The sequence below is a fragment of the Anas platyrhynchos genome, chromosome 9 (assembly GCF_047663525.1).
Source record: "Anas platyrhynchos isolate ZD024472 breed Pekin duck chromosome 9, IASCAAS_PekinDuck_T2T, whole genome shotgun sequence".
Lineage (NCBI taxonomy): Eukaryota > Metazoa > Chordata > Aves > Anseriformes > Anatidae > Anas > Anas platyrhynchos.
The window spans coordinates 3640221-3784399 of NC_092595.1; the positions used below are offsets into that span (position 1 = coordinate 3640221).

The following is a 144179-nucleotide window of genomic DNA, read 5'->3' on the forward strand; positions in this document are numbered from 1 at the left end:
TGAAGAGTTTCTATTGTTCAGCTTTTGCCAGTCTGCAATGTTGTAAATCTCATGTTGTCACTAGATTGTATCTTCTGTCCTGTCTGTATTTGCCATATGCTTTATAAACTCCTAAGCCTGAGACTTTTATGTCCTGAGTTTCGACTGTCTAAAACAACACCGGGCACTTAACCTGGAGATAATGTCTGACTCACTCCAGACGCTCACATGATCGTTCCCAGGCTGCTATGATGCTTTGAAATCAATTAAGTACAACATAAACATCATTCATTCCATGGTAAATTATAAAAGTGTGTTTGCAGCAGAAGTAGGCACAGCCACACCAGCACTGTTAGCTAATTTGGCTAATGATTAACAAATAGCATAAGGAATACTGGTGGTGACTCAGACTCTGAGACTTCTCAGGAAGGGTGATGCTGAGATCTTCCAGCTCTTACCAGGATGTTTTCCAGTTTTAGAGCTATGCTGCCAGGTCTTCCTTGCCGTCCCTTATTCTAGGACCCTTTGCACTGCTCGGACAGGTCTAATCCCTGTTGCAAGTTTGTTCCTTGCTGTAGCCAAAGGAGCTGCTGACCTGAGTCTTCCATGCAATGTTTCCCTGCTCAAGATCTGGCTATACTCAGATATTTGCTGCTCAAGAATGATTCTGTTCTGTGCCAGCAGATTTAGTCAGGGTTTTTTATTTAAAGGCATTTAAATTTAGGATGTGAAAATAACAGATGCATTTTTAGCTTTCTGTAATACCACTCTTAAAACAGCTAGGGGACACCAAAAGTGTGATGAGCGGAGTCCTGGGAGAAGCTGAGTGCAGCAGGCATGTGATTGATAAACAAATAGGTGAGCACGTTCTGCAAGGAAAGCTGGCACAGAAAAATGGTTTTTAGGATGGCAAACTCAAGAGGAAAACCAGGCAGAGTTTTGTTTTGTTTTTTTTTTTTTTTTACATTGGGATTTTTGTTTATTTCTACAGTATTTAATAAAACATGGCTTGATTTATGTAAATAAACATCATTGCACCCAAGATGTCTTCACTAATGTGAAGTAAATGTGTGTTACTTGACTGATCTGGACTGCTGAGTTTCTAATTATGATTATTACTTTGTGAAAAACATTCATTGAGACTATGATATTTCACATATAGATATTAGGTTTATTTTTCTCTATACATTAAAATAGTTCTGCCTTTCAGTATTATAACTTGGAAATATAATCTTCCCACACTTCATAAGACTTCACTGGTAGTTTTGATCCTTGATCTGTTTATGTGGTAATTATCAGCTAACTTAATTCTTTTATCTCTAACTTGATTCTTTAAGTAATATAAACAAACTTAATGTTACATTTTTTTACACTGTATATTGCTGGTATGATAAAATGAGGTGTATTACAAGTCAAGGTTGTTTTGTTCAACCAAAACAACCACATTAATTCTAAATTCCCTGTAAACAAGAAACAGAATAAATGTTTTCCAAGTAGAAAAACAAATCCGGCAAGGAATAAAACATGATCAGTATTTTAAATACATAATACAAACGTGCAGAAACACAGAAATTCAGCTTTGAAGAATGTCAGAATATTTCACAGTTTGTGGTGGTATTTTTTTTCACGCAATTTAAGCTGATTCTTTATCTTACCAGCTGACCAGAGTCGTTAATCTGATTAATTTCAGGTATTTATGTCCACCTATATCCACATATGTCCACATATCCAAGCCTGAATTATTTGATTCTGCTCTAAACTGGGACTGATCTGAATATGTTGTTTTTGTTGGTTTGTCTGTTTGTTTTAGACAAGCACTACAGTCACTGACCGAATTTACCTGAGGATAAACTACAAGCACTTAAGTAATCTGATTTGCATAACAGTGTGGTTCCACTAATGTCATTGATACTATCATAGTTTATATATGGATCAGATGATTTATTGGTTTTAATAACTTACCAGCAGATGATTTTTCACATCAGTACTTCCTTGACTTCAAGTTAATGAAAGTAATCCTTAGAACTGTATCTGGATAATCAAATAGATTTAGTTTCTTAATTTTTTCCCTAGAAAACAGGTTTTCCAGACCTCTTCATATCCTTTTCTGAATATTTCCAATATCAATTTGGAAATTGGACTGAAGAATTAAACAGACTGTTCCAATAACTGTCTCACCACTACTACATGGACAAATACCACTGCTTTCCTGTTTTCTGATGTGCACTTAGGCCTCCAAGTGTTGTACTAGGGCTTTATATTCAGCTTATCTCTGATCCTAGCTTCTTGCAGTACAGGACAATTCGATTTTCTAGGCTTACATACATAAATCTGTAAATGTTTGTTTATAGTAAAAATATATAAAATGTTTTTTATATTGAAATTTTATTTATGCTTACCCCTGGCAAGCATTCACCAGATATATTTTTTTTAATCCCCTATTACTTTTACATTATTTTCTTAAACTTTGGTAACGGTATCATCAAATTAAGATGGGTTCCTGTCCAAACTGACTAGAAGCAAGTTTTCAGTGTGTTTTTTGTAAACTGTAGTAGTGTGTTAAATCTACAAATTGTGCGTTAATGTTTCCTACGACTACTGAGAATTAATACCAGTGTGGAATTTGACCAGAGAAGACAAATCCCTGAGAACAAATCTTACATCACATCCATACCTATGGCTGGTATTTCTGTCAGAAGACAGAGTAACCTAAGACAAATCATGGTAAAAAAATCTTCCACTAACAGATCTTTGGGATACTGGTGAAAATATTCCCATTTCCTACTTTGTTAACCAGTATATAAGGAAAAAAAGTTTAAAGATATTGACATGAGTACTAGATTTGATAAAAGACTATAATCTTAATCAGAGAGAGAAAGATTACATGATCAAAAGGTTCAAAGAGTATTTATTTTTTTAAAAGCAATTTATCCTTTACCATTTCAGCTTCTCCTGATGTAGATTTTAACACATGAAACTTGCACAGGAATTGTCTGCAAGATATGAGTCTTTTTAAGTCAAATATTTCATTGAATTGTAAGGAATAAAAAAGAAAAATTACTTCCTGCATTTCAGTAGCTGGCATTCAATCTGATTTTTAAGAGTCCTAAGCCACACAACTTCCATCTCTTCTATTATTCAACAGTTTAATATTCTGCATTTCCTGATATTTACATCAAATGTCTTTCATTCTGTGTAATGTATTTCTCTTACTTTTTAAAATTGTACTTCCATATAATGAAGTGAATAATTACCTCTTTTCCAATCTCACTTTGAAGACACTTGAAGTTGTTACTGTGTTCCACTTACTCCATACTTCCCTAAGCCATAGTCACTTCTCTTAATTTTTCTTCCTACCTCAGTTCTCACCAAAATAAATAAATAAGCAAACAAACAAACAAATCAATAATTTCTTCAGTATCTTCTCTGATTTCCGTACAGTTGATCATCTTTCTAGGAGCACATGCAATGTCCATGACAATTTTGCAGGAAATCCCCGCTTTGCAATTGCCAAAATCCTTTGAAATCAATGGCCAGACTTCCATTGGCTACAAGGGGCATTGGATCCTGGAGTTACCTTTATATTTGTTATAGTTTTGTGACATATAACCATGTCTCTCCTTGTCCATTACTACAGCTTCTTTTTCTACACTTCTTATTTTAATGATTTGTCTTCTAATTTGTTATATCTATCTTTCTATCTATCTATCTATCTATCTATCTATTTATATTTTTGTTTAATAAAGCCATTTCATTCTATGGCTGAATCTCTTTTTGGCCATGTTTCTTTGGCCATGTTTCATGTTTCATCCCTGTTTCTAATCAGCTCCTTTTTATTTCACAAAGCAACACATGCCTTGTTGGAGTTTTAAATCCTCTAGAATGAGCATAATCTCTGCATTTCATTAAGATCCTATTTACACCCGTTTCTAGATCACTAATGAAGATATAACTAAACCTGGAGTAACAATCAGTATGTTACCCCACTGGACACGTCCAACCATCTTGTTACACAGCTGTTTATTGTAACATTTTTTTTGTCTTTTACCTAATATTCAATCTACATAAAATTGTTGCTGGCCAAGCTGACTTGAATTAATTTTCCAATTAAGATTTCGTGAGACAGCATCAAATGCTTTACTAAAATCCAAATATCTGTCAACTCCTACACTGTTTGTTTTCCTCCTTCTCTTTAAAGCTTGTTACTTCCACTTCTGCATGCAAGGGTACCAAAAGCTGTTCTATATGTACAGTGCATTAACATTGGGATTTTTTGTTTTGTTTTGCATTTAAATCTAAACAAGGAAAATAAGCCAACACTGCAGGGTACTTGCCAACAGGTAGACTTGAATTGCCTGTTTGTCTAGCACCATTTGTTTCAGGGTTTGCAGCTCTTTGCAGGGTGACTCCACTGTATGCTGAAAAGTCCTTGTGAAAGATTATGTTATTCTAACAAAATCACTTTGGTTTACACAGCTTGAAAAAATCTTTTGTCTGTTCCTTAACATCATACAAAAATCAGCAGATGAATTTGGTATAGTAGTTGCTTTCACAGTTTTTATGCCATTGAGGGAAGTTCAACTACAGCCATCTCATGAATGTGGAACATGCAAGCCCATAAATACAAGCTTCTACAGGCTTCTTAAGCATGGGTTGCTGTTTCCCAAGGGTTTAAGGATTTGAATTTCACCAGTCTCATTCTTGTACATTAATCCTCTGGTATTTCTGTTGCTTTCAGAAGGACTAATCCTGCAGTGAAGATTTGCTTTTTCTTAATTAAAAAAACGTATAACCTGGACAGTTTAGAGCTAATCTGTTTCTCTCATGGAGAGGAGGCAAGGAAAAGACAGTAGCCCATTGTAGTGTCTTTATATTTGCATATTATTTAAAGTCTAGTTAATTTCTCCCATTCATTAAGAACAGTCATGAAAGTGATTGCTCTTGGTTATATTAACTCAGCATATCCTATATCTGTGCTCATTACAAAGAAGGTGAAGGTCTTGTGTAATGAAAGAGATGGTAGCTTCCTATGAACCAGAACATACCAGTCCTGTCTAAACCACCAGCATCTCCAGCCTTTAGAATGGGTTTCAAATGAATTCACAGAGTTTATAATTATAAGGTGTTTCTTCATTCATGCTAGAAGAATATTACCAGGAAGATGCTTTATATTCAAGCTTCTGTTAATTTAAGGGAAACAACAAGCAAGGTTTTGAAGAATTAAAATGCATTCTTCCATGAGAAAATAAAGAACGACAATGAATGCCCATTTATGCTGCAGCCAGAAATTTAGATTAATTGGTGAAGGGTCGTGTGTTTCTTTTAAAAAATCTGAATCTATGAAAGATTAGATTTTGAATCTATGAAAGATTTAAGGAGGCCTTTGAATAATGAAGAAAAACACTGAAATTAAAGAAACCCGATGGCTTTTATTTTATTGCAAGTATATTTTAAGACTTGACAGCAGTTGCAGTGTTCCCCTAATTTTTGCTATAAAAGGGAAGTAAAACAACAGTTTATTGTAGCAATACTTCATAGTGCCCTACTTCTGTAAATTGTCTTTAAGCTCTAGGGTAAGGATGGAACATTCATGTTTTTAAATTGGATACAAAAGCAGTTTCTATGCGGTGGCTGCTGTAGCATAAATTGCTACATAGAGACTACCAGATATGTTTAAACATACTGATGCTCTGCAAGATTTTTTTTTTCCTTGCTTTACCTGCCGTGCTTATAGTTTGTGCTCCCTTTAAATGTTTTCTAATGTTTCAAAGGTATAGTGCAGACCTTCAGAATGCTTTATGCTTGTAGGAGGTTGCATAATTCTCCTTGAAACAGACCCAGAACCACCTGAGCTGTCCTAAAGTTTTAAAATGTTTTAGCATAACTAATTTATAATATAAATTGGCTGACCAGTGTGAACCTGGATCTTACACTGCAATTTTTTATGAGGACCTAATGTTCTACCCACAATAATGGAGAGAAAATAGTACTAATTAAACTTTCATTGAAGAGCAGCAGTGGGTCATGCACCATGTCATGGAGGTCATGGACTTTCCAGACCCCACCAAAGTGGGACTAAATGGTGGCTTGCGATTCTTGGACAGGTAATAACAGGCTAATGTATTTAGCATGCTGGGTAGTCAGCGTGATGGCCTCACTGCCTCCCAGACGGAGTGGTGTCAGCATCTGAAAAAAGGTCCTGGGACTGCTTGGAGAGCAGCTGAACATTTTGCAGGTGGTAGGAGGCTGCTCATCTCAGTATTCCAGATGGCATCAGTAATAATTACACTTAGTGAGAAGGCTAGGAAGGGTGCTGTTAAGAAGTCCTTGTGAAAGCCATTTGAACTGACTGCTGTATTTCGCAGACAAGTACATAATGCGATGCTGAGCAATTAGATGCTGAATTAGCAATTAGGTATTGAATCAAGTAGATCTCTAAAGTAGATACCAACTGTCTCTGAAAACTCCTTCCTTACTTGTTCCTTCAATACACTTCCTTTGTTGTTCACTACAGAATAGACTTTTACATTCTCTGTAGGAAGGAAAATACATTTCAAAGCTATTAAGTGTTAATGATCAGATTGTAAAGTCCTATTACTTTTTTTTTTTTTTTTTCTTTCAGATATGCTGTGCACAAGAGCACAATGAACAGTACAACTTCTACAGCAGTATCTCTGAGAAGTTTGGATGAGATTAGTGGAAGGCTATTTGCAATAATAGAATAGAAATGCAGCTTTTACACTCTCAAGGGGTGGGAAGGTCAGTTGTTAACTGCAAGATTAGCAGTGCAATCATCTGATATTTTAAATAATAGGAGAGATCTGAGACACGGAAACAAATTAAATCTTGCTACGGATGAAGAAAAAAAAAATACCTGAAAGTATATGTATATTTAGAGCTCAGCTTCAGCAACAGATGCTGTGTCTCAAAATATGGATGTAAAAAGATGTACAGAGCTGCCTCAGAATCTTACTTCCAAATTGCAATAAATCCTGGAATAATGACAAATTAACTTTCAAGAATACAAATACATACATGCACAAATAAGCAATGCAAAACCATTTTCTCTTGTTTCTGAAATTAACAAATATATTGAGGTTTAATTGGAAACAGTTTATATCAAGAGCAATTTTGAAAATAATATAACGTGTTCTTACTTGTTTTTTTGTATTCTTATTTCAAACTGATGTTATGAAACTTTGAATTTGTTGTAGTAGGAAAAATGGCAGTTTCTATATTGCTGTTTTCTTGCCTTAGAAAAAAATGGCAAACATGTCTATCATCCTGTTCAGTTCAGAAGAGACAGTGAAATCTGGATACGGTGAAAACTCATTATTTTTGAGGAAGCGAGCATAGTTTTCATAACTCCAGACTAGTACCTAGTTTAAAAGTAAATGTTACATTTACAGAAAAATGTTCTGATTACTGCCTGGATTTTAAGAAACTGCATTTGTTGAATCCCTTGAAGTCAACTGCAATTTCAGCCCAGTGGGTGGATTTAGGTATGTGCATTACTCATAGCATTATGTGTCATTTTTCTTGTTTTCCAAGCCATTTCCAGACATTTCTCTTGGATAGTAACCTTTGTTTTTGCCAGCTCCAACACTTGTCTTTTTCCTAACTGGTCCATAAGATGGAAGTGATTTGGCAGTCAAGGTTGGTGCTAAATACAATTGTCTGTTTTCTAAGCAGGCTGTGTTTTATTTTATTTTTTTTTAATCAAATTTTTCTCTACATAGAAAATTTGGCTGTTCCTGATATTAATACTGTTCAAAAGATTATTTACAACAATTAAGTTTACAACAATTAAATTCATATGTAAGCATATAGTCATAATATACTTTTTGTAGCTGGACTGTCTATTGGACAATAGAAGAAAAGACAGATGAGGAATGTTGTTGCTGAATTAGAGGTGCAACACACTGAACCTCAAAATCAGGCCTGTAGTGGAAGTGGCCATATCAGGTGTAGTTTTTATAACACTCAAAAAAGACAAGAGCATGCAGAAGGGGTAGGAGCAGGTGCAAACTCAGAATGCAAAACCAGAAATGAGAACTGAGCTTTTGTTACTCTCAGCATGCAGCCCCAAGGACTAACCTTCCCTGCCCCAGAAAGAGCTGGAACCCCAAAAATGTCTCTAAAATGTGTCCTAAGGCACTAGAGCAGTACAACCAAGTCATTGAATCTTCCCTGGCTCCAAACCTAAAAGCTCAGTACAGCTCTGGCTATCCTAAACACTTTTCTTACAGAAATTACAGGTTTCTTCCTAAGGTTATAATTCATATACCAAAGAAAGACGTGAGATACCTACAAATCAAGCTCTAAATACATAATCTTAAAATTTATACATATATTTCTTAAGCAAAAGAGGGAAACAGATCTTATCATGCGATTTTTTATTTATTTATATATTTATTTTATTTAAGCATGTTACGATGTTCTTTATTAAAGCAATTTCTCTAAACCTCCACAAGAGTATGAGAAAATGATATTTTTAAGTAACTCCATGCAGGGTGCATTCATTTCAGCTGCTATCAAAAATATGTGAATTCTGGACAGCACCATCAGTACATTAATCTTTTCCCCCTAGAGTCAGAGTGTAGACACAAATAACATATGCCTTCACTGTGTTAAGAAATGTTGGTCCAAAATAGTGTATAACTGGTGCATCAGTTTTTTTTTGTGGGTTTTTTTGGGGGGGTTTTGACATTGTTAAAAAGGATTCCCCCCTCTCTTGAACACATTGCAGAAAAAATGTTCACACAGAACAGAGTGTTTGATTACTCCACTGATCTGGATAGAAGATGATAACAACAGGATAGAAGATATTGTTAGTTTGACCCCTTATCTTTGTTGGAAATTTCACTAGATAGTTGTCCTCATATCTTTGTAATGATCAGGTATCAAATATATGCTCTTATCTAATCTTGGCTGCTTTTGGGTGGATAAAATGGACAGCATACAGAGAAGAAGCAAGGCTTCATTCAGAGGAAAAAAAAAAGGCAAAGCAATGCTCTATCAAAATCACATATCACAAGGCAGACATTTTTGGGGAAGTTTGTTGTGACGAAAAATAGGTTTCATACTTTAAGACTTTATTCAGATGTGTATTACATGAGAGATGAAGTGAATAAAATAAATTTAATTCCCCTTTTCCAAGAAAAAATTTCTCTTCATAAAATGATTATTCCTATCCGTTCATCCCTAACAGAACTGGAATTCCCAGAGGTTAACAATATATTAAAGTACATTCTTGTTCTATTAAAAGCTAATTTCCTGGTCCTGTAAGACATATAGATTATAAGGTGCCGATGAGACCATGCCAAAATCAGAATTGCCTCTCTGGACCTTTTCTGGAGACCAAGATTTTCCTGATCTTTCTGCAGAATGGGGACTAGATATTGAAGTAGATTTGGCCTCCACAGGAAGCTGATTCCTACATTTCCATGATAACAGAAGATACTCAGGTAGTCCTTAGACCTGCTCCCAGGTATTACTCACTCAGGAGTGCAAAGAGATGGCAAATCCCTTGTTCTTCCCTTGTAATCATGGGCAACTATGCAATTCCTATACTGTTTTGGTTGTTACTTTTCTAAATAGCATCTAAGAAGCAGTTAGCCCATAGAGAAAGAGATCAGTTTAAGCATACATAATTTTATCTTTCTTTCATTACATTGATTATGTGTGTGGTTATGTGGTTTTTCACACATAAAAACACACACTGTAAAGTTTCCTAACCTGGGGCACTTACATGTCTTCTTATTGGCATGTACAGAGTTGCCTAAATGCAACTGGCTTGGGGCAGCTGGACATGTAAGAAATGACAAATTGGCTGTGTCTTTCTGTACCTGCAAGCAATGGAGTGCTGATGAGCAATTGCAGGGGCCCTGCAGGATAAGGTTTTGTGGACTGCACAAGCATGGAAAGAGGGAGACCAATCTCTCCTTTAGCACGAGTCAAATTAGCACCCAGGATATGGGAAAAAAAGTTTAATCCTTCCCTTTATCTTGTTTAAAACCAGATCCCCGCTTCCTCATGTAATACTCAAACTACCTGTATATAACTCACAGGAGGGGAACAAAGAACAAAGTAATGCATGACTTGACAGGAGGCTGGAAGGAGGGGAGGATGTGTGCCTTGCTGACAATTTAACATTAGAGAACCTAAGTGGAAAGCTGTTATCTTGTCTGTGAACCTGCCGTGAAGGGTGACATGAATTGGCAGGCAGATCACAGCTATTTGCTAAACAAATAAAAATGCTAAAACTCAGGAATAAGTTGCCTAGTTTTTATAGAAGTACATGTTGAAATGGCTAAATATCTTTTAGTTCTCTACCCTCATTGCCTTTAATTGGCCTTTTCTGAAACTCTACAAGGGCTTGCTTTACCTTGTATCTCTACAGTTATCTCTCTTTCCCTATTTTTTCCAAGAACCTCTCTGAAGGTTTGGCAGTTATACCTCTGCAGAGTGCAGTGTTGCTGCCTCCTTTCTCCCTCCCTCCTTTCTGCTTTACCTCCACCACTCCTCCCTCCTTTCAACACCTGCACATGTCCACTTCTCTCCACTCCATTTCCTTCTGTCTTTCCAAGCTTTTGTCAGTTTTTGTTCCTGTTCAATATCTTTATTCTTGATCCTTCCCAGGTTATTGTTCCTAAATAATACTATCTCTCTTTGAAGGCCTTTGACTCCCATAAGGAATTTCCCACAGTGTTTGGATGAAGAGGAGGACCGGAGAGAGCCCCTTGTTTCTCTCAATGCCTCTTACCCTAATGGACCTGGCAGCAAAAAATTACTATTACAGGAAAAATCCTGATCAAGTGCTGCAATATGGTGCTCATTTTGAACACGAGCAGTGTAATTAGTTAGGAGGAGGTGAGAGAGGGGACAGCATGGAAAGTGGAAATGATCTGTCAGGTGCTTTAACATCTCGTCTCAATTTCTAACAGGTGTCTTTGTGCACACTAGGATTTTAGAAGCTTGTTGCAGAGCGAAACGTGGATTTGGGAGATATTTCTTGGGGGCTTCCCTACATTAAAAAGAGCCATATTACATAAATAAATAAGTAAATAAAATAATAATATAAATGAATAAACTAATAAAAAGCCACCTATGCTAGCATGTCATACCCAAAAAATGCTAACTTAAAATGTCCTGGAATTAGCAATTTGTGCCACTCCTGACTACAGTTGGCTTAATGCAACGTGACTGATTTCATTCCCTACATTGCAGTGCTGCATGGCTTCTGGTTAGGGACACAGTTCAGCTGAGAATGAAATGGTGAATCAGGTGGTGTGGGCATCTGTTTATCTAGTCATTTTTTTGGTGACATGAAACCAGTTGAAAGCGAGCCCAGGAAGAGATTCCAAGCAACCATAAGTGAGCCATAAGAGAGCATGACAATGTGCATATGAACTCTGTGCTACAGTCTGGTGGTTTATAGCTAAATATCTCCCTGGATATTTTACCTGCACTTAGTTTTGCAATGAATAAAAATCCGTATATAAAGGTAACTAGGTGTCAACTTCATTTCCACTTAAGACTGTCTATTGATTAAAAACTACTTTATATTAACAAGGAAAAAAAAAAATAAAATAAAAAAAGAGCATAAGCCCAAGACATGCACTGCCAGTCCCCATAGATTTAAATTTAATTAAATGAGGAAACTACTGTACTTTTTTAATTCACACTGAAGATTCCCAGAGCCATGCCATGAATGGTATTCAGTTTTTGCAAGTCAAGAGCTCAGCTTGGAATATTGTTTTATCATTAATGCTGCCAATCATTCATTCCCCATTAGGTCTAGTATAAAATGCCACGCTACTGCAATGAAAATACAAGGCCTTGGCCCCATGCTAAATGTGTCCTGAGGATGCAGCCTATGTAATCACACCAGCTTATCCATTTATTAGCACAGTAAACCAGTCGGTTCAGACGTGAAATTTGGCACTGAGATGATACTATTTTGAGAGGTGTTGAGCACCTGCTGCTGGCTGCAATCACACTTTTAATTTCCATAACATCTAAAAGTGGTGTTTCCTCCCTTTAAAACTAGACCCATGGCTCTGTGAAGTCCTGCCAATGTGCTACCTGCCCTTCCCTCTCTGCTGGTGTCTGCATTCCCCAGGCAACATGGAAAAATTCCGCACATACACCCAGTAAATCTGAAGTTTTTCCCATGAGAAACAGCCGGCCATTTCTTCCTAACCTCTACAAATAATTTGCTGTCTTTTGAAGTACGGAATTATTCATCTGACATTTTACCTTGTCTGTCTCCAAGCACCATCAAGTCAAATATAACATCTTTTAGCCACATTTTCTTTCTTTCTTTTCTTTTCTTTTTTTTTTTTTTTTTTGAATTTCAGCTTTAATATTTGTAGGTTTTCTGTTCTCAAAGATAAATTAGAAAATAAATGAGCCTGCAGACAAAGTTGAGAATACACCATATGATAGCAGTAATGTACAAAGATGAGCATGAAAATGTCATCAGCATCATTGTCAGATATGTTTTTGTAAATACATATATATATTTATTTATATATTCTTTTTTCAGAAAACTAGTTTATAGTGCTGAGGAGAAAAATAAAAAGAGGACAAGGAGATGATAAGGCAGAAAAGGCAGGGGACTCGGATCTGTACAAACACACCTTACGAGCACCTTTGACTGTTCCAAACAGGGTGTTGCTTTTGAAATCACTGAATTTCTTTAACTGGACTGGTGTGAGTGAGGAGCCATCCTTCCATGCAAATATTGTGACTTTCTGGGACTAAAGGCCAAAGCAAGTGGTCATGAATTTTAATATAAACAAAACAAGATCTATCCTTTTTTTAATATCTCTCTTCACTGTGTTGTGTGTGGTAAGGAGAGACAGAGCAAAGTAGCCAAGGATTAGCTTCAGCATTCTGGTATGTATGTTTTCATCTCAAGCTGAATCTTATCCTCCATGCTCTGAAGCGATCACATTTACAACAAAGAGACCTGAGAGACTGAGACCAAACAAGCACCCAGAGCACAGCTATTCCACAACACCTATGACAGGAAACTAAAACGAAACAACAAGATTAGCCCTTCTGTGTCTTCAGGGTCTTCGAATTTGCTGAAGTATATGCTTCGACTTCAAAAATAATCTTTATTAATATTATTTTCAAAGCATTGGACACATACTATTCTGAATTCTGGTGAAGTAGCCAAGCTTTTCTGTCTCTGTTTTGTTACTTGGGCAGGAGCACAGGGGAGGCAGAGCTCACTCCTTGCTCTGCAGCACTGTATTGACAGACCTTCGGCTGGAGCGTGGTAGCTCCAGCTCCATACCAATTAGCCTCAGCAAATATTCAGGCCAAGGTGACCTGTCAGAGGAGTTCAAAAAGGAGTCTTACAAAGCAGCATCTGCAGGAGGTAACAACCATATTTTTTTTGCAACTTTTCTGGCTTGTGTGTTCTTCAGTCACAGAAGTAAATACGTTTCTAGCACAGTTATTTTGAAGGAGAGCTGATTTTGCAGGGTGCCTCCCATCCCCAAATCTTTACTTTTGAAGATATTTCTGCTAACTAATGATGCTGATGCACCAAAAATGCCATCTGCCATTTCTGAACTGACACCTGCCCTATACATAATTTCGAGCATCTCATATGGTAATGCCAGACAGACATTCAAGCTTTTAATCTCCACCATCCATCTCTCTCTCTCTCAATCCTACTCCAACATTGCATCTCTTCTTGTTCGATATTCTTGTACATACATCTCTATATAGCTGTGGTAACATCTAGAGATATGCTCTGGGAATTTCAAATGTGGAATCTATGAATATTTTTGGGAAAGAGCATAACTCGTATTGCTTCACAGCTTCACTTTAAATTCTGCTAGACAGGAAGTACCTTCAATTTATTTTATCACTGTAATTTAAGAGGACATATATTATTCTTATTTAAACCCAAAAGTCTGGATGAATAACTACACTTTTAGGTATATTTGCTCTAAAATAAAAGGAATCATATGACTGGTTTTGTTACCTGCAGTATAATCGTACTGAAACCCTTAAATTGTAATAAATATATTACACTTTCTTGTAATACATTGAAAAAAAATGTTGCTATGGGAAAAAAAAAAAAAAAAAAAAAAAAAAAAAAAAAAAAAAAAAAAAAAAACTTTTTTTGTCACCAAAAAGTGATTGAATTAATGCTTGACCCTTTTGAGCTGAAAATACTCATTCCAACCTGCAGTTCTACTACAAATGATAGCCTGTGACAACAGACAAGTTAACTTGTTAAGTCCTTCTCACAATCTTCCACCTACACATCTTCACAAATTATTATTTTGGTCCAAATTCCACATGACAAAATCCACACGCTCTGGAAGAATACCACTTTGGCTCAGCTTCTGCCTGGAATGAAGTTTTTGTTTACAGCCATGCTACCTTGTAGAGCACTTGCTCACTCTGCTGCACCTAGTGTGTATGTGCTGGAAAAGCCACTCGAGTGATTTGTAACAAGCTCAGCTGAATGCGTCCGTGCCACATAGCACTGCGGGATGAAGGAGGCTCTCAGCAAAGCCCAGCGCAGCAGCAGTTTGATTACTCTTCTGCAAAAGGACCACTCAAGAGCACAAAGCTCTCTGCTGTCATGACTCAGTGCGAGCATAACAGCCCCATTTCTTAATGGCTGCTTTTTCAGTCTCCACTTGAAATATCTGTACTGTATCTTAATAGCTAAAAGTTAAGATTATCTATCCCCTGCCCCCAACTCCTCTCTATCACCTTCCTTTCAAATTTATATTTTTGTTACCAAAACCAGTACAAGTAAAAAATTATCCTTGTTTCTGCATTCTCCATTGTTGGTGTCAGCACACCAGACTTCCTCTCAGGGAAATGCCCAGCACACACATCCAGGAAGGGGCTGGATGACTCCCAGGTGTGTGGGCAATGTGGGGATGCCAGGAGTGAGGATGCACAGCAGTCTTGTTTGGCCACAGTTCTGGCTGCCCACTTTTCAGGGAATTACGTTTAGAGCTTCCTAGATACTTAAAGTTTTGGACCTGAAATATCAAAATGAGTTTTGGTTTTAAAAAGGCCCCAAAAGTGAATTTCAATTCTCCTGCCCCAAACATCCTTGGAGGGGCTTACTCCAGGTCTGTGAAAATTATGCATTTAAAGTTGGAGGGGGGTTATCTGTTGTGTTGTAATTTTGTATTTTGTTCATCAGCAATGCTATAGAGAATATAAATAAGTCTAATGATAAAAAATCATTATAAAACAAACATACAGTGCCTGCTCTTAAATTACTTTTGCTGCTCACTTCTGACACAAATAATGGGCAAAATGCAATGATCTTGCATAAATTATTTCCATTTTAATGGACAGCAGTTGCCAACAGGAAAATATTTATCATAGAATCCTAGGATGGTTTGAATTGGAAGGGACCTTAACAATCGACTAATTCCAACCCCTCTGCCATGATCAGGGACACCTTCCACTAGACCAGGCTGCTCAATTTGCTATTTACATCTTTGCTTGTTCTATCCACTTCTTTTGATGATTGCAAATATCATCTCAAAACAACAACTAATCAAAATCTTTTGGGAAGCTACAAATCGAGAGATTTTTGTGGCCCAGGGGAAGGATGAGATACTTGAACTCTAACATCTCTCAGTCGATATGGAAGTATGACATTAGTGTAATGCTGAATTGATAAAAATTATATCCATTCAGTTCAGCAATCCAAACTATTTTAGTTCCAATTAAGCAACATAGAAAATGTAGAAAACTGGAGGAAAAAACATTGACAAAAAATACTGATTAGCTCAATTAAAAAGGCCAGGATGAAAAAGCTCAACTACACAAGGCCAGAATAGAAAGTTGAACCTATATTTGAAAAAGACAAGAACTGTGGAATAAAATAAGACTTGCTTTTATTTTGTGTTTCACTTTTCTATCTTAACTTAAAATGTTTTAATTATGAAGTCTAGGAAGTATTACCAACTAGAGGTTCCATTTTACTTGCCAATTATTTAGTTCCTTTTCAGGAAAAATAAATAAATAAATAAATAAATAAATAATAAATAAATAAATAAATAAATAAATCCTTGGTCCTTGATCTCTCATTTTCTCTATTGAGAAACTATGTAATCACTTTATAAAATGGAGCAACTGTTCTTTTATCCTTTCATTATATCAGCTGATCCACTGTGCCAAGAGGGCAATAGAACCATTAGTCAAAATGCTGTGCAAATGAGGAAATTGGTCTGTATTACAAATCCCTTTGACTACTGGTGCAGTCTGGCAATAGCCAACCAAGATAATCTGTCATGTTAGGGCAGACTAATCTGTTTCAGTATTAAATATCTTTTCTATTTGTTTTTCTCTTCATTGATGCAGTTTTTACCCAATGGAAAGTGGCATGAGGCATCCAGGAGGAGCTGATGTGACTCATGATGTGCCCCTGTGGTCTCAGTTGTCCTTTGAAGGAACAAGGGAAAGACAAATAAAGAGTATCTTGCTGGATCTGTCTGTCAAAATCTCTACAGCACATCTAAAGAAAGCCACATTTTGTTGATAATTAGCTAATGGTATTTCAAGGTGATCCTTATCCAGCCTCCGTTAATATTACATTAACTTACTCTGGAAATTGGATTTAATGCAAATATGCTGCTTGAAAATAAGTGTAAGGAACAGAACAAAGACTGCCATTGAAAGGACTGATCGCTCTTTCCGAATGCTTTTCATCATGTACTTTTTGTATTGATTTTTTTTTTTTTATAGACTTTTTGGAAATATGGGTTAGTGTTCAGCCATAGTATCTTGTGCCACAGCCTATACAATGAATAAAATCCAGCCATGAAAATAAGAGCTATGAGGAAATGTATGTAATGCCATAATAGCAACATCTCGCTCCCTTTATCAACTGAACAGTATTCTTCACAGAGAAACCAATAATTCTTTTTAAGATTATTTTAAGGCCTTGACCAAATCTTGATCTTAATCTTCTCCTTTATGGATTAGAGCTTGCTGAGTTCCAAATTCAGAGCAGCTTTGCTGAAAAGTGACTACTATATAAATAAATTCAAACGCTGTTAAGGGTATTTTTTTTATTAACTTTACCAAAGTCCAATTGGAAAAGGTTTTTATAGGACTAGTTGTGAAAAATTTTGTTTGGTTTTCAATTAAGATCTAGAAATTTTAGCCTCACATTGATACTTCCAAATGAAAATATTCCAATTGATTGATCACCTGTGCTGGTTGCTCATTTTGTATCCCCTTTGAAAAACATTTCACAACAGTGTAGCTTTGAAACAGGATGCTTACTCTAGTCGTCTGGAACGCAAAATTAAAGAAAGAGAAAAAAGTGATATCCTACTCTTGATTTATTTTTAAGCATCTGTTTCTATTTTTATTTAAATTCGATTTTCCACACTTTTTTATTGTATGTCATTGATTTTGTTTCATAGCATAATCTCTCATTTCTTCAGCATTTCTGGCTGATGTAATGCAAGAAGTTTGATGCGTCTAGCTTACAAGTATTTATTGGCACTTGTATTGGAAATGAAAGTCCAGACTGGTTTCTGTGTCAGGAGTAGTATTTTTATTAGTTTATTTAATCTGCCATTGAAGGAAGTGTAGTCTGTTTGCTGCCAGTCTGCCACCCTTATTCCCTGAGTACATTTCAACGGAGGTGAGGTATGTTTAGAGGTCCAAGGGAATCAATAACCACACACCCACAGACTTTCATCTCTTGACCATTTTTGAAAGCTGGCTCTTAACCAAAATCATGACAGTTTGACAGCTGTTTGGTCATTTATACAAACTGAATTGGTGGCCTCTATCCAGGTGCTTGTGCAAGTAGGCATCTGCATCCAAATATTCAGATTGAATTAGTACCTGTATTCAGAAATCTCAGCAGAGCTGTCAAGACTGAATGTTATGGAGATTTGTCTCAGGTATCCCCCAGTGCCTTGCTAGCACTTACCTGGGCCTTGCTGGCCTTCACGAATAACTTTCCAAGTCTTTCCACGTCTTTCAGGACTACCCATCTTCCAAAAATCTTTTCAACTGTCTTTTTCAGAGAAAAGTAAGACAGTGATGACAGCCTTCCTCATGATCAAGGACCAAGACACCATCTTGTTCTACAACTCATCTAGTTTTTTTGTGCCTTAATCCCCTAGCTCTAAAATTCAGAGGAGATGGGAACACTGGCAATACAGTCCCACTACACTGACACTTTATAAGGTCCTTCTTGTTCCAGCGCCACGGAAACCCCTCTGGGTTTCAAGGCTGGTGAATTGAACAGGAGACCATTTCACCATAGCTACATTATGGGGTATTCCTCAAAAGCAGTGACCCCTGAAATGTTTCTGTTGGCACTTTCTCTTAATTCTCAAACTATGACATTATTTTCCATAACATGTGCAAGCATGCACACCAAATGTTATTTAATTAAACATTTATAGCATACTAATTTAACAGTACTGTTGGAGCAATGTTCTTGGCAATGATCCAGTTCCTTCATTGGAATAAACTAGGCAGCCTTCAGCTTCATAGTTTATTCACTTGGGGACTGTGTTACTGCCTCATAAAACAGTGTGATAGTACTATTATCACTTAATTATACTGCAAGCTTTTCAGACTTCCATGTCTGCCTTTCTGCATCAACCACAGCATATTTCTGTGAACCTCAGAATGTGCAGGAAATATAAATAGGGCTGTTCGAGCATTCATAAATGTATCTCAGGAAGCTGCTCTGCCCATGCTTGGAGATTTATCAATATATTCTACTCATATATGATAAATTACTACTTTGAACAAACCAATGAATATATTCCTAATATAATTAATTCTAACACCTAATTCTGAGCTGCCACCTGTAATTTCTTATGTAAAAAAAATCCCAGCAACTGAAATGGACTACTTATCTTGTAATGCGTATTCACTGAGAAAGAAAAAAGAGAAAGAAAGAAAGAAATATTGAAATTTAAACTGCATTATCATTATCACTAATTGTCGGTAACAACTATAGGTATTTTTCAATAATAAAAATATCTAAATGTCATACACAGCCTCAGTTTATTCTGTTTGTGTTGAGGCACTTGTTAAAGTGAGGAAATGTTACTCCCCTCCCCTCCTTTCTCTCTACCTCCCCACCCCCCCCCCCCAAAAAAAAAAAAAAAAAAAAAGCTAAATTAAAATATTATTAACGTTTCTTAAATCCTGGTTAAATCCTGGCTATTTAGGTAAGCTTAAGCCACAATTTTGCACAAATTCAACCAGCATAAAGTATAGGATTATTTATTTTATGTCTTATTACTATATACTTGCTACTTATTAAATATAGTCACATGTTGTTTTTTTTAAAATCTTCATGCTTATTAAATTAATACTCAGAATGCAGTCTGAGCTAGGTTTCTATTAAACTGAAAGGGTATTTTCAAAGGCTATTAAAATGTAAGGATATTAAGTAAAGCAAATCTCTCTACAGATTGACAAAATTGGTAGAAATTATGAATATTTAATTTCCCTTGAAACAGGTTTGGATATGAGAGCATCTGATTAATGCAACTAAATAAAGATTCAAAGAATTACATTTAAAAGTTTTAAATAAAGTGACTTGTCCAGTAGTTTAATAACATTAGTAACCTAACCCTTTCAGGTCACTCCTTTTTATGCTGTTCACTGTTCACCATTTGAAGTGGCTGCAGATAGTCATCCCCTGTGTGCCGGTGTTGCACAACCAGCTGTCTATGGCCATCTCTCTGGCAAATGGAAGTTTTTATTAGAAATAGAATTTACAGTGTGACACAGGAACACCTCAATAAATTCTTTTTGGAGCTTTGCTAAGCATCTGCATCCCAAATATGAAGCCCACGGCTATGTGAGAAATGTGAAAATTGTGCTGATTCTTTAACCTAAGGATATGTTATTAATATGCTTATGTTAAAATAAATATATAATGTAAAATTGAGTGTTGTAGATTTTATCATTTTTCATTTTGAAAGAGTAAGACTGAATTTAGTTGTCTTTTCTAAAACTAAATTTATTTGGCCATAAACTCTTATAATTACTTATTTAACATCCAAAAACATAAAACAAAATCAAATTTGTTGTGTAGAGAGATAATTAAATCATATGTTCCTTTGTGTGTCTAAAATGAATTTAGTTTATGACCAATGCAATTTTTAATTATTAGAGATGTAAGTTAAAGTGATTTAAGCACACTATACCATTACAATTTCTATAGTATGACAACATTCTTAATAATAGCCCATTCATAATTTTCTTTGAAATCTTTGATTTTATTCAGTTGTTTTCTCAGACGATGGAGCATGTGAGCAATTTACTATTATGGGGCTAAACATCCGTTTTGTATTAACTTCTTTAATGATGTGCACACCAGTTAAATGTAATATTTAGAATGTAAAATAGTGTTATTTATGTAATATTAAGTGTCTACTTAACATTTAAATTCTGTCTTCAAGTGAGTTGAAAAATGAACAAATAACAATAAAATGAACATTTTATTTTGAACATTAGACATACAGGTCTTCATGTCTTTTCTCGGCTAATGGGACAGAGATTAAATAATGGTGTCACACCAAAAACAATGAACATGAAGTTCTCTTGTCTCTGCTGATAGGAGAAGGACGTGAAGATTAAGTGCTTTGTACCTCCAGAAATAGAAGTTCCCTCCTGAGATGCTGTGAGAACTGGGCATCAGTTAGCCTTGCACAATTAGTCTCTAGTAAATTATAATCTTTCTCTTCCACCATTTTCTGCCATTCAGATTCCAGTTTTCTTATTCACAGCTGAGAAAGAAAGAAGTCTCTTTGCTGAAACCTGAGACTTGCCCAGGAGTGAGCACAGAACAAAAGCCCCAGTAGTCCCCACACAGTCCATGGTGGAGTGCCTGGCCCTGTACTGGGATGGGGCACCCATAGACTTCTAATGACTGTGGATCCAGACCCTAAAAATTGCATAGAAAGGATACCCATGAAGTAGACTCGTGGCTATGGATCTCTCAGAGCATTTTCCTCTCAAACTTACTGTTCCTAGTGTGTCAAGTCAATCAAAGTGTACCTCAAACAGGATGATTATGGTTGTGAAAGAGCAAATTTCTTGTGAACCACATCACCACATCGTCTTTGCTGGTAATGGGCTAAATGCTGCACCAAGAACTACAGCTCCCTGCATTTCTTTTTTCTTTTTTAGTTTTTGTTCAGAATTTCTTACCTGCCTAGGATTTGCTTTATCCCATTTACCTGTAGGAGCAATTTTTCTAATCACCATTTTCTAATTTGTTTTATTTCTGCTTATCTTTGTACGATCAAGTAATATAACTGTCCTTCTTATACAGATGGTGGTAACGAGGTTTTTTGGTGTATTATTACAGATTACAATTACAATTAAATATTTATGACCTCTGCTGCATGATGCATGGTAGAGGAGTACAGGGAGGTATGATGACAGGGGTGTCAGAAGAAGGGACTATGACCTGCTTCCCATACAGTAACTTCTGGCATACAGAGAAGCTGTAGGCTACTAACGAAGGAGCGTGGTGTGCAGTATATCATATGTGTAGCTTTCTGACACACTGTGATGTCAGACGGCCTTGGTCTGGTAAGTAGGGAAAAGGTGCAGCTTTGGCTGTGCCTCGCTATAAAATCTGTGGCAAGAGGCTTTGACGGTAATTAATGATGCTTTGGCCAGCTGCTTTTTCACAACAGAAACAGTAAAATAAAAATAAATAAAAATAAAAAAAATAAAATAAAAAATAATAAAAAAAAAAAAAAACACATAAAAATAAAAAATAATAATAATAAAAAAATGCTAAACTACAAACTTCAGCAAAAGAGTAAAGTTCAGCTGCTGCATATTCAAAGCCCATCTCTGAGTAAGCCTTCTTCCATTGACACACACCCTTCCTGCATACAAAATGCTGGTGCATATTTATATATTCACAAACCATGCCCAATATTTCAGCATTCACAATTATTTACTATGCACAGGTATGCAGTCAAAATTCAGGTGGCATCTAATTTCACATACTCTAAATTCATCTCCAGACCATATTATTATACTCCAAGCACCTGCAGAATCATAAGGTATTTCAGAACTGGGGATTTTATCTTCATTTATTCCTCAGCCTCTGTACTGCAGTTCTTGCAGCATTATGCAATGCACAGCCAAATTTATCTCCTGGTACATATTGGTTAAGCTTATATGCCTATAAGCACAAATAGCCTATCACAATGTTAGTTCTAGTAAGGGGATATAGACAGGAAACACAACTCAAAAGATACATGTATAAGGAGGTTTGTGTTTGATCTTTATTTTATTTTAAACCAGCAAAAAATTTTGCTTCTTTGGGGCTTTCCAAAGAAAGTGACAGATGAGTTACTGGGCCTCAGACAAGCCAATGCCAAGAGCACACTTGGCAGAATTTATGAAATGTCTCCCAAATTCATCTTTACAGGAAAATGACCATTTAGCTGGAGTGAAACAGCCCACTCTGTTCACTACTATGATATATATATATTTCTTTTATCCTTTTGTGCATTAAATATAGGAACATGAATGGTTTTTCTCTTCATGAAGTGCATGATTATTATACTTTATTTAAAGAAATCAAGAGGCATAAAAATAACTGTGAATGACTACAAGTTATTCTCTTGTGCACTCCTGACACTTGAGTTCTCATCACACATCACTCACAGTACTAGTCTAATTTTAAAAATCAAAGCTATGGTAAGAAGTGTTCTTTGAAGGTTAACCTGAATGCAAAGTCTGAATGCAAATCTAAAAAACTGCCATAAATAAATATGGCTTCTTTCAGTGGTGGGATAAATACAACATGCTTCCTTAGATTGAATTAAAAGTCCTAGGTAAATTCTAATTTGATTATTTGTTCCTACGATGGGAATTTTTTATGACATTTTTTGTGTCTGTAACAGAGGATCTTGTATTCATTCTGTAACTGGATTTATTTTGAAGAGAAATTCAGGTTGAAAAAAAAATAAAAAATAAAAACAAATAAAAACACACAAGATATCTAGTGACAAACACATAAAATAAATAATTGCAGATAAGACTGGGAAGGGCATAGGTGTACTTCAGAATAGCACTTATTTCCATATAGTGGGATGTGCATGTTTCTGATGAGAAAATTCAGTAATTATTTTTAGATAAAATGCACAAAAGAAAAAGAAAAAAAAGAAAAAAAGCAAATGCTTTATAAGAAAATATGCAGATAAACAGATAAACAGGGAGAATGTAATCTCGACAGAATAATTTCTGGAAGAAATGCATGCAGCTAATGTTGCATACACCATATGCTTCTTACCATTGAAGAGAATGCACCAAAAATATGTGTGGAAGATACATAAGTACCCATGTAAACTTGAAAATATCTTCTTTTAAGATTGAAATGATAATAAAAATAAATACCTTTGTACTTGCTGAAGTTTTGTGACAAATGCAAGACTGAAAAAAATATAAAACAATAATAAATAAATAAAGCTGTAATAAAAAATTACAGTTTTGCAGTTGGAACATATAATTTCTTCTTAGCCACCAATCTAATAGTCTAAATAACTCCTATTAATCCTATCCAGACCATGGTTTAGGCCTTATCTTGTAAATGATCACAAAATGCTTGTATTATTTGTTATATATCAGATTTAGTCTATAATTCCTTGAGATAAAATTCTGTTGTTTATTTAAAACATTGCCAAACCTGTTGCTGTAGTGCCATGGTCAGATTCATAGGGTTACATACCTTCTCTTTCATCTGTAATTGGAGTACTTACTTGCTGTATTTTTTAGCAGGGAAATAATCATTTCTATAAGGAAACTATAAGGAATAAAATGTGTATGTTAACACTTCATGGCATATTTAGTACTGTTTTTCAACTCTTATCACATAGTAATTAGTTATCATTTTGGTGGTATTTTATTTCCATAGCTAGACAGAATTCTCTATCTGTGAGTTAGCATTATTTTGACAGGTAGCAAATGACAGTATGTTTTAATATTAAATGTCATAATATTTAAGTCATGCTTGTAGCACCTGCATCACATAAAAAGTTTATTACAAATATGTTTCAGTGCAAACAAACAAAATAGTTTATTTCACTAAAGCTGTGTCTAAAAGTGAACTTCAATGAAGAAAAATAGATTACAGGCAAAGGCCATCTCTAAAGTGTTCACATAATTATCCATTTAAATAAAGATATCACTTACATGCTTTGCTCAAACAAACATCATGTCTTTTTTCCTACCCACGTTTCTATAATTCCAAAGTTTTCCCTGTCCAGTGTCAGGTATTACAGCTGCTATTTTTGTAGTTTTAGAGACTGTTCAAAATGAAGACTGTTGGGTGAAAGATATCTACAAAATAAAATATAAGCCAGACAGCTGCTATAAATGTGTATGGAAGAAAATGGAGCCCCTTTCCTTTGCACCATGTAAGGACCTAGCATTTTGTTCTCTTGGCAAGACATCAAAAAATTTCCTTCCTGTGACTCATCTGCAACCTGCAAGAGGAATGTCTCAGAAACACGTGCCTTCTTCCAAATATTCACGTCTCACTCTTATATAAATAAAACTTCCCATAAAAGAAAAATTATGTCTTGGGGAGTAATGCATATTCAAAATAAATGTATCTCTGAAATTTTTTTTAGAAAAGTAAAACTAGCCAAAGAGCCACTCTATAACTTGTTGCAAAAATTAACCTTTTATTTAAGATTATGGACTTTGATCTACAGCCGTTACTTACATGAATAACTTCTCTGTGAGTGAGATCCACAATGGCATTTCACAGGGTTTTACTAAGTAAAAGCAGTTGAGCTGAAACCTAGCTGTAAGAAACATGTTCTTTTAAATTAAAATGTGTTTTTATAGGGGAAGAATAGCCAATAAATTCCAATTAAAGTTAATTCTTTTAAAAACTCGAATGTCTGTTGTAATAAAAGCTTCAATGAAAATAAAAAGTACCAAGTACTTGAGGGTTCAAATGCTAGGTATATTTCCAGATAACTAGGCAATCCATACCAAGATATGTCTGAGGAAGATTGTATTTTTCTAATCTTTCCAGAAGCCTTCTCCAAAATGGGCAAGAGACTTGAAATCAGGCTGTTCTGCCAGGCATCCAAACAAATTATCCTGATCTTGATTATGCAGATTTTCCTGGACTCAAAGAAAATATTTACTTCTTGAAAAAAAAAAAAAAAAAAAAAAAGAAAGAAAAAAAAAGTTGTGCATTATAACATTATATCAGATTTCAGCCCTGGTTAGAGGTTTCATATAAGTTTGGACATTTAAAGGACAGGGAAATACTATTTACATGCCATCACCTAATAGTTCAATTTTTCCAAACTAATTGCTGAAGGTTTCAGATTATATTTTTTTCCAAGACAACTTGTTTTTCCACTCTCTAGAACCTGTTCGTTGATTCTAATAAACTTTGGATTAGATTAGTGCATGGTTTGTGGCCTTGGATTGAGAAGCAGCAGTACTTACTAGAAGCTTGCTTCACCCCACAGTAGAAAGTATCCTACAGCACTAGAGTAGCCTGAAAGGGAAATCTCCTCTCTGCGGGTGATGACATTCAAAACCCATCTATTTGTGCTGGGAAATCAGGATTTTTCTCCTTTACAAACACAGCAGTATGGCCCATGCTCCTGCAATTTTTCTTCCTGTAATTTCTTTCCCATATGCAGATGGTTCAGGTTACAGATGGGTGCTGGAGAGTGAGGCTGAACAGGACAGCTGTTGCTTCATATCACTCTTGCTATGATCCTTCATGTTTGTCATTTTTATGTCAATGTCTATTTGGTTTGTTTGGTTCGGGTTTTTTAAACATTTTGTTCAGTGGAAAAACAAGGAGGAAGGGAGGGCTGGCCAGCTGGCAAATGAGACAGAGCTTGAGAGAGAGAGGAAAGAATCGGGGCAATCACACTCTACTGAATTTTAATGGTGGGTTGGAGATTTTGTGGTTATATACTTAAGTAGTTAGCAATAAATCCGAGTAGGGTGATGTATGTAATGCCAAATTTAAGCTAACATTTTACATTCATACTCTTTCTTTTCATCTTTTGAATTGTTTACTATTCTCAAAACACAGACCAAAGTAATCACCGAAACAATTACAGAGAACATGAAATGTGGGTTGGGTGTGTGTTATGTGTGGTGGGGAGAGGTACAAATGTTCTTACAGAGGAGAATTTGGTCTAAAGAAGCACTATGGATTTAGCATGGTATGGTTTTGAAAACAAAGAAGGGCAACCCTACATAACCAATATCACTGTGGAGAATTTTAAAATCAAATACCTATGTCCTAAGAATAATTTAATACCTGTACAGTGTACAGGACTGAAATAACCATGTCTCAAAGCTCATCCAAGTTATTAAACTTCATCTTCTTTCTTCTGTATAGTTCCTCTGACAAGACATGGTTTGATACTGATAAGCTGGAATTTTTTTCTGGACTTGTCCAAAACAAGTGAATGTCAATGGGAAAACTTTCGTCTATGGTGTTGGGGAAGTCAGAATATGATGTAAGATAAAATTCAAGGCTTGATTTTGGGATCCTTAGAGAGTACACAATTTACCCAAACAAACCATCTCCTTCAATTAGTAAAGAATGAGTGAAAACAGCAAACATTCTCTGATATACTCTATCAAGGCTGCTTTAGACTGGGAGTGCAACTAACATTACTGCCATGGGTAACTGTGATATGGCTGTTCTTTATGAAACTGAGATTTAATCCTTATTGGCAGAGACGTTTTGGGGGCTGAAAAATATTCTTTTAAGGATGGATTTCCTTTATATTTACTAATGTGAAAAAAATAAAATAATTTTACTATGGACTATGTTGCATCAGCTTGTGTACATGATGCCTACTTTGTGGGAGTCCCAAAAAGTATGGTTCTACTTTTCATAGGCAGCTTCTCATTCACAATTAGTCACAGGCACAGACATTATCCAACCAACTGCCCTCAAAGGTACAGTAAACAGATAGCTAAACCCAAGTTTTCTATGTTCAAATTAAAAAATGTTAGGAAAACAAAGAAAAAAATAAACAAAGAAAAAAAATAAAGAAAGAAAGAAGAAAGAATTCAATGCAAAAAATAAAACTGTATGCAGATATCAGGACCAGATTATGCCTTCTCTTTCTCTCTCTCTCTTTTTTTTTTTTTCCTCATCAATTAGTACCACTTATTTTAATGGGATTGGTTTCTAGAGGGCTACTGCTGGTAGGGAAGTAAGATTCAGGAAGACAGCTCTGTGTGAACAATAACCCAAGCACCCATTTAACGTTAAGGACTACTTTAGGGCCCTAGAAGTTAATAGCTTTAAGCATTTGGTCAAAGTTAAGTATATGCTTAAAGGTTTCCTTGAATTACAAATCAAACCTTTGAACTTCAGTTTTGCTTACACTGGGTATTATTTTGGTGTTAGATTCATTTTAGGAAGATAGGAAAATAACAGTCATTCAAAATGATATCTTTTTTCAATTAAATGTTACCCATACAGTATATTCAGCACATCACCAATAAACATTTTTCTTCTTAATGTATATTTGACTGTATAAAACCCATTAAATGGAACTAAGCATACAGCTGTTTCAATTAGATTTTCTGGTTCTCTAATTCAAGCAAAAGAGCTTGAAGTTAAAAGAAAAATATATAACATCTTATTATCGACCTTAGTTTTCTATCAGTTTTAACTATGTTTTTGGTTGAGGCTTAGTTTTTACTTTGTGTAACATGATGACTTATCATGAGAAGTCTCCACTTCATCCAGAATTTCACCTGGGGCACCTGTGCACCTTTTCTGGCAACACTACATGACCTGGTGAATTAGGACGAATTTGGTGGCAGGGTCCCATTCAGAGACCTGACACCAGTGGATGTTTTCCATTCACTGCCAGCACAGGGCTGTAGAAAATGGCATGGAGAAGCTACCAGTTGTCATAGATAATAAGATACAGATAATTTATCCTTACTCAACAGCAGTTAAAGCAAAATAAGCAAGAAAGCCTCATAAATCTTTGCATTGGCTGAGTCCCAGAAGGCAGCTCAGCACCACCCAGGTGGGCCTGGGGAGAGGATCAGGGAGGAAAAAGTGCAAGAACACGTAGGTTGAGATAAGGACAGTTCACTAGGTAAAACAAAAGCTGAGTGCATGTGCAAAGCAGAATCAGGAACCTATTTGTTGCTCCTATTGGCAGGCAGGTGTCCAGCCACTCCCAGGAAAGCGGGGTTTATACTTGTAAGCAACAGGTTTTCCTCATAATGCAGAGCACTGTAATATGGAGAATCATTGAGGCCAATTTCTGTTTTAAAACCTGCTAAATTAGAAATGTGTCCACAAAATTAAATTTATCTCTGCAAGTCAAACCTAGATATTAGCAGGAAGTCAGACTTCAATTATCTCTAACTACAACCTTTCCAAGTCCCTATAATAACAGTTGTGTTATCTCATATTAATATTAGATATGTATTGTTATTCTAATAACTAATTATAGGACTCATAATGCTAATGATGGCAATTTAGTTTGTAAACCCATCTGTTCACTTTACCAGAGTTGTTTATTTTCTTTCCTGCTTTCAAAATACTCTTGATTTGTAATTAATCATGCATTTTGACTTTTTTAATTAGAGATTTGCAGGTTTGGGGGAAATAAAATAGAAGGAATGAACAGCAACTGGGATGGTATTGCAAAGAGCAAAGAGCTGGATTTCTGTGTCAAATCAATGTGATTTCAAGTGACCATTGGAAGAGTTGAGTAACTTCTGTCATAAAGAATTAGTTGATATTTTGCCATTATAAAGTATTATTGGAGAAGACTGGACAAATATTTCTGCTCTTTACATATGCAATTCTGAAGTAGTCTATGAGTATGTTATATACCGCATTTTCATTTCAGCAGAATTGACATTCATACTTATTGGCAGTGCCTGATGACTTGGGCCATTCCTTTGCAGGCTGGACCTGCTGAAACACTGCACAGGGAAGTGATCTAGGAAAGGCAAAATGTAGTCCATTGAAGATCCTAAAGTGCTGAAACATATTTTGTGTAATAAGTAAGTGTAGGTGCTCATGTATTTCCTTGTCTATTCTCCAAAATTCTGTATTCTGCTATGACTCCTATCCATGACAGATCAAGTATTTGCTCTTTTTTTTTTTTTTGTCTTGTGGAAGCTTATTTTCACAATTTCTTATAGGACAAAATTATAATTTAATTATAATATATATATATATATTTAATTTAATTATAATTTTTAAAGATGTTCAGAGCCTAACATTCTCATTTTCTCTTACACTCCTGTTCATTAGCTGTATGTTGAGGAACAGAAGAATAATATAAGCACTTTTTAGAAAACTGAAGTTACAGAGAAGTAAAAAGCTAGAAGGGCAGATGAAGGTCTTCCCTAAGTCCCACCTCAGGGAAATTAAAGTTTTCCTTTCAGTGTGTATTTGCAACTGCAGTCCCAGACTTTCCTGAAGAAAGGTCAGCATTTAGTTCAGTACTCTTTGGTCACTTGTATAACACTGCCCAAAATATCATAATGAGATCACCCAAGAAAAAATATTGTTTCTCTGCATTGATACTTGCTTCTTCAATTAATGTGAAGCACCATTTCTCAGGAATCAAGAAGATAAAATAGGACAAATTCAAATCATGGCACAAAACATTTATGATGTCTCCATTGGAGTCAGACTTTCAGCCATTGTAGACAAAAGACTCCTTTAAACTTAAAGATTGATACAAAGTCTGTTGTTTATGTCATTAAAGTTTTGTCCCTTTCATTTGGGATCTTTAAACTTAAAATTACCTTTTTTGGTGTTGTATTTCTTGGGTTTAATATTCAGAAGGCAAAGGTGGCTAAAACAATTAGCTGTCTGATGGAGAAAGTTTCCATTGAACTCCAAGAATAATTAGGTTATTCTATCTTGGATGCATTTTGGTATCCCATATGAGCATTGAAATAAATTGAAGGTAATGGAAACATTCAGTTTCTATGGTTTTATGCATTTTACTTGTATATTATTTGTAAAGCTGTAATGCGATTTGAAATCTTCTTTCTGATACCGTTTTTTCTCTTTAGTATATGTTTTCCCTACTTCTCAATAAGTGACAAGTTAAGTATTCTCAAACTTAATTCTCTTCTCAGTGGAAAAGAAAAGCAACAGGATCTGTATTAAGGCTTTTTGTTTGTTTTGGTTTGTTTTGGGTTTATATTTCTTTTCCTATTTATGTTCTTCTCATTTGCTAGTTTCTACAGGTTTTATAAACTAATATTTTTTATTCTCTGTTTTCTACGGTGTGCAGCTATTCCTGTAAAGACCAAGAATTTCACCCATATAAATAAAGTCTCAATCTATATTTTTGTTCTGTTAAATTTTAAATGTATAAGTATTTATCTGATTAATTGAAATTCACCACCTGCAATAGAAGACATGAGAGTGCTGTTTTTCATGGCCTTTTTATACAACAGCCACTGTGTTATGCTAAGTTTGAGTTTTGTGTGGTGGCTTTTATAGTTTCTTTCTTGACAGCAGAATATGTACTGCTGATCATGATGCAAAAAAAAATTAGTAAGAAAAAAATGATTTTTTTTTTTTTTTAATTAAAGAAGGCAAGATGCATACCCTTTGTTCCGTTTTTTTGTTTGTTTGTTTGCTTTTTTGTTGTTAGACAACGTTATGATCAGAAATGTTTGCTTTTGTCTGAGAACTGGATTGAGACCTTAGTCTACATTCCTTTGTTTCAGCATAGGATCAAAGCAATAGGTTTTCTATTTGCTACAGATCTTTTATCCATGGTGCAATGTGAAACATCAAACAAATCTCATTTGTTTTCAGCTAACACATACATAAAGAGACCAAGCCGTTGTAATTACATGCACGTAATCAAACTGAATTCATTTGGAGTTTTGTCTGCACAAGTAAAGCACATTTGTACCTGCAATGTTCACAACTAATGCCTGATTATATATACTGATGAGTGTTGGCTATGACACGTTAAACACCTTTAGGACAGATGTTTTTATTTTATGAACATTTTTCAGTACCAAACACCCAGCCCAAGTTGCTGCACTGGGTGGTGAAGGAAGCATGTTTTATTTATTTAGCTGTCTTTGCTATGAACAGCTTTCCACAGAAACATCATCTATTGTTTGGTTCTACTCCTCTGACTATCTGTGCTGCTAATCAGGATTTCCAAATGCTAAGTGTTAACACACAAAGCTTGGAGTTGAGAAATTCTGACTGTCATCACCAAGGGATTAAACACAGATTTATTCAGGTAACACAACAAATATTACTCTATGAGGTTTAAAACAAGTCATGCATCTAAATTATCAGACCTTCCCTGCATAGCAAAACAACCTTCTTGTGCACTGCCTTATAGATTGCATTGTTGGCCAAAATACTTCATTGTAACTTTTTTCTTTTTTTTTTTTCTTTATTTTTTTTCCCAGTCTTTTAAAAATATATGCATTGAAATGATATTATTGATATAAATTTAAAAAGATATTATTTTTGGTAAGTTACCAAATTACCAGGAGCAAATTAGCTCCTGGTGCACCCCTAGCCTTCTCACTGGCAGGGCAGCACAAGAAGCAGAAAAATCCTTGGCTCTGTAGCTCTGAGCATTGCTCAGCAACAACTAAACTGTTAGTGTATTATCGGCATTATTTTCATCCTAAATCCAAAACACAGCACTATACCAGCCACTGAAGAAAATTAACTTTATACTAACCAAAACCAAGACACAACTGCCAAAGACTGTGTGATATCTGAAGAGATGGTGAGCCACTGGGTGAGCATCAGAAGTTCCGGAGCAAATGTATCGGGACACCACATCGACTGATTTTTGGCTTCCAAGAAAATAGAAAAAAACGGTATAAGTGCTGTATTGCTGACAGGTAAGCTATGCATATTGCACCCCTTACAGCCTAATCTTGCCTGGGTGACTTTCCTAATTTTGAAGCCCCAGAGCTTCAAAACAGTGAACACTTCAATTGCATATAAGAGATGATCAGCTTTTTGAACAATTTATAGCTAAGGTAACAAGTTCTGAAATACACAGCTCATTTAATTTTGAAAAAAGGGTCTAGTTTAATTATTTATGCTGTATAAATCATGAGATTCTAACAGTCCGAAACATTATGATATTAAATCTTTGCAAAGAGACAGGAGGTGAAGGGAGAGACTCTTTTGTGTGAGTTATAAAGAGTGAGGATTAGCAAAATGTGGATTAGTAAGGGTCTGCTGCACTCAATACAGAATTTAGGCAGAATTATTTGCTGTTAGTATTACTTGCTTTCCGCTTATTAAAATTAACTCTACGGGTTAGTAAATAATAGAAAATGTATTTGATGAAAGAAATGCTAATTTCTCTTCTAAGAACATTACTTGAAATTATTTAACAAATTCCATTTACTATTATCCATTAATAAACAGTAGGAAACATTCAATAGCTAATAGGACATGTTCGAACCTTGATGAAGCACTTGAAGCAGCTGGATTGTATTTTGGGTTTCATCATTAAATGTTTTGTATCTCTATTCAGTTTTGTTTGAAATAAATTTCATGCAGATAAATGTTGTGGGAAAGAAGAAACACTTTTTGTCCCGAGCTTCTGAGCTGAGCACTTGGTTGACAGTTAGCACTAAGACAAATGAGAGAGTGCTATGCTCAAATATGTAAGGTCTATTAAATGAAAAATTAGGCTGAAGTCTGACAGCCAAGGGAAAAGTCCATTTCTATTCCCCATGAAAATCAGAGGAAGTCCAGAAAAGTACTCATGGAGGTGAATGTGCAGTGGGGACTGTGAGATGCTATGTGCTACAGCAGGAAAAGCACTGCCAAGGTCCTTCATAATTACCAGGAAGTGATAAACCTGCATGTGATGTGACATGGTAATGGGGAAAAACTGGGTCAAATAGGAATTGACCATTCTGTTTTATGGGAGGCATAGAAATCTGGCACCAGAGACAACCAGCTATTATTGTTGTACCTAAATCTTCAAATCTTTCAGGAGAATTACTGAGCAAACATTTGTCAACATGATTCTGTTCCTGTTTTGTTACCTCTATCCTTTATTGCTTCCATTTAATTACAGGGTAATCACTGCTGAAGTTTATGTTCCTGTCAGTTGTTTTGCTTCTGTAGGAATATCCATCAGCAGCCCAGAAATCTCAGACAGTCTCAAACGTCAGCTTACACCTATTTTTCATTTTGACATGGTTTATAGCAAATGTCATTACAAGATTGCATTTAAGCTTCTGGTGACAGCATGTCATTGTTCAATTAAGTTTTTAGACACCTCTTCTAATTGTATATTTCAGCACTTCATATTCCTATGATTGCTGCTCCTTCCTTGCCTTCCCCAGTTGTTTAAAAGGCGGTAAAATCTCTCTCCTTACCTCAAAATGCGAAGATTGTGTTGATTTTATTTTGTAAATGTAATATTCGATTTACACTCACAAAATTTGCAGGTTGACAAGTCCACACAATACAAAACTTTCTCGTGAATCTGAGGGACAGGGTAATTTATACATTGCTGGAAAATTGCAGCAATGATATTTCCCCACAAGATGCTGTTTGGGGGAAATTCCTGTATGGATAAAGGCACATTTCAATCACTCTTGTAATGATGCCCTTGACTGCTCTGCTGAAGTACTCATAAACCATTCCAGTCTCAAGGTTTTCTTTCAGGTAGATGTTAAATGTTAATCAGTAAATGGGTAGATAAGGTGTCCTACTGTCATGAGATTTCTTGATGCAGCAACATAAACAAGGAGGTGCAAAGAAGCTGATACCAGATGGATCATCTCTCTCATCCACCTGATGAAGACAAACAAAAACTCCATACAGGCAGTCTGAGACAGTTAATAGCACTGTTGTAGTTCTCATTACAGGTTCAAATGAGTTATTGGTTAGCATACAAAAGCAATGTCTGACAAGGATTTAGCATACAAAGGATTTAAAGAAATACTCTTGTTTTCTGGTATGATCTTTGTGATAGTAACACAGCCACAAACACCTTATAAAAAAAAAAAATAAAAAACACAGAATTTTGCATGCAAAATATTAAAAAAACTTGATGAGAAAATATATTTTCCAACAACATTACTTAGTTACTTACTACAAACTGACAAATGCATGTGCAAAAAAATGTCTTCTCAGAGGGTAACATTTTATGTGAATTATTTAATTACATTTCTGGAGATTAGGCAGGTTTTTTTCCTATTAAAGAAAGAAATAAGAACCTAAGTTAAATCTTTGTATGTGTGGAATATATCTAGATATTTATTCTTATCCCTTCTTGTATTTTCCTTTTGCCATTCTCTTTCTATTTTTCTAACCACCTTCTCTTCCTAATTGTATTCGCATTCTTTCTGTGTATTAGATAATTTTATATTTTCTTTAAAAGCAGCATCAATCTATTTCAATAGTGTGAAGTCCATTTTCTTTTTAAGTTTTGTTAGCCTGAGTTATTTTTCATCTCGTACAAGTCATTATATCTTCAGAGATTTTGTTATCTCTGAGCTCATATACACCAAGATAAGATTTGAGATCCTTTCTTCTTCTTTCTTTTTTTTTTTTTTTCCCTTTTACTATGTTCTTTTTTATTTTTTTCCCCTCATATGGTCTTTGGGTTAGCAAACGAAATCTTCCTTTGTAGTGGAAAGTGTCTGACTCATCCAAGTACATCTTAATAGATAATAATATTGCCTGTGGCCAGGATTTTCAAAGATAGGTAAATTACACACCTATCTATCTCCCATCAGCTTTCATAGGATCCTTCATGACCTTTGAAGAAAACTGAATGTTCATTAATTTTGATTTTCTTCCATTTAGAGTTTGTATTACTCTTATAATAACTACCTCAGACACCAAAGAAAGAAAAAGTGAAGAGCAAATGTTTGTTTAAAGAAAGGTAAGTGAGCAAGGGAGCCACAGGCCAGGGAACAAATGAGTTCCTTCCTGAGCGAGAACAGAGGAATAAAAAAGATTACAAACATCAGTAGCTGAAACTCTCATAACAGTGGAAATTATTAAGGGAAGAAATCTAGGCAGAGAATTTGTGTTCATCTAATCACAGACTTTTTGGAAAAATCTAACAAAAGTCAATATGTAAAAAAAAATAAAATAAAAAAGGAAGCTGAAAACAGTTGTTTTCATGATTTAATAGAATGCAGTCTCAACAGCAGAATTTGTTAGTTGTTAAGTTGTTTAGGAATATTAAAGGTTTTTCATTACTTGAATTCTCTAAGTCAATGTTAAACACTTTCATGAAAGATAAGTTGTAGCTCAGCAGCATGATGGATGTGGTGATACAAAGCCTGAAACCTTTTGGCTGTGCTGTTTGGAGGTCAGACCAGAAACTCTTATAGAACTCTGTAGTCACAAAGTATTTTCATTCAACCATTTTAGTGTTACATACATATTTAAGAAAGAATACCTTTGTACAAATGAAAAATGAAAAAGAAATTTTTACCAGCTTTGACCAGATCTACACAACTGTTCCAAGGAGAATAAATAAATAAAATAAACGTGAGAAACCCTCTGCACTTTCCTCATGCTTATCATGTTCCTCAAGGCAAGGCAGAGGAAGAAATAAATAAAGTGATAGCTTGGGGGAAGTATCTCTGGAGAACATGGCATTGTCATTGGGAAAATAAATGAGGAAGGATGACATGTAGGAGAAGAATTAGCAAAACTGTTCCTGACATTTGTTAGAAAGAAAAGAGCTCCCAGCAGCGTTGCAATAATGCAATACTTTAACACATGTAGGAGCACCACAGAAACTGAAAAGCCATCAACCTTCATTGACAAAGAAGTAGGTGATTAATTTTGTTTAAATGAAGTTTTAATTGGCTGCTTGAAAAAAAAAAAAAAAAAATCAAGTTTCACCCAGTTATATTGTATTGTTTGTTATTACTTATATCTGTGTTAGAGCAAAAAGAAGGAAAACTGTAAAGAAAAGGAAAGGAAAACTGTACTCCAACTGTAAACTAGAACAAGCTGAATATAGGTTAAGAACATCGCATTTGACAAAAGACAAAATCAGCTATGCAGTACAACTTAGTTTCTAAACTCAACAGCCTTTAGCTAGATCTAAAATTCTGTTTCTTCAAATCCCTATCCCTGAATTCACATTTGCTTCTAAGGCTTGCAGAGAAATGGAGAATTTGAAGTCCTGTGATGTGATCATTCCTCCTGTTGCTCTTGAATCTGAGACTTCTGCTTCTGCTCATGCTCACAGCAGCTCCAGCAGACACTGGTAGACAGAGCATGAAAAAAAAATCCTCTGCGGGAGTACAGAAGGCAAAAAAATGATGGTCCTTGACCAAGGCAAAATAAACTCAGAATTTGTCAGATTCAGGTGTGACTTGTGGCAAGTCACCTGTCTAAATATTCATAGGAAAAAAGTGAGTATTTGATTACTTTTAAATTGGGTCCTTAATCTCTGTAGGCCTCATATATTCTTTTCCTTACAGAAAAGGGTTTTAGAAGTATAAACTTACATGTTCTTAGAGTCCTTAGAACTGTTTAGAGAAAACATTCAGACTGGTATAAACGAAAAAAAGTTTAGAAATATGTACTGGTTTAATTTAAAGCCAAATAAGAGAACTTTGGAGACTGCAATTCATTTCATTCATGGGCGATTCATTGAGATTTATATCAGTCATCATAAAAGCTTGGATGCCAGTTCCAGCTTTCCAACAATCAGAAAGCTGGAGTGAATTTTCAGTTTGGGATTTGCTTTAACTGCCTAAAGTCTCACAATAGAAATTAAGTGCAGTCAACCAGGTACTGTGTTGCATAGGTCACTACTTCTGCATTTGTTTCAGTGTTTTAGTTGAGTTTACCTCCTGACCAGCTTTAATTTGCAAATATAAATGTTTATGACTACAAAATTGTGCAGACAAGCTACATTTTTGTACAGATGGCAGAGTTGGAAATTCAAGTCTCTGATTCATTTATGCAAGTGCCTCTCTTTGCATATCAAATGGCTGGATATGAGATACCATAAGCAGAAGCCTTGCACATATGTATTTTGTGAACAACTGCCGGAACACCAGAATAAATATTTGGCCCTTATTTTACCAAAACCTACCACAGAAACATAGTAACAGATGTCACCCCCTTTTTATTGTGGACTTATTGATATTCCCAGGGTTCAAGGGACAATCACTTATGGTTTATTATGGTATATAGAAAGTCAGTGTTAGTGTTAATTATATATCACTTTCTTTTTTCTTTTTCATTCTTTTTATTTATTTATTTATTTATTTTTACTAAATTGCTATTTGGACTGGATTTTAGGGGAGGGGAGAATAGTCACTAGATTTTGACTTTTTTTTTTTTTTTTCATGTCTACTCTTTCCAGCTACTCAGTGTAAGTACATGGGTCAGCTTTTAAGGAAATATTTTTAGGAAGTCTTTCCTGTGTGAAAAGAAGAACATTCGATATAGAAAAGGGTTGTTCACAAGCAGAAAATTCCAGCAATTAGTTGAGGTCAAGCCCTGTGTCCTGTCTGGACTGCTGTGGGAAGCAGAAGGGAACTGCTCGTGGGCAGCATGGGTTGGGCTGGCAGCAGGCTACTCCCAGCTGCCCTATTTCCCAGGCAAACATATGAAAAACAAACAAAAGTCATAAATATTTGTTTCCAAAATCAGCTTGTTAATGATAGAGAATATAAAAGTCTCATGAAATTATAATTAGATGGAACAATATTTTGAGAGCTCCCAAAAACACAGACATAAGTATCTCATTGAAATAAAACCCAATACACATGAACTTTAGTTCTCTCATGAAAATCAAAATAAAATAAAAAAGCAAATGTGGAGGAAAAGCTCTGTGTATTAGACAAGATTACTAATTTATGAAAAACAACACAGAGTAAACATTATTGCTTTTTTTGATGATATTACCAAGCACCAATAAGTAAGAAGACTCCAATCTATTACGTTATATATGTATATAAGTCACTAGGCTCATCTTGTGATCTTTATTCATGTACTCTTCTGACTTTATGGCAATTTTGTAATCATTATTCAGCCTGTATAGAATCATATACTTCAGTGAATTAAACTGAGAATCAATTTTCTAATTAGCATTACAATTGTTAATGAAATGAAAGATTACATGAGTTGCAAGTGCACAGAGACATAATGCTATCAGGCATTTAAGTCAGACATATTTAAAATATACACTTCCTATTAGTCAAAATTTCCACTTCCTGCTGTCTCTAGAGTTTAGCAAGATCATAAAACTGGAGCAGCATTTCATGGAGTTCCTTAAAGTTATTATCACAGTATTAAATAAGATCTTTCCTGCAAGGGAAAGAAAATGATTGTTCTCTCTCCTAAGCTGACTGTGTAAAATGTTCTTCAATAAAATCCAAGAAATTAATATTCAATGATTTACAGTAAATCTCCTGAGCACTGGAGGTTTGCTCTAGATGGGAAAAGCAAACACTTATGGGGTACATTATTATGATGGCTTATGCTAATTAAATTGAAGCAGAAATGCTTAATTTATGCTTTACCATCAAGTGCAAAGGGGAAAATTCTTTCTTGGTTTAAGCTTTATCTTGTTAAGAGGATTTACCTCCTTATTTCCTATAATAAAGAGCTATTTTTGAGACTATACTGAGAAAGCAGAGACTTGCAGAGCTTTTCTGCTAGTTGCCATGACACTTTGGATCTCAACCTACAGTTCAATACAATGGCTGCAATTAGGTTAATTAGAACATTATCTCAAAGTACACAGCTATTGTAGAAAAGAAGAAACATTCTCACTGAATATGCTGCTTGGCCACCAATACATGATATATATATTTTTTTAAATTACATTTTATAATTATAATGAATAATTTATTTCTTTAGGGGATGCTTGATGTTTAAATATTGTAACTCAAAAAATAAATACAAGTTCCATGTAATATTATATTAGGACATTTGAATGTAAGTTATTTTCTTCTATAAAATAATGAGAGAAAAAATCCCTCTTATAAACGATTATACTATTTTAGCTCATTAACAGTTTCCAAATTCATACGCCTTGATGAAAGATCACACACAGATATATACATATATATATTAATCTCGTTAAAGGAATATTTTTGTATTATTCCCTACTTCTGCGTGCAAATGTGATTAAACTTTATTTTTTCCATTATCACAGCAACTAGACACTCTTCTCTAGGTAAAGGAATCAATTGTGCTAGGTGCCGTTCAAATAGGAGGAAAAGATTTTGTTCTACACCAAAAATAGGAGGCAGGTGTAGACAGAGAAGTACAGGAAATAAGAAAAGAAAATGGTTAGCCTGACGAGGTGGGCCATCAGCTCATCAATAAGCAGCTTTTCCTCTTGTTGTTTCACTAGTAATTACAAAAAGTAAAAATATACAGGAGAAAATGCAGAATTTTATGCATTCTCTAAAAATTAAGCATGGAAGGAACTGCTGAGGAGCCTGTGGAAGAAATGCAGTTCCACTGAAATCAGTAGTTCTGTCAATGATGCCATGACCCAGTTTTTAAGAGTGTACTTTGTAAACTTTTGACTTTAAACTGTTGAACTTCTGAGATAAATATTCAACTACCTAACATTATTTTGTCCAGATCTATGTGGGTGACAAAACCGGCACTCAGACTGTGTGCGGTGTAGAAAGTGGACCTCTGTGCTACATGATGTAAACTGCAAGATTTCAGCTCATCTTAGGAAACAGACTGGACCCGTCAGTGTACTCTGTCGTCCCCAAAATATATTCAAGTGCACTGCCCATCACCCAGAGAAGCTGTACACACTGTATAAACCTGCCGTGGGCAATGACTTAGCAGCATACATCTCATGAATGTCATAGCTGTCGTTGTGAAATATCAAATGCCAAGATTTTCATAATTTATTTCCGCATATTTGACAGGCAGGGACTTTTTGAGGACAGAATTCTAAATTTAAACACTTGTTTCTGCCTTTTAGAGTCTCAAATTGGTTCCCATTCCCAACCCCATTTATCAATCATTTTCACTAATCATTACTGTCTGTATTTATCTTCTGTGATCACTAACCTTCTTTTCTCCACATCCTGAAGACAGGAAAGTTGCTGCCAGACATTATGAAAACTAATGAATATTTCTGAAGTGAAAAGATGGAATACTGACTCCCCAAGGAAAATGATTGCAAAACTCCTTTGAATTCCAGGAAAATCATGTTTTCACTGATAAGGAATGTTAGATGGTCAGCTAAGCACACAAGTGTATCTCACCTAAGGGTGGCTTACACTGGCCCTCTAGGATTTTTGCCCAAAGTCCAGAAACAGAGTTCAGGTGTTGAAGTAATTCTTGATGTTGTTTAATTTAATTTTTCCATTTGTCCAAACATCTCAAGTCATTTTTTTTTCCCATTTCTTCACAGATCTTTACAGGATTATTATTATTATATCCTAATCCTTTGCTTCTCTGAAACAATTGGAAGGTTACTGACCTAGCACTTTAGGTATATCTGACAAGTCAGAAAAAAAAAAAAAAAAAAAACAAAGAAAAAAAAAAAAAAACACACTCTCAGAAAATAAAAATGCCCATAAAACCCAGATAACATGAAATTCTCATACCTTAATATAGACCAAGCACGCCACTAAATCCCAGTTCTCTACACAGGCACGAAGAAATTATTTTGCTCCATTATTTTGCTCCATCTTTAAGACTAACAAAGCAAAGTATTTCAGACCACAAGATGAAATATTTTAACCAAAATGAAATCTTTTAGTTTCCTCTTTTAAATATGAAGGAGAGAAAACATTTTATTTTTTTTTAATCCATCTGACATGATTGCACGTAGAAAAGATTTGCAGTGGTCTTGTACTCTACAGCTATGCTGTGAAGATCTTCCTAGGACAAAGCCTGACATAAGTGGCCTGACTCAGTTCCTAACTTCTAATTCTTATTTCCTCGTTCAACCTTTTTCATTGTTCTATCTGTTCAACAGTCTCTGCTCCGTGTATTTACAGAGTATGCACATGTGTATCCAACAAATAATAATACCATGTAAGGTGTTATTGAGTGAATCACAGCAGACAAAAATAAAATTAATATCTCAATAGCCATTCCTGTACTTAATCAAACAACCATAACCTTTGTAATCAATTTAGAGTCTGGAAACCTGCCATAGTACACACTTTCTAGCTCAATCTGTAGCACTTCATCCTCTCAGTTCTGTTTATCTCCCAGTCCTGAGCGTCAACACAACAACCGTCACATAAAGTTTGGACCCAGAGTAGCATTTTATCTTCCAACTGAAATATTTCACAACAAATAAAGAAAGCAAAATCTGAAATTGTGCTCCTTAAGGCAGTGAAACTTGAATGTGAGACTAGGATATGATAAAATGTGTTAATGTGGGTAGATTCACAAATACCAAACACAGTAAAATGTTAATTTCCCAATGTTACTGTTTTTCTCTTCTGTTTTCATTCAGTTTTGGTAAATACATCTCCTCCTCTTCCAGTCAGCTACGAACACTGCCACCAACCCAGTTTCACATTGCTGTGAACAGATTACACGGATCTCTCTCTCAGCTCCCTATTTCCTCTCTTATTCTAAAAACCAAAAGCAAGAAAGTCCATCCTCACCTTATCTAACACCTTTTCTCCCTCTTCTCTCACCCTGCCACACTGTTAGTGCCCTTTCTTACCTTTTTTCTTCTGTATAGCTAAAACCCTGCTCACTTCACCCAAAGAAGCTGACAAACTGTGGTGCTTTAAACCATAGCAGTAATATCTTCTGCCACTTGTGATCTGGAAAACGTCAGATATTATCTTGTCTATTTTTACTTTACATTCTTCAGTGAGATTATGTTTGTACAGTGCATGGTGCAAATGGAAACCTGCTTCCCACTGGCCTTTCAGCAGGACTGCAAAAAATGAAAACCCACCTGTGGGTGCCAGGGAGTTGGCAACAACCTTGTGGGATGTAAATAACTTTTTGATTCACTGTTCTCAAGCTTCCACTGATTATTTTTTTTATGCAAAGTCTGTTCATAATCTCATTTATTGTCCTCTACTGTAGGGTCTCTGCAGCTGTTTTGCTAATAATAAACAAGCACTCATCCCTCTGCAGAGCTCCCCCCCCTACATTTTCCTTGTTCTGCTTCACTTACTTTCTTACTTCACTCATTTCTTCTTAAACTTACTAAAAGGAGAAAAGGACACTGCTTTTCAGGAGAGCAGAGACACAAAGGAATGGGGACAGAGAAAAAGAAAATGAAAAAAGAAAAGAAAACTCAGCTTCTCTATAGCACATATTTGAGTACTCAAAGGTGGAGATCTGGCTATGCATGTTACCTGAGTAATGCAAAAGCTCAATTCTTGGTTTTACAGCATGGGAGAAACAGGTGGATGTCCAGTGCCTCTGGCTGTCAAATTGCAATTGTCTATGGCAGTCAAATTTCAAAGTAATTTGTAACAAAAATATCACAGAGAAAAAGAGATTCAATCTCACCAAGGAGATAAGGTGTTGGTGTTTTGTTTGTTTTGTTTTTATCGCATTATAAAAAAGTTTCTATTTTCATATATGAAGCAATAAATTCTGAGGTTTACAACCATTCGTTGACATTGCCCATATTAGGGTCTCCAAGATTCTGTTTCCCTTCTGTTTTTTTTCCTGTTTGTGGAAGGGAGCTATGGCTTCCTCACCATTATGGTCTTCTACAGTGTCTTTGAGCAAGTGTGTGTCAGTCTCCTTGGGCAGGTACGTATAATCTCAGGTAACTGAGACCATCTATTTGTCTCCCAAACTGACAATTCCGCATTATATTTACTTATAACATTTTACATATATTAAACCAATATACATGCCATATGCTCTCACTTACAGGAGCAGTTCATATTTCTCTTGAGTATTCTGTCTTTAATTCACTGATGCAATGCAGAGATTGTTGATTTTTTACTAAATTTAGTAGCAGCAAATGCTACTTCATTAGTGCACCCTCCTAGGGTTTGCTTCGCAATAAATTCTGCAAAAAGGCTGCAGACAGGGTGCACACAATACGGGATTTTTATTTATGCCAGGATTCCACCTGGGGCAGTAAAAAACACCAGGCCCTTCAGGCTTACAGGGGTTGCCACTTCCTGGCTTTTCTTCCCTCTTTGCTTTTTTAGGGTCATTCAACCCCAGCTTGAGCACACACACAGATTGAAATGAAGTGCAGTCTTTGTTGGGGGGGAATAAGAACAGTTAAAACTGGGATTAGAGGGAGAAATACAAGCAAGGAAAAATTCCCAACCTTCAGTTCATTGTTCCATGACATATCAATTGCTCCTAGTGAATTTTATGTGAGAATTTATTTATTCGCCAGATCAATTGCTCTACCAGAAAGAAACGTGCCGTATAAAAGCACCTTTCCGAGTCAACATATATGCAGCATAAATAAAGACTGAGTACAAAGTACTTTGCCTTAAAGGCTTGCCAAAGGTTTATAAAAATAAAATTAAAAAATTTTAAAAAATTAAAATAAAAATCACCTCAAAACTGTTACCACAATCATTAAAACAGAAATAAACATCTAGTCATAAGTCAAGTCTACCCCACAAGCACACTTTGACTTTGCTATATAACATGTACATACTGGAGAAAGGCAAATTTAGTGGAAACACCAATTAGTACTCAAGAATATATTTTAAGAGCTACTTTTCAGTAGTACAAAAATGCTTACAGGTCACGGTTAGGGGAAGAGCCTTAACTGTGATACACATGGCAGCACAGGCTATGAAAACAAAACCTTTCTTTGAACAGCAGACTGCAGAAGTACAAGAAGTGTCCCCTGCTGCCACTTGCTGACGGGCAGGCCAAGACCCCTTGCCCGTACCTAGCCCTGCTCTCTAGGGTTGGATCCAGAGGCAATAGCAGACCTACAGATGAATAACTTTGTTCTTGTTTGAAGAGATCTTCAAGCATCAGTGACCTTCGGTAAGCATGAGATCTCTCCAGGTTGCTGTGCCCAGCTGAAGAACAAATTCAGATCTAATCTGATCCTCTGAAACTGATGGACCTAAAAGAAAACAGAAAATACATTACAAATCTCTAAAAACTCACAAGCTGCTTTTTTTTTTTTTTTTTTTTTTCTCCACCAAGGTGTATTGTTTACATTGAATAGGGGAAAGGACCAGAAACTACATTATTCCCATACGAAATCCAGAATACTTCTTCACCACAGACTTTAAGGGACTAGAACGTTATGGTGAGGAACAGCGAGATACCTGCAACACAGATGCATACTCAAATACTGGTGTCATCAGACAGTACAGCACAGCCAGTAAATCAGTGGACTAAGCCAATTTGCTCCAGTAAGAGAGAAGTATGGATTTCATTATCCGAGGCCTTCTCAGGGCAAGAGCCTTAATGGCTGCAATGAGCTCAGTAGGAAAGGGTAGCATCTGAAGGCAGAGAAAACCTCCGATAGTTATAAGTACTTCAATTTTTATCCCATAAACAAATCAGATGGGATGAGGTATGCAATAGCTTTTTTATGATAATTATATCTGTTTGTTTGGTCTTTTACCAGATCGTTAAAGCTACTGAGGTTTCTGGAGAGCCATATTTTTTCCCTTGAACCGTTTCAACTGTTCTTATTTGATTGTATTGGAGTTTCATGATGATAAAGATTTATAAGTAGTCAAGAAAAGATATGTTTAAAAAGCCTTCTAAATAAAAATAATCCTTTCCATTTGAAGGAATTGAAGCAACATTGTTTGTGTTTTTTTGTTGTTGTTGTTGTTTTGTTTTGTTTTTTTGCATTATGAAAAAGAGGAAAACAACATGTTGGCAAGGTAAAAATATTTTAATTTTTCCTTAATGTTACAGAAGAAATGAGGAGGCAAGCAGAAAGAAAAAAATTTTAGTAGTGAGGTTTGGCACAAGTTCAAACATAAATGTTTCTTCTTGCATTGGGATTGCAGGATCAGGTCATAGGAACAAAATCAAAAGTAACCTCATGCTAGCCTAGAACTCAGTTCTGGAAACAATTATTAATTTGACTTAATCTCTTGCATTGGATTGCAGTTTTAAAACCATGGGATGAGGCAGTTGGAAAAGTGTGAACTGACACAAAGACACGTATACCTAATAGCGTTTCCACTAGAACATTCAATTCTGAACTGAAATTTAAATTCACGCTTCTAATATAACACAGTACAGTGAGGGCTGGCTTGAAGGAAATCAAGCTCTGAGACACCTTGTAGAGCAACACTTCAGTTTTACCATTTAACAGTCTGAGAAATCAAACTATGACTGAGAAATACCAATTTATTTCTACAGTTACTGCCCAAATTTTTGAACACGTGATTAGATTTAGAAGGGCAGTGTTTTCTAATTATAAACAGTTGTGTCTATGAATTTTAGCAGCTTTCTGTAGCATGCTGAGTCCAATGACAGCATTTACCACCTGCATTGCAAATCTCAGAAATTTAATTATAATACTGTGCACATATCCCTGCAGTTTCAGCATCAGTTACTCTATCACATTGATATTATTTATTGTACATGCTTAATCTTGTCACTTTCTAGTAGATTTTAATATGCTTCTTTGTATACTACACAGTAGTATGGAATTTAGACAGAAATTTACATAATTTTACAAGATGTAAACCTACCTTCTATTCAAATCAATTAAATATAATCTGTCTGTATATCACTTTTTTTGTTGTTTTTGTTTTCAAAGTCTCCATCACATCAATACGCAGTTTCATTTTCAGGAAGCAGGATTTCATACGGTACATTAGAAGTAACATTTCCTTCCATTAAAACATTCATTTACATTTTTAAGATGAGACATTTTTCAAGAAAGTAATGATTTTTGAATGTAACGTATTTTAAATCAGTGTACAAAAAAGTTTGTTTTTTGAAGCCATTGGTCTTAAATTTGCCATGGTCCCAACATCCAGTCTGCATTGCCATAGTCACCCTGTCACTGCCTCGGAAGGGAGGGGGGGGAGTGGTAGGAAATGAAGAAAGACAAAACATTAGTTTAGGAGATGCAACAGTCATGGCTTGATTTTCCTTCTAGCTCTGGCAGTGGAGATACAGCAAAGCCTACTTCTCCAAACTCTTCTTTTCCACCAGCATTTCCACCTTTCTATAATTACATAGGAGTTGACCTAAGTGACCTAAGTGGGGGCTCATAGCGCAGCAGCTTTGACATGACTCTGGATCAAAACACAGGTATACTGTCTCCTGCTTAAATATAAACTATGTTAAGAAAGATAGTCCCATGCAAAATGTTTACCTGAAAAGATGTTGATTTTTTTTTCTCTAGTTCCATCATCAAAAATACCTTTTTCTCATTTTTTTTTAATAAGAGAAGCAACTATTGGGAACTACAGAAAAAAAAAAAAAAAAAATGTTTATCCTTACCGTGATTCCTCAATATTATTTTTCTGTGAAAAACAAAACAAACAAAAAAAAAAAGCAGAATTTTAGTAGTAGAAAATAGAAAACAGACACTGTATAAAACGGAATAAAATCATTGAAGACAGTTTGGTTAGGGTTACCATGGCTAAACACCACCCTGATTATACTGCTTCTCTTTGTGGTGCCACCAAGGAAAATTCCTGGATGTTCCATGTACCATAAAAGACTTCCAGTCCCCCTCAGCTGGTGCTTTGGATGACTTTAAGATGGCTTTAAGTCACCAGCATCTAAGGACATGTGTTCTGTGTTCACAGCCTCTGCAGGAAAGCAAAGCAGAAGCACTAGGGGAGAGCTGGTGTCCGGGACATCAGCAGTGGTTTTCAGTTCTTGTTCAGGGGACTGCAAACCTCAAGCACTGTGGGGAAGTCCCATGATATGGATGTGCTTGAGGCTCTTTGAAAGTGCTCTCAGGTAGTCTGAATGCAGCTGGGGTATAGACTTAAAGAGCTGCAGACAGACAGAATAGTTATATTTTTAGCCTATTTAACCACAGACTGGCATGCTTTAACGTTGTCTGCACTACAAGGGAGTGAGAGACTTGCTTCTGCACTACTGGCACTGACAATAACATTTGTGTTCAAACAGTTGAGCTTGCAAGTGAGCTTGAGGAATACTTCAAATCACTCTCTGCAATTATCAATCAAATAGTACATGAAGTGAGCACTGTTCCTCACCCTGTCCTTACAAACACATTCAGTGCACTTTAGCAAAGAAAGCCTATCCATATAAAATGAATCTTGACCAAATTATTGAGCATTTACCCCAGTAGCTTTCCTCTTTTCCTTTTTTCCCCTTTTTCATCTTTTTTGTCCTTTTTTAAGTTGGAGGAGTCACATTCCTCCAACTGCAGAACACAAAACCTTCAGTATTACTGATACACTCAGAGAAAATTAACCAGAAAAAGAAAAATCTTACAAGCTTGAATATTCAATAGTTATCATCAGAGCCTTGGTTAATTCTGTACAAGTTATCTTCATCCAGGTCCTATGGTGAAATTGGCATACAGTGGCATTGGACATTCTTCTATAGTCTAATGTAAAAGTCTAGTATGCCATCCAAAGCACCGTACCTAAAAACAAAAAGAAAAAAACAAAAAAAAACAAAAAACAAACAAACAAAAAAAAAAACCACAAACAATATAAAAAATGCATCCACTGCTCTATCTTTAACATACCTATTTCAAAATCAGATGTTATCCAACTGACTTTCTCAATGACTTTCGGAAATAATTAAAGAAAACTTAGGGAGTACATTTATATATATATATCTATGTGTATATAATATGATTGCCATAATACCTTAAAGTGGCTAAATTCAAAATCATAAGTTCTGATGTATAGAAGCCATAAAATTCCACTGATAATATATTTTTTCTTTTTACTTTTAGTGGAATTTGGCTAAAGTATCATATGCTGAATACTTCAGAGAAGGAGCTATGATGTGGTGTAATGGTATATATTTGGGCACAGACTTCAGGTCTTCTTCTAATATAACTATCCCTGCAGGAATTTCATTAGATTAGAACTAATTACCGGCAAAAAAAAAAGCATGATCGGGATCCAGTACTATGAAACTCATTTCACTCATCAGACAAGCGAACAGCATTTCCAAAGAGATGCTGATATCCTTTCATTGAAAGCTGTGTATAGAAAAGGCTCAAAGCCTGCTTTCAGTTAAACTATATGAGGCAAGGAGGGGGAAAGTAGAAATGAAGAAGAGAAGGAAAAGACATACGTAACCAAGATGTGCTCCAACCTGTAGCACTTCTGCCTGTCATCCTCAGATGAAAACAAGGCAAACTCTTGATATTGAGGTGACACCAAAAATAGCTCATGTAAGCCTCGTATTACACAGATGAGGAAAGCAAACAAACACATCATATCTGAGTCTGCTGGAGATATAAAGATTTCATCCTATAAAGCAGCTATTATATTTCCTTCGGCCTAGCAGTCACTGGCTCTGAGGCAGCTGCAACAGCAAGATTTTATTTCTGTCGAAGCAATTGCAGAAGGGGTCATTCATGCTGAAAGAGAGGATGAAATAAAGATGCTTCACTATGCAGACATTTTCATGGGAAGGAATGAGGCTTGTACAGTTGGGACCCAGCCTAGTCACTATGTCCGTGACCCCAAAGAAGTCTGCCACAAGTGCCACCACTGCAAAGCCAGAATCTGACCCCTAGAGGAATAAGCATCTGCAAAGCTCTGCATGTATTTGTATCTATGTCTCCTCCAGATGATAGAAATGTGAAATATTTTTCAGGTTTGTTGTGCATGAGAACAAGAAATGCAGTGCTCCAGAAATAGCTGAACTCAGTGCATTTGCCCTTAATACTGTTTTTGACAGGAGAGGGCCAATGAACACAACACACACTGACAAAAGAACTGATAATGATGAGCAGAAAAAGAAATGACATTGTTAGTTCTGCAAGATTCTTCCCTTCAAAAATGTTTGTGCCAATACTGGCACATAATTCACATCTTTAATGTTCAACCTTGTTTGCCTTTAGAAAGTAAATATTTGTCAAATCACTGTACTCTCTGAAGTTCCTCTGGGTTTAAGACAGAAATTTCTCCTCAGACACTGAGGGAGACTCAGCCAGAGGGAGACCGCAGGAATTCAGAGCAGAAGATAGAAGCTCAGGCCTAGATGAAAACAAAAGTTCTGAAGAGTTAGAGTCTGACCTAAGGCAAAGGACTGGCTAGAGTTTCCAGCTCCATGGCTGTCACACAGAGCGATCAAAGCGAGGGATACGGTGTTTTAGAGACCATCCCCTGAGTGGTTCAGAGTCAGCCCACTTGGGAGGGTCATTTACAAAATGATGGAAAGTGCCACCTGCAGCCTAATCACCGAAGCTTGTGCAGGCTTTTCTGCTGGCCACAGACCTCAAGCATAATTTTTCTCCACTAACATCCCTCTGCAGATCTCCAAAAGCCCCATTCCTCAGTAAATCACCTCATATGACAACACTGTAATGACTCCCATAATACCAGATGGTCGGTGAAAATCCTAAAATATCAAACACTTATTCTAGCGTATGCTTATAGCTGGAATTTTCAGGAATGAAACAAGGCAAAATTTTCAAACTGAATAAAAAATTTTGAAGTTTTCCTCCCACCCATTTTATTTTCAAGAATATCCAATTAATTTTTCAACACGTTTTACTTTATTGACTTGCAGTGTTCTCTAACGTTCGATGGGCAGTTTCTACTCTGGGCATCAAAGTAGCTTAGGATACCTTTGCAAATTGCAATTTTAATGCAGAAAATGTGTTGTCTTTATCTACATAAAAGTGTCTTACCATTTTCATAGCTTCCTCTAACAGTGAAGACAGGGAATGGGAGCCAGCCTACTGACAAAGTTGAGAGAAACAAACGAACAAGAAAAGAAAACAAAACTTAAAGATTTTAAAGTATCTGTGTACAAAAATTTTTGCAAAATGTAGATTTAAACTACCTTGAATTTAATTTCATAATTAAACAAAGGAAAATTTGAAGCTAAGGAAATTACCAAAATAAGATGGCTCTGATTGTATTTGGCAATATTTCCTGCATTATTCCCGTTAGCCACAAGAATAATTTGATTTTTTCTTTGCTAGTCCTTCTGAGACAATGTCAGTGTTGAGTCCATAAGCATTTTGAGAATTAATTAAAATGTCATGAAATAGTTATTTCATTAGCATATATATGGTCATAAAAATAATTATAATTACTTCTTAGAGGTGGAAGAGAGTTAAGTTTGATTGATGGAATTAATGAAAATATGGACAGTTCCAATATACTAAATTGCAGAAACTTGGAGAATTAACTATCTACTATGCAAAGTTATAATAATTACTGTAAGCACTTTAAAAGATTAATATTCAACAAGAATAATGTATCTTAGAGCCTAAAATACCCATTGCAAATTACAAATGTATTTTCAACTGTTTATATCATATTCAGAAGAGAAATATCATTTTGATTAACTTCCAAGGTCTCCTAGATTAATAGGTATTTGCAGACTTCCAGAGTCCAATCAATCCCTTTAATCTTGTTATCAGATGCTAAACAGCTGGGTGACCTGATTTAAGTGTATGATTTTAAGGAAGTAATAATGTCTAATAGTTTTCAAATGCCTGCTAAGAATTTTCAAGCTGTATAATAAACCCAAAAATAGGCAAGTAAATGATATTAAAATAAACATTATAGTTAACATTGGAATGCATATCAACTGCTTCTGCAGCCATAAGCAACCTACACGTAATTTTGTTTCTTTTAATTTATTCTGTTTTAAAGACCTGCAACACAGTGATGATATCCTTAGAAGCCCAGGTGAACCCAACTCTGCAAATTGGAAAATTCTTAAGCTGAATAAAATCCTTGCAATTCATTAGCTGAGACCTTCTTATGAAAACTACCCATAATTCACAAGAACTTAGGGCCTGAGCTTCCTAAAGAGTGCTATTTCAAAAAAGTATCCCTGCCCTGATAGGCAAACCTCCCTATTACTTACAACATACACTTATGTTTTGGGGTAGGCTGTCCACAATAAAAATGACCTCCAAGATCTGCTTGGTATCCCAGCTGCAACAAAACAGGCTGATATGAAGCACAGCAGAGATACTTTAATTAGTATTAGCTGTCCATGTACCACATTTCCACATGCCAGGTTGTTGATTTCTTTATTTTTTTTAAGCAACTGCCAAATTTGTGAAGAATTATTTTTTAGAAGCATTAGCTGCATTTTAAAGGTCTTTTCTTTTTTTATAAGACATTTCCAATCTCACACCCCCCCCTCCAATCACACAAACAGTTCGGACCAAAAAAGCACTATATGGTAGGAAGAGGCAGGAGGGAGTGGGCACACACAGCTGTACATGCTGCTGCCAGGGAGTTTGTTTTACATCCTTGTATTGATACAGACACTTTGACAATTGTTGTGCCAGCTTCTCACAAATGCCATGTTTTGCAAAATGCCAAGTTAAGCAATTATTTATTTTTTTAATGTATTATACTTTGAATTATTTTCCTGAGGGAGCATATGGTAGAAGGTGACACGTTTAAAATGGTCTTGCTGATGGCTGATACCTGGGAAAGTGGAAGCTTCCTCAGACGGTGTAAATAACTGCAGCCTCTCATTGCAAGATTTGCCTTTTTTATTCTGCCTGTGAAGAAATTACTACCATGGACTTGCAGTGTCTCCTAGCAATTTGAGTTCTTTTTTCCTTGAGCCATAGTCCTCATACTGGCAGTTCCAGGGATGAAATTTTATTTTCTCCCTCTCAGACTAACCTTTGGTTCACAATCCCTTGAAATATACAACACATACTTCCAAAAGACTGATTTATCTCCAGCACTGCAATAACATAACAGGAGAAGAATAAAATGAAGTTGAACTAGGCTACTGCTATTTCTAAATTAAAAAGCAGCAAGATGATCATAGTGTACTAAGACTTATTTTAGGGTTTGTTTTCACTTGAGCATTACCTGATTAAATAAGGAGCCTTTAACCTAAGGGAGTGCTTGGTCAGTCAAAGAAATATTCTGCTAAGGAAATACTTTTCAGGATAACTTTTATCCTTAATGGCTTCTTCCAAGGAAGGAAACAGAAGTAACAGGTGATAGAAGCAATGTTTGATGATTATCTTTTTGTACCTCCCTATGCAGCAAAGTAGCTGCAACCTACTTCCAAAGGATGCTTGGAAAAGTCTTCCTGCAAGAATAGATGTCTTTGCAGCACATTACTGTCCCTGATCTGTACCTTTGCACCTGTCTCATGCCTTGCACAACTGCAGGACTGCTCTTCAGCATGGGCAGTCTGGGGCCAGTTGGCAACTTCTGTTTCGTGCAGGCTGAACTTCCCTTTGCAGTGGAGCTCAGCTAGCTTGTTGTAGCTTCTCTTTTTGTATTTATATGGTCAGCGTTTTAAACCTGAGTTTCTTCCCTTCAAACAATTGTACTCCCAGTGTGAGTTAAGAACAGGTCTTTAATTATTCATTTTTCTGAAATGTAAGCACTATCTCAGAGCAAATTTATGTTTCTGATCACTCCTCAAAACTAGGCATTGGAAAACATGCACCTCTGAATGAGTATAATGGAGTCACAGAGGAACCTAAGAACAGTTGCACAGGTAATGGTGTCTACTACCCCCCAAAAAAGCAAAGTACCTTCCTCCAAAACGTATTTGTGACATTTCAATTTGAAACACAGCAACAACATTAGAAATGCAATGTATTCTAAACCAACTTCACATGCATATAGATCATTCATCAGGACTGGAAACACATCCTATCCCTAATGAAAGTATTTTCCAAAATAAACACAAACTGGAAATATATCTACTCCTGAAGCTATAAAGGATGTACAACAACAAGTAACTGAGTCCAGATGCCTGCCCATGGCCCAGGTTCTGCAAAAGAACCCTACTGGCTACCGTCGCTGGGAACTTTTGTCACAGCTCCCGCACAATTAGAATTCTATCAGTGAAATCATTCACTTTTAAAAAGAAAAAAGAGTTGCTCTTGTTGGATATTTGAAATAGGACCTCAAGTTCAACAGTATTGCAGACTTGTAAACAGATACATTTAAGGACTTACATTTTTCAAGTAGAACTGTCAGAAGCATTTTATATTAACTTCACCATTTTTTATTCTTAGCAGTATTTAACCATTGTCCTATTTAACCATATAGGGTTTCTACCTCCAAAATTCAGGAAATACAAATGTAGGGACAGCATTGAACTCAAATTGCCATCTATATAAAGAGAAATAGAGTAAAAATATTTTTAAAAAATATGAATAAAAGATACTGCTGACTGTGTTAAAAAAGGACAACCTTTTTTTTTTAAAAAAAAAAAACAAAAACAAACAAAAAAAAAAAAAACCAAAACCTCTTTGCCATGTTTTTACCTAGATTTACTATAACCTAACTTATTTTCCAACTGATTCTGTCAAGTGATTCTTATATTTCCTGCCAGTTTAGAAAAATGCAGGTGCTTGCATCTTTCAGAGCCTTTGTGGATATTGGATAACTTAGTCTAACCTACTTTTCTTTCCTAGAAATATTCTATGGTCCCTTATGAATGTTACAAAAGATTCACAAACTGTTGCGTACAGTGGCAAAAGCTTACATTTCCAGGATTGTCATTTAGATGTGCAGAAATTTCACCCTCTTTTTTCCTCCTCTTCCCAGTAGGCTAGACTGTGATAGGAAAGCCTTTAAAAGGAATTTTTATGCCTTCTAAAACCTATAGAAAAAAAATAATGCAAATTATAAATCTCCTGTGAACAGTTACCTGTACTCCCACAGATTAAAATGCATGCAATACATTGAAAAATACTTTTCTATACACCTTTAAGATGATCCGTTGCATCCCAGAATTACTATGTATCCCAAATGGCAGAGTGTAGGAATTCCCTGCATACTGCTACTTTTTTCCCTGTCCCTGAAATGACCAAGCAAATAAACACATAAATAAAATATACAGAAACTCAGTGGGTGGCAATCCAGATTGGGTTTCAAACATGTAGTAGTTTACTGACTTAAAGCATATGAAGGTATTGTTGCTTGGAGGTAGCAGATTTTTCTTCTGATGTCCTGAGGATCAGAGCTATCACTCTGTTCACATCTTCTGATGTAGTTGAGTTCTTGAAAACATACAAAGAAAAAAATATCTTATAGCATGTAATTAAAAAATACCCCATAATACAGAGTCTTGAACAATGACACAAAAATCACATCCTTATTGTGGAATTTGATTGGGTGAGTTAGAAGTCACAGAACAGGAAACAATTCCCACTGAGTTCTGGGGTGGTTTATAGCATGTGCACCTCTCAACATTTCATTTAGGCAAACAAAAATAATTATTTGAATGGAAGGAATAAATCTGCTAGCAAAATCTGATCACAAAATCTACTTTGTTTACAGAAATCTGAAGAATATTCCTGTCCAAAGACCTAATGACAACTGGTGCTGAAAAAAAAAAACAACAACAAACATTCATAGCCTCAGAGTATATGACGTATTTAATGAATAGTGGCTGCTGTTCACAGTTAATGTACAGAAAACTGCATGTTCTTGCCTGCAGTACACTAGGCTATTACTTTATCAAAGATTCATTCCTTAAAAGTATATTGCATTTGGAGAAGAGAAGACTAAAGTATTTCATGATACTGTCTATGTATGACAGGTGCTTTACAGTATTACTACAGAAAAATAATATGCTTTTTTGACTCTAAAATACAGCATTTTCTGCTCATGACCACTCAGTGTGGAAAATCATCGGCTTCAGCCATGTCCACTGATTCACTGAATACTTCTCCAAAGACATAAGTTTGGTTCCAAAGGTAGCTACCTGTTTCTGAACAGCAGGTAAGGCCTAGCCCCATACCTTAACATTTTCTGGTCTTTCTCCAGTGCTTCCCCACAGATGTAGAAGGTGCTCTCTGTACACAGCAGAAACACTTTATGCACACCAGTTTGCAGACCCTCCTCAGCTGCATTTCATCCACAAAGTATAGTGCTTGTAGACCTAGAAAGATTATAACCTTGAAGATAGCGTTATTATTTCTGTTTTTAAACCATCCCTTAAGCTTCATAGTAGTTAGCTGTGTGTTTCATTACTGAGGACGAGGAAAAAAATATCTTCAGTTTTCCTCTACTATCATTCAGTCCAATAAAGTTTCCCTTTGTAATCAACCATATAGAGATGTCCACAGGTAGGAGAGAAGGAAAATAGTTGTATTAATAGCTCTACCCTCTAAAGGAGAGCCCTTTCCCCATTGATGGTGGGCATAGAGCACAACTTTTCTCTCCTTTGTTTCCTCCTGTTAGGACAGAAGAGCTGGAGAGGACCATCCTATGCCATCTTCTGCAGGGAACATACTATGAGTACTTCACTCAATGATCCTTATGGGTCATTGAATCATATTTTGACTCTATGATCTTTTTGCCACAGCTGAAGGCAGAGTGAACAAGACAGAAGCCTATCTTCTGAAGATGTCTTTGAAAGCAAAAGTTTAGAAATGAAATTTCAAGCCTTTTTTTTTAAAAAAAAAAATCAGAAATATTTATACATATGTTTCTTTACGGGGCAGAAGGTAGAAGAGGTAAAAATTGTTTTCTTGGATTCAAACGTTAGACAGGAGAGCTAGGATGTTCTGCTGTAGTTGAAACACTGATTCCTTAATCTTGGCACTTTTATAACCATTGTGAAGTGAGCAGTAAGTAATAAGCCCTGGAACATTATCATTTTGCTACTAACGTCTCGAAAGTGAAGGTGACCTTTTTTTTTTCCTAAGCTATAATATTCAATGGCTAAGCAAACATTTCCTCCCCCTTTCCAAGTAAAAAATGAAAGTTTTAGTTTCATTTTCTACCTTAGCAGCACTTCTCTATTACTAACTTGACTAGATACCCGATTATGCAATAAAGCGTTGATACATACATGAAAAAAACTACACGTTATGACACATGCAGTCTATGCTAAAATATATGGAGCCTTTTATAGGCCACTGCTCTGGGATATATATTTTTACTCAGCATCTTTGATTATGCTGCCACCAGCAGCTTTCAAGACATAAAAAGGCAAATGACAGGTGCTGTCAGTGACTCAAACAAAAGCTGTGGAAATTCACTGAGCATATAATACCGTAGATTTTAGCAAAGCTAAAAACCCATGGTAGCTTTGACTAACTTGATCTCTCAGAAAGCTATTTGAGGAAGAGAGTCACAAAATAATGAATTGGATGTAGAGTTACATAACTAAGAATCCCCCAAGGTCTTGTCTGCTGCCTTATCTCATAAGTTGTAATGATTTTCATGTTAGATCAAAGAACAGCGTAAAGTAAAATTGAGATGAAAACAACTATTTCATTGCCCTCAAGTGTACAGCTTTTGTTTTAAGACACTCTTAAGCAGCACCGTAGAAGGTATTTCTCTTTATATAAATGATTTTTTATAAGTTTTTTTCTGTGATGGTGCAAACAAGTCTGCCATTGGAAGCACACACCTTGTAGCCCAGTTGTTTCTCCCAGGTCGCTGATAGCCAGGTGGAGCTGGTACTGCCTTTCCATTTTTGATGAAGGAAAGAAGTAAAGATTGCCTGCACAAGGAGAGAAACTGGAAGAAACTTAGCTTGGAATTTAAAGAGAAAAGCATGCAGTCAAAGTACACAGAACAAAAATGGTCAGGAAAGCATTAAATTTCTCATATGTAAGCAGGAAGAGTGGCATTTGCTGTCTTGTGGGTCTTGGATTTGGTGGCATCACAGACTGCAAGTGGAATGGGCACACTTCTGGATTCACCACAGAGAGCTGTGTCTTATGGATAACACTGTAGGCATTAGAATGATTTCCCTTCTCAGGGGCTAGGACTTCAGCAAGAAGTTATGGAAAGTAAGGAAAGAATGATGATGGAATTACAATACAATCTCACGAATCTGTAGTGACAGGATACCCTGAGCACCATGAGATATGGCTAATCAGATTTGGAGTATTCTGACTCCCACAAAAGCTCAGGGAACAAGAATTTATGAAAATTTTATACCATACGGACTGTTACATCATTAGCATGCAATCAATTTCTCAGCAAACAGTTTTTCAGCAGAGATCAATCTTGCCAATAGTTCAAATATTAGTAAATTGTTAAGGTCAAAAAGGGCAACAATGCTTAATATATGTTTGACATTTTAATGAACTTTACAGTAAGTAGGAACAAAGAGATCTTAGCCCTGTTCCATAAAGCGGTGTAGAAGACTATACTTGAATTGTGCATTTTTAAAAAAGTAATGAAGTCTCAGATGTTTTTTTCCACTAACAACATATTTTATTTACAGCAGTGTAACAGATTTCATTTCCACACAGATACAATGACATGGATAGGTGATTTTAAGGAATTATCTACTAAAAGAAATAAGAAATTATTTTCCAAACTCAAAGGCAAGTCGTTTGCTTCCCCTTCTTCATACATTATGAATGAATTAATTCTCCAATATTTCTTAATACACAATTTATTATTAAAGTTCAGGGATAAAATCACATGAAACATGAAATGAAAATGCTTATTATCAGAAATGGAAAACTAATAGTTTGTCAAACTTAGTTTCATCTTCAGTTCATGAAATATTCATGATCACATCTTCAGTTGTTTAAATTTGTTATTTGGGCTAATGTAATACTTGCTCCCTCCAATGTGTTTTGTTTATTGAACATCAGTGTTCATTACTCCAAACCTGCATGTGATTTTCATTGGTCAGCTGTGGCTAACCACATAATCACATTCAGGAAATTTCCCTTTCTCGACTGGATGAATATGATTCTCTAATACAGGAAGAGTTATTCATGTTCTCAAAGGCTTTGAAACACTCTGGGAGAGTTGGAAAATAAGTGGGTTAGGGAATTACAGAAAATGTTCAAGCTTTTTCTTTCTGGCTCATAGTTCCCATCTAGCTAGTATAAGATTTATTGGCTGTTTGCAAAATTTGAATTTATTTATTATTTTCTCATGGTCATATGAGCAGGTGCTGAGATACAAAGAATGAAGCTGTTTTTTGTTTACACCTGTTTTAATTGAAGACACCAGATTTCTGGCTAGGGGTTTTAAAATCTACCCTATTGCTGTGGTCAATTAGGCGCTAATAAAATATATTTTTGCCTGTTATTACGAGCTTAAATTTGTGTGTACGGAGGGGAGGAGAGGGGGGAGGGGGAGAAATAATACTTGATCATACAAATACCTGGGGAAAAGCCAACCCACAAAGTACATCTTTAAAAATATCTTTTTTTTTTTTTTAATTTTTCCTTGTAACTACTCTAAGTTTCTTACTATTCACCCATTCATGCCCCAAACTACTACCAGCTTCTAAAAATATTAGAAAAGAGTGCTGTTGCCAAGTACTTGACTTATTTGAAGATAATTTTATCTAGAATCCAATATTGCAGAGTGCTCAACTGTAGAACAGCCTGATAAAACTAGATAAAAGCATATTCAAGTTACCCTCAGGGGCAAAGCATGCACATGGGAAGAAGGAGAAGGAAATAGTATATGGTGTGACATGTTTTCCCTGATACAGGCCCAGAAGATTTAGGTCTAAAATTCCTTTGAGAAAGTTTAATTAAAAATAGGCATAACAATCAAAAAACTTTTAAGAATTAGACCAATTCCCATCAACACAGATAGGTTATAACTTCGAAAAATTAACAAACAGCAGATAAATAATCCACAGTTTCAAAAGAAAAAAAAAAGACTACTTGAGGACATATATAACTTAGACTATGGTGCTGTCAGTCCATTTAATGAATGAAAGTTGCACTTGGAGTACCATAAAATGATTCAATTGTACAGAAATATCTCTGACAAATTTGTCCTTTAGCAACTTCATTATTCTGTTTTGAATCAACCTAGATTTCTTCATCTATTCTTTCTCTTCTACTGAAGCTAGTAACGTTACTCACTCTAAAGTAGGCCCATCGTACAAGTAGCGCTTCTATTGTCCATTCATTACTAATCCACCACCAAGCTTCTCAGCAGATTTCCCACCCCTGCTATAGCAAAGCAGCTCTAGATGGGCAGTTAGTCCAGCCAGGAGCTGCCTCAGCAGCAGGAGCAAACCTGGCTAGTTAGTGAGATCCTTAATGATCTCATCCTTGGGTCATCTTCCTGCAGGGAAACATACTTTGGATGATACATTTGCATTATACAGCTTTCGCCTGCAGCTAAGTGAAATTTGCATTTGGACTTAGCTGGCTGTGTGATTTTGTCCAGCCACTCACCCTGCTTTTTTCCTGCAAATTGTAGAGTTAATACCTTTATAAAATACTGTGCAAAGACATAAATTATTACATTTCTAAAAGTACAAATGTTAATTATCAAAATTAGTACTAGATTAATGCTAAAACTAGTGCAGAATTTAACAGGTAACAACAAAATTCTTCAATTCATTTTAAGTAAATATTTCATGATCTGTTCTGTTTCTTTTTAATGAAAGGTATGTGCCATTATAAATCTTCCACTCCCCTTACTATGTACCTAGCTCAAATATTTTCTTCTTTGAACTACAAATCAATAACCAGTTTTATGAAATGATAGAATAATTCTTTACCATGAAATCTAAAATCCTCAAAACGTCTCTATTTCAAATTATTTAAGGATTCTTGTTTACATAATGTAAGACCTAACTCATTCAGCTAAAAGAATCCCAACACTAGGACTTCAGAATAGGGGATGAAAGTAAATTTTATGGGCATATTAGATCACAGACAAATTCTACACTAGGGTTATACAAATATACCTTTCCACATTTTTTTCCTATAACTGATCAGTTGCAGAAAAGTTTATTTATGCCTTAAAACATTTTTCATTCTTGCATGAAGTTGAAGATTGTAACGTCTAAGTAGATTAATTGAAATGAGATAATCTTGAAGGTGAAAATAGACTGACAGGCTTGTAACAGAAAAACTTTGGCATCTGAATTTTTGTCTCTAGACAAAGCATGGGCAGCATACATGAAAGTTATGGCAAAACTTTTTGCTCTGCGTATTTCTGTTTCCTACTGGTTTGGGAGCTGACAATTTTACCAGAAACTAGCAAGCATTTGCTGGTTTGTTGTTTGAAAGCAGAAAAATATTTCAATTTCTTAGAGAAACCAGCTGAGGAAACCTCATAGAGCTCCTTTGCCTTATGCATGTTTTATGCTGTGTTTTGGGGGTTGTCTGAATCTGAAACTCCAAACTAAACACTAGTAAACAAAGCACAAAATGCAAACGTGAAACAGTGTTGGATGACATTTGCAGAAAACAAAGGTGATGGCACAGCAATGAGTTCTCAGTGGAGTCTATTAAGTCAAGTGTGTGGGAGTTTTGTTTTTCTTTTAACAGATATCAGGCTTGTGGCTTACTTCAGCAGATTTCCAGATAGGTCTGTTTGTATTTTATACCAGCAAGCCCTCATCTGACTAATCTTACTGAGGTACTCCATCTTCAGTACAGAGGATTAAGTTCCAGCAAAACTATGCAATGTACAAACACTTCTCATATGACTTCACTGTCCTTCTGTTGCTTCCAGGTTATTTTCAAGTCTACTAAACAACCACTTTTAGAGTTATCTACTACAAACTGCTCCAGAATTCAAGACCTTGTGCTAAAAGGGACCAGCCCAAGGCACCTGGGTGGAATTGCTTGTTGACCATTTTTTCCAAAGTGGCTCAGAAGGAAGAGTTTTCAAAGATATGAATAGCTCTTTTTAAATCACTCTCACGTTATCTGGTATAATTTAGAAGTCAGGTTATTTTTTATTCTTTCTTCGTTTCCAAGAATTCTGGGCAGTGGAATCTTTTAATGGTTGTATTCATTAGTTACAGTCATGATCTCCAGGGGATCAGGAACAAAAAGTTACTCACAGCTCTGGACAATCAAAGACAAGGTGAAAGTCAGAGAAACTCATCTGTTGTTTTTTTTTGTAGAGAACATCAATCAAATCTGAAGCTTTTTTCTCCCCCTCCTCCCTGAATTCTTTACAAAATTCATGGCAAACCGTATGTGTCAAAGCTTGGATAATGCTACCCAAATCAGTTTCCTGTGAAACTAATTCAGACATTACCATCTATTACAATTATTCATGATCATAGGTCCAAGCAGCAGAGAAAAAGTGAAAAATGAAGGGTCAAAACTTTTGATGTCTTAATCTTGTATCTTTTGGAAATATTGCACTGAACCAACACAATGAATATTTATGCAAAGGCAAAAAAAAATCCATACATTCAATGACCCATATATTTTAGCTTCAACTTTGCAAACAAGTTTCCGTGATTAAAAAATAACTGCTTTGTTTCAGATTATTTACAGGTAGAATACTTTTCCCTCCATAGTGGAGTTTATCTCTAAGTGCATTTTGGAAAGTGAACAGAGTACTAAATTTTCATAGTAGTCTGAATTGAGGATATCTGATTGAATAATCTGGAGATTTAGTCTCATCATGAAGGCTTCCTAATTGTACTCTCCTCAGACAGACCAGAATTAATTCTTGCTATTCTTTGCCTGAAATGTATCTGGGCTGATACACTGATAATAATTTTCTTATCTCAGAGACAGATAGCTAAAGAGAGAGACTGGAAAAATAAAGGGAAATGTTGAAGGTGATTATCATAATGAGAATATTAATTAGCTCTATTTCAAACACCAGTTGTTGTCACATGAATCAGCAAGCAACTTTCCAAGTGTATTTTATGAGCTTTTTCTCAAGCTGTCATTAAAGTCAGAAGGTGCCTTCTCTATAAGGAAAATAACACTTGATTTCAATACTTGGAAAAAATGAGTGCGGTTAGACCCATAGAATCTCTTCTTTTTAAACCTTCAGACATTTCCTATACATGATTACATGATCAATTGGAAATAACAGAGTTTAAAAAACAAAGGTGACTTTCCTCCTTTCAGTAAGCAGGGAGAGGTGGTACATAGTCAGGTAATGGTTGCACATGGTGAGTACCAGGAATCTAGACTCCCACTATGGCCTTCTAATAATATAAAGAGAAGCAAAGGAAGCAACTTATCTCCTTCTGTCTTTCCTAAGAGGATACTCAAGCTCCCTCAAGCCTCTGAACTCTGCCTTCTATGGACACCCTCAAAAGGCTCATGGTTTATCTTGTTATGCTTACAAAATGCCACTATATCAAGATGCAGCTGAGGCTGCTGCTCTAGGGGGAAAGTGCTCCCCCTGCCCCCCCCCACCCCCTCAGTTGTGCTTCATAAACAAGGGCTTTGGGGGTTGTATTGGGATTATTTTCTAAATCATTTTGCAGTTCCAATTAGATTTCTGAGCACACTGCGAGCGCTACTGCTCCTCAGGTTTCTACCAGCCATTCAGAGTGTGTTGTAAATTGTTTATATCAGAAGAGTCTCATTTTGTGTGCTCTTCCCATATGCCTGATCTCCCTGGCTCTCTTACATTAAGTCCCTGTTTTGGGGCAGGAGTTGTCTAGTTTAATATCAGACTAGAAATTCAACAATCTGACATTTACTCCCACTCCCAGACTAGTCATGAAATTCACAAGCTTAAACCCAAGCCTGAAATGCCTTACAGGACATCTCGCAGCACAGCAGGGTCTAACACTGCCTGCTACTTGCATTTAGCCTGTTTCCAGAAGATGAGTTAGCCTTCTACTAATTTAGGTTATACAATCCAGTAGGTTTTCAAGAGTTGTATCACATCCTCGTTAAATTCAAATAAGCTATACCTCCTTCTAACTCTGCCCACTTTTCACTCAGCCAGGTACTACAGCTGAATTTATCTAACATACTCAACTCACGAGGTCAAGCTCATTATTATTAAAAACTTAATTCTCACTTCCTGGTTTTGTTTCCCTGATAATTAATGGCGTGGTAAACTATAGTAGAGGGATCAGGTTAGCCATCCAGATTACAAATAACTCCTATAAAGAAAGAAAATAGAAGTTTAAAGCAGGCTTTCTAATAGGTATGAAATACATGAAACAGAGGCTTTGAAGAAGAGCAAAGATCAACACGTTTTATTTTCACTCCTTAGTAATTTTTCAAAGATGTAAGAAGAATTTGTGCCTTTGCTGTGTTTCAATGTAACACCCTCTCCTTTAACCCTCCCTGACAACCTCTCAGATTGGATAGAGCCCCACCAGCACTGAGCTTCAACTCTTCACAGCATCTGCTTCCTTACCCTCATCTTAGGGAAGCCACCTTACCCCCAGCTTCCTATCTTCCTATCATGGCATCTGCGTGATCAGCTCCACAAAATGTCTTGACCTGTGTCCCATAACCCACTTTTATAGCTTCCCTCATGAGGCACACACCTGGTCCCACAGCTGATCCCAGAGAAGAAACACCAGCTTGCTTAGAGCCAGGACATCAATTCTAGTTTATAGTCTTAGCTTTCCTCACCTCTGAGGCTAAACACCTTCCAAGTAACAGTAACTTTCATATTTTTCTTTTGGATTTTTAAAAATATGTAAGTATACATATCAATATTAGTTTATGACTAGAATAAAATAAATTTCCTTGTTGCTTTCATAGCCAGAGATTCATATAGAGTTAAAATGAATAGGAAGGATTTTTTCTGAGCTTTCCTAAAACTGCCTTCCCAGTAGTAGCATTTACACAGGAAAACAATGAAACTGTGATGTGAAGTCACGAGATAAAGTCCTTAATTCGTACTACCATTATTCTCCTAGTCATTCAATATTCATTTTTATATTACAGTAACACCTGCAAGATGCATTGCTAGGCAATATGTAACCACAGACAAAATGAAGGAAAGAGGCCTGTAAATCCATAATGACATACATTTCACTTCTGTAAGGAGCTGTAAAACTGGATGTCCATCTAGGAGCAACACTTGTAGAAGCTGAAGAATGCTATATTTACAATAATGTATTGAGCAACTGTACAAGGTGCTAGATGTCTCCAGAAATGTTTATATGTTGCATTTCAATGTAAGGTGTATTCTTACAGGACTTGACTCATGCATCAAGACAACCAAAAGCCATGCTGGTACTATGCCAAATCTAATTATAAGTTTGGCTTGTCATTGTGCTAATGGAGTCAAGGAATATTTGCTCAATACAATGTTGGTGTATCGCAGAACATGATCTTTATCTTTTGTGATTCTAAAGATCAATCTTTTAAAAATAAAAATAAAAAAATAGGATGCACTACTTTTTTTTTTATTTTTTAAATTATCTTTGAAAAAATATTTGCCATGCTTCTTCTGCATTATTTCTTACTCACATTCTTTACACTTAAAATTTTTGTGATAGTGCACTCATATTTGCCTACCATTATTTATAATTACCCGTGGCACTCCCCATAATAGTCAAAAATCCTCTGTTGTGCTATTTGTAACAGAAGGAGACTAGATCTTTAAGAGAATTGTTTCTGAGTGCAGTCACAAGCTGTTACTCTAACAAGCAGCACACAGGTTTCCTCGCGCTTTTCAACAATTCCTCGTGTCAGCTGGAATTACGTGCCCCACAAACTACCCTTTTTAAATGTCCTATTTATAACCACATGAGAATGTCTGAGTGCTCAGATCTGTAACATAAATTCACTGTTTGTCTTTGTTTCTTCTATTTCTGATTTTAAAAATGATATTTCTTCAACATAGTTGGTTGCTGTCACCCATCAAGCATTTTTAACAATTTATGCTATTTTCAGACATTTTTCATGGTAAAGTTTTTCATTATTTCTCACAATCTTTCTTAATTAAAACAATAAAAGCTTTTCCATTTTTATATTCTATGGTCTTTTTTTGTTACCAGATTTGTTTTTCACCTTCCATATTTACTGTATTTGTTCATGGTCTTGTTTTCTTGGTCAGGGAATCCATAGTTCCTCATGGTCTATGTCCCTTCAGGCTATTTGATTTCTTGGGATTTGCATTGCTTTTTGCCTTACACTACATTTCCCAACATTGCATGGATCTTTTGAGCTCTTTGGTGTCACTACAATTCATGTGCTGCGTCCAAGGTAAATACATGAAATGAATCTGCATTTCTACATCTTTTAAAAATCAACCAATCTATGTATATATCACTCTATCCATTTGGTTGAGAGCACCTACACCATCCTCCCTAAGCTTTCTGCCATCAGCCTCTTCCCTCTTTTTCTTTTGTTCAGGTTTTCATTATTCAGATTAACACATTTCTTAGTGAAAAGCACCATTATTAATATTTATAGGAGTATGAATTGAATACCATCACAAAAGGAAGTTTCAGTAAACATGAAGAAAAAGCTTTCTTATTCTCAGCCTTCACCAGTCCATTTGTAATCCTGCTTCTGCACCCTGGAGGGAACAGTGGCTTCCCCAAACCCTGAGTAGATGAGCAGAAACTGCTACAGAAATAACTGGAACCCTCCCACCCACAGAAAGGTGTAGGTACATTGATACACTTCCTGAGCAAAATTGTGTCTGAGATTGTAATGATGCCTAGTGTACTTAAGTCTCTGACAATCATCTGCAAATAATAGAAAAGTCGTACTACATTCATTTAGCAATATATTAGCAAAAAAGAAAAGAGCACTGGACTTCATTCTTTTATGAAACAATTTTACTCTCCAGCTTCTGCTGCTGGAAGTTGAACTGAAGGATGGTCCTTCACTAACGTGTAATAGCACGGGAGTTACGGCTGCCACTTCGCCTCAGCTGGGAAGGACTGCAGATGAATCAGCACCAGCTTCCCAGATGAAAATAGCTGTATGTCTTTTAAATTTTTAATGGAGATTAACACTTTGTCATTGCAGTGCATTGCTCAGTGTAACATGTTGAATAATGCTCCGTGTTGAATAAGGGAGCATAATGGCACGATGCACTGAAAAGATACAGTGACAAATCTCTGACATAAAACATGTCCTTGTTTGAACTGGTATTTGCCTTTCCAAAATAATGACAGACACATCCCCATGATGGAGGACATGGGATGGCTTTCCATTTATTTACTAGTAGATGTATAAATCCAAAGAAGAAAGTTAATTAGACTCCCAGTGTGCAAGCCAGTGGAGTACACTCTGATTGCTAATTATTTTAATATAGGTAAACAGCTATTGACAGTAGAAGTAATTTTCTTCCATCCACAGTTAAGAGGCTGGCAGGTATCAGTATAACAGCTCAGAGCAAACCTAAGGCAATCTAAATTAAGGGTTTTAATCAATATGCAAATTGTTATTGTAAAATACATCAATGGTATTTTACTCCAGCTGGCCCATCATTCCTCAAGTGTTGCAGGTATTAGCTCAGCTCTGGATATTAGTCACTATTCTTTATCTTGACAGCCTATGTTTCTAAGTTGATATTATTTTTATTTTATTTTTTTTTAGCTACATTTTCTCTACCTAGAGAATCTTTTACTTTGCATAGTTGCTCTGGCCAACTAATTTTGCAAGAGGCAACCTGTGTGTTGTGTCAGACTGATGTTCAGAAGCACCTAACTGTATTTGTTTTCTTTTGGCATTGACTCCCAGAGGTAGACTGCTAGTTTTATAGCTCTAGGCTTTTGAAGAGTATTTTAGCTCATCTACCCCAGCATCTATTTGACCTTATATTTTTCAATTTACTTAAGTTACCTTAAAAATAAAATAAATTAAAAAAAAAAAGCTTAGTACTTGAAATTTCATTTGTGCATGCAATTGTGTAAAACTACTAAACAATACCTTCAAATTTAGTAAGCATGTTGCTTTTGCTTGTTGCATTACATACGCTTTCACTTCAGTGAAATTAGATATAACAGTGATTTTTGTCAATGCTAACCCAAGTTCTTTTCTGTTTAGTTTATTTTTAAATGTTTCTTGGGAGTGCTTGCCATTTCTGATATCCTCAGATACATCCAGCAGAGGAAAACACATAGGTCCTCCAATATTGCTCCTTCCAGATGGCATCAAGACCTTGTATCTGTAGCCATGACCAAAAATTTTATGGCTTGGATCAGCTTTGGATTAAAAAAAAAGGCCAAAAGTATATATATATGTATTTTTCAGTAATTAATATTTTCCCTTCTGCTAGATAGCTACAGCAATTGGTATAGGATAGCTGGGCATATTTTTCAGATCCAGAGGCATCCAAACTGCTTCGTAAAGTCTGGGATAAATACAAGACCACTACAAAAGAATATGAGGCAGAGAAAACAATCAAAGACTGAGAAGAAATACAGACTAAGAAGGCCACCCCAGAAGACAGAAGAAAATCCTTTCCATCAGCCTGAAAGCTCCTATTTTGTTTGGGTGGTTGTTCTGGGACAGCAACTGCTGATGCTAGAGGTGGCAGCAGGGAGGCATCTGGAATGATTAACCCAATGGCATCATCCACTGGCCCTGAATACAGAAAGGCAGTGGGTCAAGGAAACCTTATGAGATACCACCTTAGCTGTGGCTGACACCAGAGAGAGCAGAGGAGATTCACAGCAGGACTGTGAGACTTGGCAGTCCGCCGAATTCCACAATTAACCTCTGACCCACTCAGTAAATTTTGTAAGTCGATATGTTTATTACCCAAACACTGCCTATCCCAGCCCATTAAATGTTATTTAGCCAGGTTCTGTTTGGGTCTCCTATCATTTGTAGCACTGTGCTCATTCACCTGTGTCGGGTCCTCCTGTTAACGACTGCAGAAGTGGTGGTGACTTTAGGCATGGTTTGTTTAAAGTCACTGGTGTCTTTCTTTCCTTTGGAACTTGCCACTGACTGTGTTCATGAAAATATAGCAAAACTGCTGGACTTTGTAGTGAAAAACAAATTGAAAACATAAAAAAAAAAAAAAAAACCTTGAAATAATTTTTCATTAATATTAATATGCACTTTTGGACCCCTGTTCTTCAGCAAGTCTGAAAGTGCACCTAAGTTCACTGCAGACACAGAAGTCAGTTCATTACCTATGAAACACCCAGCATTCTTTGGGTAGTAAAAAAATAAGTAAGAATAACATTGTAAAAAGTTGCCATTCTTCAGCATAGTTCAGAGAGGCCAATTCCATAGGGGTCTTCATACAGTTATTTTTATGCATTCGTTGCTCGTTGACCAGGATAATCAAATAGAATATTCCATTTGCTTCCTGCTGTTTAAGTGCCTAATTCAAAGCTAATTGAAGCCAATGGCAGATATTCATAGACTTTAATGGACCAGCCATAATCTTATCTCTACCCTTGTTGTGTAAGTTATTGTATTTATCCTGATTACTTTTACCTTTACATACATACATGAATTCATGCATATTTATAGTTTTTACATGCATAATCATCATCTCTAAGTAGAAGTATTTGAAAGTAGTTATTAAATTAAAATATATTTCATGACAGGTATTTACATAGACCTATGACTACAATAATAGCATATATATAGGTTCTTATACTGTATTTCTTACTCTGATTTCCAGTATAGCAGTTATCACTAGAAAGACATAGCTAAACGACAAGGTTTCTTTGTTACTTCAGCTACATGGGCAGAACTTAAGCTATTAATGTGATTATACTAACAGCCTATACATATTTATGCCCTAATGGCATTACTTCAGCTACTGTGAATAGAATATACTGTGAACAAAAAGCTAAAGTACATGAGATTCTTTATCTCATGGAGAAAAAAAAATAAAAATAGTGTTACCTAGGGGAAAAAAATGTCAAAAGCTATATATTTATTTTTCTTTATATTAAAGTGTTTTAATTTAAAAATTGTTTTACCTCCCATTTGTATCCACAGGTATTAATTTATTTCCATCTCCTGGTTCTAAGGCATCCAGCCTTTTAATTTTTTAGAATTTAATGAGTATTAGCAAATTGAGATAGAGATTTAAATCAATATCTTGATGTCTCACAAGGAAGAATTCTGGAAGCACAATGTGAAATAAAATAACCAATGATAGACACTAATATGATTCATATTCTCTTCTGTTTTCTCTGCTACCAATGCTTTTGAGCATTCCCAAAGCCCTTATGGTGCTGCAAATTCTAATGTCACTTCTTGTGAATGTCTGAAACTTGTGTGAGAAATTACAGTCTGTCCTTCTACCTTAGCGGTTTCTTTTCCTATGCTTATGTTTTGAGGAATGTCTGTACATGCTATAAAAAGTTACTTACCCAATTTGTTGTGTTTTTGTTGTCAAGAAGTTAATATTGAATGCCTGACACAAAGCAGTCAAAAGACAAATTCTAAAACAGTAGTAGTGTAGGCTCAGCAACACTCCGCTTTCTCCTGTATTGAAGCATGGCACTGAATAAAAATAAAAATAAATAAATAAATTAATTAAATAACAATGTGGATTTTCTTAATGTAATATATTTATTTAGCAGTGCAACAGTTCTTTGTGTCATGCTGTACAGCTGGGACAACACACATTTCTGACTAATTCTGTTTTGTACTTGACTGCTGCTGGAGTAAGGACAGGTCTGTCCCAAGTGTTTGTAAAAAATTCTTTTTTTTTTTTTCCCTTCCATATAGTTAATTTGGCATATAATTACAATTCCAGATACACAATATTTGGATACTTAATAGTGCATTAAGCAAGTTACATTTAATGTTTTGATATAATTTAATCTTGCTATGTGTCAATATTTATCTCCTAATTAATAGCATATTTACTTCTCTTCCATACATTGGTGTGCCAATTATGAGCTTAAACACTCTCCAGTTCAATACTCACAGTGGAAATTAAATATACTAAACCGAATTTGTCTTTGATGTAGCTCCATCAAATGAATTTACTTCAAGTATATGTTTGATCTGCTATATAATGCTAATACAATTTGAAAGTAGTTTATAGATTGTAATTTCCTTCTGTGATTGTAATTGCTTCAATGGGTATTGCACATACCCAAGAAAGAGTGTTTTAGCAGTGCTTTAGTCATAATCTCCAGTTTTCTTTACATGGATTATTTCAAGTTCATCACACATCAGGCACTATAAAAACTGAAAATGTACCTAAAACACTATTTATTTTTTTTTTTATGAAATGGACCATTTAATAGGTTTAGCTTGTCATTTTTCATCATTTGAGGAAGAATTTTGACAGATATACATTAAACTAAATTGTATTCTGTCTCATTTTCCCTTTCTCTTTCTCCATTCATCTCTTTTAACATGCAAAATAACTGGATTATTTAAAGTCTGTGAATACTAAATATTTTATCTTTTTTTTTCCTTTTTTTTTTTTCTTGAATTGGGATCATAGAATTTTTACAGACTTTTTTTCTTCAGAATTTTTAGTTTTAATGAATTTTTAGTTTTTTACTGAATTTTCTTTCTCTTTATAAACATATATATCCATCTGGTAATATTAAAAGTACGCTTTTAATATGGTAGATTTCAGTGAAGAAAAAATATATGTCACTGCTCTATGATTTTATATAAAATTATTTACTACTATATGCTATTATACCTGCTCATACATCATTGTTATATTATTCCATTGCATTTGAAGCTTTTTTGGTCAAAGTAATTTACTGCTAGCCTCCCATTTACCCACAGCACTACAGTCTTACGCTGCTATTTGTCCATGGTAAGCTATAAGGTAGATTGTTTAGATGAGGTAAGAGATTGAAGAGGTGATAGATCCCTATCATGGTCAAACACAACACTCCTTGTGCCATATGCCAGTGACATGCCCTCAGTAACCTTCTGGGGAAGTGGGACTGGAAAGGAGGGTACTACAGTACATAGACAGGGTTTTGTGCATTTCTGGGTCTTAAAACGTCTGCTTTGCTCAGGATGTTTCTTAGGGAAGAATAAGCATTTAACTGCAGTCCAAGTACACCTTCAATGGCTGGTCTGTGCTCTCACTTTTTCTCCGTTCTTTCTCCACACACTTTATCAAGTACTCTGTGAGTCAGGGAACACAAGGGGAAAAAAATCACACTCGCCCACACAACAAAATTATGGAGCAGATCACGACAGAGATCACGACTGTTTTGCAATGGAGCTGGCACTTCAAAAATTGTGACTCTTCTGTTTCCCAGTGTTTCTGTTTCCCAGCAGCTAACTGAACATTTCAGCAATTGTACTGAATCTTCAGACACAAGGAAAGTAATAACAGAGTAGAGTCAGAGAAAGTAATTTACATAGCAGAAGAAAAATAAATAAATGGGATCTTCAGAAAGTGAAAAGAAATGATACATACAACAGCAAGCCATTTAACAGGAAACACTTACTTCATTTTATCTTACAGCTAGATAAACATAACTATAAAAACAAAACTATATCATCAAGATAGAATTCAGTTGGACATAGAGTAAAGGGAATTCAAGTGAATCCCAAATGAAAGATAAAATTAAATTATTTTTGTCATAAAATTTTTAAATGTCAGTACTTCAAATAAAATAATGTAATGACTTAAATAGTTCTTTCTATTAGGATTATAGAAAGCTAGAACATAGAAGAAGCAAAGGAAGAGGTATAAACTAGGACAAGGTAAACATTGCCACAGTAGAATTATACTTCTGTAGTTCTAAAATAATAATGGAAATGTTAGTGTAAAGGACTGAATTTACTCTCATTAAACTCAGAGCTAATGCTGCCTTTAGTAAGACAAAACTGAGCATAGAAGTCCATCCCACTTAAATCCACAGTGATTTTAGTTATTTCTGTTCATCTATGTGTTTTTTAAAATCTTTTGCATAAACAGAAGTAAGATACCACCAGTTTTGTTGCCACGGGTTATCGGTCTGTCCCATTCAGTGTACTGCTGCTCCTCACCATCCTTGTTGCTATTAGAAAACAACCTTTATTTTGCATAACAGATGTCTGGTTCTGCTCTAGTTAAGAGGGAAATATTTTCTTCGGAAAAACAACATTCTTATTCACCAAGTCCCATATTTGTTTATTAACTGTTTCTTTTTTCTCTGCTGTCATCCAGCCAATCTCCTTTGGAGACATACAGATAAAGTAACATTCAGTAAGGGCCCATCACCACAAATTAACACACCTCAAATGCTAAATATCAAGAATCAGGCATGCAGTTAATTGCTGACAGTTAATCCACAGAGGAAAATAACTCACAAAAGTTCAATCTAATCATGAATGTATTCAAGGAAATTATAATCTACTCATGATGATTCCATGTTGAGGAACAGACTCTGAGCTCACTGAGTGAATTATTCATTGCGAATTGTTTGTGAATCCTACAAGAGCCATATATTTTTCCTGGTATGCCACTGAAAGAAATGCATTTCCTTGCAAACACAAATGAAAATTGCAAATGCAATTGCAAAATTAGATCAGAATTACATTGTCATTGTCACTGCAGTTGATCACTGTGGCTTAAAAACAGACTGCTTTTCTACAGGCCAACGTCAGAAAAAAAATACAGTAAAACTTTGGCCTGTGGCTAAATGTTCATCTTCAATGAAAGACTGACAGGATGGTCAGAAATGCAGCTCAAAACTATAGCTCTTCGTTCACCTATTAATCACAGAGAAATTGGATCAATGGATTTTCATTTCTCAGACCTTCCCAAAAGGTTTCCCTGTGACCAAAGATGTTCTACCTTACTTTATTATTTCCTCTCACACTTTGAACAGTCAACTTTATATTAAATTCCTGGAAAACTATCCATCAATATCAAGCCAAAAAGTAGATAGTACCTCTTTAGAAGACCCAGCAACACCTCTAACGAAAAAAGACTTGTTTTCAAAAAAATAGCATCTATTCTTATGTTCTTAATTTCAGAGAAAGAAATCCTTTTGAACCACATTTTTTCAAGAGTTGCAGTAGTTGCTGAATAAGTGGACAACATCAACCAATTTGGAATGCCTGCACTCTGACACTTCTTTCTGTCAGGTAGGGCTTTCTGTCAACTGCAGTGTTGTTCTTTTAGTTAGGATATAAAGGAGGGTTTCTAACCATCATCTCATATGTATCTTATATGAAATATATATATATATATATATATGGCACAGTGAAGCAAATATGCTCTATTAATGATAGATAATATGCCACTGAAGTATAAATGTAATCTGTATTTCTTCTGGTTTTGAATCAAAAAATACATTGAGGAGCAATAGAGAGTTCACAAAACATGCAGAAATACAATACTTTCTTTAGTTGGTCTCAGTTCTTTTTTTTTTTTTTTTTTTTTTTCCCAGAAGTTAGATGGAGGTTAAGGCAGCACAGAAGAAGCTTTCAGACAAACATTTTAATGACTAGTCATTTCCACTAAGATTTATTTTTTTTTTCTTTATCCCAGAGGAAAAATAAGCTAATGTCACTTTTATGGTGGAAGCTACTTTGCTTTCTGATTATTCAGAGACATCACTTGGGATCAAGATCTAGTCCAAGGTCCATTTCATAAAAAAAGAAAAAAGAAAGAAAAAAAATAAAAACAACTGAAATAAAATAACCATCAAAACCCTAAAAAGTACACTCACGCTAACTGGTTGAATACAAAGGCCTCAGAAACATACATATGAAACAATTTTTCATTATCCCACTCCCTGTTTATTTGCACCTTTTGAACATGAAAAAACAAAACAAACAAACAAACAAACAAAAAAACTTCTAATATAATGTATGGTTTTCCCAAATTATTTCATTTCCACTGTCTATTTCAGCAAGAAATAAGGCACTGCTAGTCCTTTTTTTTCTAAAAAAACAATTATAAATACAAACGTATAAAATATTCCTAAGTAACAAGGAATGAAAAACAACATATTTCAGTATTTACTCCTCTACTTTCCTTTTCTATACTGTGCAGTAAAGCAAACTTGAGAAAGGGTACCTAGTCTTGAGGTTAATTATAAATAAATTAAGATTTCTGTTAAAACAAAAGTGGTGCTTAGGTGCTTTTTCACTTGTGCATTATGAGAGGCTTTCTAAACCTTTTCTCAGGATAAGTTTCTAGAACTTAGTTTGAGAGTTTTCTGGCATGCTCTTCCTGGCCCCTCATTAACTACTTCTTACATAGATTGCTCAGCACAGCCACTGAGGACCTTTTCTGTCCCACTTACTCATATGAAGTATTTCTGTACCTTGCTCTTGTGGAATAGTCGTACTGACTGTATAGGCTGAATGGTCAGAATAGTATTCAGAGTATTCAGAGTGAATAAGGGGGCAGGATTAGACTATTATTGCTTTCTCATCAGACTGACAAAACAGTACATGCTTAAATCTGAGAATGTAATCTTGATCTTCCTACTATGCATTTTTTCATAGTAATGAGATATGTAGTAAGAGAAATAGTAAGAGAAATGCCTTCCCAGGCAACTTTGCTTTGCAGAATAGCTTTTCTCCAGAATCTTAATGCTGTAACTAGGATTCTGGAAGTGGGAACTCTTCTTGTGGCTAGTCCAATTGATATAATATGTTTAATATTACATACATTTTTTGTAGTATATTATAAATTTACAGTGTGATATATGTGATATAATACAATATCAAATATAACATAAACTTAATATTTTATAATAAAATAAATAACATATATAAACATATACATACATAAAATCCTAGTAATAAATGAAATAGTGGCCTAACAGAAACTCTCATCAGAATCTCTTCCAGCCTTTTATGTAAAAGATTCAGTATTAAGGGAATTTACATTAAATGCATTAAATATTTTGAGAAAGCAGAAGTAAGCAAATCCCACCATGTTAAAACTAAGACAAAAGTGTTCATGGCCATCTACTGAAGGAATAATTTTAATTTCAAGGAGAAAGATACCATGCCCCCTTTGAAAATTTTGTCCAGAATGTTCAAAAGCATAATTGCATGATATTTTTTTTTCACAACCTTGCTTTGTTCAAGGTGATCAGTAGAAGTAAAAAATTAAGAAAAGAGGAAGATTACATTTCTGTGATTAAGCTATTAAACAGAGACCAAGACAAGCTACAAAAAGCAGACCTCTAATGAAATATATCACTCTGGAAATACTCAAGAGGCTGAAAAAAACATTAATTCTGTGCTTCATTTTAACCTGTTTAGTATTGAACATTTCACTATTTTTTTTTTTTTTTCCCACAAAATGTCTGATTCATTCATCTCATTTTCAGTCTAAATGGAGTTAAATATCCTTTGTGTTTTCATTTTTTTAATTAAATTTCCATTCTGCTTAACAAAGTAATCTATATACTTAGAAATTTGAATTAATAATGTTTTGTCTTAATGGCTTTACCTGCTAGTTAATATACTACCTATCATCTCTCATTCAACTGGTTGAATAAGCTAATTACTTCATTTGCTTTGTGTCTATGCTGTTTAATTCCTTTTGTTATTTTTTCATTTATAAAAATATGAATTTGATTATTTAACCATGTTCCAGACTTTTTTTTTTAAATATATTTTATTCAAAATACTTATCTAAGCTATACTTACATAGGGATCAAAACCAGCTTTATCCATTTAGGCTAATATTGATAGACCATATTTTGAACATAGAAAATTTGTGTCTTTCAGGTAATTTGAGGAATCTTTCTATTAAAAAGTGCAATTTCATTTGTGGCTGGAAAATATAAAAAAGTATAAGTGAGCTGAACTCATCTATAGTGTTTCATTGCTCTTTTTGATGAGTATTATTCTAGCAGGATAAATAATGAAACAGTGATAAAACTGTCTCATAATGCTGTTTAGTGGATACAACCCACACGTGATTAAATAGTAACATTAAATTCCTGGGCTCATGTCCTGATTTGTAATTATTGATAATCCAGTAAAAACAATCTGTTACCTAGAACTAAAATTGAAGCAATGACTTTTCTTTTCCACTGCTTCATGATGTGATGAATTTCTTACTAAATATGAAAAAAAAATATATATATAAGTTATTTCTTATATGTTTATTTTACAATGAATGCATTAGGACAGGCGTGTCAGTCATTGATCATTTTCATTTTGGAGAATTTTAAATTAAGGTAATTCTTATAATGTTTGATGAGTAATGAGTAAATTGATAAAGATGGTGATAAAATTGCAGATGTATTAGGTTGTACTTAACAAGGAAAAAATGTCTCAAAAGGTTATAATGAATTTGTCAGAAACATAGCTAAACCATGCATCTAGTTTCTTAGTGCTTTGAAACATTCACTTGCAACAAGAAGGTAAAGAATAAGCAAGAAGGCTACTGATGGTAAAATTCTTTAATTTATACTGCCTTTAAACACAATCTTTTCACTGTAGGCATTTAAGTAGTTCCATTAACTTTCTCAAGATAGCTCTCTCAGAAATTGTACTGAAAAATAATACAACAGCAAGAAAAAGATCTGACTAAATGGTCTGCTATGGGGGAAAATCTAAAAAGATTCTGAATTAATACATAATTACAATAAAAATGTAAAAAGAAACTTTTGCATACAACAGAGATAACAATATCACTTTATTTCATCCAAAATTGTTGCTATTAAATATTATTAACACTAGTACAGCTAATCAGCACCAAATTTGCATGAGAATACCTGCATCAATTCTTGATTTAATGTTATTCCAAATTTTATTATTACAGTTTGGCATCAATGGAACTCGCAATACACACAGAGTCTTATGAAGTTTCTTTCAAGGCTTATGTGTCTATAAATTTAAATGGGGCTTACGTAAACAAGGTTATCATGTTTGGGAAGAATGGAACTGAAAACAAAATACCTTGCTTTTGCTGCTTTCAAATATATTTAAACAGTGAACTGAATTGTCTAAATAAGACTTAAGTAAGAAAAGAATAATAAAAAGTATTGTACACTTTATAAAGTCAAGATATAGGGCTAATTTGTGCTGCTCTGATACTGCAAAGTGATCTCAGACTTCTCTAAGTGATTAAGGGAAAATAATGAGGTGCTGTTATGCCCATTCAGGTCTCAGCAGTCGGGTAAACTGGCTAGTGCAGCAGTGCCTGATAGACACCAATACAAAGTCATTTTGTCTTCTTCATTATGTACTAAATATGTCTAACCTACATAAATCTGGAAATACAAATAGATACATATTGTTCAGCAACAAAAAGCAAAGCTGGATTTTTCTGTAAAGCAAGGAAGTGCTGAATCTATCCCTCTCTCACACACACAAACACATGCACCATATTGTCATGGAACAAAAGGGAACAGTGCATTAAACGTCCCAGTTTTGTTGTTGAAAATGCATTTTTACACTTTATTTTAAAGTTCTTAGCAGAATCTACCTTTATTTCAGCCAGGTACTGAGGATTTTGAAAAATCTGACTAATTCAAGGAAGCACACAAAAATGCTAGTTCTGTTATAGATCTATATCATAATAAAGATCAAATTGTCCGAGTCTTCTATCTAGTTTCTCTCTGTAACTGCAAAGGGTTCTTGAGCTCCCTCTTCCCACAATTACATTTGTTTTCTGTCATGCAATGACATTTTTTAAATTCTGTTCAGTAAAATATTTCTAGCTCCATTACAATAAATTTAGCCTGGTGTCACACCAACACGATTAATATTAACAAATGCCACAGCGGTTGCCGACTGCCTGTTGATTAGCTTCAAGTTGCCAATGGGGAATCTGCTTGACTTTTTGTCTCCTTCAGAGTTATATATCCCTGCTTTGTGAAAATAAAACTGACATAAAGATATAGGAAATAAAGATTTTGCAGGTAATCTGCTAAGTCTTGTCTCATTCCTGCTATCAGACAAGCAGTTTGCTTTTTACCTGCTATTGATATGTTTGACATCTGTCACAGAACTGCAGTGGCCTTTTCCCTTTTCTTCCAATAAAATCACCATCCTGAGGATGCACTGCTGGCACTCAGGCTGTTATCTCGAAGACCCACAGAACTTTTCAAAGATCTCTTAGGCTGCTCTTTTTTTTTCTTACAAGCTGTTCCTATCAGAAACATATTTCTAACCATGAGGCAAAGATGAAGAGCTATGGGAAATACCCCAAATATACACAACAAACCACCTGACAAAATCTGGTGGTAGGAGTAAAAACCAAGAATAATGTGACAGTGCCTGAGCACCTGCTGTGTGGTTAAGTGACAAGGATCACACTCACTCCCTTCCATCATTTTCTTCATCTGACACTTTTTTGGAGAAACCAGATGCTCACATTAGAAAAATAAGATCTTTTATTAATAATTGAGAAAATGTGTGCCTACTGGTTGGAGTTTATATTCCTTTAGTTTCCTCCTTCACACTGTTTATATGCTGAAGTTTATTGGAGTCAATGTATCCCACAGATAAAGATATCTGAAACCAAACCAAACCACACACATACACACACAAAAAAAAAAAAAAAAAAAAAAAAAAAAAAAAAAAAAGGCTATTTAGGAATATTTAGGAAGCCTAGCACTTATATTACAAAATGTTTATGAGAGTGAAATATAACTGGAAGCAATTTAGTACAGAGAGTTCAGAGAAGTGCCTGCAAAGGGCATTTTGCTCCGCATCTGCTCCATGCAACTGAGCAAATACCCACTAGAGGAGTGAAGAAGGCCTTGGATATCCATATCTTCCCTGCTTATCCAACACTACTTCCATTTATTTTCTGACCATAGAACATCTTTCTTGGAAGGGCCTTGCACTATGCTGGCTCTCCATGAAAGCTGTTAAGCTGTGTCACTCTGGGAGCAGACTGAAGAGTCTTGGTCATGTCTTTCCATGTGTCACGGGTCACATTCAGAAGATTGTTTCTGAACTTTCTATATTTATAGATTTTCACTCAACATGAAGCTTTAAAATTTATGTTCTTATTTATAAATAAACTTTATAACTTTTGACTGCATAGTTGCTATAAAAGTCAATTAAAATATATCTGATCTGAATAATGCAACTTTACCTCAGCAAACATTGTATATGCATATATATATATATATATGATCTGACTATTCAGGTATTCTGTTGCTTTATCCTAATCAAAAGAAAGGTAGAGCTTTAATTTTTTTAATGAGATAAAGCTTAGCAGGGAAAAGTAATAAAATGAATAAAGCAACAGACCTGAATTAAAAATTAAAAGAAATCTCTTTTCTCCTAAACCTAAACTCTCTGGAGGCACAAACAATTTTTCATTCTACCCTTGTTAAACTAAGAGATATCTGGCAAAATATGAATGTTTCATAAAGGAGTTTAGGCCTTTAATAGCAAATGAAAAAGTAAAAGGTGTTTGATTTTGAAGGAAGAAGTAGGAAACGAATTTGTCTTTTATGTCTGCATTTGAATCTGTCCAACAATGTTTACAATGTTTTTAGTTGTTCTTACTGTGTCCAGGCTCACAAAAAAACAGAGGGACAGCAAGTTCCAATACCGCAATACAATCTAGGGACAACGCAATTAATAACACTACCATTGTTAAAATATATATATATATATGTGTGTTAAAAAAAAAAAAAAAAAAAAAGTATTGTCTTGCTGTAAGACCTATACATAAGACCTATATGAAGAACAGATCTCACATCTGCCTCATAATGGTAATTCTTACCATATAAATGACATACATCTATAGACTAAGAGTCAAAGAGAATAAAAGTCACAGATAACTTCAAATATCACTGATATTTTACACTAGAACAAATTATCCTCTACAGTGGTCTGTTACGTAGAAGTCTTTTGCTTTGCAAATGCATTACATTTCTTCTTTCCCTGTTCAAACCTGTTTTTGCTCTTGCCTGGAAGTTCAAAGCGTGGTACAAGCTGCCTTGACTGGAAAAGCCAAGTCCTTTCCAATCTTCTCTGAGCACTGCAGCTCTGTGCCTCTCCACTCTTTACTGTCACTTTCACATTTTTTTCCTCCTTCCCAGCTGTCATAAAAGATGAGATTGAAAGCACTAAGGGACACTATGTGCAGCGTGCTTCTTCCAGCCCCAAACAACTCAGCAGGGTTTTACAGGATGATTTGCACAGTCATCTTCCAAAACCCAGGAAGCTGAAAGTCCTTGTTTTATTGAAGTGTACAAACACTAAGACAAAAAAAAGAAAAAAGAAAAAAAAAAAGATAAAAATGCACCATGTGCTATAAAAAAAAAGAGGAAAGAAGGAAAGAAAAACACAGTGCTGAAGAGATTCTTCATCATGACCAGCTGTAAGAACTGTTCTCAGTCCTTACATTGCCTGCCACCTCATGCCAAAACTCAACAGGGAACAAAAATTAAAAAAAAAAAAAAAAAGCCCTAAAAAAAGCCCTAAAGAAAACACCCGGGTAAAACATTTTGAAAGTACTAAAAAGGACTGTTAAAGTTTTAGAACAAGCAAAATACAGTCAATTGGTAAGAGTCCTAGGTAGACTGCATGTTGTGAAATATGCAGTTCTTTGCAAATACCATTTTCATAAAGCTCATTAGCAAAACACAGCTATGAAATCTAACACTGAAGGTTCCTGCTGCTAGGGATGAATATGATGTCAACAGAAACTATACTTACTGGTGTAGCATGTAACTTGGCTCTTAATTATTTTTTTTCTTTAAAATTACCAGGTTCTGTGACACAATGTGTTGTATTTTCAGAGCATATAATTTCTTCTGAATATCCAAGCACACGTATCAGTGTGGGAAGCAAGCTCCTACTGATACTGTGGGTGATATTCTGTCTTCATTTACTTCCAGTCATTCCCACTGGCATTGAAAAGATCTATATCACAGAATCACAGAATTTCTAGGTTGGAAGAGACCTCAAGATCATCGAGTCCAACCTCTGACCTAACACTAAGAGTCCCCACTAAACCATATCCCTAAGCTCTACATCTAAACGTCTTTTGAAGACTTCCAGGGATGGTGACTCCACCACCTCCCTGGGCAGCCTGTTCCAATGTCTAACACTTTCGGTAAAGAAGTTCTTCCTAACATCCAACCTAAAACTCCCCTGGCACAACTTAAGCCCATTCCCCCTCGTCCTGTCATCAGGCACATGGGAGAACAGGCCAACCCCCACCTCGCTACAGCCTCCTTTGAGGTACCTGTAGAGAGCGATAAGGTCACCCCTGAGCCTCCTTTTCTTCAGGCTGAACAAGCCCAGCTCCCTCAGCCACTCCTCGTAGGACTTGTTTTCCAGACCCCTCACCAGCTTCGTCGCCCTTCTCTGGACTCGCTCAAGCACCTCGATGTCCTTCTTGTAGCGAGGGGCCCAAAACTGAACACAGTACTCGAGGTGCAGCCTCACCAGAGCCGAGTACAGGGGGACGATCACCTCCCTAGCCCTGCTGGCCACACTGTTTCTTATGCAAGCCAGGATGCTGTTGGCCTTCTTGGCCACCTGAGCACACCTGAGTGGGCTCATATTCAGCCCACTATCAACCAATACTTCCAGGTCCTTCTCTGCCTGGCAGCTTTCCAACCAATCATCTCCCAGCCTGTAGCTCTGCTCAGGGTTATTGCACCCCAGGTGCAGGACCTGGCAAGAAGAAGATATATGGAAGATATATGGAAGAAGAATACATTATTTTTGCTTTTGCTTTTTTTTTCAATTATTGTTATTGCTGTATGGTTAATCATATATTTATTGGTTACCAGAGATAGAGTGCAGGAACACAATAAGATCTATTTGTAGTACAGGCTATATAATTACCATTTGTAATAACACTTTTATTCACTATCTGCAATAAAATTAACTTATGTGCCTACAGTCACTGGTGCAAATTGAAGTGCTTGCCTTTCAGGTGCCCATTCCTGCCATATGTCCATAGGCTACTCTGGACAGATTCCTGGTTCCTGGGGCCATGGAGCAGAGGTCATCTTATCTTTTGCTTCCTTGCTGACACAGCACTGACACTACGTGACAACAAGGATGCAGAGATACCCTCAGTATATGACAGAGGCTCTTCCTCACACATCACGGGGCACTCTTTAGAATATGAAAAGGTTTACCATGAACTAGGACATGATCTTTTCTAGCTACACATCTGTGATTTGACCTGACAGCTGGTCAGAGAGACTGGGCAATCCTCAGCCCTCAGAGGATTCTCCACATCAGTAGAGACTAACTGTGGTCCCTGAATAAACTGCAACCCTAGACATCCTGAAGGCAGTTTTCTGCTTACTTTCTGTTAAAACACACACACACAAACTCAGTTTTATCTCACCTGAGCTTTACTTTTTTTTTTTTTTTTTTTTTTTTCCTGAGTGTCTGAGGAGATGGAGGGTCCCTGGAGCTTGTGGGGATCCACTCCCCAATGTCTTCTTTCTCCAAAGCCAATGTGCAGTTTGTCCTGTTGGGATACAGCATGGACACACAGTTCAGGCAGTTTCGGTGCCTCTCACAGGATAAAATTTCCAATTTTCTCTCCTCATATTATCCTGACAGATTAGGAGGTACCATGAAAACAAAGTTCTTGTAATCAGCTATTATGGAAGCCAATAGCTTAACTCAATTATTTAAATAGAGCTGAAATTTCATACTGTATATGCATGCACATCTCTTTTACAATTAGTCTTACAGTACGCCAGTCCTCCTGCAATCACTTTTGGGGGATGATAATCCTAACCCCTTAATGACCGAACCAGATGGTAGAAGTGAGGACCAGAGCCCCTTCATCTTATTCCATTGGATGCATTTGTTCTCAAAGCGTTTCATTATGCTGAATGCTCTTGATGCCTGACCAGAACCTCTTCTTCATTCCTGCGCTGTCAATTCAGAGCCATTCCTCCACAGGCAGCTGGGACATCCCTGATTTACTTTGGTGGCACTAAGATGGGAATTTGTCCTATTCATTTTGTAAATTTGTATCCTGTGGTAACACAAACTAAATAGCATGTTGTTTCTAGTGTCCTGTGCACTGATTCCCCTCAGGAGTCAGGATGTGATATGTTAACTGTTTCTGCCTATTACCTGTGTATTACTTATCTCTCAATGACCTTTCAGAAGAGTGGAACATATAAAGTTTCTTTATCCAATTATTACTTGCAATATTTGAGTAGTTTCTGTGTGAACAGCAAGAGGATCGTTTGAGCATCTGGACCTTCTTTTTGAGTGAATTTAATCAACACTACTTCTTCTATTAAAATAGTTTTGTTTTGTTTTGTTTTTGATTAAATACAAGATTACTGAAATCTTTTTTTTTTTTTTTTATTGGCAAATATATCCTCTTCCTAAAATATATTTTCAAGATATTGAATCACAAAAAGTCAGAGTGTGTTTCAAGGAAGAGAAACAGTGTGTATCTACATATAAAACTGTATATTATAATCTGTGATATTAGGATTTTGATGTAGTATAAAGATTAGATATAAATACAAAACTTCCGAGTTAAAAAAAAAAAAAAAATAGAAGCTGATACAAGCACTTCATGCAGTACCTATGATATTAACTAGATGAAATTCCATCTTTCTTCTTTTTTGATAGAGTAGTTTATGAGAAGACTAGCACCTAAATCGGTAATACCTAATCAAATCATTTTTCACCTCATGTTTCATCTCTGATTGTCTGTGATGTAGAGAAATTTAAGAGGAAGGAGATTATACACACAGATATTGGAATTTAAATAGTCACATGGAGGAAGTCTCTTTTTGAAAAATGAAAATCAGAACAGAGACTTCCACAAAATTTCACACAAGAACTTGGTGACAAAACTGAAAACCTTCTAAACATTTCCTCATTATCAACATGTGCATTTGAGAGGACATAATATTTCCTTTTTTTGTGACATAAAAAATTCTGCAAATCTGTAGCAGACCATTGGTCAGTCAGATCAGAAGAGAAAAAAGAGCTAAAAACAAATTCATGAACATTTGGCTATTTACAAAAAAGAATACAAATGCTTTAGTAATTCAAAATTAGATTTCCATGGAGAGTTTCCTCAGTTACATAATTCATGACTGAACTCTTTTGAAAACTTTTCACTTGACAAAACGTGAAGAGTCTATCTTCTGAACAATGCTTTTGAACTGCTGAAGTAAACGGTATGGCAAATATTCTCAGTGTATTCTCCTTGGGGAAGAGGGAACCACGGGCTCCATTCTGCCCCTACTGAAACTAGCAGGAGTTTTGCCCTGGACTTCAATTGAAGGTAGGTGAGATTTCATGTCTTTAAAGAGGAAAGAGTATCAAAGTGGACACCACACAATACACAGATGTACTAGAAAGTAATTACATATTGTAAAGAGAGACACAGGCCACTGTTCTTCTCATGTAATTTCCCATTCCGTTTCATATCTCAGCATCTCCCACTCTGCTCCTGCATAATGAGTTGATGAAGCTTAAGTTGCCTTTATCACTTTGTGATCTGCCATTCCTCCTAAGATGTATTATGTATACAAATTATTATACTTAGAAAACTTTTGTTCTGAAAAAACTCTTCAAAAGAAAATACTTTTCAAATGAAATAATTAGCGATGCTATTTGATGTAAGAGAAAATACAACTCTGCTTTGGTGTAACCATTGCCATCTCTTTAATGCCTAAGGCCTTTTATACACATGGGTTTGGAAAAATTTGGCTTTTAGAACTTGTGAAGTAAGTTCTTAAACTTCATTTTGAAGTCTCCTCATCAATTTAACAATTTTTTCCAAGCAAAATAATTTTTTAAATAATCTGCCTCTTTCTTAAGATTTCAACTATCAGAAAAACTTTGCATTGTGACCTGGTCTGAAAGAAATGAAGTAAAAGTAAAGGAATAATTTCTGCGTGAGTTTAATGGTTAGATGACTTATTACTTGTGACCTGAGTGGGCAAGTTTGGGGGGGCAGAAAGGTCTCATTTTTTTTTATCAATAGCACAAATCACCAAAAGACCTAGTGCACCCCACAAAAGATTAGAATTTTACTCTGCATCATAAATCTGAATCACAATGATCCAAACCCAATCCAGGTGATGTACACCAAGGGACTACAGACTGGAGAGAAGTGTTGATTTTTTTAACCAGACTGATAAGCAAACCATCAGGCCAGACTAAAATTAATATAATTAATATTGCCCTTATTTTATCTTATTTTTATAACAGTCAGGTTGGTTTTCAGTTATTGCACTTATGCAGAAACCTGGTTGGATAGACAACTTAAATTTTGATAGTCAGCTCAACTACTGTTTCTTCTAAATCAGTTTGAAGTACTCTGTAATTCAGTGAAGGTGACTTGTGAAGATACAAAAATTGAATAGTATTTTCTGATATTGATTTCCAAGGATATAAATTATATATTTAAGATGTTTGAGCAAGGAAAAACTATTAAACTTTGGAATAGTTTAATGAAGGAGTATGCTTATTGTCTTAATGTATTCAGCAGTTTCCAAAGTGCTCATGCTTTTGGAGAATCAAAGCAAGAACATTAAAGTTTCTCATGAAGTTCTCAGCACTGCAAGAACTGCTTCTTCACTTGAGATGTTAAAACCATCACCTTTCAGGTGTGTTTGTTTTTGTTTTTTTTTCCAGCTTCATTTTCACAAGGGAACTCAAACATTCAATCCCACGTTCCCTTGCAGCAAAGAACTTATACACCCTGTTGCTTTGTGATGACTGTGTTGTCAAAATAAATGACTACAACACTGTGAATGTATTTCAAACGCAGAATAAATTCATTGTGCATGGCTAGTGTCACAGCAATGTGAAATCTTCATGGGAAATATATGGAAGAAGCAGGAGTGTATGTATAGCTGTGTCCTGGTTAGGCAAGACATCATTTTAAGAAGTCGGTTAAATTTTGATCAAGAACATTTTTGTTAAAGTGCAGTTAAGAGTAATAATGAATCTGAACACACCTTGTACATTCCTACAGCTCAGCTGATGTACATGTATTCAGGTACACACTGGACTGCACTGAGTTGCCATGCAGTGGTAGAGGTTTGCTCTCTGCACAAATGCCCAGTGTTTGCAGAGTCAGGAAAATATTGTAGAACCAACAATCGAATGTTTGTTAACATTTTTTATACACTCCCAGAATTAATTAAAAATTCATATAAATAAAATAATCAGTAGTATAGCTAAGCATACTAACTGCCCCATTTCTGTACCCCAAGTAGACAACGTGTCCCTTTGATAGAAACATAAGCATATGCTGCTGTATTCAGTGTCATCCACCAGTCATTTGGTGACAATAGCTACATGCTTACTTATTTAACTTCCACTTTTACTTAGATTTTACTTGACTTTACAGTGATTTTCAAGGCAGCTGAGTTTAATGTCTCTTAAGTGCCTTTTTGCTTGCTGATTTGACAGTTCAGATAGATTTAGTCATCCTTTCTATACTTCCACAGGTAACTTTTGCCCTTGGTAGTTAGATTTGAGATTCTCTTGAATGTACAACTGGGGATTTTTGCTACTATTGAACTTCTGAATCCTTTTTCTGTCTCAGACTAGTCAAAATAATAGATTTCAGTTCCAAATTGATGACTCAATTGTCAATTGTCAGGCAAGCCAACTAAAGCAAGTCATCTAACTGTTATTTCTTCTAGTTCTATAGTGGATTTGGAAGTTTTCAAACCTCTTCCTTCTTCCTCATTAGTTGCTGTTGTTGAAATAAACTGGCTATGATCATTAACATTTAGCATCATCTCTAGGCAATTGCTTTTTTTTTCCCCCCCCCCCATAAATCAGTAGTAAACCCAAGATCTTTCAATACCAAACTTTAGTTTTCTTGAGTACTTTTCATACCTTTAGCCCCTTCTAGTTAAATTACTCTAATATCCTGTCTTCTAATTCAAAATGAATAATGGTTGACCTCCAGCTGGTGCAAAATTGTACTAATATGACAATGGAACAAATAAACCCACATTCTTTCAGGAGGAATCATACAATTAATATTATATTATATCAGGGAAGGAACAAGAAGAATACTTCTTACAGATTTTCTGGCAAGTACTCTTACCTAAACATATGCCAAGCAAAAAAAAAAAAAAAAAAATGCAATTATAAACAAATCTTCCTTCAGCATAGAAAGCAGATGAAACATACATGTATAGGCAGGCCAGATCAAACTTTTAAAACTATGACTTAATTCATCAGAAAATCTTTTCCTACTTGAAAATTCAGCCCAGATTTTCACTACATAAGTCCACTTTCACACTAAAATAATGCTACTGAAGACAGCAGCATTCTATTAGTATGAAGCTCAAGCAGTAAACTGTAGCCAATATTGGGCTCCTGTTTCACAGAAAGGTGGAAATACTCTGCCTGTGATGCAGGTCATAATCTTGTCAATATTACAACTGCTTAAGCATGAGGCTTCAACCAGTCAAACTACAATTACATGCATGACTGGCTGCTGGAAGGGGCAGCTGTCATTGGATACGTAAGCAAGAATAAAGTAGGCGCTGCAGATGTTATCCAATCCTAACCTCTACACATGGGGCCACATCACTGCTGAAGAAATCAGCAGCAACATTGGCGAAGTCATTTCAAAGATTATTTTTTTTTTTAAAAAGTGTTACCCACACCATGTAAATCTATCTTAAAAAAAAAAAAATTACACATGTAGAGTGTGAGAAGTTAATTAAAGACCTGAAATCTACAACTGTATTGAATTAAAGATGACATTCATTTACAAACACTTGAAGAAAACTTCTGAAACTTAATATCTTGAAAGGGCTTAGTACAAGAGACAGGGCAGGTGAAAAACCAACACCTACTTGTTCCTTCATATGTGTTTAGCATCTGTTGATATTTGAACTTCAAATAGACGTCATTTTCATTTCTGGAATAATTTTAAAATTCAGAACACTCTATGAAAAGTTCAGATTTTAAAAGTATTTAAATTCTAAATAATCCCCACACGCTAACATACAGAGGGAGCAGTAGGTGATGTCTCCCAAATAAGCTTCCTCATACACAGAATAATTCAGCTGCTCCCAATGTCCAACTTCTCTTCCTTGGAAGAGTTGAGGCAACACATGGGAAGCAAAAGGAAATCAGAATTTGATAAGGCCACAACTTGCTGTACATGTATGTCTTCTCTGGAACTTGCAAATATAGCTCAGATTTTCTTTTGACTTTCAAGAAGCTATCTGAAAAATCTTTTCTTTAAGACCATCAGTTATTAAAAGGTCAAGAAAATGTAGCAGTCCTAGAGGAAAAGATCAATTAGGAATGCGTGCTGGTTAGGTGATTAAGTTTTAAAAGCTGTTCATGGTAAAATAATATCTTTGAGATAATGTATGCTATAGCACCCACCAAACTGTTTTAATTCTGTAGTGGTTCCATGAACTTTTCAAAAGGTTCTTGAAGAAAAAAAGAGTTAAACCCTTTGAAATGAAATAAATTAAAAATCTAATGAAGAAATTAAAATGTAAGAAACCCAGTTTCTTTTACCAGGCTCTCATCAATAATTTCATTCTAGACATTATGTTAATACAAGGATAATGCTCTTTGGAATGCCCCAACTTTAAGTTCTTCTCACATGCTTTCAGGAGTCCCTACTATCAGGGCACATGGATTAGTCCTTACTAAGGCCTCAGTTTACCAAAATGATTAAAAATATGCCCAAACTGATTAATCTGTTCGCTTAATAGATGTTCATATTTTTGAGGAATTGAGAATCTATGCTTTAAGTTAAAACAAAACAAAACAACAAAACACACAAACAACAACAAAAACAACATCAAATAAACAGACCCCTCTGGGCCTTTATTTCCCTTCTTGGATAAAACTGTATTCATGGGCTGTATTCAGATATGTAGATTTGAACCTTGCTGACATCAGAATTCCCAGTAGTAGCAACAGGCTTTGTATCTAGACCCTAATCCTTCTAATTATAAGCCCTAGGTAGGAAAAAGAATAGGAGATTATAGAAACAGGACAGTAAGTAATTTCATTCTTTTACCAGTAAAAAACTTATTTTTTCCTCTAGTTGCTGCATTATGCTGTAATATTTTCTTGTTTCTCTCTAAAATCTCTTTGTGCTTTACCAACTGAGAATATAAATGGAGGAAATCAAGGCAAAAGTAGAGTTTCTGCTGATATTTGATGGAGTAAACAATCTATTCTAAACTCCTCTTAACAGACAGCTCCTCTGAGATGTACTTGGCAGATGCTTCTCAATCCAGATAAAATATATCCCATTATCATGTGGTAGTCACTCTGCTCCTCAAAGATTCATATCGCTTCTCTTTTGGAAATATCTTACTCTATAGGGAAATGGCTTTCCTCAAAGAAGCAGGTACAGAAGAAGAACTCTAACAAAAGGATTAGAGAATTGACTCAAGGGGAATTAACACCTTCAAGACACAAGTGAAGAGTGTGTCAGCTTCTCTGAATCAAAAACTGAGTATCTTATGCAAAGATTTATTAAAGTTCCACCTTATGTTTTATGATTATACTTCTTATTCTGATATGACAAAAAATGTTATAATGTCAGGGAGGCTAGGACACTTGAGTAAACTGTATGGATAAAATATGCTTAGTGTGAGATGGCTGAATAGAAATATTTTTTAAAAGGAAGAAAGTATGTTGCAATTCAAGCTTATATTGCAACTAATTTGAGCTTAAATTGCAACTGGGACCAATCAAAAATTAGTTGAAGGTGTAGGCAAAACTTGTTTCTAGCAGCATATCTCATGAAGAAGTTGATCTGTTCACCATTACTGTTCCAGAAGGGTATTTTCTGTTCATTTTAATTTTATTAAAAACAAATAATAATAATAATATTGGTGATAGAAATTACAACTGAAGTACCAGTGGAAAAAAATGACAGTTCTCAAGACTGAGATCTATCTAATCCATATGATCTTCTTTCTAAGTTTCTAAATCAACCCTGACCCCAGGAAATATGAGAGCAATTTGCTAGTTGTACTGCTTTCAGAGGAATTTTATGTTCAAGGTTAAGCAAATTACTTATTGAGAACTGGGATATTTTCCAGAACCATTTGCTATCGTACTTAAAATTAGGCATCTGCATTAAGTTACCTACTGGATGTATCTCTTGCAAATGTCCAAATGCAGTTCTAGTTGATGCAAAATGGATTATAGATGCCTATTTTAGATATCTAATACTGAAAGCTTGTCCTTGGGGAACTCAGACAAGCATAAAGTCATATTAATAGCTTTCTATCATCTTTTAGAGATGAAAACTCGACAAGCATTCTCAGGAAAAGAGGACCTGAAGCATTCAAGAAACACTTTAAAACCAAGATTAGGAATGACAGGTTATTCTCACAATTATCTGTCAGCTCTCTAGGGGATATTCTGTCTTCTGCTTTTCAAATCCATAAAAGATAAAGAATTGAAAATGGAAGACTGATAACCAGCTTTCCTTCCTTGGACTGTGTAAATTAAAAGTAACTCCAGTTTACTAACCTCTTCTAAAAATGATAATGGAATTTTTCAATTTAACTGTATAATTAAAATTAAAGCATTGCTCATTATAACTGACATCTAATGTACGCATATATATCCAAAGCTTTGGTTAGTCTTGTGATGCTACATATGCCAGAAGTTTAACTCAAACTTGTTACATTATTGAGTCCCAAAATATTAAACTGTATCTACCACAATTTATTTAGTCTTTTAACCTCTGTGTCAAAACAGGTACTTGTCTCTTGAAGTTCATCAAGCTGTGCAGATTATAAAGTTTCTCATGTTTTAATATTAAAGCATTCGTTTTAGAAAATGGAACACCTGTTATTTTATGTGTGCAAAACTTCAGGAATAATTACCTTTCAGGAGTGGACACCACTTTTGATTGGGACTGTCAGAACTGCCTGTATAGCCCTCTTGCTATAATGGATGCAATATTCATACCCTAATTTCCATAAAAATAGATTTTACAGAGTAACTGTTCTGGGATTTGTTAGATTTTCCTGCAAAGCATTATAATTATCTCATACATCAACCATAACTAGTGCTTATTATAAATGCCAGTTGCAATCATTTCCTGATTTTGTTGATGTTCTAAGAATATTGGAGTTTTACTTCGGTACTTCAGTTTACTCAGGAAAAAAAAAAAAAAGAAAAAAAAAAGCTCATTGTATACTGTGTGTTTATTTTATTGTATTCAAATTAATGATAAACTTCAAACTTGTTTTGATATATGGTTCTGTCGTGCACGCTTACCTTAGTTATATCTGCTTGCAAGGGTCTCCTTGCCTGTAGTCCTACTAGCCTGATAAAATGATGGATATTCCTGCAGAGCCTTACTGCGTATTCTTTGATCTTAGATATTTTTACACCTTGCTAGATTCTGTCTATGAAATGAAAGCATGCTTTCTTGGCCTGTGATCACCTCCTAGTCAAATAGTTGCTCATAAGTGGAGTTACTGACCAGACTCTGAATGTGTGAATGCTACTTCAGGATTGAAAGTTTAGGCTTGTCAGTTATTTGTTCCACTAAACATAATATTTATATAAAGCTACTAGCTCACCAAATATTTAACTTAACCTCATGCATTTAGAGCTGATCTTTATTTTTTTATATTTTCATTTCAGTTGAGACATACACTTGCAACTATTCCAACTCTCAGATACAGAAGTGCTTGTGTGTACTTGTAGAAAAACAAGCCAACAAACAAACAAAAACAAAACCCTATACATTAGGACATCTGGACCAAAACATAAAAAAATTAAATCATCTTGTGTAGCTTAACCTTAAGACTGCTGCTTTGAGTATTAGCCTCTTACTGAGATCTTTATACAGAAAGTCCAATGCCGCCTCAACTGCAGGTAACAAGCAGGTAGAAAGGGACATAAGCAAAAAACTCTTTACTGTGACAGTGATTAAGCATTGGAGTAGGTTGCCCAAAGAATTGGAAGAATTTTGCTCTCTGAAGGTTTTCAAAACTAAACTGAAACCCTGAATGAAAATTAAAACCCTGAATTTCTTCCTCTAGCACTGAAATTCAACCGACGTGGAGCAGCAGATTAAACTCCAAAACCCTCAGAGGTCCTTTTTAGCCTATTTTTAAAATTACTAATTTGATTGCATGTTGTTCTGTTTGAAATACCTCTGACTTCCAGATTAATAAATAATTCAAAGAAACCTCAAATTTAGTCAAATCATTGTTGCTATTCATCTCACAAGACCCTGGCTGAAATAAGATCTTTGGGTGACTGGGAGTTCATTACTTATGCTTCCTTATGTTCCCTTCCTGAGATACTTACAAATTGAATATCCTTGTTACTATTATATCACGAAACTGCCAAAACATGTTGTTTTCCAGAAATGTGCAGGAGGAAATACTGATGTCTATCTCAGTTAGAAAGAAACATTGTCAAGTGTTGAGATTCACAATATTAGCACTTCCACGAGTATAGAGCAGAAGCAAAGAAAAGTGAAGAAAGAATTGGCCGCGATCATAACCTAGCTTGTGTTTCAACAAAGCAATTCATAAATACTGCATTTCTATGAGGAAAGAATAGAGAGTTTTAGAACGTCTCAGAGGTAATTAGCCAGACAGTTTTTGGCACTTGATTGATTGCTTTTTTTTTTTTTTTTTTTTTGAAAAACATTAAAACCCCCAGAGCTGCAACAAAGTTAAAAGCTTAGGTCTAGACATGAGGTCATCATTCTTCATTATCACCTTATGTGAAGAAATAAAAAAGTGATGCACTTGTGATTGAAACCAAGGCACTTATTGATATAGCTCTCCACTGTAAACCTCCTTTTCCCTCTATCTGCTATGTAACAAATTATGCTATTTACCAGATGGCTATTACAGATGTTTTATAACAGATTCCTTACTCTACCAGTCTGAAGCCCAGCAAATTGAGCAAATGCAGAATGTGAGTTCAATGCATACTTGTTTGCAGAAACAGAGCTGATATATTGTTATAAATTGTATGCTTCCTTAGTGTCCAAATAGTCATGGGTTATGAGAGTGCTAGATGCTTACTTGACATATAGTTATTTATTTATGTCACCCGGTGCTGTGATCTCACTGTATCTCAAAAATAAATAAATAAATAAATAAAAATTCTGCAATGAAACCTCCAAGGCTACCAAACCCTTGGAGAAAGTGTTAGCAATGATTCATTAGACAGTGACATAACCTCCAAGTTAGTACTGCATCTATGAACCTGATGGATGTTAGCTGTTTCTGCAGTACTAGAAGTTCCCATCAGGTTTCAGATAGATGAAAAATATCACCTCTTAGTCATTAAAAAAAATATATATAACAATACAGATCTTGCAGGACTGCTTAAAAGACTGTTCTCACTGGTAATTTGCAAATACTCTTGTGCTAATGACCACTTGGTGAATAAAACAAACTGTTCCATATGAATTCAAACAACAAATTCACCTTGGCTTCAATTTTCACAGCTGTTTTTGCAAGCCAAAACTTTATATAAGAAAATCATGAACAGAATATAAAGCTTAAGTAGGTACTTGTGCAAAAATGTGCTTTGATCCTTCAGTCTGTCTTAAAATGTTCAGAATAATGAATGTTACTCCCTAGTGGTAGGTGTGGGAGAAGCATTCTTTTACCAAATGAAGGTCTCAGTTGATATTTCAGCACTGAATTTCCATGGAAAACTGTTGATACAGGGTCATAACTTTGTATTTCTTGTAACCTACACAATGAGGAACCTGATTTCAAATTCTTATTTGGAATCTCATACATTCAAGGAAGCCATAAAGACCTGATTTCAAAATCATTTCAACTTATTGATTTCTGCAGGTTTTGTATCATTTCAAGAGTGTGGATTTCACTGGGAACAGAGCATTAAATACCTGTGAACTCAGATTCATAGAATTATAAATACCCGTGAACTTGGGGCCATAGATTTCACTGTACCATTGATAGTACATGAAAAAGGTTACTTCACCATGCACAGCGACAATAAATGCATAAAAGATGATAGAGCACTCAGATATTACTGAGTTGAAAATGAAAAAGTTATTCATAACAATGGTTAGTGGAGATGATGTGACTTAAAAACAGCAAAAATTGATCATGGAGTAAAAGAAAAATATATATAGTCCATACCTCGGGCATTTGCATGATCTTCTTTAGTGTGAACAGTAGTAAGTGCTCAAGAACTTCTTTCATTTATTTGTCTTTACTGCAAACAAGAAATGAGAAATAAGGGTAAATATCCAGCACAAAATACTAAATTCCATAATGCCAAACTACTCATTGGAGAAGGAGCAATGAATTGTGTGTGGAGCTCTTGGATCCCACCACCACGTGAGAATCTTTTTTCCTCCTGTTTCTTCAAGTCACTTCTAGGACACTTCAGCAGGTGTATGTTAAAAGCTTTACTAATTTAAGTAATTGTTGTGATGTTTACAGTTATTTTTGTTTGTTCCTATGTGAAGACTATCAATGATCTTTCCTATAATGTATCAGATTCAGAAAAATATTTATATCCAGGGAGTTAAAAAAATAAAATAATAATTTAAAAAATTGCTGAAACTGTTCTTTCTTCTAGTACGTTAAGTTTTACTTTGCTAACCATTCTGTAAAGCAATGTGATGTTTACAGAACAAATGAGTGTCAACAGATAAATATTCATTAATATCTGTGGCAGAAGTGTTTGTATTTGTTAATACATTGCAGCTAATAAACTCACTCTTCTATTTAAAAAAAGAAAAAAAAGAAAAAAGAAAAAGAAAGAAAAAAAAAAAGTGTACCCTCAACGATGAGGATATTGCTAAAAGTAACAACAACAAATTCCTTCAACTTGCAAACTTTTTCATAACAGAATATTGTGATTGAAACGTATCTTGCAGATAGCATTGCTTTCTTGACTAAACCTGTTTATTCATTTTGGGTAGAGATGTCTGCCCTTTGCTTTGAAAATTGTGGAACAAAATGTGCTAGATCATGACAGCTAATTACAGATTATTTGAAACCTGCCATTTTCATGAAGACTTCAAAACGAACATTTCTTTTCCAGCTGCATCTTAAGATACAGCACAGAAGATGAAGCACTCTTTATGAGGAGTTTTAATCCATCTGTAGGTTTTTCACTTAAGTTTCACAGTGTTTTATCAATGCCACTCTCCTGTTGGTTTGGCTGGGTGTGAGGTAATAGAGACAGCAAGGGAAGTGATTTTTTTTTCATAAAGATGATCCCATTTTCTGTTCACAAAATTCTTTCCAATGAGCTGCATAGTTCTAAGCCTTATTATTCCAAAATTATTTAATTATCTTATCTGGGATAGTTTTTACCTTGGTGAATAGTTCACAAAAAAAAGGTGCAATAAGTTTCAGTTGCAAAAGTTACCAGACTAATGTCTAGTCAAATCAGTCATTCAGCATCAGTTTCCTTCTTTATTTGAGTATATAATGCTGACTGGCACAAAATAAATTTTGAAGTTTATATTTAGGAATATTGCAATGCAACCTACATTTCTGAGTATCTTGTATAACTCAAAAAGATCAGCTCTGTGAATTAACAGGAGGTTTGTGCAGATATGAGGTTATTGCTATGCTGTTTATGCAAACAGCATAACAGCTGTTTGCTGTACAGCATATAAGTGAGGTAGGTACTTGAGGAGTCAGTCTCTCCTCTGTAACACGCAGATATCCCAATGGCAGTACTTAGGGACTGAGATTCGATAAACATTTTGTCAGAAATGTGTTAGGAAAGCTGATCCTACCTTGAACCCAGAGAGCAAACCTCACTTCTAGCACTTTCTCCAAGCCCTACATTTTCTAACCAAAATTAGTAATGAGATTCAAATCTAACTTTTGGTTAAATTTGGGTAAAGGTTATTATTTTCCAGATTTATTGATTTATGCAAAAAGTTCATTAAAAATAAAATTATATACACACATACACATATATATATAAGCTATATAATAATATCTGGCTTTGATAATAGTACATGAAAGCCTGCAAGAAAAACATCCTGAGCTCCAAAACTGCATCCACTGTTTAAAGAAAAAATGAAAGATCTAGCCTTGACTTGATGGCTGTTCTTCCAAGAAAATAAAAGCATTCCTACAAGGACTTATGTAGGTGTTTCTGCCCACTTTTTTTATTATAATTTTTATTATGATATTTCAAAATATCAGACATGGCTTGATATGACATTGTAAAATTTGGATATTGACATTCAAATAATAGAACCATGAAAGATTTGAAGATGCTATTTTCCAATTGTTTTGTTTTAGATGTCAGTGCCAAATATGCACTCTTACTGTGGTCTTCCTATATAGTCTCAAAAGTTATGTATATGCCAGTGAGTGAGAGACAGAGATCAGTTAATGATAAAAAAAAAATCTGATACATCTCTGACCAGCAAAAAAAATTCATCTTTCACACTTTTAAACCTATCCAGCTTCTAATTCAAATCCTGCTATTGAAAAAAAAAATCTTGCAACACAGCACTAGGTCTCTGCAATACGGTACAGAGATACAATTTCAATTATTTTTCACTGCTCTGAGAAACATATAGTGGTGGATTTGTACATGATTAGACTATTAAAGAAAAAAAAAAAAAAAAAAGCAACATTTTATTCTCATAGAATTCCTTAGTTCTCAGGAGTGTTGTTTGTCAGTTGTTTCTTCACTGAATCCTCAAAAACCAACCAACCAACCAACCAAAAAAAGAAACAAACAACAATTGAGACACAATAAATCTTAGGTTGTTGTTAAATGTGTATCTGTTACAAGTTTTCTTTTTACAAGTTTCTTGGAATACTCTTGTGTGGAAAAACAGGACTGCAGATTCGTACTTTCTACTCATTTGCTTAAATAAGCATGGCATAATTCATATGAAAGATACACAACTTGATTGATGGAGAAAAGAAGTAACCAGCACTTATTACAAGAAAGGGGGGTATGGGTGGCGGGTTGGGGGAAGCTGTATCTGGAAGTAAAGGAGAGAAAAATTCATAACTGTACTTCCTCTGAAAAATTCGAATGACTGTTCCACTTTTAAATGTACTCAGTACACTCACTACAACTATCAAAATAAAATTAAGAATAACAGTTACCCCAGTATCTTGGGACTAGTGGAGTTTAACTTCACAGTGAGGCTGAAGAGATACCAATTTATATAAATCACAGCATAGTTTAACAGAGAAGCTATTTCTAGATCTTGCCAAGATATGTCTCTTTTAAACTTTTGAAAACAGTATTTTACTGATCACATAAAAGTGACTACAGAACCTGACCAAAAGCCCACCAGTTCTTTTGGTTGACTAAACATCATTAATACACAGTGCTATTTACACTGATGAAAGCAAGACATTTAATGCTTTAGACAGGAGGCCACTGGGTCTATGGTTCTTCATATTTAATTTTATCACCTGTTTTGCGCAAGTGGTAACACTATACTCAAAGTGCATGAGATTTGTTTCTTGATAATGTACACTAAGAATAATTTCATCCATTCCCTAGATTTTCTTTTGAACAGCCATCATAATATATGTACTTGCAGTTTCCATAATATCACCTTTTTATTTCAGGGGGCTACCTTTCTTTCAAATGCCTAGTAATATTTAGTTCTTCTCAGAATAAGTAACACTCCCATCTTAATGTTAGCCTGTCTGTCAAGTCAAAGAAGAAAAATAGTTATATGGGACTCAAGTTGATTATATGTAGTGAAATTCCAAGTTAAAGAGATGTGGGAACAATACCTCGTGTTGAATCTTGTGCTCTGTTAAAACCTGCTTTCAACAAAACTTCAAAAAGCCCATCTAAAAACTGGCCCAATGGGTGCTCTGCCCAGGTAGCTTTTGTCTCTAAATTTTAACACAAATTGGACATGGCATGTCCAATGCCTCACACATATTTTAGTGTCTGCCTGGGGCTGCGTATTATTTGATACAGAAAAAGGCTTGTAAAAAGGATAGGACTCTGCTTTGTGCTCAAGGTCTATTCAGAGGCATATGTATATTTTAAATAGATTTGCATTTCCTAATAGGCACCTCAGAACTGAAAAAAATAGGCAAGGAATGTCAGCTATTCAAATTTTTGAAGAGGAAAGAGAAAAGGTTAAAGGAAAATGCTAATCCTACAGTCATTTTACAGTTTTGTAATACATCTTTCTCTCTTAAAAGGAACCTTCAACTTCCATATCTCTAATTCAGCCACAGTGTTACTCTTACAGATTTATCCAAGAGCTGTGCATTAATGGCAAGGCAGAAGGGAGCTTCAGAAATCAAAAGCAGTTTTTCCAGACAATGCTCAGGCTGCATCTCTGTGTTGCTGGAGCAGTTCTGTACCCTCTGGCTTCCAGTCTTGGGCAGGACTGCAGGATTCAGTAGTGCAAAGGAGCAGAAAAATGAGAGTTGCACTTCTTTCAACTGAGGAAAGAGATAATCCAACAGTGTACTAAAGCCCTTTCTGGTGTACAATTTGGCTTACATCCAAATTCCACTTATCACCAAGATTAGCTGATTGTTCTCACTGGGTGTAATTATGCAAGCCTTCTCCTCCCTCCCGCCCCTTTCCTTCATTATGCAATTTTATTTCTGAAGAGTTTTCCTACAGGTGACACCTGCTGTGATAGAACCTGAGATGATAATACATCTTTACAGCTCTGCCTAGTCTGTTGCAACAGTATATGTAAGCAGTTGTTCAAACTGTCCTCTGAAAGGTTTTGGAGTGTCTGCAGAAATTTGGATATGCCGAAGCACAAGACAGCTCTTTCAAGGTCACAAACAGCGAGAGACTTTAAAAGGCCCTCTTCATCTCTCAGCGATGTTGATACATGGGAGTTTAATTTGATGAGAAAGGCACATCATTATATTATAATGTGATGACTCCTTCAGCACTAATGCCATGTTAGAAGGTGGTATGAGTATTCGGAAAGCTAACTGGAAGGGGTCTTCAGAAAGGCACATTCTTATAGACTGTGATAGTGAAAGGCAGTCATTTAGAGTTATAATGTAATTTATTTTAAAACATTTTCAAGACATAGACATTTACCCAGTACTATTAAGACAGATGTAAAATAGCTGCAAGAGGCCTTCGCAGTCTCATAGGGATTATATTCAATGCTTCTAAAGTCTATAATATGGTGTAAGGATGGTGCTGCTAAACTTTTTTTTTCTTTTGCTTAATCATGTCAGAAACATTATGAGGTAAAATTGTGAATGAGCTCAGTTATTGTATTCAAATTCAAGTTCATTAGCTCTGGAAGAAGTATAGAAGGCAAAGATCTAACAAAGGAGGAAACCAGATTAATTTTTCGGGCAAAGCGGTAAAACTCAGATTTTCCAGGAAAAAAAAAAATATATATATATATGTATATATATATATATATATATATATATAAACACACACACACACATGTATGTGTATATATATATATATATATACACACACATATATATATAGTATTTAAGTTGTACTTCAACAGAAATTTAAAAAAATATATACCCCAACATCCAAAAATATTACTGACATTTGAGGAAAAAATAACTTTTTTTTGAAGAAGGAAAATACTTACTTGTATAATTCCCAGTAAAAAAAAAAAAAAAAAAAACACATTGGCTTTTCTCAGGTAGTAATACTCTCAATGGAGCTCATAACAACCTACAAAGTATGTGTAAAAGCCTTTAAGTACAGCAGCCATTCAATTTAATGACTTTATATTCTTCTCTTAGCTCTCTGCTCCCAATAGATGGTTGGAAAAACATTCCAGATGGTTTCAGTGTGCACCTTCTACTTTTTAAAGATGCATCACTTAATGAGATATCCTGGTTGCTTTGTGTGTACTAGCTATTGAAAAAAAAAAAATCAAAATTAAAAAATAAATCCTGGCATTGATCAAGCAATCAATTGATCAAGTTTCTCTTACAGAGGAGATCTAGTTCAGACGTAGTTCTATTTCTCTAGTACTCTGTAACAGTTCTCTGCCCATTCACAAATACAGAGCCACTTTCAAAATTGAACAATAGGTCACTGACTCCTTTCTTACTTTTCTTCATTGTCAGAGTATTTCACATTATGGAAGTTCCAATCAGTCAGAAAGTTTTTGTTTGTTTGTTTGTTTGTTTGTTTGTTTTTTGTGAAAAAATCAAGTGAATAACATGGATAAAAAACAATCCAGAGATTAGAAACTGTTGATTCTTTGTATGTTAAATAACCTACACCTAACAGGCAGAATTTGAGATGAAAAGGTCTTAAAATGTGACTTGAAATATCATATAATGTTGTTGATCAGAAACATCTGAGACAATTAATGTAAAGCCTCATTTAATGTAACACTATTATTACCTAAAGGAGCTATTATTCCTAATTGTTTTATGATTTAGCTGTTGTACACTGCTTGCTCTTGATTCTGCTAGCACAGAATTTGAGGTAAGATTATAACTGATTGAATTTTAAATGTCAACCAATTTTATGAAGCAAACGTCTCCTGAATAAGAACAAATGTTAGTCAGAAATTTCTTCCAACAGGGACTACTTAGGGCTCTGTATTATTTATTTTTATTTAAGATTGGGTGTCTAAGAGGAAATGTATGACAGAAAAAAAGCTATTAGGAAGATATTAAGTGAAGAACAAAGATGAAGGAGGTGGGTGTGATGTTCCATCAAGATCAGTCCCCTGCTCCTGACTCAACATGTTCACTCTAAAGAATCAGCATAAAAAGAAAAACAGCAAGAAGCTTATTTAATGCCTACCAAACCCAATGGAAATTCTGGAGAAAGAGATAATGAAAAAAACAGTGAAGATACCAGTGAAAAATGATATAATGTAGAGTCGATGCATGCTTGCAAGCCAGAAGGCCACATGCATCTTGGGCTGCATCAAAAGAGGTGTGACCAGCAGGCTGAGGGAGGTGATTGTCCCTCTTCACTCTGCCCTCATGAGGCTCCATTTGGAGTCCTGCATCAAGGTTTGGGTCCCCCAGCACAAGAAAAATGTGGGTCTGGTAGAGCAAGTCCAGAGAAAGGCTACAAAGATAATCAAAGGAGAGGGCTGGAGCACCTCTCCTATGAAGAAAGGCTGAGGGTGTTCAGCCTGAAGTTCCAGGTAGACCTTATTGCCTTTCAGTACTTAAAGGGGTCTTATAAAAAAGATGGAGATGGACTTTTTACTCAGGTCGATAATGATTGGACAAGGGGGAATGGTCTTAAATTGAAATAGGATAGATTTAGAAACAGGGAAACTAAGCTTTGGTCAGAAGAAAAGCAAAGATTTTTCCCTCTCCCATATGCACATATGCACAATTTTTTTGCAGTAACTTATTATATTACTGCTCTTTGGAATGAACGATGAATAATTACCTGCTCTGGTAAAACGTTTTGTCTCACCTATGCCCCGAACAAAATCACCTAGCATTAATGTTCATTAAACAAACCCTAAAAGAAAAAAAAAAAGTAAAAGAAAATATGATATTACAATGTAATGACAGTGAAAAATCGGTAAAAATTTAGACATCCCCAATCAAAATCTTGTAGCCTGTAAGAAATACTTCGCAGTGTAGAGTTATATATGTACTACAAATGTATTTATTTATTTTATCATAATAAAAAAAATGATTCAAATAGAAAACAAATGTGAGAGATGATTTTAGGAAGTATCTACAAGAGAATTTAAAAAAATATTTTGCCTCAAGGACTCAAAGACCTACAAAAGATTAAAAAAAAAAAAAAAACAAAAAAAAACCACCCAGGGTATTGTAGACTTCATCAACCTCTTCCTTTTCAAAAGAATGTAAAAAATGAATGTCATTTGAAAACATTGAATTTATAACCCATAGCAGTATAATCTATCATAAAACAGAATGTTATTGCATTTTCCAGTATAATTATTAACCTGAATCCAGAAATATATTGAGATATCTGAACAAAGTGGAGTCACTAACTGTTCCTGTCAGTGCAACATCTTTAAAAAATTACACCTCCTAATCAGAAAATGGTTGTGGCTTGTCTACAATGTCACTTCAAATGTGATTGAGAGATTTTGAGCCTTTCACCTTTCACTGATACAAAGATATTTATTTATTTATATTCATATCTTGCTCTTTTTTTTTTTTTTTTTGGAATATTGATAAGAGGAGAGGCATAGACTTAAAATCAAACAAAGGAGGTCAGTCTCAAAGAATATGGAAAAATAACATGGAAAATGTAACTAGAGTTTGCCATTTCTAAATGTGTAGCTTAGAGTAAGAAAGCTTTTTAACACATTTGTTACTGAAATAAATATCAAGTATTCCTACTGCCCCAGGAGCTGGGCTCAATGATCATTGTGAGTCCCTTCTAACTCAGAATATTCTATGATTCTATTATTTTTAAAGAATGCTTATTTCAAGCCAGAGACTATGTTATTTTTCAAACACTCATGACTCTGCAGCAATTAACACTTTGTTGACATCCAGTAACTATTTATGAAATCTTTTAAAAGAATTTGAGATGAAAATGTTAGTTACACCAGAAAATAATCTGAAGTGTCAGGAAATAGTGCAGATTCTAGAGTACAAATCTGTTTAACTGGTTGAACCATCCTTGATACACATCAGAGAACTGTAGAAAATCCTAAAATTATCTTCCATTTCTCTAACTTGAAAGCTTCCATGTGTATTAGCACAGCATGATATAATTCACACTGAAAATGAAATATTTGTTTCAAATTCCTGATTAACACAAATCTGTTTTGGTAGCTTCACTGGATATGGCAGAGTACCCTTCAAATTCTGTGAATTTGGGGGGAAGAGAGAAAATCAGGTACAATGCACAAAATATATACTTGCACAAATATTCATCTCCATCTTGATTGTTTTGGTCACATACTTCTTCATCAGCAAGGAGGACAGTTGTTCCATAGCCTCTCAAATTTAAGAGTCAATTATTGCTACAATACAGCAATGCAAAAGGTCTTTATCATATAGCTGTCCAGATGCTAAATGAATCTTCCCTCTCAAAAGTCTCCCTGGCATTGCAGCATTCTTTTAAGTCTCTTTGGGCCGTCATAGATCACTGGCAAACCACAGTGACTTCCAAGGACCCTGTTAACAGAGGAAGTATACAGGTACCTCTTACTTGGACACCTCCAGTTTATCAGCATCATTAATTCCTTGTGGTTCTCCCCCAATGAACACAATAGTCTAGTTATAATCACAGAAAGGCTATGGGAATGTGAATTATTGCTTTTCTCTCCTCATGAGGAATGTACTCCAAAATAGCTGTGGCATTTTCCCCTAATAGCCTCACATTTCACTTATATTTAATTTGTTACCTGCTGTCTCTCGGATTCTTTTCTGCATTGCTGCTCTCTGTCCTGCTCTCCTGTATTTTATTTCTGCTTGTTATTCTTCTTTCCTGCCCCTTGAGAGAAATGCCTTGCATTTATCCACTTTCAACCACAAATTCCTGGATTTAATCCAATGTTCTGAACTCTCCAGATCTTTCTAAGCTCCCTCCCTTTTCCTACCCTGTGCCAGCAATATGCCTCATATGTTAGCTTCTCCAGTACAAAATCTGTGGGTTTTGTTGTTGTTGTTGGATTGTTGGCAGGTAGTTTTGTTAGCTTATTTGTGTTTTTTGTTTGTTTGTTTTTTGTTTTGGTTTGGTTTTGATGGTGGTAGAGGTGGTGGTTTGTTTGTTTGTTTCGTAAGTTCAGCTTCTCAACCATTAATTTAACTGATCAGAAAGGAGGGCAGAGTAGAAAATGAATGCATGCCCAGTGGCAGGCATCTTACTGAAAATCAGATAAACTTCCTATTGATTTTGCTTTTCTTCTGGAAGTCTTTGCTCTCTTGTTACCAAGGGCAGCAGCAAACAGGACCAGAGGTAGTGACTCCTCAGCAGGATTTCTGAGGGCAGCAGGGCCACAAGAAACACAAAGCTTTTCCCAACTATTTGCATTCTCTAGCAGCCTTACTCCGGGAGAGCAAAACTCAAAAAAGAAAAAAAAAGTTTTGATGGATACTCATGATCCTATGTTCCCTCTTATATTGCTTAAAAATAATGTATTGTTCCTTTTTTGCTTATGTGACTTTTTAGGAACTGCTGGGACAGAGCTACTTACACGGATAAACACAACAGGTGAGAGAAGACAGAAATTAACATGTTCAATTATTCAGTGTTCTCAATGATAAGTGATGTCAGTGAGAGCCTTTCCATACAGTTATTAAGTGTCAGCCTCACTTTCAAATGTGACATACTCAGAGAAACCATAAGCTAGGAACAACGATGATATCAGTAACGTTTATAAATATGAAAATAAAATAGCATAAAATTTTAAATTTGTTTTACTAGTACCACTGGAACATTTCAATAACAGTTATAGTAGAAATTAACAGTCTTCACTGTGCACAAAAGTTTCTTTCTTCATCACCTCACTCAGTAGTTTCAAATGACTTTACATATAATTGTACATATTCATACGTAAATATCAATGTGTGTTATATTCACTTACACGTGCTATATTTACTTCTGTAGTAAGTGGAATTGCCTTTCTTAGAATAATTATTTTCTATTTTATAGATACAGAAAATAAGACTGTGGGCAAATTCATCTCTTTTGGAAGAGTCCTCTTCTTTCTGAAAAAGTCTGCTTAAGTTTTTTGTTTGTTTCAGAACTGTTTTTCTCCCCACTTATTTCCCATTTCTGAAGTAAATTTCAGGGTTTTTTTTGATGTTTGTTTTTTTTTTTCAGTCCAAATTTTCATTGTCTTTATGCAGATATTTCATCTATCCCTGTAAACGGATCTTAGATATAAAATCCCTCATATATTTTCATAAAGAGAGCAACAGTGGGAGTTTTCATTAATAAACAACAAAGAAATTAAAAAATCCCATACTAGTGAAAGCACTTTCTATTCATACTGAAAAACTTTGCAAGTTTATATGTCCTCATACCTCCTGAGGACTTATGCATAGGAACCAAAGAATGACTATACAGGAAAGGAGAGGAAGTCTGCTTTGCTTTTGGAATCTGAGTGAATCACTCAACTTTTCTGTCAGCCTAAAATAAGAATCAATAGAGTGTTAACTCCCTATTTTATAGGGTCTGTAAAATGCTTTGATATACCAATATATACTTATCTACAATCTACAATTCCCAATAGTTAAGCAACTCCCTGTAAAGAATAGTAACAGAACAGATATTTGCCCCCTTACATAGTTAAAACTCTGCCATTTGTAGAAACTTGTGATGGTGATGCTCTTCAGTCAAGGATCTGGACAGGTGCAAACAAACAATTAAACATGATTTTTATTATTATGATACTGAGTGGAGCTTCTCAAAGAACAAAGAGACTTTTGTTAAAAAATAAAACCCATAAGCACTTAAAGCCTACATTTTGGTATAAACTTAAACAGAAGGTATGTATATCTTGCCCTAAATTTTCCACTGAAGACAGAAGTGAAGACTACCTTAATAAAAAGAAGTTACCCCCCATCTGAGGTTGCAGGGGTTTGTATTTGTTCCTCTGCCTGGATTGTTTGTTTCTAAAGATTCCTCCTAGAAAGGAAAAAAAAAAGATAAGAAAAATGTCTCCTTAGACTGATTAATAATGTTGTGAAACTCATCTGGCAACATTTTCTTCTTTGTAAAAGACAGCTGCCCTTTGCAAAGAAATATTCCCTTATTTTTTTCTTTTCTTTCTGCCTTTATTTTTTTTTTTCTTTTTCTTTTTGCAAGCTACTGTCTATGGGAAGAGTACTTTGTCTTAATGGCATGATTGTCTGTAATGGAAAGACCTGGAAAGAGAGAACTAAAGATGGAGATGAGGCAGAAAAAAAAAGTTTTACTACTTTTGAAGGGCCTGAGAAATGCTCCCTGCCATGACAGCAGTTGATTATAAAGGGATTGCTAAAAAAGTTTTCTTGCACATCTTTGTAAAAACATCAGTCCTAGCACAGTGATTACTTCTCAGTTTTAGGGCTCTGAGCTGCTTATCCTGTTTGTATGAATAAGCCCTCCACCTTCAACCAAGTCTGCAACCAAACTGCTCCTTCCCTAAGCGAAATTAAAAATTCACTACAGAAAAAGTCTAGGATGACCAGCAGGACGGTCTTAAACAGATTTTGATCAGGCAGAAGCCTCACAAATAGAATATATGAAATGTGCTACTTGGAGTAGTAAAAACCCAGGCAGAGAGCTTTGAACAAGTTGATTCAAGATCCAAGAAATATTTTAGAGTAAAAGGTGAAAGAGATTGTGTTAATACTTCTGTGTGGGCCATTAAAATGCACCAGCACACACAGTGCAATGTAGGCTGCTGGCACACTGCTGCAGGACCACCTTCAATTTCTGCTGGCAATGAACTTTGGGGATGCTTTTCAGTGTGAACTCATTAAAACTATTAGAGCTGGCACTCATTTGAAGCTAATTTCTAAGAGGTACATTGATGCACATGTGGCCTGTGACTTATTTGAATCTGTCAGGTTCTTAACTATCATTGACGCTGCTGAAGCTTCCTTTCAGGGAGTGATAGATTTAACAGGCAGCTAAGAAAAAGAGAACAGCTCCTGTTTCCTCCCCGCATTCACCCTTGCACATCATGCTGTTTGTGCTGCAGTAAATGAAGAGGAGATTAAAATACCTCTTATTAATCTCACACCTTTCACAATTGATTTCATGTTTTACAAGCTAGGGTAGTGATAGCTGATAACATGCTAGGGAACATGGAAGCTGACTTTTCCATTGCATTTAACACAATATTCTTTCAATAACAATCAACAACAGGCTAAAGAATAGTGTAAGCTATCAATATTTTCCTTATTATAGGTTAATAATTACTGTCACTGTTCAGGAGATACCATGTGCTGTTCAGAGTGATCTCCCCGGCAAGTATAGCTGGCACACAGGCTCAGGGACTGGAGTACTCTCCCACTTTCCTCCAAAACAGCCCCATTTTGCCAGTCATGTGTCAAAGGAGCTATAAAGGAGTTGCCTTTCACACTAGAAGCATACTTCAGTCACAGCTGGGCAGCCCAGAGAAGCAGTGAGTAGCAGCTACCTGCCATCGGTGCACCCAGTAGAAAAGTGGCCCTCCCAGGGCAGCAGCTCAGAGGAGCTGCTTGTGGGTTTCTGGATAGAAGTTGTAATGGGTGGAGCATGAGGGGTGCAAAGGAGTTACCCAACTGAAAGACAATGTCGAGCTATCCACCTCTTTAGAGTAGTGGTGCCTACAGAGAGATGCACCATGATGGAACCCAGAACCAGTAAACAGTAACACTGTGACTAGGAAATGAAAACATTAATGATGTGTTCTTGAGGGCTGATCTCAAGATGAAGCAAAAATATTACCTTTTCAGGTAGCAAGAGAAACAGTTAAAAAACTACAATTGCAAGTAGAAGGGAAATAATAGAACAGAGACTACACAAACATAAACCATCCTTTTTCTTGTATGTTCAGCAACTTCTTCCTCCTTTTCAATGCCTTGACAAGATCTACACCTCTGCTTTAGAGCTGAGAGCTTGAAATTGCCATCTAAACTGTTTCCAGCCAAACCTGCAAATGCTGTAGGACATGACAGGAAATGATGCATTGACTTTATCTAACGCATTGGTATTTATGGTCTGGTCTTTGGAGTAGACATGATTTCAGCGTCTTTTTAAAAAGCAAGAGCTATAGGAGTTGCTAATCTTGCTACTGAACAATATGAAGTGGCTAACACTGCAGGCATTCCAGAAGAATCAGCATTTTTTCCTTCTTTAGTGAAGATTTGAAAAATAAACAAAGAAAAAAAAAAAAAAGAGAAACTTTACAATACAACTGACAGCTGTCCCATTTCTGCAGATTTCTTACAGTACAGTACCTATGCCAAGCCATGAATACTGAAAATGCATTATGGATTTAATTTTGGCCTCTTTTTATGTAAAAGAGTACTCTAAGTTAAGAGTTCTGGTATTGAGCTGCACTCCTGTTTGTACTATACCTGCAGGTCCCACATAAGATCTATCACGTTAGGCATTGTGATACCTAAATATGGGATATGACTTAGACTGCCCTTGTTTACCTACAGTCTAAACTGCCCTCATGAAGTATTGTAGGAGATTCTGAACTCAGATTTCCATGATCCAGTCACGGACTAAGCTCTTTTTCTGAGCCTAAAGTATGGTTTTCCTCTAACATAAGCCATTAGCTTGAACGTAATGTTTCAACAAGATTAGTCTCTTTACCTTACTCTGATGCTTTTTTTTTTTTTTTTTTTAAGAACATGTCAGAGAATAGCGATGAAAGTGATGTACAATTACTGTTTGGTGAGGTGAGTATGCAGTGTTTTTTCAAAGAAATAATCAAAAGCACTCCTTCTTTCTCTACTACTGATTATGGCCAGATTTCAAGGAAGTAATGAAGCCTATCATAAGCAGTAATTTGTGCAGAGGACTGAAAGTTAAAAAACACAGTTTAGGACCTTTCTGAAAGTCCATTTCAGTTAGATTTTTCAGCTATAAGGACAAGGAAGCAGTAGTCTCTACATGCCCAAGCACTCTTGTATTGCCATTTCTTTTTCACAAAGACTGTGATCTGTACCTGTGATTACACCTCTCCTACAGATGTCAGCAGGCATCTGTAGGGTACATGCAGTATACACAAAAAAATATGTTTGGAATATCATTCTATCCATCATTGCTGCACATTTTGTATTTTTATATTTAAATCCCTGAATGAGGATGGAGATTTGATAGTTATAATTTCTACTGAAATTAAAAGTTTTAGTCCTCATGCTTCTATCCTAATATCAGAGTAGTCTATGACACAGTAACATACTTTGCCTTCAAAATTTTACCATAGAATCATAGGCTGGTTTGAGTTATGCTCTGTAATCTCACAAATGCAGCCAAGTATTCCATGACCAGCACTGGCACCTTTCCAATCATCGCTGTTTCTCTAAAGATCTTAAGCTGTTTTGAAAGATGCGTGTCAGTGTGCTACTAAACGGTTTTAGCACTTACTCCAGAACCATTATAACAACTGGACACAAGAAGGAGAGGGAAGAAGACTTGCTCACAGACATATCTACATAGAGCGATTTGTCATTGGGTTTTTCATTGCAGCATACTGACATTATACCACAAATCACAAACTTAATAGAATGGATGTGTCAATATTCTGGATATAAAGTTTAGCACAAGGGAAATTAATATTATCATCAACATTGGATTAGTAGCTTCATATAGCGATTTAGTATGATGGAAAGAATTCAGTCAACAGAATAAATAAGCACAAGGAAAAATAAAACTGAATATCAAGGGCTTTGTATTCTAACTAGAGCCTTCAAGAGCATTTGCGCTTCTGTTAGGAGTAATCTGACAGAACCTAAGCCAGATTTAGGATAAAATGAGAGGCAAATAGATTTAGGAGATAATTAGAAACTGCTTACCAAGAGAATGAGGTCTCCATACAGAATCATAGCAAAATTCAAGTGGGGATGGACTTCTGGGGGTCATCGGATCTGCTCCATTCTCTCACTCAAACCAAGGCTAATGCCAAAGTTAAATCAGGTTACTCCTGGTCACATCCAGTAGCACTTTGAATATCTGCAAGGAAAGATATTCGTCAGACTTTGCAGGAGCCTGTTCCATCACTGACACCACCACCATAATGTAGATTTAGTTGCTTGTTCATCCCATTGAATTGTTGGGTTCAGAATGGAAGGCTGCATTCAGGGGCTGCTGTAAACTTGAAGCTATTAATGAACAGACATTTCTCAAATTCCAGTGTCAGAGTGAACATCTTAAGACTAAGAAATGCAACAGCTGGGCAGACAATCCTTTATTTTCACATTTAGCAGGAAAATAAAGCAAACTCTAGTCTTCAAACATTCAAAGAAAAACATAAACAAACATAAAAGGCTTGCTTAGTTGAATATTATTTTCCTAAAAACATTGCTTCAGAATTGCAAAAACACTTATTAAAAAATGTTATGCCATGAAAAAAAAGAAAAAAGAAAAAAAAAAAGGTTCAATAGAAAAACATTTAAATAGATAAGGTTATGCAAAAGAAGCAGTAAAATGCTTTCAAAAAATAAACTCCCTTTTACTGGTTAAATTTTTAAAGCTTAGATGGTACAAATAACTGATTTTCAGTAACAGCATATATCTTTCCTGTGTCTGATTAGCTGTTACTGTTATTTATAGCTCTGTGCATGTGATAGAAACATAGAGAAGACAACATGAATCTTTCTGCCTCTGTTGACAGGCCTGCTAATCCATTACTAAGTCTCCTCCATTCTTGTTTCACTTACCTGTAAACCAATAGTGTCAGTGCTGAATTATTTTTGATATTGAAATTATTGATGAATTGCAAAGGTTAAAATTAAAGTGTGATTTATGTTGTGATCAGCAGCACGGTGTTAGAGCACCAAGTGATCTGTGCAAAATTATAACCATAAATACACTTGAGTCTTTGTTTTAGAACCTCTGCCAAACAGTTCTACATCTTTTTTGTTTGTTTGTTTCATTCTGTCTGTTTTTCCTGTCTCTGATTCTTCAGTAAAAGAAATGCAAATAATTTGCTGATAAAGATCATAACCTCCCCAGTTTTGATGATTTTCTGAGCAAAAATATGTTATTCTATTTCACTGGAGGCTTCTGAAATGCTGCTTCAACCACTGGAGGAAACCTTTACTGGAGGTGTAGTGTACAACAGCAGAGAATGGCCCATTTGCCATATACAAGATAATTGCTTTGTAAAAAAGCATTCCTAAATAGTGTTTTTTTCTTTGTTTGTTTTCCTGAGGAACAGAAAAGTTACAAATCTTGATTATCCTATCAATATTTCCCCTTTTTTGTGTCTTTATGTGCTTCAGGTTTGGAACCAATAAATCCAAAAATAAAACAGGATAATCCTGCAGACATGAACCTTCACCCTCAAGGAATAACAGTCAGAAAAAAAAATCTGTCTCAGCACGTCTCTCACTCATATTGCATAACAGAGGTGAAATTCAAATGCACTTTTCTGACTGTACCTAAGCATGTATCTGTAGCCAATTCCTCTGTGATGCAGAGCTGTGTGGCCTCAGTGTGCAGACTACAACTGTTGACAAAAGGGTTGAAGAAAAGCAAACCAGCAGTTTCTAGTCATTTTCTTCCCAAACTGGTGCTAGTTAAAATTTGAACAGATAGCACAGGATAAAACATTGTGAGGAAAAAAATGCAAAACTAGTATTTCACATACCCTGGACGACAAAGGTGTAGCAAAATGTTTCATTAAGAGGTCTTTGCAGAATTAGAATGACCTTAAGTTCCAGACTGTGGAATTATTTCCTGAATCTGCTATTAAAGAACACTTTTAATAGCCTAATCCCCATGATGCTGAAAGTCAGAATTTCCTGTAGTGAAAAGCACAGCAAGCGACAGGCATAGCACCAAGCATGACTCCGAGGGGCTAGGAGAGTGGAATTTCTAAAGCCCTGGCTAAAATCTTAAAGAAATCTGTCTCCTGATATTTGCATTCTTTCATCTTGCTGAAATATATATTTGACTTTCCCAGAGTAATTTAATGAAGAAACAACCTCTACTGGAGAGTTACCCAAAGGGTAACATTTGTTAGCATGGTACTGTTTTAATTGGTTACACAAAGATTTTGTACAACAGCTCCTGTAGAAAAGGTAGAAATTATGACAAACAAATAAATTCAAACTAAACAAGCATTTGTTTCTCTGCTTGCACTTTCTAGTCACAGAGCAGTACCTCACTTTGGTAAGCCTTCTTGCTGGATAGAGTTCAAGAACATTTGACAAAGGATGGTGGCATGTCTATTTTCACATGCATTGAATGCCTCAACTGATTTCAGAAGAATGCTTGTGGAATAACCCATTGGTTATGGAAAGTTGCCCAAGCAGAGGATTTTCACATCTCTTCTCTGAGGAGTGCCAGTGTTTCCCAGGACAGCATTCCGAGTTGTCAGTGAACATCTCTGAGACTCCCACTTACATTAATGAAACTGCACAGCATGAGCAAAAAGCCTTTTTAGTCCTATTCAACATTTCTTCCAAGACACTGAACATATTGTGTTCACTTTGGAGCAGTGTTTAATTCTGGGGATTCATTAGAGACATGATTAATAATTATTATCCTGTCCATATTAAAGAGAATATTTTAGGTAAAGAGAAAGATTATAAGCACTTCTCAAAGTTGCATCCAAATGAATTTAGTTTGATTTAGCAATTGATTTCATTTCAATCCACTGGAAATTTAGCAAGCTGCCATTTGGTTGTCATTTATGTTTTACTTTGTTTTGTTTGTATTTATTATTACAGAAGCTGTGAAAACAATAGCTGAAAAGTATGTTAAAAGCAGTGCTTTACAAATATTCATTTTCAGTTGTAAATCCTTCTCACTCTAATAGAGGTAACTTCTGTTCTCTTTTGCTATGAAATAAGGATGCTGATCATCAGAATGAGGCATCGTTACATTAACAAATTTATATTTCTCTTCTGGATGGTGATGATTTGTGAGAAGGATGCCCAGTAAGTTACACAGAGGATAAGAGACCTCTCTTCCCAGTCTAGGGCCAGGTTGAGCCCAATTTAACATTTTCTCTATTTCTATTATTACAGAGATTTCCTAGGGAAAAGAAGTGCATACACCAACTGTTATCTGCTCAGTTACACGTATATCTGAGATCAGACACAATGGAGCTATCTCTGGTGGTATGATTTCTCTACCAGAAGAAATGGAAGTTTGAATTACACAAGCATCCATGGTTTAAATGTAATATTATTTATAGGAACTTCCTAATATGTAGGACCAGTAAAATAACACAATTTAAAAAGTGAACAATGGTGTGTTTTTTTTTCTAAGTTGCTTCTTCAACTGCATTGATCAGCAATTCATCATTTTGTTTAAAATTCAATATTAACAAAATTGTAATTTATCAGCCTTATTCTTAAATCAATTCCATAATCATAGCTATGCCCTATTATGAAGTAATGGCAATGTTAATTTTATTCTGCCAAATGTAAATTGACTGATTTATCACATCATTCTACAGATCCTTCAAGTTGTTTCTAATAATAAAAGGAAGAAAAAAAGAAAGCCCACTGTAATGACTACAGTTTTTGTTTTAAATATCACTGAGAACAGACAATCAAGATATATATCCGTAACATAAAAAATAATGTAAATCCCTCTGGTCTCTCTGACTTCAGCCTGTCTCATGGCTTCTGACATTGATTTATTTATTTTTTTTTTATATCAAGTGAGAATCTAGCCTTCAATTTCTGTTTCATTTCAGGTAGCGGTTTCATAATTATGATGCAGAAAACTTAATAAAATAATTGAATAATTATAATGAGTAACAGATGACATTACTGTTCCTGACTCAAGATTAACTTGACATCTTGGCAGCGTGGTCTCTCTCTATATACCTCTCTTTCTTTATGAGAAAAGGATGCCATATGAAGACATTTTAGGAATTCTTTGAGATTTAACCAAAAAAGCTTGTAAAGCAGCCCCAGATTTCCAACTGAAGCTTGTGTATTCAGGGATATTGTCATCATCATCCTCTTATTGAAATTTCAGTAGACAAAGTGTCATTCTTAGCAGTTCCCAGTAACCTGATGGCACAGGATTAACCAATTGGTACTAAGTTAGCAAACCTACTTGGTTAGCAAACCTGGTAAGTTAGCATGAACAAAACAGAGTTTGGTTGAATCAGAGGTGTCTGCCAAAATGAGAGAAGAAAAAAGAAAACAAAGCACAATTACCAAAGCAGCCAGTCATATAACTGATTTAAATGGTTTACAGCCAGCTGGAAGTGTGGCATAGATAAGGCTTTGCCATGCTGAACCAGTTTGCACTCAGTTGTTCCTAAAACCTGCCAGTTATAAATCCTTTACGCAACACAGACCCCCAGCACTTGAAATATCAGGAAAACTCCTTTGGCTATGAGCAGCAAGCTGTTCCAGTCATTGTCACCAACCACCTGTCACAGACGTGATTCCACCCGCAAAGTGGTATACAGCATTGGCATTTAGAAAAATGTACTTTGCCTCAATTAAATTCTAGAAATAAACCATGTTTTTTCCTGTTTACAAAACACTTCTCCTGCCCCAAATTTCAGCAATTGTTAATTGCTGTTGTGAATAATCTTTTACAGGCCATTCTCATATTCTCTAAATCTGTCTCTTACCCCTACTGATTGCATATCTAATTTATTGTGAACAGAAGAAGCTAATAATATTACATCTGCTAAAGTAGCTGAGATGCATGAAAAAAAGACCAGCCACTAATGTTTTGTATTATTTAGCTTTTTAAGGTTTTGACTGTTGGCGTTATGCAAAGTACAATCATTATAGTCATTGCTTCGGTAGCTGCTAAATTTTCACAAGGACATGCTACTTGGCCTGGAGCACCTCTAAATAATGATAAAAAAAAATCAAAATAAAAGTATTTGGCATATAATTACATAAGATGCACTGTAAGCTAGCCGCAAGTGATAACATACATTAAACTTAAACAAGACCCTAGATTCTTGGCAGAAGCCTCAGGGATTCATGTGATGTGAAAAACAAGCACAAGGGCAATTATAAAAATGCTGCAAGAACTACTTATTTGGTTATAATGTTGGCTGTGTGTAACTGTAAAATGTACTTTGTAGTAAATTGCTTTTGCACACCACTGCCTCAGTGGTTATATGTTCTATACTTCATGTTGTTTCTTTTTTTTTTTTCCCCCCATTATAGCTTTCTGACAGGAGGCATACCCAATCTACTGAAAATACCTAATCCATGATCCAAAATGTAGGACAACTTTCGAACAGCTTGGGAAAACCTGATATCTTTGAACCACAACTAAACACACAGGACTGTGAACACTGAGTAGTTATTTTTAGAAAACTTTTTGCAATGAATGTGTTCGGCAATTTTGCAAGACCTTTGTTTTAACACTGAAGCATTCTTTGCTCTGGACTCTGAAAATAAAGACACAGTAAAGAAATATAGTATATGTTTAAAATGTACAAGTAGGGACAGCAAAAATGAACACATTTAAAATATCATTAAAAAAAATCCAAACAAAATTACTAATAAAATGAAAGAAAAACAGAAATAAAACTGGATGGTTGTGTTCTTTTTCAGAACATAGTCCCCCCATTTCTCTGATATCTTTCCAAAAACTGTTTCTAGAAAATTTATTAAAAATAAATAAATTATTAAAAAAAAAAAAAAAGAGCACTCTATTGATTTTCCTAGGATTTTCCTAGAGCTTCTGTGCATTAGGACAAAAAGAACTGATGTGACTGGTCAATAGGTACTCTGACTGACTGCTCTTTATATCCTGAAGCTCTGCTTGCAGTCTCCTCCCTACCTCTTTCCCTCCTCAAGTACCTCAGGCATTTGAGTTCTCTTCAAAAAGGACTGACCTTAACAGAGGTCTTAAGAGATAGGAAACCTTTCCACTATCTGCATTTGCTCTCTGCTTGTATATCATTTCTGAGATGGAGAGCCAATTTAGTTTTAAAAGCAGTGAATCCATTATTATATGCCAACAGTATCTGAAACATGGCAGGACACAACCTGCTGAGATTTATGGGAAGCAGATGAGAAATTTTCCTATGAAGCTGACTCTATTTTATAATATCTCTAGAAGTTAGAGCTCATCTGCTAATTTACAGTAATTGACTAAATGAATAATTCTGTCTCCATGATGCCCTGCAGGTCAAAATTTGGCCTTCAAGGGTAATCTTTTCTTAGGGCAAAGGGGAGCATGGCTGGTGCACACACAGACAGTTCATGCCCTTACTTAATCCTTTTGTGAGTGGTGACTTTCTGAGTGACACTTTAAGTGCACAACAATTCCTCTTATTCTGGCAAATGATGAATTCAAATGATCCAAGGTATTTTATGCAAAAGCTATAATGTTGTCTGCAATTAAAGAGCCCATTTACTTCCATATTCATTTGTTTTGACCTTACTTGAAAATCACTCCATTTAAAAAGAGAAAGTAAGTGCTGTTTATCATACAGTGCTCTGGGAAGTTAGACAGAAATGAAGTTGAAGATAACTTTCCTCTTTGGTTTGTCTGCTAATACACATACCAGCAGTCTCAAACTGTGTCATGAGTCACTCGATGGCCTACAGCACATCTACATGATTAATTTACTGCTCACTGCTGGACTGAACTTAAGCCTTTTCATAATACCTGGAGTCTTTCCATCAGTTTTGATGGGTATGCACAAGGTCTATACCACTCATTTCCATCTATCCCATTCTGATTGGGAAAAAAAAAAAAAAAAGTTACCTTTCTACCAGGACAAGTGATCACGACTAGATAGTAGGTGGAAAGACTTGCTGTTGACCAGCTAATTTGCTTCTGTCAACAAGGGAATTATGCACTTCATTCATAAGAGAGAAGCAGTAATATATTTATTGAAGAAAATAGGGATTTAGCAGGGCTTAATCATGAATAAGACAGTGACTTAATGAAGCTCTAATAGTAAATGCAACATTAAGCAGATTCATGATGGCAAAATCACTTGATTATTTGCTGCATGGAGGACAGTGTCAGACTAAAAGCATCAGGGAGACCCTCACACTGAGTGAGGAGGTTCAGAATAGAGTTCCTTTTGTCATCCAAACTCCAAGGAGTCTAGAAATGACTGGATCCTATCCCAATCCCAGACTTAACAGTTTGCGCCTGAAGGATTACATACACAATCAATTCTTTATATTGCTTAGATAATATTACAGTTTCAGCATGCATAGCAAATTACTTGAACAGTTTCAACAAGCTAGCTTTTAGTCACTTACTGTGTATCTGTCACAGGTAGAAGAGTCTCTCGATAACGAGGAGCAACCTTGAGATGCATCCCTGCTCAAGGAGAAGATCCTAGCATGCAGCCCACTATAGTACAAGAGAACTTAATGGGCTCTAGCTGTCCCCTATTTACAGGGTAAGATGATTGACAACTACTTGTATTTGTGTACTGCCTTGTTTGGTTGGTGTGTGCTCTATTAGCCCTTGGATTTATCTCCTCCAAATCCACCTTGAGCCCAATTTGGCTATCACAATCAGATGCTTTCAGCTGTCTGCCAAACAGTCAGCGCTGATCGTTATCACCCAAGCTGGGTTATGAGTGAAGGGGAGGATTAGGGGGGAATGGGGGAGTACAGCAACACAGCTTCTAAAAGCAATCAAGCAAGCAATGACAGTGTGAATAAGACTGATTAACTGAAGAAGTTTGGTAACTGAGGCAAAAAACATATCAGGAGAACATAATTTTGTTGCCAAAAAGATAGCAGTTGAAGTTACTGAAGCTGACATTACTCCTTATGGTGCATTCAGATAGCCTTTTGAAGGGTTAATGTTAGCATTCTGTATTTCTGATATTAAAGTTCTTCCAAAGTCGTAAAGCGTAATGTACCAAAACAGCAGCCCTTAGTAATTCGCAGTGATATTTCTATAGAGGTTGGAGTCCATCACTTACAAGTCTTGGAACAATGCACCCAAGGATCAAAAATTTCAGCAAAGTACTAGCACTGCCTTATCTTAACAGAAAACAATAATAATAAAAAAGATTAAAGAATTGTGAAACTGAGAGTTAAAAAAAAAAAAAAAGAGAGAGAGAGAGAGAGAAAGAAAGAGAAGGGCATCTGAATTGTTTGACAGAACTGTGTGAAGGTGTTTTTCTCTGAGATCTCTAAAGATGGTAGCTTTGGAAGAAAATATCCTAAATCTGCCCTGAGAGCAGTGGATATCACCTAGAAAACCCATTACAAAGTTGCAGATCAATATTTTAAACTCAATCTGGCAGAGAGATTAGTGTGTAACAAAAACGTGCAGTGGCTGGCCACATGTATTAGTGCATTGCTAGCACTCAGATGACACCCCAACAGCATGACATGAGAAGCACAAATCTGAATAGGGTGGTACAGATTGTGTGGGTGCCAACAGGAGTGTTAAAATGACAGTCCCACAGAGATGCACTGGTCTTCAGATATGCATAAGCTATGTGATCCTAAGGCATTTCCACCGAAGTCTGAGTGATAACTCATGTCAGAATAAGCCCAGGAGATCATTCGGGGGGAGGGGAGTGGGAACACAAAAACCCACAGTGCTCTACAACCATGAAGTGCATGCTAGAGTTCAACTGCTCTGCAGGCCAGTCTCTGGCACTACTGAATTGAGCATGATGTGAACACAATCTTTCCCTAACATTAAAAGGAGCCCATAGGCAAATACTGCTCTGTGAACCAGCCAGTGAAATTGGTCTGCAGTGCAAGTGCGTGGGACTGTGGGAAATACAGGCTCTGTTATTATGAGCAACCACAGAGAGGATGTCAGTGGTCCTGTTCAGAATATGTTCTTCTCTTTCCTTTTTTTTATTCTACTGGAACTCTCAAATATACAGTGGAATTCAGCTTTTCAGTTGGAAAATATCCTAAATGTCATGTAGGGCACATGTTTTCCTGCTCCAGCAACTATTCACCCCTTTTCTACAATTCCAAATGTTAGCAATAAGGTAGCACATTTATTTCCTACAAAGCACTAGTTACTCATAAAACCACACTACCACTGCATTAACTGGGGGTGACTGAAGGCACAGCCACTGCATTAATACTTTACCATCGACAAGCTTTGATCCTCAGCAGCTGTAGTTCACCATAGACCTGCCCACCTCTCTGGGCAGATGCCAATTTATTCCAGCTGGATCCATGCCTACGGGCTAAAAACACCTAAGCTCAAGTCTAATGCACTTTCAATGGTTCCCTTGAGAGTATGGCTACCGACACAAACAAGTTTTAAACTAACTCATCTCCTGAGAAAAGAGTAGGCGGAATGCATTATTTTCCCTGTTGGCTTTTTAACCAGATACTTCTCAGGCATCCAAACTGAATTTTCAGTCAGTCAGCTACAGGCTGTCACCATCATATCACTAACTACTTGCGTTCTATTTAGACTTGGTTCAATTACACATAGCTGACTTGAAGTCTTGTTTCTGGATTGCAATACAAGCATAGTGAGATCTACTTACAAACTTTGGAAAATTTGACTGCATATATTCCCCAACTTATCTGAAAAGCTTAGGGGCCTGTGGGGAAAACTCTGTGAAATTTTACAAAATGTTGTAACCTTCCTAGGGCTCAATTGCTGTAATTCACCCTTAGCTATTAACTCACTGGAATTGGAGTATCAAGCAGGCACACTCTATTTATATTTAATCCACAAGCTCCTGAATGTTGATATGTGCCAGCAAATCAAATGTAAATGCAAGGTAATATGTAATCTTTGTAAGCTAAGGAAAATTATCAACTGACATACATTACCATGTGAAATAACTAAATCAAGCACTATTCCTTCCAAATGAACAGAGATAAGTGCACTGCACTGCATTTAAAAGGTCTAGCAGCTCAGCAAAGACTCTGTTAATGAGTCAGAAGGCTTATCCAAGGAGGTATTGAAATAACTCAGCTCAGCAGCCTAGGGTTTCTTTTATTTATTTAATTCATTACTTTGTTTACTAACTCTAAAAGCCACTGCACTGCAAGTTGGCCATGAAAAAAATCAAAGACTGATTAACGGAGAAAATGAAGGGAAAACATCTCATCTGATTAATGGGAAGATAAACATGATCCCTCATTGTTTTAACAAACTGCCTTGAGTTGAAATGAGACTCAAATCCTGACTAGCACTGCTCTTGTATTTTAATATACCCATCTCGAATCTTGCCTCTAATTCTGTGGTAGAATTCTTCAAAGGTGTTACTATTCATGTATTATCTTTACATCTTTCTGTTAGTGGCTACAACAACTCGATTCTCCATTGCTAAAGAGAAAGTAAAAAAGGTGCCCTAGCAGCTCCGAAAAGAGAATTTCAAAATGTCATGTTTTTCAAAAAGCCCAGAATCTCACACATTCTGCAATGGTTTCATGCGGTGATGGAAACCTGTGGTGATGCTTATAGTAGGTCAAGGTAAGAGATCTGACTGTGCATGTTCTGTACAAAACCTATATGCTTGATCACAAAATTACTAATCATCAGGCTTTCATTTAACAAAATCAGTGTCCACAATAATATCCGAGTTTCTAGGCTCCTTCAGAAATTAATTCTAAGGCTGAGTAAACACTGCATAAAACATAGTTCTATCTCCTTTAGCCTTTTGAAAATAGCTGAATTTGCTAACATTTGGATACTTCTATCTGGATGCAACTTGAGAACTTCATGCTGCAGAGTTGGTTAGCACTACAAGATTAAGCGTGAAATAAAGTGCTGTGACATACCCATTGCCTTTTTATGGTGTGTTAGAAGTTACAGCACACTCCAATATAAAAATTATACCCAAGTTCTAATTATTTTTTTTCTTTTTTTTTTTCCCTTGCAAATGAAATGACAACCAGACCGTTCAGTAACTGCATGAACACCAAAATCCTTTCTTAATCTCAATTTAGACATCCTGTAAAGAGTTAAAAGGATATTCATTTGGTCTGTGGCAAATATAACAACTGATACAATATGGTTGTACTCACTTCTGTATGAGAGACCCAGAGAAAGAACGTTCAGAAGATCTAATCTGTTAACTCATTCAGAGCATAAACACCAACAAACTCAGAAACGTCACACCTTGGTGGTGCATTTGTGTACTATGAGAAAGAAAAACAGATGTCACAGGGACTTTATTAGCAAAATTTAAATACTTCAAGACTTTCATTAGCAATGACAGTGTCAGTGATTTCTAAGAGTTAAATTTAGGTGTTAAAACTCTACAAATCCAGCTTTTGAGCCATGGATGTTTTTGAATATGCCATCTGAATCATCTGTATTTTTCAAACCATTGCACCATCTGCCTGCTGCAATCAGGGGCTTCACAGAGAAGCTTATCTTTAACTACGAATCAGCAAAAACCTTGTTAATAATTAATGACTTATAAGACATAACACTTGTACTCAATAATGCTAATTTGATGGATTCATGAACAGCTTCTTAAGGAATATCAATATTTATTGTCAAAGTAGAGGTGAGTTTAAGCAAACCAGCTGCGTATTTTCTCTGCTTTGCATGCTGCTTCCAAAGAGGAACACAAAAAAAAAAAAAAAAAAATCAAGAAATTTGGCATAACTCACATTATCAGGATAGATTTACCAATCACAGCAAACTGAATTATACCTATGGAAGGAATGGGTGCTTTGATATTATTAACAAACAAATTCAATATTTAATATAAAGTCAGCCTAAAGGAGAGAATTATTTTTGCAATATAAGCAGAACAGTGTAGCATGCAAAGGTACAATTGCTTTGAAAAATCGTTTTTCATGAAAGTGTTGTTCATAAATACTACTGTGTCTAGGGTGAATTAGACCCTTCTCATTAATTTTGACACATGAAAATGTTTCAAATGATTCAATTAATTCAAAAATTATTTTCAAGGAAAAGATGTATGCTTTTCTGCCACTTAACTAATAATGAAGTCAGCATGATGTTGCACTTAAACATGGAAAACCTTGTGCTGGAAAGATCCAGATAGCATAGTAAGAGATGTTTTGGCTGGAACCTGCATCATTTCAGGTTACAGCCAGACCTTGCAAATAAAAATTCCAGCTAGCACATCAAATGCCCTGTCACTTTCTAATGATAGACTGTTTTACCTTACAACAATCAGTGCAAAATGAAAGACTTTCCCTTCTTACTGTGAATTTCTCTTTTTCTTCCTCAGCAGAAATCTCACTAGCTACCTATTAAGCTCCAGTTGTGACCATTGCCCTACCTAATGCTTGCTGTCAAGGTTGAATGAGTGCTTGTGTAGGAGTCCTCTGGTGTTGTAACCTCTGCTTGTGTTGTGTTTCTTTTTGTTGTTTTTATTTTTTTTTCTGTTTTTTCCTGTTTTTCTTTCAGCATTCATGTGTGATTCAATGTAATTGACAGAGCTGTGAATCATTTTTAATATCACATACCCATTATATATTTTTATACGTATTTATTTCTAAGAGGCGATATGCTAATTGAGGACATTAAGGGATGCAGAAAGTGGTTATCTTGAATGAATCTGCACTGAAGGTGTTCTTCAGCATGGGTTTTACCAGGCTGACTGGTTTCCTAGCTTGAGGCTTACTTTTTCATAAAAAGGCTTCCTTTTGGTTTGTGGGAGTCAAAATACTGAAAACATTCAATTATAAAAGCTGTCATTGTGAGAACAGGGTTGCAAGAAATCTGCCCTGGCTGAATTATAAAAAGCATGGGACAGGCTTTATTCAAAATAAATAATATAATAAAGCCTACAGGCTTTATTCAAAATCAGAATCACTGAAATTCTGCTCTTAATGACAGTGACCTCATGATTTGACTCCATACTTCTGTACAGTAGATTTCACCCTTAGTCCTGCCTGAAAACAAAACTTTGTATTTTGAATCTGGTACAAGCTCAGAATCATCTCTGTGAACAAAATCACAAGAACTGCTGAAAAGTCTTTTTTTTTCTGACTGATTACAAACCTGGCATCCAGATGATAACCTTACGGAAAGAAGCAACCAGATGCATCCATGGGTCCAGCTTCCCTTCTTTCAGTAACACAAATTTAGATTGATGTTTGAGGCCTGATGTAAATGGTGCCCATCACATCTCAGGACTTGTATTAAACAAATTCCAGGGACAAATGAATAAAACTTCAATATCCAGAGAATATTATAAAATCGGGAAACCTGGTAGGTAACAGTGCTTCTTCCATCTTGCAAGTCATGCACAGTGTTATGTGAATGCCAGCCGAACAGCAAACATCTGCACAGCTACAAATTCAGATCCCTCTAGCTAAGGTGGAGAATTTTTGTTAGAAAGTTGCAAGGAAGTAAGATGCACTTACTTGTATAGATTCTTGTTATCTCCAGACCACCACAGCTCACTATAATTTAGTACAATTTGGTAACTTCTGCCCAAGTAAGACCCTGCAATGAGATTACAGGAGAACTGAAGGTCAGTTCTGAAGGGTATCATCAGAAGCAAATGCAAGGTCTACCTGCACTATATTTATCTCTAGTAAATGTTGTGCAACGAATAGGATAAAGCTGGAGGTATACAGTGGGCAGAGAGATAACATTGAAAGCAAAATGTTTGCTAGTTAGTGTATAGGCCAGGGCAAATCTTGCCAGCTTACACTAGGCAGACCTAGAGCACAGGGAATCAGTACAGTCACCATTCTATTAGCTGTTGCCTGAACACAGATTCTTTTTTTTATTTTTTTTTTTAAAGATTAAAATAATTTTGAAAGTAGTTTTTTTCTTTGTTTGTTTGTATGTTGTTTTGCTGTTATTTTTGGCAGAGGATGAATGGTTTCATTTGAAAGCATATGGGAGAAAAAGCAAAGGAAAACAAAGCAAAACAAAACAAAACCAAGCAACCAGCCAAACAAACACAAGCCGGCAACTTTACAAGATGTTTAGTAGAATAAATGTTTTTTAAACTAGGAATTCCACTTCATCTGTCCACCCAAGGAGCTCCAGAACTGTACTAGGAAACAGAGTATTCAAAGTACATTAGCAAATATGCTGCAAAACAGGTTTTAACTGTAAGTGTAAACTAAATGCTAAATTACAATGGAATTTCTATGTAACCTTGTGCTCTTACTCATATTTTCTCATGAAACACATTTTACATTGAATACCATTTTGATTTACTTATGACTCACTATGAAGCAAGTTACCACTCCTTTTTACAGCTAATTTATCACATATATCTTACAGAATAACCAAGGAAAAATCACTGAGTTATAAATTACATTTTCATTTAATCTTGTAAATTATTCAGAACTGGTTTTACTTCAAACAATAAGGGAAAAGCAGTATGTCCAGCAGTTTATAATCTCACAAAAAATACCCCTTATGAAATAGACATAACTCAGAATTTGTTTATATACTTATAATAATTAACATTCTTAGTCTCCTAACAACTCTCTCTCTGAAGAAAAGAGAAAAGAAAACAACAAAGGAAATATTCCCAAGGCACAATATTTCTTTTGTTTTTGAACTCTCAATCTGCATACTCATGTTCAATGAGTAACATCTACTGACATCTCCACAGCTACCTTTTTACAAGAAAACATCATCTTCCTCTGAAAGTCAGAATCCACCACCTTGTACATTGTCAAATGATGTATTCTAATCAAAGAATTCCAAACAGTGACACATTTCTTAATTGGAAAATATTTCCAGTTCCTATTTTGAAAGTAATCAAAGACTTCTAACACTTACATCAAAAACACCTGTTCCTAAGGGCACAGAAAATTTAATATCAAATACTAGGAAAAGTTTCTGAGCACTTTACACTTTTTACCTGTATTCATTGACTAACTCAAATGTTCTTTTAGCAGCCAATCATTGTCAGCCTGTTTGCTGTTTGATAATCCATGAAAAATTGGTTCTTCATTTGAACGCACTTTCCTTTGACAGCCACCTACACTATGAAAACAAGAATCACAGTTATTGTTTTTAAACTTTGTTAAATGAAGGATCTACCACTCTGAAATAAAACAGATAGGAAAAAATAATTCTTACAAATTTTTCGAATAAGTAAGATGAACTATTGAATGCAATTTGCAGCAGCTACAACTATTATAGCTGTTTTAATAATGCACATATTTATTAACTACTGTAATATCCTGTGGTGTTCACAATTATGTTCACTGTGGATAGTCTGTTGACTCTGCTGTAGCACTGACATTATTTGTATCTTTCCAATGAAAAACATGACTGAGGATAGCCAGATAGTAAACAATATTACATTTTAAAAATATAGATGTTTTGTAGTTTAGACTTCTTCTAAATTAGCGTATATTAGCACAAAATAAATATATAAAAAGTCACAATAACTGAACAGTCTTAATGTAAGGTCCAACTGGTGCACAACAACATGTGAAATTAAGAGATATTCCTTTCTTGCTCTGGAGAAGTGAAAATAAAACTGTAAGTTTGGCAATTCTTAGACAATGTTTAGGTAAGAGAGGAAATAGTACAGCCAAATCAAGATAATTTGTTCCAGTAAAACAAATGTCAACAATTCAGGAAACTACTAGGTAAGATTCTAGAGGGAGGACAAATACATACGCCCTGAAACATGTATCTATAACAAGAAAAGACAACACACAAGGACAAGAACATTTAAGGAATGACATTCTAAAGGTAAGACAACAGACAAGACATATCTGAAGCTCTTTTCTAACTCTATTTCCTACTGTTTGACCTAAATTCTGCCTTTCAACTACAGTTCAGCAACACAGAATGTTTTACAATATGAGACAGACAACATAAAGACTAAACTCATTTAACTGGTGGAGGGGGATACCCAGATCAAATCAGAGTGTGTGGCAGTATCTGGTGAGCCAAGGACAGAATGAAATTTTAGGGCAAGACAACAGAAGCAAGGATAACTCAAGGGAGACAGAGAGTAGAAGGTGTCAAAGAAAAAATATAAAAGGCAGTTAGGGAATTAGCAGTATTCTTTGTCTTGCACATGCAGAAAGAGGAAGCCCCCATCCCTCTGAGTCAAGGCAATGTCTGACTGAGAAGGTATATGTATGGAAAGGAAAAGTGAGACAGGAAAGGACGAAACTTTGGTAGTTAAAATGTCAATACACACACAACACACATCAACTGTGTTAAAGTTAGCAAATAACTTACTGAAGATGAGAAATGTAGTCTCAAGTAGTCATAAGCTTCATCTAGGAACATCAAACAAGAGACTGATTGTCTCTAGACAATACTATGTGAAAATCTGGATTATTAATTATGAAACAGATGACAATTAATGGCAATACTGTGTTTAGAAAGGATGGATCTGATTGAAAACTAAGTGTTTTTATCTTCCAAATAGAAGACCCGGTTGTATCTTTAAAACAGATTCTAACAGTGTTGAAAGGGAATGAGGCAAGTCAAAACAGGCAGCAAAGTATCCACAAAACAAATTTTTATTCATTGTATTTTCTTTCAATTCTTGCTCAACTTGAGCACTTTTCAACAGCTCAACAACTGAAAGATGAACACTCAAACGTACTATTTGCTCTTTGATCCTTTCTTCAGAAAACAAGTTACAGATTTTATTATTTTTGTTTTTAGAAAACTTATTTTACTTTATTTTTCATTTATTGATTTTGTTTTAGGTGGATGGATCATGCTGTTTGACAGGCCCAGAGACTGAAATATTTTGAAGCTGCTATTTATTACTCTGAATTTTAAAAAACTGTGGCACTTCCTTCTCCTTTAAAATGTTGGCAGCATTCTGTGATTTTCATTAAAATATCTGTAATGGTTCTTTTTAATTTGTCAAACAAGGGACAGCACAGGTGGTAATGCAGGACAGGAAGACTCCTCTGAAACAGAAATAACCTCTAAGGACATTACACTGCTGTCAATGTTTATTCAAAACTCCTACCGACTTCTGTGAGTTCTTCACCACTAATGAGGCTGAGTATCAGTCCAGTTTCTCTTCACCTCTTCAGGAGGTAAAAATTTCATCCATTCTGATAAATTCACTTTTTTTTTTTTTATTTGCACTTTGCTTAGAGATAGCCAGAAGAAATAAAAATATCCACTCAATTAAAAATGGCTTCATAAAACCTTCTAACTCTGCAAGTTAAAACAGTATGCATTCGTGTTACTAACCATAACTAAGCAGTGGGAACCAGCTGTAAAGATACCAGCCGAAGATGTGAATACAGCAGACAGACCACATCATAGTGACCTAAAACAGTAGTCATTCTTTGAAAAGGCCAGCTGAACAGCTAGCAGAAAGGTAGATATTTCAGGTAAATAAGCATGATTATATTGAGTTGGAAATATATGCAGACAGAACAGAGAAGGAGCAGATAGAACAAAGAACTCATCACAATTTATATTGTACGAATTATTTAGCTTCATCTCATGAAGTTGTTTGTTTTTTTTTTCCTTGTCTAATCAGAATGCTTGATAATTACCAGACCAAACCTGGTAGTCTTCAGTGATGCTAGAGCATTTATATATTTATTTATTATCCTCTTAATAACTGTAACTTAATAAATAAATAAATAAATAAAAATGATTTTCTAAATGTTCAAGATGAAGGGACTTCTTTAAGAATATGGAAAGTTTGTCATGAAATAGAGGCATTCCAGTAAGGAAATTGTCGTGATAAGAAAGTGTGAAGGCTTATTTGATTACACAGGGGTTTTGTTTTGCTTTTAAAACTGTACATATTGTGCACTTTGGTTACATATTGTCCTTCCATGTACTTTTTAGACCTAAAACATTGTTAAACTGATTTCCAAGATTTTTCTCCAGAACTTGGGAATTATGAAACCCATTGAAAAAAGTAAGGAAGGTAGAAGAAAAGCTTCATTCAGCAGCAGCATGCTATAAAATTTTGCACTTCGTTAGATGCACCTAGAAGATAAAAGTAATTAAGTTATGCATGCTGATGAAACATCATGGAAGAATACCATATTTTATTAAATGTGAAGAAAGTAATGTAAGATGTTAAAGTTTAAATCTCCTCCATATTCCAATTTGTAAGTCTTTATGGCCAACACTCATGCAAGCCAATTCCCATAACAATTATTTAATTCCTAATTCCTGAGAAGTAATTCTCCAATCCAATACAGATGGCAGAATGATTTTAAGATTTTAGTAGTTATTGGATATTATGTCATATTCAAATCTATATATTGGGAAAAGGCGCTTCAGTTAGTGGGTGGTCAGGCACTGGACAGGCTCCCAGAGAAGTGGTCATGGCACCAAGCCGGACAGAGTTAAAAGCATTTGGACAATGCTCTCGGTCATATGGTCTGATTTTTGGGTGGTGCTGTGTGGAACCTGAAGTCGGGCTTGATGGGCCTTGTGGGTCCCTTCTGACTCAGGATAGGCTGTGATTCTATTCTTTGATTATTATTAAGCTGACGACTGTCAAAGACAACCACTTTCATCAACCTTAAAGAATGTGCACATTCAGAAGGACAGGAACAGCTGGCCTCATTGTCAAAGAACAGATTAACTGAATGGTTAACATTAAAAGGTTAGTAAAATGGTCAATGTGTTAAAGGACTTCAGCAAATAAAACCCTAGTGCCTAAAGGGTTACAGGTTATATTTTTATTTATAAAAATAAATAAATAAGTAAACAAATCCAGCAACGCTATATGTTTCCAGAACCTGCTCAAAACAGTTAGAAATGGCTCTCTCCTAGCAGAAGCCAGCTGCATCACCAACCTAAAAGTCTTCATTTGTGCTCTTTGTCATTTTTCAAGTTACTTTAAGTGGAGAAATCATCAAGAAGATGCTACCAGTCAAATTTCTGAAGTTCATTAGTACTTGCACTTGCATTTCAGCAGTTGAGTTAATAAGTACTGTGTGATCTGCCACCCACATATGTGACCTTTTATAATAACCGTATGAAGTAGTTCAAGTACAGCAATTCAAGTAATACAACATTTTGGACAGGGTAGAGGTATCATTTACTACAAGGCACTTTTGTTTGAAGCTTCATGTGCATAACTTAAATTGTAATTTTTTAGTTGCTCATTTACAAGAAAAATTGTTTTACTAACTTGAAATGGGTGAGCTTTAACTTTTTAGAATTTATACTGATATATACCTATGTATACCTCTATATAGCTAGGGGCTATCATATGAGGATAGCTACTTATCATTTGGATGTTATATGAAGCTTTAGAATAATTTGATTGCACGGTAACCTCCCTCTTATGTCTCTTTAATATAAAAACAAACACTGTACTATAAATATATCTGGAATTTAGAGTCAAATATTCAAAACCTTCAAGACTGAGTTAATAAATTAGAGCAGCCAATTCAAGTGAAAAAGAAAACCTACTTTGGTTGTCAATACAATTCACAAATGAATTTTTGTCCTCTGTCAAGGGAGTCTTGGAGTCAATATTTCTCGAAAATAAAATGTCAAACACTATGGAAGTACAAAGCAGTGTTGCTTGTACCACTGGTCTCAGAAAGGTGACAACTCTTCTGGTTTTAAAATGACAGCAATAGCTTGGAAGTTTTAAGGGTTTATTCACATTGAAGAGTCAGGAAATATAAGATGTTTTTCTCCTCATCTCCCAAAAAGGAAAAAAAAAAAGAAAAAAAAGGAAAAAAAAGGGGGGAAAAAAAACAAACAAAAAAAAAAAAACACCAGCTTCTGTGTTATGAAATATAAAAGCTGTGCACAGCCAAGGGAGCAAAAGGTAGCTTCAATACAGATTCAATTCCAAGAAATACTTAAAAGAAATTTAATTGGAGAAATATGTTAAGGTGTTATTTTGTCTGCCATATGTTGTTAATGCAAGGAAACACACTGTTAGATTCCTGGACTGAAACTTTCATTCACAGGGAGAAGGGTGTAAAATAGGAGCTATTATGACCATTCATCACTTTCTAGAGGATGAATTATGCAAGAGCGCCTCTACAGTATATACCATCCTACTTCATTATATTTTTTATCACATGAATAACAGATTTGCCACAGAAATTCCTGAATTTTGTTATCTGTTAATTTAATGTTATCTTTCAAAATGTTGGTACTATTTTATGCTTAAAATACCCATAAAAAATGTTTTCTAGAAAATGTGGTCTATACTAATTATCTGCATATTCAAACGTATACATTAATCTTTTATTTGCAGTCTAATTTTGAAAGTAGACATTTAACAAAATTTGGAAAAGTTTCCTAAACCAGTGAAGACAAGTAGATATCACTGTCTTAAAATCTAGAGGCTATTTCTTCATTGTTTGTTTGTTTGTTTGTTTTTGAAAGACTAGATTCTCATTAACTCCTTTAAATTGCATGGCAACTCTCACAAAAACTGCAGTGTTACTTGACTTTCCACAATTATTTATTACACACTATTCCATAGCAAGTAAACTATTCCACAACAAGTGGCACACTCTCAGAACATAGCCATAATAATTCATGATTTAAAACCACGTTTCTGAGTCCTTTTCAAGAATGTTTAGTTTTGCCATTTGTTTGAATGTAGAAGACATTATTGCTACAATGCTCAAAATTCAACCTCAAGTTATTTGCTAGCACAAAAATCCCTCTTTATTGGCAGGATACAGCTTTCTATTGATACTCATGAGCATGTATATGTAGCTTCCACAAAACAACATCTGTGAGGGATTTTGAAAAGTTTCTTAGGTGTGTTATATTTTCTTTTGCAAACTCCATTCCAGTTATTAGCAAAATCCAGAGTCATCCCTGTTAGGATAACCTCTATCAGCAGACTTTGAATGATTAAGAACATGTAAGTAATTCATACCTCAAAATATACTCTGTTGCGTGCTATAAATGCCTATTATGCATGTTATAAGGGTCTATGTCATTTCTTTCCGAAGTGTAGATAGGCACTTAATGACAGGTACTCCTGAGATAAATTGCAGTTCTTTAAATCTGGATAGCTTAGATGATATATTATTTTCCATTAAGAAATTCTTGCATACACCTTATGATACAAAGACTTATCGTTTGCTCAGCACACTCAACACTGTGCTCTTAATTCTGACTAGTATTTCTGAGTGCTACAAATGTTATATTTGTGAATATTAAAAGTAGTGCTTAATGTAATTGAATAGAAAGCCATACTTCATAACTTCTTCTGCAGAATAATCTTTAGGATTGTGTCATTAGAATTCTTCTTTCTGGGAAATGTATCCACTAAGAAAGCTGGTCTGCAGACTTAGAGCTCTAAACTGCCTCATGCAAGCACAATTTATCTGAAAGTAAGGTACAAGCCTCCATTTTCTCAGAAAGACTAAGGTTCTTACATTACTTTCTAGCCCAGGGCTTTCCAGATCATTAGATGTGACAAACATTTATCACATGTGCTTTTCTTCATCCTTTCCTCTTTTCTTCTTCACAAAAAGATATAAGGGCCAGTCCCACAGACTAATTATCTGTCTCACTAAATTACACTGTTAGATTAGTTCATTTTGTCCATGTGAGTGTTCATGGTTCATGGTTCACAACAAATGTGAAGTAATTCAGTTTAATTTAAAGTCAGTGACTTTAGGTCAGGATGCATTACCTCATATTTGTCTCAAATTAAAACTATGCACGTGAGCAAATACTGCAGAACAGATGACTGAGCTGAAGTAACCTGATGTATGTTAAAAGGGCACAGTGTATTTAAATACCCAACTGCATACAAAGATGGTAACATTTCTAACTTTTGGACTACATAAATAACAGAGTCATAGTTTTATTTGTCTGTCCATGATTTTGTGTCATAGGTTTCTACAATGGCTCATTCACCTCTCAGGCAGAAAATTCAACCTTGTTATTAAGAGTGATGAACAAGAGAAATAGAGAGGGACATTTTTTCTGGCCTGGCCAGGTAGCAAAGAAGGTTACAGTTTGGACATTAGAATAAAGAAGGGTGTGACTATGCAAAAATTTGGTTTAGCACATACGTTTCTAACTTGAAAACATAGGCTTAAGATTTTCAGGTTTGGGGTAGTTCAGGGGAATGAAATAGGAAGCAATATTTTTAATCTTTACCTATTTGAATAGAGGCCTGGAAGGCTACGTTAAATTACTGGTGATTTTAGCTCAATTCAAAATAGTTTGACCTTAGTAACTCTAGAAATGCAGCTCTCCATAGGAATAACCAGAAGGCAAGGATTTCATTAGCCTGGATGCATTTCGTTTCACTTAGGTGACACTTGCCTGTCATCAGTGAGGCGCATGACTGAAGCTGGAATACTTTGATCTGGTCCAAATCACAGTTGAAAAAGTTTTTCTTTAGTTTGAATAATGAAATATGATGTTTTCTGTGCTGAAAAAAAGAAAAGAAAAGAAAAGAAAAGAAAACAAAACAAAACAAAAAGTTTAATATAACATAATTTGTTGAATTAAAGAACTTAATATATTTAAATACTTAGTATTTGATCAAAATTTTATTTCCAAATAAGTGATGTGATTTCATGTATAAATTCTACTTTCAGATGGTACTTCAAATTTTGGTCAGTGACACTTTGCTTACTATGTAATATTTTATTTCATTTCAGTATATTACATAAATAAATTGTGAAAGTGATCCTTAAAACAAGATACTCTATAGTAAGAAAGTATATGAGATGTGAAACGTATTTACACTGACTGTCCCAGCCATACTCTGTTTGGTGGGTTGGTATTCAAATTCAATTTCCTCCAAGTCAGTCAGAAATATGGACTCCAGGTCCCACATAAGCCAGAACTTACCAATAGCTCAAATACCAGGAGTCACCAACTGTAAAAGTTATATAAATATTTACTCTCTCCAGCCCCTCCAGGCAAATTTCTCTCCTGTGAAGTCTATTTAAATTATACAGAGAAAGAACATGACTATTACAATCTGAAGAAAGAGATTAACATAAGAACATGAATATCTGTACTTACCCAGGAGCAGGGGTAATGATCCTTTTGTTAAAAAATGACCTAAAAAGGGCAATTTAATTTTGATACATTAGAATCACTTCAACTAGTTTAAAAAAAAAAAAAAAAAAAAAAAAAGGAAAAAAAGGAAAAAAAGAAATAAAAAAAAAAAAGAAAAAATCTTATACTATTAGATTTATTTTTTGAGATCTTTAAAATGCTAGACATAAGAAGTAAAATAAATTAATGAAGCCAGATTTAAAATATAAAAATAAAAAACTCACCCTTTTCCTTTTTAAAATAGTGTTCTGCTTCTCCACTTGAAGATACCCACCTATTCTTCCTTTTCTGTTCATTCCCTTCCATCTCTTCCCTTCTTCAAAGTGCTGCACTACTCATTGCTGCCGAATGACACCTACATGTATGTCTTCCCATGTATCCACTCCTGCCTCCCAGATTCTGCTCTCTACAGCAGAATCTCGTTCACTTCACTGTTCTGGAAGTCTCCTACAGAAAGTCTTCCTATTATTAGTTAAGCACTGGAGGAATTGCCTCAAGAAATTAAAATTAGGAAATTAAACAGAAGAGTTATTCAGGTAAGATTTACTAGTCTCCACTACAGTGAGAATGTCAATATTTCTTGATGGGTTTTCACTCAGAAAAAGGAAATGAATTACCAAATCAAAGAAGACCCATGGTTCTACCACAGCAAAACTGTATCTGAACACACACAGCAGAAGCACATAAATCATGCAATATGGCATTTTTAAAGGTCACAAAATAACAAGCGTTTCAAGGCTAATTGATATTGGCATACCTATTGTAAAGAACGGGAAAAAGTGATCAATGATCAAATAACAGAAAGAAGCCTACAAAATACATACATCATAAAATGATGACAAGTTCAAAGTAGTGACCGCTGATGTAAGTAGATGAATCCAAAAACAGTAGTGTTAATATTTTTGAGTTGGAAAAGAAATTAGGAGTGGGTTTTATTATGATGAAGAAATACTTCTAAAAATCATTTAATGAAAGGAAAAAAAATGAAAACCTATAAAACCTGAAGTGCTCCAAAAACAAATAAACAAAAAAACTTATTTGGAATGCACGAATAAGGAGGAAAAAGTTGAAGTATGATTAGCTCTTCAGTGAAGTCAGAATTAGGGAGATTATAATAAGCATGTAGAAATGATTGTTCAGAGCAAACAATGCATTTTTAATCTGGGAAGAGTAAGGCACCACTAGTATTTACTATGGTGATTATTTTGAGAAACAGAATAGAAAACAAAATTATTTTTATGAAGTCACACATCTTATTTTAAGAGTTCACAGCACTGACACAGCCTGAGGATCTTCTCATTTACTGTCTCCTCTATTTGCTACACTGGGAAGAGAGCTTGGTAGAAGATATGATATTTTGCACATCTAAGTATGAAACATATAAAGACAGATTAGAGGTGGTCATGTGTCTTATGATTAAAAATTGGTTTTCAGATTACAAATCTTTGTACAAATTCTGCATGGTCCCAGCACAGATATCACATGCAGACTAAAGTAGCTCCAGGGTTTATGCAGTTGTTTCTGTCTTCTTGTTCACCCAGCTCATGGGCAAGAGATCTTTTAAAAGCAGCTACAGTGTTAAGTCCAGAAATAAATTCTTAGGGATGTTGATAGGATAAGGCTATTCTAGTATATAAAATAATTAACATAACAATAAGCAGTTACAGTAACTATCTACTGCTTTTATCAAATAATTTCACTCTTGCTAGTAAAGAGTTGATTACTAGTCTTTCTCTACTACGTTTCCTTTAAGTGACTAGAAGAGTCTGACCAACCTGATAGGAAGTCCCTTTGACATGTACCAGAGTGCTAGGACTTGTATAAGGATTAAAGATTTTTTTTAAGAGAGGGGTGGAGGAGAAAGCTCAAAGATTAATTTATTTCTAGACAGATACCACAGCCATAAGATGAAGATATCCTCCCTTCCTGCAAGACAAAAATAAACAACCCAGTAGAAAAAGCAATAAAATGATTTTTTTTTCCCCCAGCTACTAGGCTTTATTAGCTCTTCAAGAGAGTTTTTTTAAAGGTTTTAAAAAATGCAGTGAGTGAAAAAGTAAACATTTTCCAACTTTATATACTGAAGTTTCCACTTTCAGTTTGACATCCAATGGAACAAAATGTAGGGATTAAGACCTGATTCAGGAAAACACTTCAGCTGTAATGGTAAGTTTAATAACAGTTTGGTTTGGTTTTGGTTCATTGGTTTTGGGGGGGATGGTAGTTCAGGGCAGCCAAGTATAAATTATAGGCTAAATTTGAGTTTACAGTATCCCTTTAATTATCCATATAGTACTAACAGGCTGTTACAATATTAAAGTACTTGCAGTAAAATCATACTTGATGGAAGATAATTTTCTTATGCAAATGACTTTGGTTATGACTAGATAATTTATAATCATAAATACTAAATTCAAACAAACAAAGCTTAATCATTCCAACAGTGCAGCGGGAAATGGAAATTGCAGATCATTGTCGATCAAGCTTAGAGGAAAAGGTTAGTCCCTTTATTGTGTTTCATTTGTGGTCGTCTACAGATTAAAAGCAATTAAGGAGAATTCAGTGTATAGTAAAGGACATTCTACAATCCTCTTACTTAACCGGCATTCCAGAAAGAAACCATTTTTGAACCATAGTTTATTTTTTTAATTTTAACAAAACAAGAACAGTGTTAAAAAGAAAATATACTGCTAGTGATAATCTTAAAACTCTCCAGCTGTGTGCATCTCATAATCCTAAAACTCTTTAGGTACATCTCCTACGTGCACTCTATGATGGATTTTCTAGCTAACTCTGTTATCCATTGAAATTCAGTACAAACAAATTCTGTACTAATATCAAGATCCATCATAGACCTTGCTTATTGTTTACTACTCAATTGAAAGCAAGGAGACAAAATTTATCCTCATGCTACATACATAAAAAGGCCACTTGCGCATACTACTATTTTTATGACTGAGGACAGTGGGATACAAAACAGTAATGTTTATTATTTGGCTTCTTCTTTGCTGTCATTAAGATTACATTCCTTTCAAAAGTATTCTTTAGTCAAATGGAAGGCAAGAGAAACCACATTCGATCACTCTTACACAAATCTTACCTTGTAAATCTAAGATGCTGCTGCTTTGGCACTTTGACAGTTTTGTTTTCCAGCAGTTTAAACATTGTGTGTAGAACTGGGATAATGTGCAAGTTTCAAAAATAAGAATTGTAGATTTTTTTTTTAATTTCTAAGGAAGTAAAAGTACAGAAGTTGTTCATAACTCAATGTTTAACTGGAAAAAAAATATTGTTTTTTACACACTCTGCCTTCATTATGTCTCAGCCCTAACTTTTTTTGAATTGTTCTTTATATTTATGAAATACGAATAACATACCTAAAATAATTTTCCTACAGAAATTTTTATTTCTTTCCCTGGTAGACTAGAAAATATCGTGTAAGAGAAAATAACCAGATCTAATTCTTAGAATTCAGCTTGCTTAAGTTAAAACGATAGGAGAAGAGCGGCACCATTGGATACTTCTGTTCTGTGGTACTCAAGTACTTCTACTATCTTCAGAGGAAAAAAATTAAGAATGCTAATTAAGAATGTAATATTTTTTGTGTTGTACTGATGTTGCCTACAATCTCAAACTGACCAAACAATTTGACTAAATCAATCCAATATGCAGAAATTGACTACAGAGACAAGAATCATATTAAATACTGAAGATTACGAACTGATGTTACCAAACTTGACTTCACTTAATTTGATGTCTGCTCATACACTGCCTGGAAACTTGTAATTGACAAAATTGACAAAAGTTGCAATGACAAAATATCCATTTCCTTTGAAAGATATGCTAGCAGTTTACATGACAACTTATGGCCCTCACTACTTAGTTCAGTGAGACTAAAAGAAAAAAAATCTGAAAATTAACCACTGATTGAGAGCAACTAAAATCCATCTGCTTTATTACGGCTCAAGCAGACGATAAAAAATGAAAGCATTTACTAAATCTAAAAGGAGCCACAGGGCAATTGATGTAATTGCTTCATGAATCTGCCCTAATTGTTTTTTAGTAGTAAAACTGTATAATTAAATTTGTACTTTGCCTCCAAATAGTATCTCAATCAAAATCTTAAAGAAAAAAGTAAAAACAAAAACTTTTGCTCTGTCTGAAGTTTTCTTCCAGTAGAAAATAGGCTTCTTAACTCTTTCTAGGCTAGAGATAAATATGAACTTTGTTAAAGTTTGGGGATTTTGTGACAATTGTCTAAACTTGCTATCACGTACCACCAACTTTAAATGCTTTCAGAAGCAAATTCTTCTTCCTCACAGGGAGAAAATATAGGAAAAAGACAGACATTTATTTTCAAAGCATGTTTCTGAATTCTGAGCAATAAGTATCTTTCCTACTTCTTGATTTGCCAGAGACATTTTAGTGTTTTGTATTTCAAATGAAAAACATGTATTATCAATATTTCAATGTAAAATTAGAAGAAAATGAATGTTAGCTGGGATATGGTTTCTCTGCTTCACCTTCATCTTTAGAACAAGAGCATATTATTTACTGGCTTTACATTGAATGTATATGCATATATGTGCATATGTGTATGTGGTTTTAGTTTCATTTGCAGAAAATAAATAAAAATACTCTTTATAGTACACATCAGATGGTATAATTGTAAGCCCAATAAGTTTTTATGAGTATTAGTACAAGTGCAAATCATGGCACAACATTTAGCATGAAAACTTTAATCAGGCCCTGACAAAGCACACTGTGGTTTTAAACCTGCACTCCTTTTCTTCAGTTAATGAATCTGGACTGATAATTAGAAAAAGAAGGAAGAGGTCATTGCAACTGCCACAAGGCAATTTCAGTGTATACACCATGCCTACTGATACATAGGACAATTTAAAAAATAAAAATAATTTAAAAAGCACACTACCATTGTGACAGCTAGAATTTACTGGGACAGCTACTTCAGCAACTAAGTGAGTTATCTGAGAGGACTACATATAAAAGTGCAATAAGTCTTTTCACCCCAGGCATATGAATACCCAGCATATATTTTCACATAAATCAGATAGAAACAGTTGTGTTGCCTGTGGGCATCACTTCTCCCAGTTCACTAGAGTCTGCGCTTTTTGGCACTTATCTGAGATCAATATCTTTCATCTGCCTTTCAGCAGAACAAAATGCACCAACATTTCCTCCATTACAGGGAGTGGTTGCTATCAAAAGTGTAAAGAGACCATACTGATCAGTCTAGTCTCTGTAGATCCTGAACAGGGTAGAACTGAAAGAAAACAATATATTGTTTAATAAAAGGTTAACATTTTGAAAAAATATATCTTTCATAAAATTCTGCTAATACCAAAGGAAAAACTTCATACACTTGACTTAAAGCGTTCAAAGGAAATAATATGAAGGTTATATCAATTTATTCAGAGCCACGAGAGAATTTTTTTTCCCCACTACCACATACCATCAGCATTTACCTCAACTAGGACTGCATGTAGCTCTGTTAGCAAAAGCTAGGCCTTGCTTAGTTCTTATATAACAGAATTGTTTCCTTGTTATTTTATTCATGGGTGGAATCTACAGAAGTTGCATTTCCTATAATGTCTATCCCAATTCCAGTTTCCCAACTGAATCAAAGGAATATGTCACAATGACAAACCATAGTGTGAAAAAATGGCAACTAGAGCTGACAGTGCTGAGTTCTGTCTGAGAAATACACACATCTTCCCTGGGCACTCAGGCATGCAAAATGATTTCCAAATAAATAAAAATAAAACACATCAAGCAGTGTGTAATTGTATAATAAATAATGGTAAGCCACTGGTTAACTAATTGCTCTATTCCTCAACTGTTTGCACAACCAGACCCATACCTAATACACTTCCTTTTCCTGCCGGATGTGTGGCTGCTGTTTCACTTGCAATAAAAAAACAAGTTTGCACAGCAGCACAAAGGAGCAAAGTAAAGATAATTTTTAGGTGAAAGATTTCAAATACAGATTGAAGCGATCCTTTATCTTGCATTTCAGGAGCTGTTCAAGGCTCAAACTTGCAGTGGGTGTAATTATGCAAACATCATGAAAAGAACGGTCTTCTCCAGAGTTATCTCTGTCTCACTGGACAGGAATAAGCTTCTTTCTTACTTACTGCCTGTGTTCAGTTTGCTTTTTCTGAAAGCTCGGTCACTCTGTCTCCAATCCAGAAAGATTTGTATCTTCTTTCCCTGTTCTCTTTTCAAGCACATTGCAGAATGTAAATCAAGGCGGGGCTTCTGGATTCTCTTCCAGAGAAGTCTGACCAAATAATTTAACCTCTCATTTCTTCAGGAAGTTCATCATTAAAATAAGCTTAATAGAATACATACATGCAAGTTAAAAGGTATCTTACTCTTTATAATTACTGTGTAATAACAGTCGTGCAATTTCACGCCTTTACACTAGAGTCCATCCATTGTGAAGACAGATTTCTAAAGAGTCATTCAGATATGTATACACTTCACTAGCAGCTTTTGAAATGTTTAAATTGGCATTTTAACTTAAACAAAACTACCATTGGCTTCCGTGCTTATTGTTTTAAGTGATCAGAGTTGAGATTGTTGAGATCCTAATACAATCTGTGAGTTCTTACTACTGTAAACATAGATACTTATGCTAAATATTCCTTTAGGCACCTAATTTTATGACATTCAAGTCTGAAAATATTACTTTTATTTCTAAATATATATAAAATACACCTCAAAGCTGGTCTTTTAATGCTGACTTAAGAAGTGAATGAGGGTTTTAAAATATCCTGCACAAAGCACACCTAATTAATAGGTTTTTTCTTTCATAATGGGTTACTTGTGCAGTCTGTTGCCTGCAAAATAATTCTGATATATCTGGGGAAATGAAATGTTGTGTTGGAGCCAGCTAGAGATGTAGAACTGTAAGAATGTTTGTGTGCAGGTGACCCAAAGGTCTTGAGTGCAGAAAATGAAATCATGAATAATAAAGCTTACTCCCTGCTTAAGCAGGGATACCTCTTGATCTAAACTCCTGCCCTGTTCCTCCTCCCTGTATGAATATTTTATATGTAGCTGTGAAGCAGTGCTCTGCTGATAAAACCGATAATTTGAAAACTATAATTCAAGTATGACCAGGAATAGGAGGTAAGAGTAGCAGAAAATGGTAAAAGACATTAGTGCATGGAAGTGGCTGCAACGCACAGTTGTGAGAGCATGCAGGTGAAATTGGGGGATCCCCTTTGGTTCTGTGCTGCCGTATCTGGTGCTTGGACAAGGCCTAGAATATTCTGAGATAGTCTGTCCTCAAAATATTACTCTGTTCTCTTAAGGCCAGAGACAAACTGTCATCTGTGAGAAAGCAAAATGTTCAAACTAAAGTGTTCAAGATAAATTATTCAAGTTAGTCTGTTAAGGTCACGTTTTCCAGCTGCGATAAGTACATGTCTCAGCTGTGAAGCTAAGGCTAGGTAAACCTGATAATGAAGACTGTAGAAGACTGCAGTGTCTCTCACTAAAAATAAAGGTTCATCTACTATCTCCACCCTAGCTAACCATCCCACACAGAGTCTGCAAAAGATACTCAAATTATGGCTGTCATACTAGTATAACAATATGAACAGAGGTGGATTTAGAAGAAGATTACAGTTTTAAGTTAAAGCATTTAATTTTAGACATAACAGTGAGTTTCTACAATGTGGCCATTTGCAAATAACTAGTTTAAAATGGAAAGGAAGAGATAAGAACATACACTTTGAAGCTGGTGAGCATTTAAAATGAATCCAGATCTAAATTTCACATGAATTCTTTTATATATTAGTTAGACTTGGTATCCTAAATATCAACAAATTTCAGGTTCAGTCACAGTCCAATTATAGTCACATTTTTTGTCTTATTACCACAATCTTAGGATTTCTGAAAGATCATGCTATATCTAGAAGCTTTTTAAAATGAAGTTCAATAAGGAGAAAATTAGATATAAATTCAATAATCAATATATAAATCATGTAAAATTCTGATTTTAGTTTGTAAAACTCTGTGAACATATGCAACATTGCTTTTGATTTCACACTTCATTTTCAATATGATTAATTTTGAAAAAAATAATTAGGGTCAACTAAATCTCCTTAACTGGTAGGTAGAGAGTTGAATTTCAATAAGTATTTTTTTTGTACAAATTGAAATACTCATTCCATCTGTTTCCCACAGGAAAAATTACATTTTTTAAAAAATCAATTTTCCTGTATGGTGAAAACTTTAATGAAAATTGCACAATTTTAGTCAAAAAAAAAAAAAAATCAGGAAGGAAAGATGAACCTTGATTATTATTCCATATGTGATTGTATCAAACTAAACATAACTGAACAACTTTTAATTCCACCAAAGAAAAAAAGAAATGTATGAAACATTTTTGTTGTTAGCAGTCATGAAGTTGGAACCAGCAAGGCTGAATGAAGCAGAGACAGTGAGTTGCTTCTGAAGTCCATTTACTGTCAGAGCACTTCAAGAATGGTAGAAAACAAAACTTCAAGCGTCCATTCATTTATGTGAAGGAAGAATGACAGAAATACCAGGAGAGTAGAGCTAGAAAGCTTGCTAAAACCGGGTCCCACCATACAGAAAGTGAGCAATCTATGTAGGTTTCAGCACACTTGGAACTCAGTACTTTTTGCTGGTCTCATCTTTCAAGACTTTTTTGTCCTTAAGTCCACCTCCAATGAAGTAATATTGTACAGACTTTTATCAGTTTGGAAACTCATGTCCTTTCCATGTAGGGCCTTCATAACTTTCTGAGACCTTTGCATGGGTTTCCAATTGTAGAAATAACATAAACAATTCTGCTTTATGTCATATTGTTTTGAAAGTGCATATAATTGTAATGTATTTGTGAGCTGATATTTGAGAACTCATCTGAAGAAGTAATATGTAATTCATTTCACAATAACCATATATACTAGGTATGTAAGACTATGCATTCCTCTCTACTTAATGACATAGTAAATTAGAGGTTAGGCTCCTATATCTCTAGAGTTCAATTAAACCAGATGTTTGAAAAACAGATAGTAAAGTAATTTTATTAAAGCAACACTCAAGAACAGTTTTCAAATAAACCAGAAGGCAATTTATCTAAGACTCTGTGTACTGCATACTAATTTTTTTCTTTTTGTTTAACATCATGGTCTTCAAAATAGTTTGCATGTGGGGTACATTTTAACTATACCAAACGTGAGAAAGTCTACAAAGGCACATTCTGTTAATACTGAGAGTAGAGTTGATTTTATTCTGCAGTTTCACAGTTCAATACATCTATTAATCTATTGTCTTTACCATATGATATATCATGATTTCATCTAACCATTCATGTTTTACATTTTGTATTATGACTACTCAGAATTAACTAAAAGTACTGCATATACCATTTTTAAGTTTCTTTAAATACTGATGCAGCTAAAATAAACTGTTGAGTTCAGAAGACTATAAATAAAAGATATGCCTTCTCTAAATACCTTTCAATACCTTTCCTTTTTCTTTTTCTTTCTTTTATTTTTTTTCAATATCCTTGCCTGTGGTAGTTTAATGTATATTTCTGTGAGAATCTATCTGTCACCTTTTCTCTAAATTATTTCAATTGCATATGAAAAGTTCCAATGCATTAGCATGAAGGTATGATCAATAAATGACCAATTCAGTCAACATTTGGAGAGACCTTGCAGAATGTAAGGTCATGTCTGATGAGAATAAAATAGCAATAATGCCACCAGACAATCGCAGTGATTTGACAATAATGAGAATATTGCTTTTGCTTAAACACAAGTCTTAAACAATTCAGATGTGCTAGTTAAATATTTGTCTAGTGGTAAACAACACAGGTTTGAAAAGTACTGTTAATCTTTCTTCTTCAAATAAAACAGTTAAATATCCTCCTGAAGAATCTAATGGCTGTTTCATCATTTCTCATGATGTCAGTATTAGTCAAGCAGTACTCAAGTATACTTTCATTAATTTGAAGTCACTGCTTTATCAATAATGAATATAAATTACATGTTGATTTGCAATATTGCAAACCTATATTGTATTCAAAATAAATACCACTGTTGAAAAGCAAAAGGAATGTACCCTTTTTGAGTCCACAGTACTTTAGAAGTGTATTTACTTCTTCTATAATGCCTTTGCTACTATGGAAAATCTTAAGTGAAATTAAGATTCAGCATTTTGTGGAGTCAGCAAGCACAGTGAGAAGAAAATGGAAAGTGCAGAATCCTGTGGATTTTTCATGCCAGTCAGTATTAAAATAACCAAAAATTCTGAAAGTACAAACCAAAATAAACAGATCAACATGTAATCTATATATTATTTCATATTTAGAAAGCTGCTGCATCCATATAATTGCAGCCACAGTAGTTTTGTAGCTTCCTCCTGTAAATAAAAACTATGAAAAGTTACCTTGTTTATTTTACTTGAAGAGGTAGTGTTCTTTGCTTTCATATGGATGCTTTGATTTCTCTCACTGTAGGAAGCATGTGTTTTGGTTCCTAACTAACTCAAACACCTGCAGGAAAAGAAAAATAGCTTTTTTATCTTATGCTTTCCTGCTTGTAGCTAGATTAATTTCGGGTTTTTAGGTTTATAAAAATGTATTTACAGTGGAGATATGGCAAATTCACAAAAAAGAACACACAGTACATTAAGTTGGGGTCCAAAAGAGTCTAGTTCCATCTTCAAACAAAGGAGGGCATGATCTATGACTGTCTTGGAGCATTGCAGAAATTTTGTCACAGAGCAAGATCACTGAGGTCACCAAAGTTGGTAGAAAGGCTGCAGCTAAATCCTTATGAAAGGCTTGTTGCCAGATACGCTGTCTGTGTTCTGGTTAGATGTAGGCTTTGGTCTTTCAGCTCGTTGTAGTCTTTATTCTTGCAAGGTGCCTCAGCAAAGAGCTCAGTGAGTATCTTTTTACATTGGTATGTAAAAAGATATGTAAAAATTCATGTTTTATGTAAAAATTCATGTTTTACTATGTTTTGCAAATGTGATGGATTAGTACTACTTGCTGTTATGAAGCTTCTTTCAAAATTATACTAGTTAGCAGTGGAAATTCATAATGACAGTTGACAAACAGTCTTGCCCCCCCACACACACACAAAAAAAAAAAAATCATCACTTTTTTTGCAAGGAACAAATACCAAGTTAGCTTTAAAGAACCTTGTGTAGTAAAATACCTACCATCGTAGGAATGCAAAATAGATTTATCTAGTGCTTCCAGTTTACAATATTTATACATATTCAGTTTATATTAATTTTCTCTTGCAGTGACACCCTCTCTTTGTCTTCAAAAACAACTAATATCGTTTATGGAGTAATTATAAAGTTTTGAGCTAATGTTTAATTCTGCACTTGGAATAAACTTAGAGAATCACAGAGTCAGTTACTGAGACTCAATCAAGAAATAGCAACTTATTAAATTGCAGTGACACCGCGGCTTAGAACACTTCATTAGTACTTTAAGTTTTCCCTACAGGTCAATAACAGCAAAATACAGGAAACAGAATAACTCCAAATGAAGTAGTATGTTTCTTAGTTTGTCTTTCTGCTGCATTTATCTTCCCACCATCTTCATTTATTCCCCTGCCATCTATCAGTCAATTCTTTCCTCCCTCTCCTCTGGCCCAAATTTCAAAATATTAATATAATATCCATACTTTAATTACAGAATTTAATTAAAGTGATTGCACTGCAAAGAGAAAATATTTTTTTCTATACATCTTCAGAGACCACAGCTGTGAAAAGCAGGTGCTTCACTTAAGAAATTCCTAATCAGGGTGTGTAATCAGTCTCTTCTCCTTTTAAATGATTTGTCTCTCTTCAAAAATGAATCAACATATATTTATTGTCTTCTTGGTTTTTTTACCTCTATTAACTAATAAGATATGTTACAATTGATCTAGACCTTAATAACTTAAAATTGTAACTTAAAATACATAAAGTATTATAAAAGTATTATAAAGTATTATAACTTAAAGTACACTTTAACTAAGTATTTATATGAAAAAGAATATATTTTTGAAGAACTGCAGCAATTTCAGAGTAAATCAGAAAAAGTTTCTGAAGGTATTCCTGGTTCTTCCAGATTCATTAAAGGAAAAAAAAAAAAAAAAAAAAAAAGGAAATTACAAAATTACATTAAGACAATAAAGGAACGCTGAGTACTCCACTAGTGATAAAAAAAATACTGATTAACAAGTCAGAGTTACTTAGAATGTTTGTTATTCCTTGTCAAAAATT

At 35.2% G+C, this 144179-nt stretch overlaps 3 long non-coding RNA genes across 4 annotated transcripts; all 3 read right to left on the reverse strand.

The window, feature by feature from the left end:
• Positions 1-24672: 24672 nt before the first annotated feature.
• Positions 24673-31996, reverse strand: LOC119717754 (uncharacterized). Its single transcript, XR_005267968.2, has 2 exons — positions 31728-31996; positions 24673-25168 (listed from the first exon to the last, which is right to left on the reverse strand). It is a non-coding gene; the product is annotated as an uncharacterized lncRNA (long non-coding RNA).
• Positions 31997-40545: 8549 nt separating this feature from the next.
• Positions 40546-50033, reverse strand: LOC110353186 (uncharacterized). The gene is made up of 4 exons (XR_002403375.4): positions 49749-50033; positions 47363-47516; positions 46391-46413; positions 40546-44030 (listed from the first exon to the last, which is right to left on the reverse strand). It is a non-coding gene; the product is annotated as an uncharacterized lncRNA (long non-coding RNA).
• A 3344-nt stretch (positions 50034-53377) lies between these two features.
• Positions 53378-116437, reverse strand: LOC106017899 (uncharacterized). 2 transcript variants are annotated; one of them, XR_002403373.4, is made up of 9 exons: positions 116264-116437; positions 108893-109049; positions 93635-93710; positions 69011-69143; positions 56438-56530; positions 54818-54958; positions 53970-54074; positions 53780-53872; positions 53378-53674 (listed from the first exon to the last, which is right to left on the reverse strand). It is a non-coding gene; the product is annotated as an uncharacterized lncRNA (long non-coding RNA). The 2 variants fall into 2 exon arrangements; XR_003499222.3 differs by lacking the exon at positions 53780-53872.
• Between the last annotated feature and the right edge of the window lie 27742 nt (positions 116438-144179).